At 35.1% G+C, this 143,136-nt stretch overlaps 14 protein-coding genes across 19 annotated transcripts in view; 5 read left to right on the top strand and 9 right to left on the bottom strand.

The window, feature by feature from the left end:
- LOC106132581 (pentatricopeptide repeat-containing protein 2, mitochondrial) overlaps positions 1-4,171 on the bottom strand; it is a 5,172-nt gene extending 1,001 nt beyond the window's left edge. The window contains exons 1-8 of the mRNA XM_013332031.2: positions 3,886-4,171; positions 3,092-3,311; positions 2,725-2,827; positions 2,130-2,324; positions 1,573-1,669; positions 873-961; positions 433-546; positions 1-88 (exon numbers count right to left, since the gene is read on the bottom strand). The exon at positions 1-88 is cut by the window's left edge and continues 20 nt beyond it. Of these exons, the coding sequence (XP_013187485.2) occupies positions 1-88; positions 433-546; positions 873-961; positions 1,573-1,669; positions 2,130-2,324; positions 2,725-2,827; positions 3,092-3,311; positions 3,886-3,976 (997 nt within the window). The 5' untranslated portion in view covers positions 3,977-4,171. The remainder of the gene's footprint in view (positions 89-432; positions 547-872; positions 962-1,572; positions 1,670-2,129; positions 2,325-2,724; positions 2,828-3,091; positions 3,312-3,885) is intronic.
- A 1,223-nt stretch (positions 4,172-5,394) lies between these two features.
- On the top strand, positions 5,395-8,486 carry LOC106132575 (serine/threonine-protein kinase PRP4 homolog). 5 transcript variants are annotated; one of them, XM_013332019.2, is made up of 3 exons: positions 5,408-5,530; positions 6,126-6,327; positions 6,559-8,486. In XM_013332019.2, exons 2-3 carry the CDS (start codon positions 6,287-6,289, stop codon positions 8,285-8,287), a joined length of 1,770 nt encoding a protein of 589 aa, XP_013187473.1. In that variant the 5' UTR covers positions 5,408-5,530; positions 6,126-6,286; the 3' UTR covers positions 8,288-8,486. The 5 variants fall into 5 exon arrangements, with proteins under 5 accessions (XP_013187477.1, XP_013187473.1, XP_013187478.1 ...); XM_013332020.2 differs by having other exon boundaries at positions 5,424-5,557; XM_013332023.2 differs by lacking the exon at positions 6,126-6,327 and having other exon boundaries at positions 5,395-5,530.
- A 3,191-nt stretch (positions 8,487-11,677) lies between these two features.
- Positions 11,678-24,223, bottom strand: LOC106132674 (transmembrane protein adipocyte-associated 1 homolog). Its single transcript, XM_013332154.2, has 6 exons — positions 23,834-24,223; positions 23,464-23,759; positions 18,180-18,437; positions 15,410-15,596; positions 14,367-14,496; positions 11,678-13,960 (listed from the first exon to the last, which is right to left on the bottom strand). The coding sequence occupies exons 1-6, from the start codon at positions 23,920-23,922 to the stop codon at positions 13,811-13,813; spliced, it is 1,110 nt and encodes a 369-aa protein (XP_013187608.1). The 5' UTR covers positions 23,923-24,223; the 3' UTR covers positions 11,678-13,810.
- A 1,052-nt stretch (positions 24,224-25,275) lies between these two features.
- On the top strand, positions 25,276-26,729 carry LOC106132675 (tetratricopeptide repeat protein 19 homolog, mitochondrial). The gene has a single exon (XM_013332155.2). It carries the CDS (start codon positions 25,497-25,499, stop codon positions 26,466-26,468), a length of 972 nt encoding a protein of 323 aa, XP_013187609.2. The 5' UTR covers positions 25,276-25,496; the 3' UTR covers positions 26,469-26,729.
- LOC106132676 (peptidyl-prolyl cis-trans isomerase 6) lies at positions 26,466-29,064 on the bottom strand. Its single transcript, XM_013332156.2, has 4 exons — positions 28,784-29,064; positions 27,928-28,135; positions 27,178-27,362; positions 26,466-26,770 (listed from the first exon to the last, which is right to left on the bottom strand). The coding sequence occupies exons 1-4, from the start codon at positions 28,874-28,876 to the stop codon at positions 26,639-26,641; spliced, it is 618 nt and encodes a 205-aa protein (XP_013187610.1). The 5' UTR covers positions 28,877-29,064; the 3' UTR covers positions 26,466-26,638.
- Positions 29,065-31,860: 2,796 nt separating this feature from the next.
- On the bottom strand, positions 31,861-33,595 carry LOC106132543 (coiled-coil domain-containing protein 112-like). Its single transcript, XM_060949746.1, has 6 exons — positions 33,584-33,595; positions 33,112-33,234; positions 32,642-32,834; positions 32,371-32,507; positions 32,179-32,263; positions 31,861-31,901 (listed from the first exon to the last, which is right to left on the bottom strand). Exons 1-6 carry the CDS (start codon positions 33,593-33,595, stop codon positions 31,861-31,863), a joined length of 591 nt encoding a protein of 196 aa, XP_060805729.1.
- A 3,344-nt stretch (positions 33,596-36,939) lies between these two features.
- On the top strand, positions 36,940-42,660 carry LOC106132677 (stomatin-like protein 2, mitochondrial). Its single transcript, XM_013332157.2, has 8 exons — positions 36,940-37,093; positions 37,175-37,291; positions 37,552-37,759; positions 38,247-38,435; positions 38,738-38,893; positions 39,765-39,880; positions 40,900-41,028; positions 42,359-42,660. The coding sequence occupies exons 1-8, from the start codon at positions 37,046-37,048 to the stop codon at positions 42,614-42,616; spliced, it is 1,221 nt and encodes a 406-aa protein (XP_013187611.2). The 5' UTR covers positions 36,940-37,045; the 3' UTR covers positions 42,617-42,660.
- Positions 42,661-42,711: 51 nt separating this feature from the next.
- Positions 42,712-46,369, bottom strand: LOC106132678 (maspardin). The gene is made up of 5 exons (XM_013332158.2): positions 46,156-46,369; positions 45,416-45,656; positions 44,973-45,202; positions 44,224-44,472; positions 42,712-43,719 (listed from the first exon to the last, which is right to left on the bottom strand). Exons 1-5 carry the CDS (start codon positions 46,252-46,254, stop codon positions 43,576-43,578), a joined length of 963 nt encoding a protein of 320 aa, XP_013187612.2. The 5' UTR covers positions 46,255-46,369; the 3' UTR covers positions 42,712-43,575.
- A 518-nt stretch (positions 46,370-46,887) lies between these two features.
- LOC106132734 (ubiquitin-conjugating enzyme E2 R2) lies at positions 46,888-62,286 on the bottom strand. Its single transcript, XM_013332250.2, has 5 exons — positions 61,666-62,286; positions 60,058-60,144; positions 50,864-51,096; positions 50,214-50,328; positions 46,888-49,486 (listed from the first exon to the last, which is right to left on the bottom strand). The coding sequence occupies exons 1-5, from the start codon at positions 61,843-61,845 to the stop codon at positions 49,373-49,375; spliced, it is 729 nt and encodes a 242-aa protein (XP_013187704.1). The 5' UTR covers positions 61,846-62,286; the 3' UTR covers positions 46,888-49,372.
- A 5,485-nt stretch (positions 62,287-67,771) lies between these two features.
- On the top strand, positions 67,772-94,188 carry LOC106132666 (titin). The gene is made up of 4 exons (XM_013332137.2): positions 67,772-70,798; positions 70,875-71,137; positions 84,007-85,922; positions 86,050-94,188. The coding sequence occupies exons 1-4, from the start codon at positions 67,985-67,987 to the stop codon at positions 93,993-93,995; spliced, it is 12,939 nt and encodes a 4,312-aa protein (XP_013187591.2). The 5' UTR covers positions 67,772-67,984; the 3' UTR covers positions 93,996-94,188.
- A 902-nt stretch (positions 94,189-95,090) lies between these two features.
- LOC106132544 (uncharacterized protein DDB_G0283697-like) lies at positions 95,091-98,578 on the bottom strand. The gene is made up of 4 exons (XM_013331989.2): positions 98,458-98,578; positions 97,974-98,064; positions 97,764-97,877; positions 95,091-96,965 (listed from the first exon to the last, which is right to left on the bottom strand). The coding sequence occupies exons 1-4, from the start codon at positions 98,529-98,531 to the stop codon at positions 95,091-95,093; spliced, it is 2,154 nt and encodes a 717-aa protein (XP_013187443.2). The 5' UTR covers positions 98,532-98,578.
- Positions 98,579-101,066: 2,488 nt separating this feature from the next.
- Positions 101,067-121,866, bottom strand: LOC106132770 (CREB-regulated transcription coactivator 3). Of its 2 annotated transcripts, XM_060949624.1 has the most exons (12): positions 121,664-121,866; positions 119,332-119,495; positions 117,393-117,550; positions 117,012-117,108; positions 115,334-115,508; positions 114,884-115,042; positions 113,676-113,723; positions 110,729-110,839; positions 110,184-110,279; positions 105,700-105,795; positions 104,924-105,122; positions 101,067-104,407 (listed from the first exon to the last, which is right to left on the bottom strand). In XM_060949624.1, the coding sequence occupies exons 1-12, from the start codon at positions 121,775-121,777 to the stop codon at positions 104,250-104,252; spliced, it is 1,575 nt and encodes a 524-aa protein (XP_060805607.1). In that variant the 5' UTR covers positions 121,778-121,866; the 3' UTR covers positions 101,067-104,249. The 2 variants fall into 2 exon arrangements, with proteins under 2 accessions (XP_060805607.1, XP_060805608.1); XM_060949625.1 differs by lacking the exon at positions 113,676-113,723.
- A 1,028-nt stretch (positions 121,867-122,894) lies between these two features.
- LOC106132720 (putative glycerol kinase 5) lies at positions 122,895-135,364 on the top strand. Its single transcript, XM_013332231.2, has 11 exons — positions 122,895-123,145; positions 123,567-123,660; positions 124,759-124,928; positions 125,340-125,429; positions 127,708-127,822; positions 128,079-128,281; positions 130,558-130,789; positions 131,417-131,511; positions 132,275-132,438; positions 132,925-133,058; positions 133,326-135,364. Exons 1-11 carry the CDS (start codon positions 123,044-123,046, stop codon positions 133,577-133,579), a joined length of 1,653 nt encoding a protein of 550 aa, XP_013187685.1. The 5' UTR covers positions 122,895-123,043; the 3' UTR covers positions 133,580-135,364.
- Positions 135,365-135,780: 416 nt separating this feature from the next.
- Positions 135,781-141,046, bottom strand: LOC106132721 (uncharacterized). The gene is made up of 5 exons (XM_060949745.1): positions 141,034-141,046; positions 138,457-139,541; positions 137,999-138,197; positions 137,463-137,618; positions 135,781-136,772 (listed from the first exon to the last, which is right to left on the bottom strand). Exons 1-5 carry the CDS (start codon positions 141,044-141,046, stop codon positions 136,474-136,476), a joined length of 1,752 nt encoding a protein of 583 aa, XP_060805728.1. The 3' UTR covers positions 135,781-136,473.
- Positions 141,047-143,136: the final 2,090 nt, after the last annotated feature.

Below are 143,136 nucleotides of genomic sequence, written 5' to 3'. Positions count from 1 at the left end.
TGTCTTTTAGAGCCTTCTCAATATCCTCGAATTCTCTCTGGAGGTCAGGATTTTTTGACTTCTCAACCGTTTGCCGTATTCTTGATACCTAATAAAAGTAAAATTTTTATTACAACTTAGCAAGAAACAGTGCGTCAGCCCTATTTTTCTGTGCAATATTGAATTTGATGCTGATTTTCTTTCTTATTGACAAAGAATGTTGGTGATAACTGGCAGTTTTATATCATCTTTTTTTATCTACACTTTTATTATGAAAAGACAAAGTTTGTAAGTTTGACTGTTTGTTTATAATGGCTAATCTTCAGAAGTACTAAACCGATCATCAAGATTCTTTTTGACTTTTTAATTTTCAAATTCGAGGAATATTTTGGATGAACAGAGGACAAAAATCGTGTATTAAGGATTATTATTACTTATTTGCAGATAACTTACAGTTTCTTCAAAGAATGTGTGTTTGTCACGCTGTTCCGGCAAGTCCACATCTAAAACCGTCCTTAGCACTGGCAATGCATCGTCCACTCTACCCATGTCTGAAAGGGCTATTGCCTAAAAAAAAATAAACATACATGTGTATAGTGTTGACTGAAAGGTTCACATTCAGCTTTATCATAGAATTGAGATTCAAATATTGACAGGTTGCAAGCCAATCCAGTTCCCTGAATTTTGTAACGATGTTTCTCACCGCAAGAGCATTGGTCAATCAAAATAATGTACGCCCCTCAGAAAAGACTCATTGGTACATTGCCGCGGTACACTTGCATTACCAACACTCTCGCAAATAGCCTAATAACCTTGTATTGTTTTATATTGTTAATTGAAAATTGAAAAAAAAAGTTGCGCCCGCGTCTTTGGCATAATTTTTTTATACCAACCTTTATGTTCCGAACTGTGACATAATGTTGCCTCTGCGTCGATATTGATTCTAACGCGATATGTGGTGCGCCTTGCTTCAATGCCAGTGCTGAAAGAAAATATCAGAATTTAGTACTATTAAAAAAAAAAGATCTTCTGAAAATCAATAGGCTGGAAAACTGACACTATTTGAAATTGCATCATAAAGACATCCAGCTAAGAACAAAAAGTACAACAAGTGCTTGTAGGGACAAGTCTTTTCGAGGCTATTTGCTCTGTCTACACACTAAAGGGTAAAGGACGTGCTATATAAATTTATACAGGAGAAACACAGTATGTACTGCCTATTCTAATTCTACTCAGTAAAAATCACTGTTTATCCTGCTAAGAATAAAGAATGGATAATTATTTATTTATCTACTCTGTCCTAAATATATGTATGTTATTAAAACGAGTATGTATGTATATGTACTATATATGTAAGTATATTCTGTGTGCATTATATTATGTTTTAACGTGTATTTATTTTGCTCTGCGCCAACACCTGTTTCCTGTGTGGTTTCCTTCCACCCAAAGGTTTACTGGAAGAGATTGAATTTGCGATAAATCCGCCTTTGTACCATCTCTATCTGTTTTGTGCTATTTGTTATGTTTTACTCTTATGGTGCAAAAGATTTTATGTATGTATCTGTATGCAAATACATAATTAAGTAAACAAACCTGCAAAGAATGTGGCTGCTCTTCTTACTGGTATGGTACCAACACTGGTCATGTCTGACCACAACTTAGAAGCATACTCCATACTTTGTTTCGTGTTCTGAAAAATAAATTGTACACCAAAATCATTATAATTTTACCACAGAATATATGTATGATTTATATAATATTAATTTCTATAAAGAAGGACGCGCGCGGTTCCACTTGCGGGACAAAAAAAAAAAGTCCCACTTATTTCCATTCCCGCGGGATTTCGGAAAATTCTTTCTTAGCGGATGCCGAAATGTAGTAGTTTAGGTTGTATGGTGATGATCAGTCAGTCAGTCAGTTACCTTTATGTTTTATAAATGTACATAGATAGTGGTGGAGATTAAGTTGTATGGTTCCTAGCACTTTAAACATGTTCACTCCATATCTTTCCCGCAAATTTCATAAAAGACAACAAAGGGAAAACGCATTGTTGCTTAATATGTGACACTGTCAACTAATTTATCTTTCTTTTGCACCATCTACAACATCATGTTAAAAAAAAATTAAAGATTCAAAAAGCAGTGTCTCACCTGTTTGTAGCAAGCGGCCAAGATTAAGACTATAGAATATTTCGGATACTTTGTCATGTTGACCTGTTTCTCCTTAACAATCTCGAAAACCTCGTACATTTCATCATACATCTCATGGTTATATAACAGATCAAGAAGCAACTGGTAGGTTACTAACTGATCAAAAAAACCATTGTTGGCGGAATCTTTAAAACACTGAAAAAAGTCAGTTGTGTATTTGGAGCTTAAAATAATTAAGCTGTCACAATGTTAATGTTTTTGAGAGACTGGTTAACAGTTCTGTCTACCCTATAAGGGAAAGAGATGTGACGTATTTATGAGAAATTAGGCACAAACAAACATATATACATAGGAGGGATTGTCTTTACTTGCATGCTTTTTTTAAAATTTTATTTAACTCTAATTGATTCATTATAATTAAATGTAATAGGCAAAAACTTAATCCAGACCATAATCTTTCTTAATCAGTAAAAGGACAGGAAAATCAGCACTTAATTTCTAATAGTTGTTGTTAATGTTGATATATATTGCAAAAAACAAATTGTGCTTTTTAACAATATAACAACTGAAAGAAAAAAAGGCTATGCAAATATACCTCTAGGGCTTCTTTTGGCGCATCTAAAAAATGAAACATTCTCATAATGACTGGCCCAAATATGAAAGATCCAAAACGATATTCCGATGACTGTGTATTGAACCTGAAAAAATAGCATCTTACATATGTAAAAGTTTTCTGTTAAGTGAAGGATGTATAAAAATAAAAGAGCAAAATACAGATTTTATATGGCATTTTATGCTCGGCTTGCTTTAGTAAATTCACGATTCTAGGATAACATATGAAAAATTTGTTTCAAGACTTTCCATTGAGAAACAACAATAATGATCAGCTTGTATTTAATTAATCTATGTGGGCAGGCAATCAAAACTGAAACTATAAAATATATTTGAAAAAAATACCTTACTTTTTTATCATTTTTACTATGAGATCTAAGTCTGTTGGTTCTGCAATATGCACCATGTTTTTAAGGTCTTCTGTGAATATCAATTGTTTGCCATCAGTAACAAAGTCTGTCATTTTGGCTCTGAATTTGTCTGAAAAACTAACAAACTGTTCCTTTATTTTCTTTCTTGCTTGAAGGTAGTTGTCTATACCAAGGGCTGATGGAGCATACAGTTGTGGAACTAAAAAAATAATTAAATGCATTATTTAAAAAAGAACTCTTATTTGTATTTCAAAAATAAGCATAATAGTAGAATTTACAATAAATCTGTGGTAGCTGTAAGGTAATCAACAAAATGGTACAATTTAAAGTAGTAGGTAACTGTCCAAACCTGTAGTTTGACCTTTTACAAAATATATCTTTTTACTGATATAATGAATAAATCTCACATAATATTTTTCAATAATAACTTTATTTCTCTACGTGTAATTTTTAAGTAAAAAGTTTATGGCCATTCAATGTTTCGAATTCATAAAAATGTGACATAAAAAATCTGCTACTTAAGTTTTAATAGATTTCTAGGATACAAAAATCGAGTGATTTAAATTTGTAGAGTAAAAAGGTAAAAAAAATTCTCCTTAAGTAACTTTAACCGTAATCAATATCAATATCATTGTTACAAAATCGCAATTCCGAAGCTTTGAGGTTATTATATATATAGATTATATTCAAATAACAATTTTGAGTAAAACTATATTATATATATCCCTAAACGGTTATATTTATTGCACAGTAAATATGAATTAAAAATGTACCTTGGGTTATATGTATTGTTCTAAATGGAGATAAGAACCGCAAATTATGATAAAGTGAACTTTTTACAAAATTAAGAGCAATTAATGACATTTCGACTAGTTTATTGATAAAACTTAAGAAACACTGTTTACAGCTAACAAATAGATAATTCAAAATAGATTTTTTATAATCGGTATTTTAAATCTTATCGATTTATAGGCGATCTTTAGAACCACAGATGAGGTTCTTATTTTTAGGTTATGTTATCCTTTGATTATTTTTCTGCTCAGGAAGAGCCTCAGGGGTCTTTTTTGACATTTTGACATTGATTGTCGGATATGTCGGAGGAGTCACAGGAGATGGTAAACTGTATGCATGAAGCTTTAAAAGAGAAAGGAATGAAAGTGAACGTAAGTAAAGCTAAAACACTGGTTTTTGAAATGGAGAAAGAAATGACAGCATGTAATATTTTGATTGGAGGAGAAAAAGTTGAGCAAGTGAAAGAGTTTGTATATCTAGGATCAAAGTTTACATCAGATGGCAAGTGTGATAGTGATATTGAAAGGAGAGTGAACGCGGGGAACGTGGTGAATGGAGCTTTGCATGCCTTTATGAGCAGTCAGAAACTATCCAAAAAGGCTCGACTGGCTGTGCACAGGGGCGTGTTGGTCCCGACATTAATGTATGGGAGTGAAAGTTGGGTATAGCAAAAGAAGCACGAAAGCAGAATAAATGCAGTGGAAATGAGAGCGTTAAGGAGTATGTTGGGTGTGAAATTGAGTGACCGGATAAGGAACAGCGTGATAAGGGAATATTCTGATGTGAAAGATGTAGTTACAGGAATAGAAAAGGGTATGTTGAGATGGTTCGGTCATGTGGAGAGGATGAATGAAAACAGGTTGACTAAGATATACATGGAGGGTGTGGAGGGAAAGGTCGGAGTGGGAAGACCTAGACGAACGTATCTTGATCAAATTAAGGACGTCCTGGTAAAGGGTCAGGTCAAAAGTACCCGAAACCGCCGAGCTTGCATGAAGAGAGTTATGAATGTGAATGAAGCGAAGGAAATATGCAGAGATCGTGGCAAGTGGAAAGAGGTAGTCTGCCTATCCCTCCGGGAAAGAGGCGTGATTTTATGTATGTATGTATGTATTGTTGGATATTTTTTGTTCTCTTCGCTGTGGCAAGCAAGTGACAAGTGTTAGTCAGTTTAATGATTTAGTAAATAGCTGTGAATATCTCTTCCTTGGCCTCGACTTCACCCTTTGTTGGGACTTCAAAATCCGTTATTGATTATTGTAACACTTTCCGTGCCACATGGTTCACGGCTCTTTAAAATAAGACCATTCTATCTCTTTCCCACGGATGTCGTACTAGGCAAGTAAGGGATAGGCTTATAAACTTGAGATTCTTTTATGCGATGGGCTATATTCGAATCTCAATCCATCATTTTCATTACATTTGGCGCTCTTAGACCCACCCATGTTGCTGTTTTATCGGAGACAGTTGGCAATAATGCTTTCGTGAACAATCAATGTCAATATTGATAATCACTAAAAAAAATGACGTAACATAAACGTAACCATGTTGCTTTACGACTAAATCAATTTTCTTTAAAATGTTTAAAATCTGATTTAATTTGTGTTATTGTGTAATGCTAATCAAGTGAGGCTTTGTTTACTGTTCATAAAAGTGATAAAAATTGAATCTCGTTCTAAACCAATATATTGTGTACATTCAAGATTCCTTATTTTGCTTGTACACAAGTATCGTTGAAGTTACCTTCAGCTTAAGATGCTAATCTTATAATCTGTTTCATTTTGAAATTATAAAAACAGACTATATTATTTTAGCCTTTCTTATTTTAAATCAAAAATTAAACAGTGCCCATGCCATGAATGAATTATCGTTATTTATTTGACGTAGGTACAAATATGACGTACAATAATCATTGTTAAATTTCATTCAATTGTAATTCCATTTGTACCAATCTGGAGCATGAAGCTAACTCCACAAAAAAACGCAAAAGGTTACAAGCTAAAAATATATTTTTAATAAATAAAAAAAAACAAACTTTGTGCAATAGTAGTATATAATGCTTTAATGAAGTTCATGCCATGAGTACTGTTTTTTCTGAATGTCAAATAAGTGAAGAAATTGGATGAGTACATATAGGGCTGTCTTTGTATATGAAAATTCCATTTTTTAAAACACTTCATACATGGCATTTCTTAACATAAATGTTATGTATTTTTTCTAGCCACCATTATAGCTTCATACTGATGTACTGAATACCAACAACTCTTGCCAGCTTACTGTGCCATGGATGGTACTATAAAGTGACAGTGCAGAGTTTGGCTGGAGATGAGAATGTCTGGCAAAAGAAATGGACTCTAAATTATAAGTTCCAAAACCTTAGAAATGTTGGGACTAAGTACAGATGATAACCACAGGGTGGAAATGTAATCAATGATATAGTTAACATACTTTGAATTAGATGTAACAGTCAAATTCATGAGAGTTCCATTTGCAGCATTTTTGTATTTGTAATCTCCCTATCTTTCATGAAAGTGACTAAATGCAATGCTTTGAAAACATACTTAAAACACAACATTTTAACACTTATTTCAAATATTAGCTTTGGAAATATTTTCACATTTGTACCTAAAACTAATTAATACACATTTTTACAGATCTATAACAGCAAAGAACAAAAGAAAAATTCTAGTTATTTTAGAAATGGCAGAGCTCAAACACCACAAAACCAAATCTTCTAGAAGTTTAAGAGAAGAGGAAGTTAAAAAATCAAAAAGAAAACATCATAGGGGAAGTTCGAAACACCATTACACAGATTCTAAAACTCCACCACTACCAGCAACAATAGAAGATTTATTAAAACGCCGGGACTCTTTAAAAGAAGAACTAACAAGAATATCTGAAAATTGTTTAAAAAGTGCCATGACAGACCACCAATTACATACAAAGAAATACTCAAATAAAGCACAATCTAAAAAGCATTCAAGTGATAAGAGCAAACCAGTTTCCTCTAAAAAAAGAAAAATTTCAGATACTTCCCCTGAGGTCAGCCATAATTATACAAATTTAGATTCAGAAGATGAAGAAACCATTATAGAGCAACAAAGGTTACAACGCAAACAACTAATAGAAAAACTGATAACTTCTTGTGATGATAAACATAAAGGTGACAAAGAAAGAGAGAATAAACAAATCAAGAATACAAGCAATGATGTCAAAGAAAAAACCATTATTTCTGAACCTAAACCTTCCCCCAAAGAAGTACCCGATATGTTTTCTGAAAATGATGACTTTGATGCTCATAATGTCCCAGATCAAGTAAAGCAGGATAAAGATAACAACACACAATTGATTGATAATTGGGATAATTCAGATGGATACTACAACACCACCATTGGTGATATAATTGACAATAGATACACTATTAAAACCATATTAGGACAAGGAGTGTTTGCAAATGTTGTTCGTGCTCAAGATAATAATAATAATTCTAATGTTGCCATAAAAATTATCAGAAATAATGATATGATGTACAAAGTTGGTTTGAAAGAAATTTCTTTCATTAAAGAAATAAATGAAGCTGATAAAGAAAACAAATATCATTGTGTGCAATTATTAACACACTTTAAACATAAAGGTCACCTTTGCTTGGTATTAGAATCATTACACATGGATATGAGAAGTATAATAAAAAAATATGGAAGACATGGATTGAATATGAAAGCATTGATGAGTTACAGTAGACAATTGATGTTAGCATTGAGATTACTCAAAAAACTTGGAATTATACATTCAGATATAAAACCTGATAACATTTTAGTTAATGAAAAGAAGAATGTTTTAAAATTGTGTGACTTTGGATCAGCATGTAAGCTTCATCAAAATGAACCAACACCATATTTAGTTTCAAGATTCTACAGAGCCCCTGAAATTATATTAGGCCTACCTTACAACCATGGGGTAGATATGTGGTCTGCTGGGTGCACCATTTTCGAAATGGCAACTGGGAAGATTCTCTTTACAGGCAGTTCAAATAATAAAATGTTAAAATGCTTTATGGATTTCAAAGGGAAAATTCCTAGCAGGCTTATAAAAAAAGGTAAATTCAAAGATCAACATTTTAATTATAACAATAATTTTCTTTTACATAAAAAGGATGAAACCACCCTCAGAGAAAAAGTTGTTGAGATAACAAACATTACTGCAACAAAGGACTTGTATACAGAAATGCAGAAGGCATGCAAAAATCTGACAACGGCAGAGGAAAAGAAATTGCCGCAACTTAAAGACTTTCTTGATAAAATCTTCATGTTCGATCCCAACCATAGAGCAGGTATACTTGACTGCCTAAAACACCCATTCATTCAAGGAGAGCTTGAAAAATAATAAAATTAACTATGTAATTGCGGAAATATTTTATTAAATTCAATAAGTTTAAGTTGTACATATTCATTTTATTAATAATACATTGCCGTTTATGCTTGTAGTGTGATTTCCGGCTTCTGAATAGAGAACCACATCCATAGAGGTCGGAATAATATTATAAGACCACATCCCTTTCGTGTGTGTCAGAATCGCGGTTGTACCTCACGGATTTAAATATCTGTTTTGGATTAAAAACGTACCCGATGTGTTATTTTTAGAATAGAGACACTTGAGTCTCTATTCTAAAAATAAAAAAAAAATGTATTTTCTTTGACGTCGTTTTTATTTTATTCAAATAACTACAGTATAAATAACAAAAAATAAATGAATTCTAACAGGTGGCATTAATATAATTTATTTTATTTATTTATTTCATTTATTTTAAAAACTTTTTTTCATTTTCTCTGTACCCTTCATATTTTTTATTTATTTAATATTTGTTTATGCAGGTACACAAGAGGTACCAAATCTACATATACAGTTTAGGTACTTAATTCAGATGCTAACTAGAGGTATACCCGTGGTCCTGACGTCAGGATGGCGGGTGTACCTATTTTTTTTTTAAATCCTTACAAAGAAGGAGGTACACAGATTTTTAGGATAGGTACACTGAGGTACATCAGGTACGTTTTTAATCCAAAACAGATATTTAAATCCGTGAGGTACACCCGCGATTCTGACACACATTCCCTTTCACCTTAAGTGTTGTAAAAGACAATTGGATAAGTAGACACCACCGTGTGTTGGTATGAAAATTATGATTGAATCTGTGTCCTACGGCAATATGATCTTGGAGTCGCACCATGTTTCCCTGGTTATCCGATCATGGGTGTATTAGGCCATTTTCCCTAATGCCTATACACATATTTCAGATAGATAGATAAAACTCTTTATTGCACCATAAGAGAAAACATACAAAACAACACAAAGCAGATATAGATGGTACAAAGGCGGACTTATCGCTAAAGCAATCTCTTCCAGTCAACCTTCGGGTGGAAGGAAACCAAACAGGAGATCGGCGTTGGCGCAGAACAAGATAAATAAATGTTTGAACATAATAAAATACATACTACCTACTAATAAAATATATATATACATACATACTATATATCTATGTATAAAACAAGGTGTCTCAAAAGAAAGTTCACATTTAAATCTTTTTTTAAAAGAAAAGTCTTAGCTTTATTGAATTTTTTTTTATTTTATATTGAAGTACACAGTTTGGGAATTTATTTTTTAAAAATAACATCGTCCAAATATAAACCGTTGCGCTCTCGGCATTCATTTAGTCGGGCACTAAAATTGCCTATGACAGCTCGGCAGGTAGTCTCCGTGATGGCTGCCATTTCATGACGGATATTTTCTTTTAATTGTGCCAGGGAAGTCGGTTTATTAGCGTAAACTCTTGATGGTTTCTCCAGAGTTGACCCAGTCTCTTCAAACTTCTTAACCCATTTTGCAATGAGTCGAGTGCTAGGCGCATCATTTAAGTGACGAATATGTCGAATACTGCAGAATTTTCTACGCGCTACAGTCGCCGAATTACCGTTTTTGTAAAACTCACGTACGCACAACGCACGGTCCGCACCAGAGAAACGCTCCATAGCGGTTAAATTCCCAAGAGCCAGACTACCGACTGACATACCCCCCGCGCCCCTCAGAATAGTTGCTTTCGCGTAATAAAATAAGCAAATGTGAACTTACTTTTGAGACACCTTGTACATATAAATACATACAAATACACATAAATACATATAAATACATAATAATAACATATACTTAGGATAGAGTAGAAAGGTAATGAGACCTAACGAGATTTTTGAAACTATTAATAGTCTGGGCTTTCCTGATATCGACAGGGAGAGCATTCCATAGACGGACAGCTTGTACAGTAAAAGAGTGGGAGTAAAAATTGGTGTTGGATGTCGGTAGTCTTAGTCGTAGGGTAACCGTGCTACGCAGACTGCGGGTGGCGCCTTGGGCATCGCTATAAAAGTTGAAGCGCTCCTTTAAATAAGATGGAGAAAACGGATTAAATAAGACCGAATAGAGCATTGTCACAATATGCAAATTGCGACGGAGTCGGATAGGAAGCCACTTCAGCTGCGAACGGAAAGAAGAAACGTGATCATATTTGCGAAGCCCAAATATGACACGAATAAAAAGATTTTGAAGACGCTCGAGTTTGTTTAACTGTTCCACAGTGACGTCGAGATAAGCAGTATCAGCGTAATCAAGGAGAGGGAGAAGAAGAGATTGTGTCAGCGCAATTTTAGTATCAACAGGTAGGAAATTACGTAACCTTCTAAGCGAGCTGAATGCTAAGAACATTTTCCTGCTCACGTCATTAATATGATGCGACCATGACAAAGTTTTGTCGAATATTATAAACCCAAATTTTCATCAGTCATGTTTTTTGGTACAAAAATTCTTAAGGTGCTAAAACTGGGTCTGCAGTCTGCACGTTTCCCATTTCTCGTACTTCTATGGCCTTCCGTAGGTACTACGTTTTCACCTACCAAAGGACACCGATCTAAACATCTCTTAGAGAAAGTGCAACCCCAGGTAGACAAGAAAAATGTGCAAATAGCGTGTTGGTACTCATCAGAAAACACTGGGAGTTCATAATTCCATCCATATTCATATTATTTTAGAATAGGTAGGTACCTATTGACGTACCTAGTGATGGCGGTTATCTAAGAACATTATCTTTTTCTTCTGGCTTTTAGTTAAACTTATGATAGAAAATATCGGTGCTTAATGTAAAATTGACGCTTAAATAAGCGTTAATATCCGGTTTCACTCTTACCTCTCTGGGGAAGAGCTCGGGATGCACCTTTTGATCGAGAACTTCAAAAGGTAGGTACATCTCGAGCTCCTCAGATATAACGTTTGCAACCTTTGCAGGGGAACTTAACCCGTGAGGTATTATCGTGAAAGCTACTTTTGATAAATTCCCTTAGTCGCCTTTTACGACATCCATGGGTAACAGATGGAGTGGCTCTATTCCAAAGAACCAGAAATCACAGAGATTATCATATTATAGAACATTGTAACACGAGACTTTCTATCATAGAAATCTGATAATGTAGGTACTTATTAAGTTCTCTCTCTCAAACTTAAAAGGTAAGGTAAGACAGGCACTTATTAATGATCGTGAATACTCAGTTCTTGACATTTCATAGCAATCTTTAAAATTGTAGGTCCTTTACCTCGATTCGAAATCATGTTTGCCATCCGAGATAACACATTAAAATTTGTTCTTCCGCTTTTACTGAAGCTATTTAATTTGTATGTTTGATCGACATGTAATGCAATGGAAAGTGCAAGAAATAAAACAAGCTTTTAATAGAATTATCGTTTTAAGTCTCTAAGACAAAACAACAAAAAATACGCCATCAACCAAAATATCACTTAAAATTTCACGTGGACTCACCACGCTTACTATCACAATTAAAAGGAAAATTGACAATTATGGTGTATATCAGTAAATCTATTATAAGTATGTAATTGTTAAATTGACAATGTGTAAGCGAATAAACCAAAACATAATTTCACAAAAAGAAAAGATCTCACGAGACTAGTAATTCTCTTACAAAAATGCACATATTCTTTTATATAAGTAATTCACAACTTTATTAAACTCATTCTCAGTTTAGTTCTAGAACTATTTCACGAATTATAAAATAGTTTTACACTGTTGAATTTCTACTCAGCACTTAAAGACATACAATTCAAAAGCCTAGTTTCGCTGTTACACCCATTTGCCTTTCTCCCGCGACAAATATAAAACAATATAAAAAAAACAACAATATAATATAAATGGGATATACCATCACAGTATGTACACAAATTGCAATATACAGATTAGAATTATCACTCGGTATAATATTTATGAGCGAAATAATTAGCGATTGACAAATACGACAAAGCACACTTATAAATCTTAAAAGTAAGGTTCATAAAAATAACTTTATAGTGACACATTTCATTTAAAACCGATGCGATTGTTCCATCAAATAAAATAATTCTGTAAAAAATTATGTTAATACAAACAAAATATGTTTATTTTTGTGTATTTCAATAATATATTTAAAAAAACAATTAAAATTACATACTTTATTTGATGCTCAAGTAAACAAGCTTATTCACAAAGTGATACTTAGGTATTTGAATAAATATGGGAATACTGTGTTATTAAAAAGATAAAAATGAGCAAGTATTTGTATGTATCGTGGTAATATAGTAGAAAAAATGTTAATACACTATAATTGCTAAAAAGAAGTACCTAAATGAATTGATTGAATCAGCCGAGTCTTCCAAACGAAATCACAAAATTTGCCAGGCTCAATTACTTAAATATACATTTATTATATTCATATTACACTGTCACTGTGTTCAGCATAAACATACAATACAATATACACTTAAAATAAGACAAAGACGCCAATCGTTTTAGGCACATTCATAAAACATTTCGATAAAAAATGCGAAAAATTTTAACAAATCACAGGAAAATAAAAACCAATACATAATATCATATCAATACGTAAGAAAAATGACAGGACATGACTATTTACTTTAAAACAAACAAAAAAACATTACTTAATCACGCCTCTATTAGTAACAATTCTAGGTATTTACAAAATTTAAGTAGATGTTACACCTAATATTCTAATGTACAGACTCAAAATGTCCAATACAATAAACGACAAAGCTATAAATGTTAGTTCCGCAAAAAACCAAATCGTTTGCGAATCATCTAATCGCATGCGAATTGGACAATTTGAGCCTAAACCTATGGATGGATCCATTGCATATATTATGGCTGTTTCAAATTAAATACAAACATTTAAAGAAAAGATTGACTGGCAGCTTCTTCCCAGATCCTAGGGGAAACTACGAGAGCTAGATAATGGTTACACATTCGAGTTGCTAACAAGGCCTCATGCTGTCCGTAAAATAATAATCCATTGCCGTAACCGTCCTTTAAAATATTTATAAATAATTTATACAAATCGCTGCACAAAAAGAAATATTATATTTTAACATAAATTGGGATGTAACAGTCTCAAGTAATACCGTTTGATCACTGGCTTACAATATCACAAAGTAACACAACGTTTGATGAAAATATGAGATACTTATAATGTTTTGATTCAATGAGATTCTCGTTACTATCTTATAACTAAGTAGAACTACCTATATCATGTGCATTCACTTGGCCGCTTTGAGTGATAAGGTGACCATTTAAGAAAATACTGTATTCAAGTGCTTAAAATGTGGCGGAGTTTACCATTCGCTAAAAGTTAGTTACGAACAATGAGACGGATAGTTTCAGAGGTTGCTCTTTATTTAGTTTTCTAAAACAAAATCTTTATATTGCTAATAATTACAGTCGAATCGTCCAAGCGAACGCATCAATAAATCTATCATTACATAGTCTATTTATTTTCTTTGGATGCGTGGAGTTGAATTCCGTGGTTATGTGGACGCCATCTTGACGAAAGTGGGTGCGTCTGATGACTGTCCGGACGCTATGGAGTCAGGGCTTTGGAGGGACGCACTGTAAAGTGGATTCATTGGAGTTGTTCCTTCAGCTTCGAATAGTGTGCTGTCATACACACTGTTGCTCTGTTGGGAAAAATATATAAATAAGCATTGTCGCTTTGCTGAGCGTGTGATATCATATTTTTAAAATATTTATTTAAACAATATCTTTTATAGATAGCTTTCTCAGCTAAGTAAAGAGAGGTCGCTAAAAAAAAATCTTAAGGATTTTAATAAAAGCAAAGTAGCATCTGTGAAACGTTTTTCTAACATACATAAATTACTTTAATTACTAACCGACTATCTTACAAAGAGACAATAAAGATCATGAGGAAACCTGCATGCATATTTAGGCATTCAAATGGGTAGCCATGTTCTGCAAAATTTTAGAAAGTTAGAAGGTTAGACGGGAGGATTAGTATAAATGCCTGATTTAATCAATCCAGGCCTATTAAAATAATAAATTTAACAAATTATCTGGCCGAGGTACCTGGTAGATATAATCGGAGTCCGTCTTGAGGGAGCTGAAGCTCTGCTGATGCGGCAGAGACACCTGGTCGTCGTCTATCGGCTCATCCATTTGAGCCTTGTACGAGAACATTATACTCGCCTGGGATACGCTGGAATAAAAAAATCGTGTTGAGAATCATCAAAAGTATATAAATTTTCTTTGATTGATTGAATTGAAATTTCTTAAGGATTGGATGATAAATAAAAACAGCACTCTGATACTGGCGAATTATTTCAAAGTCAAAATATTAGCCCTCAGCAATATACCCAGAGGGATAATATAATAACAGTTAATTCGTAAGAATCTTGGTGAATGTGAAATGAAGCAAATATAATAATCTATTATTTTCAACATTGACAGAGTTCAGAAAATATTTACTATAAATCTTCCTCTAAAAATGTTTGTGTATGTACATACATACATAAAATCACGCCTCTTTCCCGGAGGGGTAGGCAGAGACTACCTCTTTCCACTTGCCACGATCTCTGCACTCTTCCTTCACTTCATCCACATTCATGACTCTCTTCATGCAAGCTCGGCGGTTTCGGGTACTCTTGACCTGACCCTTTACCAGGACGTCCTTAATTTGATCAAGATACGTTCGTCTAGGTCTTCCCACTCCGACCTTTCCCTCCACACTCTCCTTGTATATCTGCTTAGTCAACCTGCTTTCATTCATCCTCTCCACATGACAAAACCATCTTAACATATCCTTTTCTATTCCTGTAACTACATCTTCTTTCACATAACAACATTCCCTTATCACGCTGTTTCTTATCCGGTCACTCAATTTCACACCCATCATACTCCTCACGCGCTCATTTCCACTGCATTTATTTTTTATGTGTATGTGTATGTTATGTATTAACACATAAAAATTTGTGTATTTGTTTTTCTCACTATTAAATTGACCCTGGATTGGATCTGTTGTCTATTTACTAAAGGTGAACTGGAAGAGAATGCTATTAGCATTAAGTCCACCTTTTGTACCTTTTAGGGTCAATAAAATTTTAAATACATACCTGAAAAATTCACTGAGGAATGTGTGATACACAAGCGGGGTGTATAAAGAGAAATACATCCAAGTGGTGACATCGACTATGCAGAGGCCGGACTGCATGGAGCCCCACGCCAGCAGGCCCGCGCCCACGGCCTGCGTCGTGTCCAGTAGAGCCAACAGCAGAACGTACAGGTAGAACGAGAGCTTGGCTGGAAATAATATCTTATTTTTGTAATATTTTACATCCCACTAATATTAATAATGCGAAAGTTTGTGAGTATGTATGTATGAATGTTTGTTACTCTTTCACGCAAATACTACTGAACCGATTACGATGAAAGGTATGTAGTTTTTCAGGCATCTTTTCATCTACCTTTACCTTACCTGACCTTAGTTACCTGAACATGAATTCCGATTAAAATTGACACGTAATTAGATAAGACCCTCAGCATTAACAAGAGCTTTTGTTTCCCTTAGGAACTACTCCTAAAGGAACGAAGCCTGCGAGAACGTTCAGTTGTATATGTATAAATGAAAGTCAGAATAAGCGCGAATTTGAAGTAAATATGGTAAATTACACTAAATAAAACCATTATGATGTAGCAATGCCTTTTTTCTACCGTCATATTATAGGTACATAATAAACTGTTCAACAGCACGTAATATGTTTTTAATAGTCACGTTCACGGCACGACTTTTAGGTATCAGTTCAAATAGATCTTAATGATATCAGTTTATATTATACATATACCTTCTGGAGGACAACATCTTCAAGATTTATAAACTCACTTTTGTCCGGAGTTCGGAGGAGTCTTTATTCCATTTTTTCTGTTAGGTATCTAAATTAAATTTAAAGAAAAATTTAAGAAATTATTAGAAGAAAGAACATATTTTACCTCGGCTCATCAATTAAACGGTTCAGTCAGCGGTTTAGTCGTTAAAGCGTAACAGATAGATAGACGAAGAATTACCGGAAGGAAAGTCATCTGTTACTTCTGAAGGTCAAATTTCGTCAAAATTGGTCCCGTAGTTTTTGAGTTTGTTCCTTATAAACAACAATACAAATAAAGATTTAAGAGATAAAAGTATCTCTAGTATTTATTAGTATGGACTTTTGTCCAACGTAAAAACTAGAATATCGACTGAACGCTTCGCGCGTGGTATATACATAGCCCTTGACACCCTCAAATAATGTACCCTTTTAAGGGTGTAAGAATTATCACGATTGGTCTTGATTGGTTCAGTATTTCTAGCCCAAACAAACAATTGAAGTAACAAATTTAAGCATTTTACAATTTATAGTAAGTCATTATACTATAGAAGTATTGATATAAGTATCTATCCATATACAATATAAAATTTACCTTTGTTAAATTACACGAAAAGGTATTTAAATACTGTTATTCTAAATGCTGATCAACAACAAGGTAAATTTTATGCCTGAGCGAGACACAGGATATTATGTAAATTGATCACAAATGAGATGAAGTTGTTTACAGAACAGACTGGACTACACATTTTGCAATTCAAATGATGAATTCGTGTGGCAATACTCATGCATTCAAATCTTATATTGTTGAATTGAGAACCACCTACTTTATTTCAAATCAGTTAAAATTGTAAAGTCACCATAATCCATCTATAGTCACTACATAGTATAAAACAAAGTCGCTATTTTAGTCTGTTTGTCTGTATGCTTAAATCTTTAAAATTACGCAACGGATTTTGATGCGGTTTTTTGTAACAGGTAGAGTGATTCAAGAGGATGGTTTTTATGTATAATTTTTTCCGAATTTTGCACCCGTGCGAAGCCGGGGCGGGTCGCTAGTAATATAATAATGTAAAAAGATTTGAAATTTCTTTTTTGTATGGGATTAACACAAAAAGACCAGACCAAGTTCAATGAAATTTGCCAAAAGGTGTAATTATGGTAATAGGATGATTTTCCTGAAAATTCCCACCCCGTCTCAAAAGAAGAGTCAATTACATATTCAAAAACATGTGTTTTGAATTTTAAAAAGCCAGATTTTTTTTAAAAACAAATTAGTGTAACAGTCTACTATGTGACTAAGTAGTAAACAATGCTATATTTCACCCTCCTACCAGTTATCTAAAGCTATGAATTACATAATTTATAACACAAAGAGCAAATAGACAATGTCTTATCAAATTAATTGTACTTAGCTTGTGAACTCAAATGGATAAGATGTTCATTACATGTTTAATAACTAGATCAAGACATTTTTAACAGCCAAAGGTGTAACCTTTTTCCTATACTAATTATACTAACATAATATGAATGCAATACTTTGCAAGTAGGTATGTTTGTTATAATTTTAAAGTTTTGTTTTACATCACAAAACAATGTACCCAAATTTCTAAGTACCTAATTTCTTCTATATGACGACAGGCTAGCAAAAGCAACCTGCCACTATCTTAATCTCAATTCCATCATTGAGCCCTAAAGCTGAACATAGCCTTTCAGTGTTTTCTTTTCGAGATTTACCCCATAAGAGATAATAAATTAACATAACATAAACATATGTATAACAACACCCTTGCGGTGTAGACAGAGCCAACAATGTTTAAGAGACTGAAAGGCAAAATTCAGTTGTTTGGCTTAATGATAGAATCGAGATTCAAATAGCGACAGGTTGCTAGCCCATCACCTAAAAGAAGAATCCCAAGTATCCCTTAGTCGCCTTTTACGACATCCATATGAAAGATATGGAGTGGATTTATAACAATCCATTAATCTACATAAAATAAACATTACAAACTCTTCAACTTACTTGGTAGAGCCAAATAATCTCTGAGTGGAATCCATGGCAGAAGTAGTATCAGGAAGTAGATCAATGCAAAAACCAGTGATGATGTGAACCAAAACAACATGCCACCATGTCCAAACAGGTCATAGTCCCTAGCCTCAATATGAAACATGTCATCTGGCATCACAATCTCTAGAGTGCCTTGTGTTATGGTGAATGCCAAGGATATAAGTGATGTGGCAAGAAGAACATATCTGATGCTTCTGCGGCTATCCAGATGACCTAAAAAAGAATTTGTAATCATCACTGATGGATGTGTGTGATCTTCTAATTTCGAAGTCTTATCTACACCAATGGGGTTTGAAAATTCCGATTCAGAGTAACATTCATTAATGTAAAAATATTGTGATTGTAAAAAGTATTAAGGTTGTATAGCACAAGCAAGAAATAAAAAGAAAGACACTGTCATGTCACTCGTGACTTCTGAAAAAAAACTGTGATGTGTGAATATTCTAATATCTTTATAACTTAATAAAATATATCTTATATATTGTGTAGTGTATTTAAAATAAAAGAATAAAATCTATTGTGTGCTACGCGGGCTTCTATACCACTGCAGGTAACGATTCTCAGCCTTTATCAGGTTCTGGGCCCCACTGGAAGATCGAAGCGAAGTATCATGGATTTTTCTACAAAAATTGAAATTGGAAAGTTAACAGGAAAGGAAAACTGGGCTACCTGGAAATATAAAATTTCTATTATGCTTGAAGGCACGGAAGGTGCTTTAGAAGCAGTAGAGGGTAAGCTCATGAAACCTATTCTTAATGACGGAGCAGGTGACGCCGAAATCAGCACCTATAATTCTGCGATGGCTAAATATAGGCGGACTGAGAGTGGTGCTCTACTCATGTTAACAACCAATATGTCAGAGGATACACTCAAAAAAGTTATGAGATTTAGAACCGCACATGAAGTTTGGGAAGAGCTGCATAGACTATTTGATGGACAAACAGACGACAGAGCGTATAATTTATGTTTAGAATTCTTTGGGTTTCGGCATAAGAAAGAGGATGACATTCCAACACATATGTCACATCTCAAGAATTTATGGACAGAATTAAAGGTAGAGATTTCAAAAATCGACCCTGACGCTAAACTCCCTGAAATGTTCCTCATATGTAAAGTCTTAGATACGCTTGATGACAAATATTTTAACTTTAAGTCAAGTTGGCTAATGCTCAAACAGTCAGACAGAACGATCGATAGTTTGACGAGTCATCTGTGTACGTTCGAAAGAGAGTTAGGTAGTCAAGAGTCAGACTCAAAACAAGAGACGCTAGTGATTACACCTAATGAACGTAAAGGAAAAAAGACTGTGGATGAACAACTGATCTGTAACTATTGTTCGGGAAAAGGACATAGAGTTCGGAAGTGTAAGAAGTGGATTAAGGACGGGAGGCCACCAAAACCAACTTCAGGCACATCAGCATCCAGTTCAAAGTCTAAGCAAGTGCAACAGATTTCGTTAATGGTAAATGCTTGCTCTAATAATCAGATGCAAGATAGAGAAAATTGGTACGTTGATAATGGCGCGACGGTACACATTGCTGTCAAGAAAAGTTTCTTCAATGATTTTCATGAATTTGATTCAGATCACACTGTCAATACGGCAGATGGAACTACAATACCAGCTTTAGGAACGGGTTCTGTAGAGGTGGAATCAAATGTCAATGGGCAGAAAGAAATAATAACTTTGAACAACGTGTGGCTAGTACCATCCTTAACGAAAAATCTGTTTTCACCATTGGCTGCACAAGATAAGGTGCAAAATAGTGTGTTTACTTCTACAACCAGAGAGTGCAAGCTGGATATTGCCGGCACGACTAAAGTTGTTGGAAGCAGGTCCCATTGTGGTGGACTTTATAAGTTGGAAATAAAGACAATTGTTCCGACTAAGCATTCAGCTATAGAAATAAACGCTGTGACAGGCTCTAATTTGCTACAGTTATATCATGAACGACTTGCGCACCAGGACAAACGACATGTTATTCGCGTGGTAAAACGTGAGTTAGGCATTCAACTTAGTCCAGATAAAATGACGTGTGAAGGTTGTATTTATGGAAAGTCTCAGCGAAAGCCGTTTGGGACAAGGGAAAGAGCTAAAGCAGTTGGAGAGCTAATTCACACAGACGTTTGTGGTCCCTTCGCAAAAAGCATCTCGAAATATCAATACTACGTTTTATTTAAGGACGATTATTCGAGTTATCGCATGGTTTACTTCATTAGACACAAATCGGAAGTTAAAGATAAACTCCTTTTAATGCTTCAAGAAGTAAAGAATGCTGGGCATACTGTCAAAACTCTTCTGAGTGACAATGGTGGCGAATTCAATAATGAAAACGTTCGTAAAATATTACAGAGATATGGTATTCAGCAGCGATTAACAATGCCATACACGCCAGAGCAGAATGGCTGTAGTGAGAGAGAAAATCGGACATTAGTAGAGGCTGCTAGATCGATTATGCATGCAAGAGGAGAGTTACCACAAGTACTATGGGCTGAATTAATTAACACAGTTGCATATGTTCTAAATAGGACCGGGCCTACAAGAGAGGCAGATAAGGTACCATATGAACTGTGGTTTGGGAAAAAGCCTAAAATATCCCATCTTAAGATTATTGGTAGTACATGTTACGCACATGTTCCAAAACAGAATCGTAAGAAAATGGAGAAAAAAGCGATTAAAGGCATTTTAGTCGGCTACGAGAATGATGATGGCTATCGTGTTTGGGATGGAGTCAAGACGTTGAAGTCGAGGGACATAACGTTTGAATCTGATGTTGAATTCAAGACGATCATCAATAATCCTATTTCGTCAGAGGGAGCGCCAAACAACGATTATTGTGAAAACATTCAAGAATTGCCTGAAAATACAGATCGTCTTGATCATGGTCTAGAGGGAGAAAATAGTCTAACTAGAGAAGACCAAGATCAAAGAACTCAAGATAGAGAGAACTCTGAAGTAACACCTATGATGATTGACAATCCACATTATAATTCAAGGGAAAGCTTACACGAGGAAGAAGTATTTGTTGATGCGGATCAAAATCAGTTGGAAATAGTAGAGCCTCTTGAAACAGAAGTGGAGCCTCGTTATAATCTGAGAGATAGATCAACAATTCTGCGTCCTAAGAAGTTTGATGATTATGTGTGTTTTGTGGGTGTAGAGAGATTTCCTGAGACCTATAAGGAAGCTCTTGAGAGAGAAGATAGAGCTGAATGGCAAAAGGCCATGGCTAGTGAACTTAAGTCTCTTGAAGATAATGAAGTTTGGACGTTGTGTGATTTGCCGCCAAACAAAAGAGCGCTTCCATGTAAATGGGTCTTTACAATTAAACGCCAACCAGATGGCACAATAGACAAATACAAGGCAAGACTTGTAGCAAAAGGGTTCAAGCAACGAAAAGGGATTGACTATGAACAGACCTATAGTCCGGTGGCCCGGATGGCTACAATAAGAGCTTTGTTAAGTGTCAGCGCCAAAGAAAAACTACATCTGATGCAATTTGACGTGTCAACTGCATTTCTAAATGGCAAGGTCGAAGAAGAGATTTACATGAGTCAGCCTGATGGATTTAGCGATGGCACATCAAAAGTCTGTCGATTAAAGAGAAGCCTATACGGACTTAAGCAAGCACCACGCTGCTGGAATTCTTGCTTTGCGGAAATCCTGCTAGAAAAAGGTTTCGTACAGAGTTCTTCTGATAATTGTCTATTCACGAAGATTATGAAAGGCAAGAAAATTTTGATAACTCTTTATGTGGACGATGGACTTGTAGCAACAACAGATGAAGCTTTGGCACACCAGTTCCTAAAAGAATTAGGAAGTACAATAAAAATCACAATAAAACCTGCTTCTTACTATCTAGGTTTGGAAATTGAGAGATCTGAAGACAGTTCTGTATATGTTAAACAAGAAGCTTATACAAGAAAGATTTTAGATCGGTTTCGAATGTCAGAATGTAATCCAGTATCGACACCAATTGAAAGAAATCCGATTTCTGAATCAGGGAAAGTGCGAAATGGAGATTCTGAGAAGCAATTTCCATACAGAGAAGCAGTAGGTGCTTTAGCATACCTTATGACAGGCACGCGGCCTGATATAGCTTATGCTGTTGGAGTAGTTTCTAGAAAACTGGAAAACCCAACCGAAAGTGATTGGCTAAGAGTAAAAAGGATATTCAGATATCTGAAGGGAACAATATCCTTTGGCTTAAGATATGAAGCAAATTCTGTTAGAAACTTGATTGAAGGTTACAGTGATGCAGATCACGGAGGTGATGATATGACTGGACGTTCAACAACAGGAGTCGCTTGTCTTTTTGCTGGAGGAGCTGTTTCGTGGCTAAGCCAACGGCAACCATCGGTAGCGATTTCAACGACTGAAGCTGAGATTGTTGCAGCAAGTGAAGGAGCACGAGAGTTGGTCTGGCTTCAAAGAATTTTCAGTCAACTAACATGCTTGGAAAATGTACCAACATTAAAAGTAGACAATGAAGCAGCCATACAGCTTGCAAACAATCCCGTATTTCATAAGCGAACCAAGCATATCCGAGTGAGACACTTTTTTGTTAGAGAGACAGTGCAAGAGGGACTGGTTCATATTATGAAGACAAGCTCAGTTGAACAATTAGCTGATTTATTGACGAAGGCTGTTCCAAAGCCCAGGCTCATCAAGTTAAGAGCCAACTTGGGGCTACAAACTTTTCTAGCTAGTGAGGGAAAGTATTAAGTTGTATAGCACAAGCAAGAAATAAAAAGAAAGACACTGTCATGTCACTCGTGACTTCTGAAAAAAAACTGTGATGTGTGAATATTCTAATATCTTTATAACTTAATAAAATATATCTTATATATTGTGTAGTGTATTTAAAATAAAAGAATAAAATCTATTGTGTGCTACGCGGGCTTCTATACCACTGCAGGTAACGATTCTCAGCCTTTATCAAAAAGGACTTCTTGTATACAGATAAAACTAAGCTTGTCTTGAAAGAGATGAATTACGATTAGGTATTGTGAGCTTAGGTACTTCCTGGCACAACAATATGTAAAAATAAGATTTTTTAAAAGTCTAAGTTCATTTATATGAATGACACCAAGGGAATACCTATTAAAAATTAAAGAGTATAATATTTAATTTAAATAGACTAGGGTGGTGATCTTTGTTTAATTATGTGAATTGTTACTAAGGTAACTAAAGAATCAGTAACTATAAAATAATCTCAAGTGAATAAATACATAAACTTACCAAATGCCAAACCAAATATCACCACACTCATTTCAGTAGCCAGAAGAAAGAATCTCACAGTTACCCATAGTATCTTATCAACCAGCCCACCCAAGGGAATAGCAGCATTCACTGTCATAGATACAGCACATCTTACCAAACTTATGGTCACGTTTCCCCATACCAATGCGTAAAACGTGAGGAAAATAGGGCTACTTGTAGCGCGCAACTTTAGCTGAGCTTTATTGAATCTGACAACCAAGAATAGCACAAACAAAAAATTTGGTATCAAAATAATCAAGTCCCAGATGCGAACCCTGAAATAAAAACAACATCATTACAATCAAATACAAAATAAAAAGAGAAACACAACAAGGACACACATGATTACCTCGAATTATTTATCTCGTAATACAAGACGTATTTACAAAATGTCTCCTCCTTAACTGGGGGGTAATCCGACCCGTTAACACCATACATTTTCTTCAGTCTGCGTTTTTCCAGCACCTTACTAATGTTACGAAAGCTAAAGCCTTCGAAGTCTAAGGTAGTCAAGCATATCTCTTTTCCTTACAGATAGGTACCTAGTTACTGCAAATTGCAATGGACCTATGTTACATCAACTTTGTTCGAACATCATAAAACTGGACACTTGTTTCTTTTACAAAGATTTTTCGCTTTCTAATTCAATTTGCAATGACGACACCAAACTGCCAATAATCTTTGAAATGAAAATGTTACTATGAAACGACACGAAAATTAAGGTGGGATGGATGACATTTCATTTGACAAACAAATATTAACATGACTTGATGGGTGGTGCATGGCATTGATAGGTGAGTGACATAACGTATGAGACTAGGTACCCACCTACCTAGATAGGAGTGCCTACTTGTTCACTGGCATAGTTTTGCTCATCCATTTAAAGAAAAATACTATACATATGTCATAAAGTTGTAAGCCAAGAAATCATGATAAGCCAAGGAAAGTTATATTTTATTATCTTTTGTTTAGTATTGAATTGATTATTGAATTATGTTCATCGCTAGACATGCAAGGAATGAGCAGTGCCTTCTGTAGGGATTCACGGAGCATACTTTGACTAGTTTAATTAATATCAAGAACGGTGTAAGATAGAAGTACAAGGCTAAACTTATACCTAATAACATAATAGGTTGTTATTATTTAGTTGAATAATTATGCCTGCAAAGTATATAGTTTCTTCGTACATACTCGTATTTGGTACATGTCACATAAATAGGTCATACGAAAAGGTCCCGCCAGGAGTCACAAATAAAATAAAAGTATTTATAATTAAATAATATTTTTATATGATTTTTTATCACCGACTTCTGATAGAGTGACGCCTACTATTATTTAATGCCAAAACGGCTTTGTAAATCTACTAAAAACGATTTAACCACGTAAAGATAGGAAGTAATAAACACTATATACACACTTTTTTAAATTTTAATATTAAGAAGAACACGAATCTTGGTACGTAAAACTAAAATCTGATAAAAACTTGAAAATTGTCAAGACAGAAAATTATTCTGAACCAGTTCTGAACAAGCCCTAGGCATAGACATCTTCAACACTGTCAATGTGACTTTAAAACGAAGTTGCAAACGTAGAGCTTTCGGCGCTACATCTAGCTAATGCTTAGCAATCAGCACCGATTTTCAATAATCTGCTGCTTTCTTTAAGTACCAGTATTCAAGATTTTTTTAGGATTCTAGGTAAAAAACGGTTATTGAAGAATATGGCTTCTGTGTAATTACCTATGGTACAAAACTAGGCTGCACAATTCTGAACAATTTACGTTATGGCGCCTTTTTAACTGAGACAGTTGACATCACTGTCTGATATCAAGAAATTAGATCATTAAAAATCTTATTTTTTTTTTTACATACTCAGTTGTAAAATTCAAAGAATTCTTACCCCCAACTAAATAATTTCATTATATTCCTGACTACATTCTTATTTTATCTATTTCGTTATCTTACTTCGTAAAAATATTTAGTGAAAGGTTATGCAACCAGAATTTATGAAAAATGTCTTCAAGATTTAGAATACTATTTACTCAGCTTCATAGATTGAAAGGAGTTGAAAAAATTGTATGTGCTAAAAGTATACCGCACATTAAACATCATAAAGACAAGGTGCCAGTCGTTTTAGGTTTCTCCTTGTTCACTTGGTTAGGATTCCAAACTAAACTTAGTGCCGAAGACGAGTTGATATTGACACTCAAACATTGTGTGCTATTCATTCAGAGAACTGAATATGAAAAAGCTGAGCAGCTTCTGCATGTAGCACTGAGACAAGCTCAGCAGATACATCACCAAATTGGTATAACTTACATCTATGATATCATGGCAAATCTTGCATTAGAAAGAGAACAACTTGATAAAGCAAAAGACCTGTTTGTTGCAGTCACACAAAGAATAATGGCAGATGGTGCCACTGAAGATGATTCTCGTGTAGTGCACCTCAGTCTCAAACTTGCAAGAGTTAGTCATTTAAAAAAAGAATATACAACAGCACAATTAGGTTATGAATGGTGCTTGGAGAAATTAAGAAAAGCTATTGATAATGATCCTGAACTGATGAGACTTCTAGCATTAGCAGAAGACTGGTATGGGCGCCTCTTTTTAGACTGTAACAAGAATGAAGAAGGTTTAAAATTATTAGTTAGTGCTTTGAATAGGATGAAAGAAATTGATGACATAGAAAAGGAACATTTTGTTGTCCAGCTTAATGACATAGGCACTGTTTGTGATCATTTGGGGAGAACAGATGAGAGCATAAGTTATTTTGATGAAGCTATTAAATTAGGTAAACAAATAGAGAATATGGAATTGGGTACAATGTATGTGAATCTGGGACGTGCATATATAAAAAAGAAAATGTTAACTGAAGCTAGAAAAAACTGCGGTTTTGGTTGGAAACTTGGAGTAATGAATAAAAACAATGATGTCAAAAAGGAAGCTGAATTATGTATCAATGAAATAAAAAGAATATCATAATGAAAGACTTCTTTTATTCAAGAAAATTAATGACATTAGTTATCCAATTAGCAATAATCTCTTGAGGCAATATTAGTGTCATTATTAAAAATAAATTTTAACTTAAAATTAAATGCTGGTATAGAGAGAGGTATATTGCTTATGCTTATTTATTTTATAACTTATATTATCTATTGAGCACTTTCTTTTGTAACACTGAAGGGTTCTGAGACAACCTCAGCACGTGAGTTAGTGATGACAACATCCTTTACTGGGCGGTCATTAGTTCCAGTGGGAGTCTTCTCAATCTTACGTATGACATCCTGAAAAACATGCAGAGAATTGGAAAAATATTCACAGTTATGCATACAGGAACTGTTTGCATAACAAACAGTGTTCAATGTAAATGAATCTTATCTGAAAACAGTGTTGTTTAATAAACATTAGTGTTGACTTACAATGCAATGCAAACCCTTTATTAGCTAATGGGTAAACCATACAAATGGAAACTTCAAATTTAATGTTTGCTTGATTGAATTGGCTTATCTTAACGTTTAGTTGTTGCCTTGAAAGAGTGAACAAGAAATATACTGTTGTACAAAACACATTCCTTCATAAGTTATTTCTTAAATATTGAGTCGTAACTAAATGATTCATAACCCTACAAATATTAGCCATATTTGTATTAAGAATTATTGTTATGTTACAAAATATGTTTTTTGGGTCTTACCATGCCTTCAAGCACTTTTCCAAATACAACATGTCTGCCATCTAGCCAAGCTGTCTTGGCAGTTGTAATGAAGAACTGAGAGCCATTTGTGTCCTTGCCAGCATTTGCCATAGACAGCCAGCCAGCACCATAGTGACGCAGCTTGAAGTTCTCATCCTCAAAACGCTCTCCATAAATGCTGCGACCTGAAATGAAGTAAACATTTTTATCAGATTTTTAGTGCAATTTATAAAGTAAGTTAACAATAGAGATTGAAAAGATCTAAGGAGGCCCTTGCACACTGGCAAATGCAATATAAAAACACAAATCTCAAATTAACAATTAGAAACTTGTGTTTTACAAGAATACCCAAGTCAGGGTGGCACACGTATGACTTCCAATTCTTTCTCTAAACCATGTTTATGCAAGGTTTGATGATAATTAAAGTGTTAATGACTAATCTGATTAAAGAATTACTTATTTATTTATTTTTTCATACATATATCCAGTCTTTGACCCATACTAAACTGTGCCAAGCAAAGAGTGGGAAGGTTGGGAAGTTATTGAAGTGAAGCAACTGAGTACATGACCAGCCAGAAACATATAACTAACAGTAGAATCTTTAATTAAAGGGCACATGTATGTAGCCTTTTTAATTAAGGACTACTTTTCACTTACACTTTTTACACAGAACTTCTCTGTAATGATAAACTTTACGAATTACAGACATCATTGTGAAATAACAAGATAAAAGAAACTTTAAATGTTTACCTCCAGTACCATCACCCTTGGTGAAGTCTCCACCCTGAATCATGAAGTTATCAATGACTCGGTGGAATTTGCTGCCCTTATAGCCTTCACCCTCTGGTTTCTGTGCTAACTGGTAAAAGTTCTCCACAGTCTTCGGCACAGTCTTACCAAACAAGCCAATAACAACAGTGCCCAAAGGATCCCCTCCTAAGCTTATATCAAACGAGACCTGTAAAACAAGTTTTATAATACAAATGAAACCTCTAGACTGGTGATATTTAAACCATGTATTGACAAAAATTTTAAAACTAAGAATAACATAGATGATTTCTTCAAAAACTATATAAAAATGTAATAAGTAGTTTTTAAGTTCATCACAAACAAACAAATAAAAATTATGAATATTTTATCTACTAAATATACTTTAAAAGTAAAAGATGTAATAAGTACCATCTATATACCCATAATATTCAAATTCATAGTATCCCATAGATAATGTAAAAAATTGAAATCTATTTGGTTTCATTGTTCAATAGCTCATGGAATAATCAATAGCTTCAGTGGCAGCAAAGGTGAATTGAAATATAAAGAACCACTCATTGATTTGACCTCTCATAAATCTGTATAATCATCATGTATATCCAATGTCCTTTGTCAATTTATTAAGAGCTTGGGAGAAGTATGTTTGAAAATTTGGACATATATAGGTAAAAATAGAACATCCGTTTTATGTGGAATTTGATAAGATCTTTGTTCAATAAAAAACTTGTAGCGTCATCTCTAAGGTCACCGACCGACCGGGACCACCGGTCGAGAACCAATAAAAAACAAAGATTAACAGCGGTAAGGTATATAATTTCATTTGTTGTTTACTAACCTTATGAGTTACTTTGGGCCCTTTCGGTGCTTCTTCAGAGCGAGCCGCTGTTATAATCAGCAAAAAGCCTAATGCCGCTGCTAACCCAACCATGATTAAAACGAGTTTTGTTCTTCTAGCTATGTTTACGATATTTTTAAAGTGATTTTATGGGCGGTTTGAAACTGTAAGCCTTTTTTCAGCTGTATGGCAACGTGTTATCTTATCGTGAGTGGTATAAGGAAATAAATGAAACCACGTCAGTGTTTCAAGAAACCTTTACACAAAAAATAAGCAAAAATGAAATGACACATGACAGTCAGTTTACATGACAAATCCATGTAATGACACATGACAGTCAACATGACAGGAAATCATAGACTAAAATATTTAGTTTATTTGTTTTTTAAATAACATTAAAAATAATTTTGAATTATTGAACCAGATGGAGCGTCTTAGCGGAGAGTCCATTGGCTACAGCTAAGTCAAACTTTTTTTTTATCAGATATTTATCATTAAACTGTTTTTTTTTCCTATGTGATGCCACCGATTCAAAAATATTATTATGTAGGTATGTTCCATAAACGTATTTAATGACATATTAGTCCACACTTATATATTATTGTAATGTAATTATTTTAATGAACAATGTAATGTCATCTTTTGCGCCCAATAAAGATTTTTCTTTCTTTCACTTATAAAAAAAAAAAGAAAAGTATTATTGTAACGAATAAACTCTAAAACAAATGAACCGATTTCTAAATTCTTAAGCACTTTCGAATTATTATTTATCTCTGTAGATAAATTTTGCCTTTACGGCATATTAATTGGATTTACAGATTCGGAAAGGAATTATTTTAAGTAGGTACTCATTGTTGACCGCTACTAGGACGTCGGAGTCTGTGTTTAAATGGATTGTGCGAACAGGTGCATGTGGAGGCACAGGTTCAAATCCTGGTCTATGTACTAATGACTCTCTTCTGAGGTATGAACATTAGTTTTAGTGTTAACAAATGCTGTAATATTACTAAAGTGATGAAATTTATTATGATTATGATTTTTTTTCGGAAAAAGGAAGTTCTTTGTACTCCGAACTATGCGCTATGTATTGAATTTTGCCAGTAGGTATTAACTTTATCCTAAAAAGTAACGCATACATACATAAAATCACGCCTCTTTCCCGGAGGGGTAGGCAGAGACTACCTCTTTCCACTTGCCACGATCTCTGCATACTTCCTTCGCTTCATCCACATTCATAACTCTCATCATACAAGCTCGGCGGTTTCGGGTACTTTTGACCTGACCCTTTACCAGGACGTCCTTAATTTGATCAAGATACGTTCGTCTAGGTCTTCCCACTCCGACCTTTCCCTCTACACTCTCCTTGTATATCTGCTTAGTCAACCTGCTTTCATTCATCCTCTCCACATGACCGAACCATCTTAACATACCCTTTTCTATTACTGTAACTACATCTTCTTTCACATCACAACATTCCCTTATCACGCTGTTCCTCATCCTGTCACTCAATTTCACACCCATCATACTCCTTAACGCTCTCATTGCCACTGCATTTATTCTGCTTTCATGATTCTTTTGCCATACCCAACTTTCACTCCCATACATTAATGTCGAGACCAACACGCCCCTGTATAAAGTAACGCGTTTAGAAATAATTTCCAACTTAGTACATGCAAAGATTAAACTTTCTTCTTTGTTGTTACCTTTTCGGGGTCGGCACGGTATGTTAGTTTTCCAATTAGGTACTTCTGTCAATTGTCATCTCACTGTTCACTTCGTTTCTACTCTCACCCCGCAGCAAAAGCAGCAGACTTTATTGCATAGAAATTTGATCTCGCGGCCTCTCTTCTTGGTTTTGAATGCTTGAAAAGCCGATCAACAGGCTTCTTATATTCTTATATATAGGTAGGAAATTCTTTAAGTAATTAATGAAATTGTAAAAAGAAATGCTTTTTTGCATTCTGGTTTTACAGCCGACGTTTCACGATTGTTGATTATGTATAAAGAACAGGAAGAGGAGACAAATGAACAAAACAGCACATGTTTCAATTCATATTATTAGGTAGTTAATATACATGCCTGTTTTGAAATTTCATGTCAATGTAATTTATTTTCCATACACAACCGCCATTTCGGGACACATCTAAAACAAATAAAAATTTTAAGATACTTAGGTGTAATGTATCAACGAACAATTTTTAACTAGTCTTTTGCGACTTCGGGCTTCACTACCCTTGGAATTTTTGCGGAGATAACGCTTAATTTCCAGACTGAGTCTGGATTTTTGACTAAAAAAATATACTTTAATGTTGATATCCCATCACATAAGTCTCGAACTCATTCTCTTTTTTGTATATTTTAACACTTCGAATTAAGTACCTCTAATGTAGAAAAAGAGGCAGGATAAGACACAGTAACAATGTCCTATTAATGTCCGTGAATTCCGTCTAAGCACTTTAGAAGAACCACTTTTATAAGTCAACGTTCTAATTCTAAAAAGGCATGTAGTTAAGTCAATGACCTATTCTTACCTCGGTTCGGTTATAAAATTTTAACTTAGTAATTTTATACGAGCAATAATTAACATAACATTTCGTAGATATCGTTCTTAGTCTTAGACACACCGTAACGCTGCTGTGTCCATTCTACTTACCTATCTTAGATTATAAAAATGAATTGTAACAAATAAGCATATAATTTTTTGTAACAAATAAGTATACCCAAAAAGTACAGGACCAATTTTGTCCAATTTATCACAGAGACAGAATAGATTTCAAAAGTAACATAGGTCTTTGTTTTATTTTTTGCTGGAAATTCCTACGATATCGAAGCTCTGTGCAAAAACTAATAGCTATACTAAGAAAGTATTTAATCATTTACTTACAATTTTTCGACTTTCTCAACATGGGGTATAATAAACGTTGAAAAATTGGAGTTTGAAATCTTTCTCTCATTACACATATTGACCCATTGTTGTGTAGACTTTGCAAAATGAAATGACCCTCTTGGTTTTTCGGGCCTTCGTTTAACTCCGTGAGTCATGTGTGGCCTTTTATGACTATTTTCATCGTCTTTCGCTAAATGACCCAAATTGTCAAAATAACTAATGTGGGATTCACTAAAAAATAAAAATAAAATAATTTACGTCAAAAACACTTATCATTATAATAACTCAACTATTTAGTGTAACAATAATATACTTACTCATGAAAAAAATCCATTCTTTTTATTTCATCTGAAACTGTTTAACAATATGACGTTTATGATTTGTCTCTATATATACCCAACTATAATATAATGATTAAGTAAACTGTAAAATAGATTTTTAATAATATGCTAGGTTTTTTTAATAACAAAAAAAAAGTTGCAGTTTGATTTTACGAAAAGTATCATACCAGCGATGTTAATGTAGCTTGTAGTTTTTTCAGCCGTTTCTCCAGTAGACCCAATAGTTATTTCCTTCTCAGTTTGCTTTTCCACCTGGAAATAATTTTACTATTTTAAAAAGTAACCTGCAGCAGCAGCCAGCGATTGCCTTTGTAGTTTCTATATTGATGTTGTTATTATACCACATTTTTTATACCTACCTTATTTGATAATTTATGTTTTTTTATTATTTTCTTGTTAGCTCTCCATTTATTCAATGCTTCTTGTTGCTGTCTTTTCAAATCCAAATACTCTAAATACCACTCACAATGTTGAACAATATCGTCTTTTGTCACGCCTGCAATAAGAATTATTTAAGTCTACTACAAATCAACATTTCTCTTAATTTTTTATTTATTTTCTTTGCAAGTTAATATATTTTATATAGCAATTTTTAGATAAGTATTTTTGAATTTTAAAGTACTTAGGTACCTGGCAATTTTTCAATTATTTCGCTAAAAAATACATGTGATTTTTCAATTTTTATGTTATCTATCATCACATCAGAATATGCTTTATTTTGAAAATGTTTCTTCCAAGATTGAATAAACGTATTATGACTGTATTCATTCCACCCTCCATGTCGATGATAACTTGTCAGAAAATTCTGAAATTGCTGAACTTCCTAAAAAAATTTTTAAAAGTCTTCAAGAAGTACTTAGGTATATTAAATAGGCTTAACTTTGGCTATTGTTCATAGAATTATTTAATGCAGCAGGTATCTTCCTCGTCAATTCTCATCTACTTAACAACCAACAGAAGTTTAATTTGTCGTCAATTAGTAACTACCTAATGGTATTAAATTAAATTAGATAAATTATAGGTTTTTGTAATAGTTTATAATTTGCATTCGTAAAACATACATAAATAATTATATACCTACGTCTTGCGTGTTTTCGTACCTGACATTTAAATGGGGAAGTTATAATATTCTTCACTGGACTAGGAACAATGTCGGTGAATGGTTTAGCTTTTATTTTGGGGCGTCTAATGATTTTACCTGTATCTGCTGGTAAAACATTAATCTGCAAAGCAAATATAAAAATTGAGTTTAAGATACTAAGCATATTTTTTTTTTGTAGATTAAGGCATGAAAACCTTTTAATAAGGTCATGACTTAAGAAGATTTAGTAAAAAAAAAATATGAAAAAAGATATTTTATAAATTACTAGCTGTGCCCGCGACTTCGTCCGCGTGGAATAGTTATTTTGGGCATCATATTTAGTTTTGCAAACATCCTCCTCGGCTTTATCAATTATAGCTGCTAATTATTATGCGACTTGGCGACGACTTGGCCCACATCATTACCCGCGACCGAACGGAGACCGTATATATGCGTTTAGGGTGAGAGGTTTTGCGTTTGTTTGTGCAAACCAATGTTAGCATATATCTCCAAAACTACTGGTCCGATTTTAATAAATAAAAGGTCAGGCGGTCACGCGTATTAGAAAGAACGCTGGTTCGCCGTATTAAATGTTTCGCTGCAAATTGCTTATAACGACTATATCTCAAAACCTATTCGTCTGATTTATATACTGTAAATGGCAATTTTAGTCTACATGAAAAGCCGAAAGTAATAAACATATTTATTTGGATAAGGATTAATACTGAATTAAAGAAAATTGGTTTCAAAATAACTCATGTTTATAATGAAAAAATAATCTTAAAAAATGAACATAAAAGTGGTTATTGTAAGTAAACCTTAAGAGATAGATATATGCTCTCGCGGACTTTTTTGTGGCAAAAAATGAGTACTTCACATCTTTAGTACATTGTTTTACTATATGTTTGTTGGTTTGCGCAGCGTTCGCGTGGAAAGCTCGCAGATGGCCGACTCATTCAACTTTCACCTGCATTGTTGACGTTTCCCGTAGGAAATCCGGGATTAAATGTAGCCTATAGCCTTCCTCGATAAATAGACTATCTAAGAGTGAAAGAATTATTCAAATCGGTTCAGTAGTTTCTGAGATTAGCGCGTTTAAACAAACAAACAAACAAATAAACAAACAAAACAAACTCTTCAGCTTTATAATATTAGTATAGATTTTATACAGGGTGACATTTAAAACAACTGCATCCTTTTAAACATAGACTATACCCATGCTTCTGAGCCGTTTGAGCCTATTTTTATTTAAATTAAACGTTATCATTTTCACATTTAAAAAACCCTCAAAAACTACGTCACACGCTTTATTAAAGATCAATACTACAAAAAGAAATTAAAACTAAACATGTAAATATATGTCTGAAAAATAAATTATTTTTCTAGTATCAAGATCAAGTAAACTACAGAGTTGTCGAGATCACTCAACTGAATGAATTGTGTCGTTAACCTCTGAATCTTACGCGTCGCTTTTCCGCCGGCCGGGGTGATATTACGTATTTAGGGTCGTGGATTTTAATACTTTTATTTATTTCGTACTTTCTGAAATATGAACCGATATCTTTCTTTTAACGTTTTTAAATATCCTTTAGATGAGTACACTGAACAGTTAAATTTATGCAGTTAAATTAAAAGTTCAATGATCATTCAATCAAGGCTTCAATGATGCCCAAAATAACTATTCCACGTGGACGAAGTCGCGGGCATAGCTAGTACATAGTAATAACCCTAAACAAAAGTTTACCCATGGTATTTGCCGTGATTGTAAAAATTGGCTTTATGGCAGGGCTAAAAAATAATTAAACTATTTTTTACAAACATACCTGCTTTACTAAGTATGTAACACGTAAGTGAGCAGGTAATTTAATTATTTTCTTTGCAAAATAGTTCCTAGATGCATGCAAATCAAACAAAGAACGAAAGACAAATCTTTATTTGGTGCAAACGGTGACATTATTCATAATAGTTCATATTAATAAAAATAAAAAATTGCATGATGCGAACAAAAAGGTTTCCACTCAGCAAATCTATACTGGGTTAATTAGAATACTCACTTGTTTAATCAATTCTTGTTCGGCAGATTTTAATGATGTTTGTTCTATTAACAAATAATTTTTAAATTGCTTTATTTTACCTTCCAGTTCCAAGACATCATTTTTTATGTCATCCATATCTGAAATACAAATTCGTGTTACTTAAATATGATAGTATGCTTAGAAAGATGTAATAGTTTCAAGTTTGATCGTAAGCTAATTAGTTACTAGTTGTTGAGTGTTGCTTAAATATACAGAATTACAGACAGACAAATAAAATTTATTTAATCACTTTTTTGGATTCGGTTCCAATCTAGGTATTATGCAACACGCACACCCCGCTATTTTTTAGTTATACCAACTGTTAGCAGTTAGCCGCGTTAAAGTAAAATACCGGCGCCAACAATTCAAATTAGCTCTCTTCTATTTCGACTACACCGTAGACTATGAGCAACGCAACGGCTCACTCCTGACTCACTAGGACTTCGAGCAACTCCGACTCACTGGAAGACAACTGGCACTCGCAAGCTACTGAAGCACAGATTGCACAGCAAGATCAAGACTTGAGACCTCCGGTCTTAGGGGGGAGTACTGTGGCGAAATCTATACGCCACAAGTCACAAAAATAAAAAATAGAATCACATCATAAACAGCGAAAAACCAAAATCGCGCAAGCAAAGATTTTATGGATTGGAGCTATATATACAACTTCATCATTCCCGAATCATCGCTCCCGCTACACAGAGGTTGTAGGAAGTGGACTGATGTAATATCTGCCTACCACTCTGGGTTAACGGCGCATTCTTAAACATGTATAATACGCAGTTAGGTCCATCTATTTTAACGATAAATCTGATAAGGTACCTATCACCATTGCAATACAACGCGGAAATGCTGCTGCAATCTTTGGTGCCTTACTACGGGGCTGTTTTTAGATTTTTCTAATGTTTATATTAGTTTATTTATAATTAAAATTTAAGCTATTTTTTTTTGTTTCAAATAAACTGTGTAGGTACACAAACTTTATAGATCAATAAATAGTTTCTTTGTTATTATTTCACAGTTAAACCACTGAACCGATCTTCGTGAAATCTTTCATATCTACATTCTGTTAAAGGTAAGCTTACTTACCATAAGATTTTAATGCTTCATCCGAGGCCGTGTTACATTTTACTGAACTAAATAAGTTTTTAACTTCCCTATATGAATTTGATAAATTATATGTGTATGATTTATAGCCTAAGTTTAAGTCAGTCGTGATAAGTTCCTCGCTGTCATTTTGTTTCAATATAATTTTAGAGATATTCTGCAGTAGAAGTCCTTCTTGTATTTTTAGTCTTTTTAATTTTGCTCGAATACAAGATTCATTGTCTGAATTATGATCTTCAAAAGAAGAATTTGTAGATCCATTAGACATCGCAACAGATAAGAAGATTTTATAATTTATAAGTAACTGAGCGAGACTATCACAAGTTTTACAGGAGGAAGGACATCATCGATCAAATTTTGACTTTTTCCGCGTCTAGCAACCAGCTTACGAGAGAACCTGTGTTACCATATTTTTATATAAATAACACTGACATTGTTCGCTTTGGACTTTATATTTTAAAGAGTTGTGTTGTGGCTCCACATACATGGGAGGTCATGGACCTAATGATGTGTTGTTGTTAGCGAAGCTAAAGACGTAAACGTTTTTAAAGACGATTTAATCAGCAAAGCGAAGTGGACCTTGGTCCCCATTACGCTTAGTCTATAGTTTATGGTTAATATTTAAAAAAAATAGTCATTATGACATGACAGTGATAGGTGACAATTGACAAGTTGAGAGTTGAATGTTATGATTTCGTGCGTGGTTCTCTTCTCGAACAGAATGTCGTGCATTTATTTTGGAAAGCATTGATTTAAAAATTCAGAATTATCATGTTCTCGCGTTCTAGATTACTCTTTTCAAAAGTAGCACCACTACGGGTTTGTGTGCTTTATAGGTTTTTTAAATAAACTTCTGCTAAATATCATGACATAACCTAATGAAGTGGTTGTTATTTTCAGAATGTTTTCAAGCCAGACTATCAAAATGATACGCGATTTCTTTATAGTATTACAGCAACAAGAAGTCGGTCAACAACTCCACTTAATACTATCATTATGTTTGTACCGCAACAAGAGGTAAGTAACTAAATACATCATGATACATACATGTTGCAATACAGTGATTCACATTACGTTTCTTTCTTTCGTTCTATTTTTTAGATCAGTTATATTATCTTAAAATGTAGAAATATGTAGTCTCTGTCAACCCGTCTGGGAAAGTGACAGGATTTTTTTATGTGTGTTGGGTATTAAATTATTTTTTTTTTTGGGATTGATTAAGATTATTTGAGAATTTACCTAAAAAAACAAAACTCCAACATTACTCTTGATTTTAGGCTTGGATAGTGGAGCGAATGGGTAAATTCCACCGGATTCTCGAACCAGGCTTGAATCTTCTATGGCCTGTTGTGGATAAGATAAAATATGTGCAAAGTTTGAAAGAAATTGCAATTGATGTTCCTAAGCAAGGGGCCATCACATCGGACAATGTTACATTGAGTATTGATGGAGTGCTGTATCTGCGTATTATTGATCCTTATTTAGGTAGTATTCAAGTAATTTTATTGTTGATTCATTAACTAGCTGCTAAATTCCTGATACACACAGCCATAAATTTATCATTGACAGAAATTAATTTTAAAGAATATCATTTGTTATCAATCTGTCATGGATTACCATGTATGTATCATAATAAATGACCCCAACAGTCTTGAATAAACTGAAAACCCATGTTCAGTACATAGTGATGAAATGATAAAACCGTCTTAATAGTAGGATTTAGGTTAGTATCCTTTGCCCAAAATAAGAATCCTAATTTAATAGCCCTTTCCCTTGATATTTACAATGGGAATAGAAGTAGCTGGCTCACACTATTCTTTTTCTTCTCTGATAGAGAAAGCCAGCATGATGTTTTGCACTAGATGAATGCCCTCCGTTGTCGTTTTTTAGAATACCCATGGGAAAGAGATGGAGTGGTCTCAGCTTTAAAAAATTCATATTTTTAACAAACAATATAAATATCTGATTTCAGCTTCGTACGGTGTAGAAGATCCAGAGTTTGCAATTACTCAGCTTGCACAAACCACAATGCGTTCCGAATTAGGGCAAATCTCATTGGACAAAGTATTCAGAGAGAGGGAATCACTCAATGTGTCAATTGTTCATGCTATCAACAAGGCAAGCGAAGCGTGGGGTATAACATGTCTCCGTTATGAGATTCGTAAGTAATTGATTTTTCCATTATCGTTTTACCCATTTATGTTGTCATTTATAACAACGTATTTCTTCCAAGCGAAAGGTTGTTTTTTTTTTCAAAATGAGCTGCCGATTTTTGGTTCATTTATGGGTGTGGCATTTTAGTGCTGGTCTTGTATCGGGCCGTGAAAGCTGGGAGAATCATGGCGAAAATCAGTTATGTAATAAATTCATTACCTTCAAATAAGTACATTCAGTAATAAATTCAAGTAAGTGATTTGAAGACTTCTACTTTATTTAAGGATATCTCTTGACTTGTTTTCTCAGGTGACATAAAACTTCCGACTCGTGTGCACGAAGCCATGCAGATGCAAGTGGAAGCTGAGCGCAGGAAGCGGGCGGCCATTTTAGAGTCAGAGGGTGTGCGCGCGGCGGACATCAATGTTGCTGAGGGAAAAAGGCAGGCTAGGATATTAGCTTCAGGTAGAATAAAATATAAATAAAGTTTTGACAGGAAGAATAAAATAAAAATGCCGTGTGGTGTCCAGCACCTTAGAATAGGATGTAGTAAAAAGGCGACTAAGTGAAAGATCCGAATCTCAAGCCATACAGCTGACTGTGGCATTTTTGTCTTTTCGAGATTGTGGGCTCTTCTGTCATGTCAGTTGTTTAATTTAATTTCCTTTTAAACTATATTGTAGTTCTTTGATTGTTCATTATAAGAATGCTGTCGTTAAATTTTCTTATCTTTCAATTTATTTCATATTGTTATTTTTGTCGTGATAAAGTGTTCTGATATTGATTGATAATTCTGATCTCACAAATGTTTCTTTTTCATCCTCTTATATTGAATGTCTCGATTTAGATATATTTGTTTCATCACCTGTTGTTTGGATACGTGTCTCACAGAACATCCATTTCTGTCAGAGACTGTGAATATAGGTAGAAATCTGTACTTATCCATTTAGAAGACTTAATCTAATGCAAGGTAACAAGATTTGTTCAACGTTTCGTTCTCATGCTGTGAACACAGACTTCTTTTAATAACGATCTAGAAATCTCAATCAATGAAGTTAACTTTATTCAAAACATTGATTGTATTTGTACCAAATGGCAGTGTTGTATGAGTAATGTTTGTATAATCAATTTTAAGATAGGTACCTTGCCACCAGATATTTCACAAATTTAATGTTCAGCCCCCATCTGCTACAGGTTGGTCCGTCTGCCACATTTGTATAACTAGTAAACCATATTATTGGTTATTCCTAACATTTACCCTTTTCTTTGATTGTATTTCCTACCCATTTTGCTTATTTTTTTTTTGACATCTTTGGTGTTTTAATGTAATTCCCAGAGGCCGAAAAACAGGAGCAAATTAACAAGGCGTCGGGAGAGGCGCAAGCCATGCTAGCGGTGGCGGAGGCGCGGTCGCGGGGGCTCAAGATGATCGCAACCGCACTCGCTCAAAAGGTTTTTTTTTTAACTTTTGTGATCGAAAATTTTTCCCGGATCACGAAGTCTTAAGTAGCAAAACGACAAATAAAGTATTAACATTTAATTAGGGTTTTTTTTTAATATATTTTTTTTGTTTTAGCTAAATGTTTATTTGTCATTAGTGTTTTAAAATTATCTTTAGCCTTCTGGTTTTTTTTCTATTTGATGCAACTTAAATCAGTTGGATAGTGTTTTTGATTTGAAGACAAAAATGATAATGGATAAAGGATCACACGGTAGACACACTGTGTTTATCTTTTTTGAATAGTTTTTCCAGGGGCAGACCACTGGTACCCCACCTGAATGGTACTGCGATAAATACCGAAAGACGATATTGGGCTTTTCAGGAACGTTGTCAAGACCTAAATGTCTTATCATCGCTTTCTGACTCTAAGATAAACCAAATAGATTGAAAGAAAAAGATAGATAAGACATAATGGTTTATCGTTCCTGAATAGCCCGACGAACTTTTCTAGTTGTTGACAGGCTTCGATTTGCTGAGACCTATATGTTACCTACTAGATTCACAGATAGAAGCAAACTCCTACAAAAAAGAGTCCCACCTTTTATACGACTTATATTATTAAATCATTCAAATATGGATGGAAATTTATTTAAACTCATTTTATATATGAGGATTGTGTGTTTTATTGTAATTCATTAAGATCTAGTACCCGGTTGACCGAGCTTTGCTCGGTCTACCAGAGATGGCGCTGATATAGTTTCTTAAAACGCTTGTATATCTTGGGAACCGAGCTTTTCTCGAACCTAGGACCTTGATAAATCGATTCCTTGAGCCGAAAAGCCCCTAATCTGTAACTTTCATGAAAATCGTTGGAGCCGTTTCCGAAATCCTGATTACATATTATATATTTATATACAAGATTTGCTCGTTTAAATATATTAGATTTAAATATATTAGATAGATTTTGGAACAGACGTACGATTTTCTTTTCGAATAATTGTGAGTGTAGCTAGTACGTCGATGTTGACAGGACAGTAAATACGCAGCGTCGCTGACCCTCGCCGAGCAGTACGTGGCGGCGTTCAACAAGCTGGCGAGGACCAACAACACGCTCATACTGCCCGCCAACGCGGGAGACGTCTCCAATTTGGTAGCACAGGTAACTATACAATTTATTTTTGCGATAGTAGGTACCATAGATTTATACTACATGTCATAAAATACAATAGCTTTATCTCTTGTATATTGTTGTTATATACTTTATCCGTCATTTGTTTCCATATTAATTACTCTATGCATATGTATTGGTCGGGTAGGCCACGATAACTAAATACGTTCTTACTTAACGTGTTTCTATATTAATAACTCTCTTTATGCAAACTAGTCGGTTTAGGATACTCTTGACCTTACCTTGGGTCAGCGCGTCCCAAGGTACGAAATTTGACCATTTGTCAAATGGTCCCAGTTATATTAAACTGTATACATAAAGTTACATTACATATACAGTTATATTAAACATAAACAGTATAAATATACCTACCTAGTAATAAATGCGGGTATTCTGTGTTTATAATTGAACTACTTACTTACCTTAGATAAATCAATTACGAAGAAATTAAATGAAGCGCGCAATTTTTTTTGCGTTATAAATACAGGCTCCTTTAAAGGCTCTGGGTGTCATGAAAGGATCTCGGAATGGTTACCAACCAATACTTTGTAGGTATTATAAACATGTTTCAATTCTAAGTAGGTGTGCGGTACACGGGTTTGTATGAAGACGCGCCTTAGTATCCTTTTTGCACGAACTATAGGTGCGAAGGATTAAAACACCAGTTACCTCTTTACGGTCTTTTATTGTCTATAAATCGCTGTAGTCTATTTCACGATGTATAGGTAATATAAAACTGTTATGGGAGCCTGTGTGGCGCAGCGGTAGTGCGCTTGTCTGTGACACCGGGGTTCCCGGGTTCGAATCCCGGCCAGGACATGATGAGAAACGAACTTAATCTGATTGGCCTGGGTATTGGATGTTTATCTATATAAGTATTTATTATAAAATATCTTTTGTTAATTATCTTTGGGTTAGTACCTCGTAAAACAAGTTTCAAACTTACATCGAGGCCAACTCAATCTGTGTAATTTGTCCCGTCTATATTTATTATTTATTTGCTAACTATTCCCTAGGCACTTAAAATGTACTATAAACTCGCACACTATGAAATAGTTCGAATAGAACCCGCACACTATAAAAATGGTTCGAATAGAACTCGTTCACTATAAAGATAATCTCGAATACTGTTACTGTACACTATAGATGAATTATTACACTGTAAGGACTATTTACTATATTTTGCCCGCACTGCACTATTATATTTCCGTACTATACTATTTGAAAGCTAAGAGTGAACTAACTCTGTATCTATTTTAACACTGTAAACTATATTTTATCCATGCGAGCGAAATTCAGTAAGTCAAATTTTATTTTTCAGGCCATGTCAATATATTCAACAGTGACAGCGCATAATGCGCAAATGCAGACCCAACCAGAGTCGGCTGAAACCTACGAAGATTCTTTAGTCAAGCTGAACTCACTCACAGAAAAGGGCTCCACCATGGCGGGGCCCGCAGTACCAAGAGAAGACGACTTGGCGGAATACTTCTCAGATGACGAGGAAAGAGAAAAAGCTTTACAGGCACAGAAGGAGAAAAAAGATCAGCATTTACATAAGTTAGAAAAGGAAACATAGAATTGTTAAGTAGTGTTGTTGATAAATAAATTACATATAATATTTTTTTGGTGTCATAATTTAACCCTAGTAAATGAAACTAATATATTTATAATATATATTTATTGCAAACTCTTTCTTATTGCCTAATTAAATAAAGCATTATAACATTGTATAGGAATGATAAACATAACAATTTTAACAGTCTTTGTTGATACGCCGCAATAACAATATCATCGTAATTTTAAAAGTACAATGTGACGAAATTTTGTACGTATACATATAATTGATTTTAACACATACTTATTAACATCCTTCATCCACATCCTCTTACCGTATCTACATATAAATACATATATATATATATATATATATATATATATATCTATCCTCTTACCTCTTACATAAAAATATTTTTAATTCAACACACGGTTTAACTATTACTTTCTTTTTTCATTTACGTTTGTGTATCTACACTGCTCACTAGCGCCGTACTAAAAGACACATTTTGTAGGTAGGCAGATTGAAAACACAAAAAATCTCAACTGAAAGTCACACCTTTATTTTGGTAATTAATGAGATAATGCGAGAAAAAAACTTGTTACCATGTTATTATCTATAAAAGAAAGAGTTGTATTTTGTTTGTAACTTTACATTTCTGCCAATGGAATTCACTAGGGCGCACTTTTTACTCAGGTAAATCCTACAATAAATAATAGTCTTAGGTTAAAGTATATAGGTAGGTAATAAAGTTATAAAATATTGATACATAATTTTTGTTGAAATAATAATAATTCATAGCCTGAAGAAGAAAACAATGATATAAAAGATATTATCATAAATTACTTTATCTATTAACCATAACTTTTTAGAAATACATTTTTTGGATAAGAACTAAATTTCAAGATTGTTTACCTTTAGTTTGGTTACGTAAAATGGACAATAAACATCAATATTACAAAGGTACATTACAATGATATTTACGATATTTTGACAAACTTCTCTCGCTGGTTGAAGTAGCTTACTGTGCCTTCGTCTTGTTGAGTGTTGGAAGGGGCTGGCATTTTGTGAAGACTTAAGTATGACGCCGCTACACCCGTGCCATCGAATTGCCTTAAATGGATCTGGAAATCAAAAGCACAGAATTAATACATTGAAAACATCATAATATTGCAGAACATCATTCACTAGATGGTTACTTTCCTCCTGTCTGTATGTCGCTTTATGTGGCTTCTGTAATAAATAATTACAGAAAACTATAATTTTCTACTTGAAAACTTTTCTTGGGAATGTATGTTTATCAAACAATTATAATGATTCATAAAGGCCAATGGATTTCAAACAACTGCTAAGGTGCTATAAAGTGAGTGAGTACCATTGGCAATGAATGGCTTTTGATAAGAAGTTTAAGGTGGGAAGAGGCGTAAGCAATATTTGTAGTTAGTTACTTTATTTTTGTCTTTACAACAATCACAGGTAGTTTTAGGCAGAGATAGATAAGTGAAACATAAATATGCTGTGCCACAAACAAGAGAAATAAAAACTAACTAAGTGCAATAAAAACTGTCACAATACCAACTTAATTATTAATTATAAAAAAATAAACACAAATTTAAAAAAAATCTTACCAGTAAGTGTAAATTCACTTCATCGCTCCTACTCAGGTATGGAAAGTTCCCACCACTCTTCAAATGTGCCCGCTTAGCATGTGGATAAGACTTATATATGTTCTCCCTAACTTCTGAGCTTAATGCGCTTTCATCCCAAACATCCATGATTGTTATTGGAATGTTTTTCAAATGTTCTGGTTGCACGAAACATGGAGTACAGTTGAGGGTCAGTCTTGAAGCCAGTTCAGATTGTGTAAGAGATTCTAACTGAAATGGAAGAAATAAACTGTCTAAAATGAGATGTACACAATATTTGGAAGGTAGATGTAGGTTAGGTAGGTATTTGTAAAAAGAAACTGCTTTATCCAACCACCATTATCAGTCAATGATAATATCTTTTGTGAAAAAGAAACACTTTTGATTGCACATAAGTATACAACATAAACGTAAAATTACTGTTTTATAAACACTTCTATTGTTTGGTGAATTGGAATAAGAAAAGCCACACAACGCCAAAGCTTATTTGACAAACAAGGTCAGCTCAGCTTAGTGTTAGCCAAAGAAAATATATTTGTAAAACTAGCACATTGCACATGATTTTAAGAGTTTATTTATACATACATCCATAAAAACACACCTCTTTATTTAATTAGCTTCATCCACACTCTAACTCATGCAAGCTTATTGCTGCACAACACAAGTTTGGTATTCTCAACCTGCCCTTTCTCCTTTTATATGTTGAAAGAGTTAAATATTTCTTTACTTACTCTTTCTACCATAAAATCAATAGATTCAGCCATCCTTTTGTCAACTTTATCACTTGTGAAATTTCCCATTAGCATCCTCTTTAAGACAAGTGAAGGCAGCATCCAGAACAGTGCTGATGAATCATTGTACTCAAACACAGATGTGTCTGTGAATGTGTTGCAGAGAACCAGTGATGCTACTCGTGGACAGTTCCTTGTCAGCTCTGCAAATTTTTGGGCTATAAATCCACCTAAAAGATTTAAAAAGAGTTAATAAAACTAAAGTTATTAACAAAGAAAGAATTAATTACAGCATAAAAGAGCCACTAAATTCTCTTGCAATGTACCCAGAAAACCATATTAAATAGTAAAGTGCGTACAATAAAACATAACAATAATTTATACCACTGTAAAAATATATATTTGCCAAGTTACTGTATTGTTATCTAATACACAATATTTACCTAAAGATGCCCCTAGTATGTGAACTTTGTCTAGTTCTAAATAATCTACAAGTCTCTTGAAGCCATCACACCATTCTTTCATATTCCAATAAGGGGGAGGTTCTGCTGCTATGACCCGCACACCGCGAGTGGCCAGGCCCATCACTTGCTTGAAGAAAATGTCTGCTGTACCAGAAATTGGTGGCAAGCATATCAGCGGACAGCTAACTGATTTTGGACCAGAGTCAAAAATTTTCCAAGCCTGAAATTATATATTAAAAAATGTTTTAACGCAAAACAGGTATAAACCCTGTCTTTTGTGGGCTTTTACTATATTTGGATTTTAATTATGTTATTGCTTCAATATTTGCTGCTTTGGATAAAATTTATACCAAATTTTATCAAAAGCAGCAAATTTGATTTGCAAGTTTATCTGTTGTTAGTATTTATGAAAGACATTAATTTATGATTTGATTTTTTTTTAAATAAAGTTTCAGAGAATAAATAATGATGATGAATGAACCTTATAATTTTTCTTGGTCTGGTAAATTTTTTATTCATTTCTATTTATGTTTTTGAGTACCTAGGTGGGAAAAGCAGCACAACAAACACAAACGAGCAAAGCATAACTTGCATTAACAGGTATAGGTACCAAATAGCTTAAAGTCAAGGCGTGTTTTGTCATTATCTAATTAAAAGACTTCAGAGAAAAAGTATAATAATAATGAAGAAATACTAAACGCAAACTTGTAGAACTTCACCTTTGATCCATCGGAATCTACGACGACTTTTCTTAAAGGAATACTACTTCTGAAACTGAGATACTCATTAGATTGGGATAAATCACTAACGCAGCTCATAATGAAATGTTAACAAGACTATATGGGAATAATGTATTGAAACTAATAAATACGGTCAAGGTGTATCTATCTATCTATTACACGTTATTTGTTTACAAGTCCAAAATTCTAACTGTCACTGTCAGTGAGTGAGCACAGGAACTTGGCTGTTAGTGCCGTGTATGGCGCACTCTTAGTCATGGTGCATTTGCACGTAAGTACGTCGTAGGACGTATGTGTAGCCTATGTAGCCAAGCAATTTCTTTAAGCCTTTAAATATCAAAGACGTGTAATAAAAAATAAAGGTACTAAACGTGTGTCTAAGTTAAGACTCCACAACCTTAACTTCGTTGGCATGGTATTGGATGAAATCGGCGACCGACACTGTCAACTTAGATAACAATTCACATATTTTGGGAACATTTCCATTCAAAAAGTTTAAACTAGGAATTTTTCCAAATAAAAAGTATAAATGCAGGGGACTGTACTGGTCCCTAGTGGGTCGAACTCGGCCTTGACTTAACTCTTTAGTACCCACGTATAAAATACTATGCCATAACCATTCTTCCTTTATTGGAAAATAGTTAATACCTGTTGTTGCTGTGAAAATAGTTAATGACTGTTTTTAATAGGTTGCAAAAACAAAATAACGTATTCTCATCCAAACACATTCTGTTTATTAAATATTATAATTATAATGTAATTAACGCTCTCGTGAAATTTCCTATATTGATTTCCAAACCACTTACACTGTAACTTAAATCTATTTTTAACTAATTGATAAGTTTTGGACGATTTTTTCGTACAGCTTCACAAAATAAACTGTGATAAACAAACATTAGGTACATTAACGTGTTAAATATACGTATATTAGTAATGAATATCTAATACGATACATCGAGTTTCTGTCGGAATTTAGAAGCCAAAACTGCGGAACAGTCAGTACTAATCTAAACTTTTCGCTAAACTTAGTGCACACTAGTTATTATAATTATTTATTTACTTAGGAAGTATTAAATGTACATTACAATTTCGTTCACGAATTACTAAAATAATTATATGCATGTACATACTCTAGTTTATTATATCTTAATATTTATACCATATTTTCTTTAGCTTTATTTCATGATTTGAGCATACCCACCAAACAAAGAAATTTTACAATCTCTGTACATTTGATTTTTAGAAAACTGAAATAATTTAGACACATATCAAATAAATGATCTTGTGAATATAAACTTCATATTTTACAAAAAAAAAAAACAAAACTGAATTCAAATAGGCTGACAAAACCAAAGGAAAATGAAGTACGCATCACGTGTTTATAAACTATAAAATTAAACTAAACATATAAAAATAATTGTAACATCAATGTTAACAATCACAGAAGTCTTGTAGGTAATTATTTCTACTGACAAGTACATTCATCGCATATAACCCGACAAAATAATGGGCTTCTAATTAAGGAAACTAAATTAACGTAGTGAATTGAATGAGAACATACTAATAATGTCTATTTAAACAAAAGAGATGTTATATTCATATATTTAATTGTTATTACATTTAGCTATCCAGTTCAAGCGGCGAGTACGGACGACGTATGAGGAATCTGCATACAGTTATAAGTTGTATGGTCATATAAACACGAACATATCAAGTTACCTACACACATTCTGTCCTACAGAACATTTTCTCGCTGTAAAATATGTTCAAGTATATAATATTGGAGCACTTTTAAATAAGTCGGTAAATATTTTTACATTACATGATGCTGACTTTGTCTGCGCACTGAAGTCGTATTATTGTCTGAAATGGCGCATGTTTCAGCCATTTTTCTTTAATACAAAACGATAAAATGCATCGTAGGCTATATGCGGGCGTAGCCCAGTTCGTAAATCGTACATAGACATTCCCAAGCTATATAAATTTAATATTAGGACAAGGAAAATGTAAAATAGTAATATATAAAATGATTATACTGCTAGCCAAGTTATTTAGATCCAATCAATGCCTAATATACTCTTAAAATAATAGGGCCTTAATTTATTTTAAAATAGCTTTGGATTCCAAGCCAATTCCTTGCTACCCAGCGACGTGTATGTTATATAGACAAATAGGCAGAGCCTGTAGTTTCAATGTAATATAAAAAAAAGCTGGCTTTCAAGAATGGCTTTTTCTTGTCTGTGAAAAATATATGTAATGCAAGTCACTGCCTCCGTTACAAAACGATATCGATTTGGCATCAAAAAATTACGGCATTCAACTTTTCGTTTACAATTACGATGATGATGTAAATTTTTGCATAAAAACTTAAAATTTGCAAATAACAACGACAACTTAGGCAGTACCATTATTGGAAAATGTTTTTTAAAGGGATGGCAAGCATTGAAATATTTAGAAGTAATACACACACTATGAAGAAATAAGAAGAAGAACATTAAAGGCTTACATGATGGAATGATCGTGAAACCTTAATTTCGACACAAATTAATTCTGAAGGTTAGATAGAATGTATCAGTAGTCAAGTGCTCTACTTTAAAGAAATATAACAAAAAAAATTGATCACAGAAAATAAATTTAGTTTGTACCTTTTTTCTGTCTATATTTATGTCGGTTCAAGCCTGTACCATTATTTAATTATTCGTTTATGCCACTCAAACATTGCTTCATCTTATTTCTTTCATTGATTTTAAAATTAAAAAGATCTCACTTTTTTTACTAAAAGGAGTAAATTTTATTCCGCTAAAATGGTTTTTATGTTTAGAAATAGATATTAATTCTTTCAAAATGTTTTTTCATAGACATAAAAAAAAGCGGACGGAGGGTGGCTTGAAAAGTTAGGCATTGTTATGGCGGCTGGAATTTTACGGTAAAATGAAGCACAAATCATTTTAACTCCGTCTGTCTTTTTTTCTCTGTCTATGGTTTTTCATGACAAAAAGCGTGCACGCAAACTAACGATAAAACATGCGACTCCGGGTCAAATTTCACACTGAATAAAAAAAATAATCGTTGTCTCTGGCAATTTTTGTTGAAGGGCCCTTTCACAATAAGTATGAGGTTACAGTTGTCGTGTGGTCCGTCCGCTGCCGCGTGAGATGGCGGGGGGAGAGGGCGCGCGCGGGGCGCGGGGGGGTCCTCACGACTCGCCGTTGCCGCTGTCATCCCCGTCCCCGTCACCGCCTTCCAGCTCCTCGTCGGAATCAGAATCTAGATCGTCATAGTCGTCGTCATAGAAGTCTGTCATGTCCAACTGAAATTATATAAAAAATTCGATTAGAAAAAAATAAAAAAATTGCTCTTACATACTTCTATCTGTAATCATGAATTAAAATAAAAAATTAATCTCAAAATGCTCAAACGCACCATTAGTTGATGGTACTTTAATACCGAAACGATGCTGCTGCAAAATATAGTTTATCTTAACATTATTAGTTATAGTTAGGCTAGGTTTGAGCATCAGTTTGTATGTAAAATTGGTCTGATTACATACATTATCTCAAACATGAAATCCGGTTAGCCAACGGGTCAATCGCTTCATTGGGCAAATAAAATTCAGCGCAACTGAAACGTTACGTACGTATTTTAAATGTAACGTACATACATATAATCACGTCTATATCCCTTGTGGGGTAGACAGGGCCAACAGTCTTGAAAAGACTGATAGGTTACGTTTAGCTATTTGGCTTTAAGGTAGAATTGAGACTCAAATAGTGATAGGTTGCTAGCCCATCGCCTAAAAGAAGAATCCCAAGTTTATAAGCCTATCCCTTAGTCACCTTTGACGACATTCATGGGAAAGAGATGGAGTGGTCCTATTCTTTTTTCTATTAGTGCCGGGAACCACACGGCAACGTAATTGCAAAAAATCAAAGTTAGCATTTTATTTGGCTAATATTTTAAGTTACATAAATAAGGAATTTTGATAAATAATATGTTAAAAATATATGTTTTGATCATTAATAAGATATGATAATCACCTGCGGCTCTTGCGTCGTCGCCTTCACCTGAGTTTTAATGCAATAATCTTCTAACGTAAGAGGTACAACTATGCCTTCTTTTTCCGCTTCCATCCGCGCCACTTGGGCTTGTTTTCTGAAAAACAATTTGAATCTTGTTACTGTTAATTGTCTTAGTTGGAAACCTATATTATTTATCAACAAATAATATTTTGAACGTAAGAGATTTTTTGGACAAATCTCTCAATATGAGATGATTTTTCCTTTCGCCTATTGCACTTTCCAACAGGGACTTCAACAGAGTGTGGAATGTACTATTCGGTAATCATTAGGTGTAAACTTGATTAAGGAAATGGAATTAAAGCTTACTCGCTGTCTAATTTTTCGTGTTCTAGTTGCTTCCTCTGCACACGCTCAATGCTTCGGGGTTTAGGTCGGCTTGATTGGGGACTGAACTTATGTTTTACTAACTCAAATTCAAATTCAAAATATTTATTCATTATTATAGGATACTTCATACCGCTTAATAATTGTCAAAACGTATGGTTTAACAACATTGGTTGACGTCAAATAAATTACTTAAAACTAAGTTTACTGCCGCTTCCAAGGCGTCAGTGCAGGAGAAGCGGTAACAAACTGCACCTTTTCAACAACGTCAACTTCACACTAACCTGATAATATTCTCGTACTCCTTATCCTTCCCTTTGGAGTCGCGCCAACGGCGGTACATGACGCTGGCGTCGACATTCGCCGGGCTGAAGGTGTTGGGTTCGTTCAGCAGCGATATGACTGAGAGCAGCACCGTGCGGACCGACTGCGTGGGGTTCCAGCGTTCGCAGGGCAGCTCTCCCGACTGCGGGTCGTCCACCGGTGGGTGCAGTATCGATATGCAGAGATCACCGTTCTGGAATGGATGTAGTTCATTAGAAACTTACATGCATATTGAAATCCTAGTAGTGGAAGACCAAAAAGATTTCTACGCTGTCGCAGCGTAGAAATGCCACGAAGAAAGAAACTGGACTAAGAAGGTATGTAAGTATATAATTCAGTAGTTAATGGATGACAGATCTGAGAAGGTTTTCCCTGGGGGCCCTACATTCTTACGAGTATATGGCCAATCGACGACTATCAAGTATCCCTACTTATAGTAAAGAAAATACCCGTAAGTAGTTTTAAAAAATACATCAATGCAATGTACATTTTTATGTTTTGAAATATTTATTGACAAATTTTCAATGTTGATCACCTGGTGTCACATTTATGTGTAAGTGGGTAGTTTTGTTTTGTGCGTGATTATTGCTTTTATATATTTTTCTTTACTTGGATTATAGGAAGATATACCGTGAAGAAAGTGATGCACTGTTGCAGATTTTGTTTCCGTTACGCATAACGTATAAGCATGCGTAACTCGAAATTACATAAATCCATTGTTGCCTCCGATATATATCGCAAGTCGTCATAACAACGCTTACGTGCAACACATGTTGGATTTTTCAATAGCAATTTCACTAGAATTGTTATTTATAGAATAAGAACATAAGTATCGAGCTAACAAACAGATAGCTGTAAATAAAATCTACCTATCTGCGCAAAAACTTTCTGCGTCGATCTTTCAATTTTCTCGTTTGAGATTTTAATATCGAGTAGCATGATATTTGAAATTGTAACGCAAATAAAATAAACGTATTCAAATATTATAAATGCGAAAGTAAGTTAAGAATTATTTTTTTTGTTATCTCTTCACGCTGTAGGTACTGCTACTACAGAATCAATCTTCTTAAAATGCGTATATAATTAAGAGTCTGGAGTTGGAGAAAGGGTACCTACATTTTATTCGCGTCTAAACTACAGTTCCCGTGGTATTTGCGAAAAACTTGTATTCTTTTAGAGGTGGCGATAAATTCGCGCGGGCGTAGCTGCGGGTAAAAGCTAGTTACAAATCAAATTGTCTGCGCGCTACTTTAGGAAAAGTACTTATGTAAAATCAGTTAAGGAAGCTACACAAATGCAAAAAACCATAATTTTTGCGCGTCATTTTGGCGTTTTTCACACAAAGGTTATCGCCATTAGCAGAGTTTATCGACACAAACAAAGTACATTGCTCAGGACAACGTGCGATTACATTTATAATTGTATATTTGTATTGTTAATACTGCACATTTTCCATCGCACTATTAGTTATGATGACAGATAACCAAAATAACTGAATATATGAAATAAATCTCAAACTGTGAAATACAAATAGCAGGAGAGGTAAATGATTAAAAATAATATATACGTTTGTTATAAGGTCTGTGTCCTTCCCCAATCGATTTTGTCACTAGTCTCAACTGGTGGACCTTTAACCATTACGGTTAAGAGTAGGCCAATTTCAAAAGTTAGTCAGTCATAAAAAAATTCTTCCCAAACGAGCTTTAAATAGAAGTTTACAATGCGAAAATATTTTAACATTTATTCACAAACAACTGGAGAAAAATGTGGAAATATAAAAATATTGTAAATGTCAGTGCTACCTGCATTGGACTGTTAACATTTACTCTTCATTTACTTCATATTTATCTGATCAATATTCAAAATAGAAAACATCAAATGCATACACAGAACTGTAACACGACGTGTGTTACAGTTCTGTGTATGCATTTGATGTTATTGTATTTTAGTCGTAATCCCAGTTTCACGCCTGTTTCTACATGAATATTACTCATACTTCCATGTCTCGCTAAGGTGATAACGGAAGCGGCATTGCGATACTCAGAGGCTTACCTTTACCTCCGCCTGCCCTTGACGACCGCACAAGCCAACCCCATTTGTATCGTAATCTGCCCACCGACTCGTGAAGGTTACTTCATTTTCTCAACTAGCTGTATCTCGCATCAAATGTTTTGTAATGCATACGGGTACTGGCCTACTCCGATTCGTTTGGCCTACATTGCATTCTGCATCATGATAATGCCTTGTTGTTTTAACTTAAAACGCAGACACAGGATGACTTAATTACTCTTCAGTAATAAAAATAATGGCTTCAGTAACGCTTTCTCACGATTTTATTAACGTAACCATTTTACAGAATGTAATGGCAGACTGTTATTGCGTTGCAGTTGCGATAACCGATGAGGAAATTTCAAACAAGCTTCGACGTTTTCTTTCAAGATGAATGAATTAAATTTGTTTGTTCGAATAAGATGGAAAATGGTTGACCTCCAACTGACTATAAAGCTACGCCTTGCTGCTTTAATGTGGCATAAATAAATGAATTGTGAAAAAACAAACCTAACGTTTCCAAAAGACGTAGTTGAATTTAAATTGTTACTGAATATTCTGATTCAATATGTATATATATATATATATATATATATATATATATTATTATCAGCTATTATTTAACCTGCACATTTGGGACATCAATTTGCTCTAATAGCTACGCCCCACATTCAAACAGAATACTTAATAATAGTTTATAAGTTCGACCTTATAGTTATACTTCAACGAATTAATAAACAAAATTTACTCTATGGCTATAATTTTTTTTCTTGTACAATACAAAAACTCTTAAATATGAAAACGGTAAACGCAACGAGTGTTGAGAGTTTAAAAAGACGAATTACAATGGCATAGTGAAAGTGCTAGTTAGTAGTAACGGTCCTGGCGCGGCTGTCTCAGCCTGCTGTGTTATTCAAACAAGTTTAACTTGCTAGGAGCTCTGTGTAAATATTTGTTATAATTGCTTTCCAACAGAATTCATTTTACACCGCAATTATTTTGTGCTGTCCGGTTAAGTTTCAGCACATCGTACTTACGGCGTTTTTTTACCTACAGGTTCGCAAGAGTTTTGTTTTATAAGTGTTTCATCATATAAACACTACCGATCTGCCAAATTACGCATCTCGCTACGTAACAGTCTGTCACCTGTAGTCAGAATTAGATTCTATTAGACAATCATGCTTTGTGGTTTAATACTATCTCCCATCAGCCAAAACTAAATAAATCTGACTTTTTGAAACTGTTATGGAAGTTCTAATAATCAAGGTAATTGCATTGTAAACCAAGAATTATTACAAAATGTGTAAATCGTAATCAACAGTCACGGTGATAGAGCATAAAGGCAAAAGCACCTCGTCCATATAGCCAAAGAGCGTCGCCCTTGGCTAAAAATATGCCACCGGTTCAGTGCGCGCTTCCTCACAAAGAAAATGCGTGTGCGACCCCTATATCGGGAAATACTTCGAAAATACTGTTTACGATTGTTTTTGGCATTGAGGTTTCCTTTAAAAATTTTCTGTTCAAATCAGAGGCAAGGCCAAGAAAGTATTATCTATGTAAAAACTTTTATATAATTCCTTCTCAAAGAATGTTCTGAAATGTCATATCACGTAATCACGTCTATATCCCTTGCGGGGAAGACAGAGCCAGCAGTCTTGAAAGACTGATAGGCCACGTACAGCTGTTAGGCTTAATATTAGAATTGAGATATATATGTAAAAAAGCGACAATTTAATAAGTCTATCCTTTATTCGCCTTTTACATCCATGGGTATAGAAATGGAGTGGTCCTATTATTTTTTTATATTGGTGCCAGGAACCACACGACACTGAAATATCTTTGACCAAAACCAGAACATGTATAAGTATCAAATATTTGCAATAACTTTAACTATATCCAAAATTTAACTAGGCTTATTTCTTAATTATTTTTGATTAGAAACATCAGTATGTTCAAAATGTTTTAGATTACAATAGCGTATCAAGCATCGATTGTTCTGATTGAAAGGTCTTCTGTTTGACCTAGATTCTGTATGTCTATTATAGTTAATGTTGATTTCTAATGCTTCAGAGTAAGGCAGTTTTATGTTTTGGCTTGTGGCGATCTGAAAAGTGCATTTCGGATAAGGGATAGTTTTTGTCGACAATTGGTGTGATTCGCCCGCTCGGGACCTTGGATTGGCGAGTCGGCGGCGGGTTGAAGGCCCGCTGACGCACAACAGCTACGGAAGCGCGCCCCCGCCTTAACAACTGCTATGGTAATCTTCGGTCTTTGTGGCATATCAACTCAAGAAACTATTAATTTTAACGAATATTGACATCTCATTTAACAATTTCTTTAGAAATATGCTGCTGGTAGACATTTGAAAAGCGATCACATGGCTAGAAAAAAGTGTGAGAAATTGGCACGGTCGCAGTTTGGGTACCAGATTGGTGTAACGCGTTATTTAAAGAGACGCGTGTGAATGTAGCACAAGTTCAGTGCGGTCACTGCGACGCAGGTCCACAAGATCAGGAATAAGGTTAATTACCCCAAGGCCGAGGGTGTGCCAACAGCGAACGCTTTTCAAAGACGTTTTCCACGAGGAAATCAAATCCATTTTGATGTTGTGCCAAATAAACTTGTTTGTATCTTATTATTTTTTTACACGTACCTTCATATACCTACGATAACATAGTAATACCTGCTGGTTGACAAAAATATTGTGATACATTATAATTATTTAAATATAGAAGCTTAACAAATCCTAAGTGTATTATAATTGAATCATAGAAATCTTAATAATAAATTAAAGGTGATAATGTGTACAAATTAAAATTTTTGGTTGTAGGTTGAGCCTTCGATGGCATCATGGCATGACGTATAGGTCATTCAACCAGAAGGAGACTATAATCTTGTCCTGCGAAGTTTTTGCAATGAAGCTATGAGTGAAGATCGGTTGCTATAAATTATATATATCATAAAGTATATTGTATTCGCACATATTTGATAGCCCACAAACAATGCAACTATCGTAGATACTAAAAAGATTAATAGGAATTTACTTCATTAATGCGCAATGCTATCTTTCAATATGATTTATCTTTTATTTTTCAAGTAAAGTTAAGAATTGATTACGAAAGAGGACTTGTAAACAGTTGTGTTACTTATGGTTCCTATGATAGTAAATGTGAGACAGGCAGCAGATCTTAAAAAGTTTGGCACATTTTCAAAGTCAAAGTTCCTAAATTCGAAATAAGGAGAAAACGTGACTACGCAGTACATTTAGTAATTCGTCCACGGGTACAAATCTCACGTTGTTGTTAAGTATAACAGATAGGTACATGGCATTTACCTTATACATAAATGAATCAGAATTTTGGCAAGACGACCCCGTGGTTTCAATTTGTTCCATTATTTTCGCATGGGCGTTGGTTGCGACTTGCGACCCGTCATCAATACAGTCATCTAACTAAATCTAACGGTGCTGTTCGGTTACCGCGGAAAACCGCTACTTTGCATTTATTTTGTGATGACAAATTGAAAAGCAAAATATCCTTTACTTTACTACGTATTTATGCTAGAATATTGGTCAGGTCGGTTTCGGTAAAGAAAGACAAACATTGGAAATTAGAAGACATTAAAATTATACTTACAGATAAACGTTTCATAATTTGCTTTACTCTTGATATGAAAACGGAAGAGTCCTCTTTATAGGACTAGGAAGTTCTAAATTTAATTTAAGGACTACCTACATCAAATAACAATAAAGTAGTACAATAGGCTATTTGACTGTATTAAAAATATAAATTTCTTTTATGTCATCAGTCTTAATATTATTTTTTTGGAGCGATTTGTAATAACGCGAGATAAAAATATTGCACTATTTAAACAAAATCCGTCTCAGAAAATTAGGTTTTTATATGCCGCTGTCACGTGACTAAAAACGAACGTGATTGGCTATTTCTATTATGACGTCAATTATCCATAAACAGACTGTAGATCGTACCGTTCCTTAGTGTACGCTATTATTTTTCAAGATTTTATAAGTGTTTGATCGCTCAGGATTACTCAGGTAACATAGGTATTTAATAATAGAAACCAATTCCGCGAAAGCTGACAGTCGAAACCTACCAAAAGTGGACGCAATAATGGTTGGAAGAAGAAATCTGGATTGTCTTCTTCAAAGACAATCCAGATTTCTATGCTGCCGAACTGAGGAATGTGAAAACATCAATGTAAGTATATCTTGGTAACCACTGATCTTAGATCATGATCTGAAACCACTTCTTGCGAATATTCAAATCCATCGGCTTAGAAAAAAACAGTGTCGTAGGAGATTTTATTGTTGTATTAGTGCATTGAGGCACTGCACAACATTTATAGGAACTCATTTTAATAATTTTCACACATATGACGTGGCACAAGTTAAATAAAACAAGAGAAAATCAAAACTTTTCGAAACACCAACAAGCTTTGTATGATATTTACACGAAATTCACGTCACTGCATGCCATGGCCGCCATATTGCTAAAAGTCGCGTTTTGGCGGCATATTTGAATATTTCATTTTCTTTTTCGATTTTTTAATAAAATAGCTGTAATAAAGGCAGAAAAGTATTTTTGTAGGGCTCCTTATAAACAAATAAATACCCTAAGATAGTTTTTAGAACTTTGTCAAATAGCCTATTGAGTAAGATAAATTTAATAGATAAATAAGCTTTGGGATAAGGAATAGTACGCCTAAAAAGAAAATTCCATCATCTATGTCGTATATGAAATACATTCGCTAATAATTTTGCGAAATTCCAGCGGCAATGGGTAAAACCGGGATTTTTCGGTTTACGCGGGTGGAGCCGTGGGCGTACCCCAGTGTATTAAAGACTAAATTAAAACTTTTATTAAAATAAGATTTTCAGGCTGAGTAAATATTTAGAGAATTAAAAATCTCCACAAGATAAAACTTCTGATAGAATATCAGCTTCAGCATTCCTGTCCTGGGTATTCTATACTTTTTTTGGAATTTTAATTAGGATTCTGTATGTACTTACCAAGATTTGACTTCCCAAAAAAAGATTTCTTGAAAAAATGATTCTTGGAGAATCTACATAAGATTTGCGAGAGATATCAGATTCAGCCAAACAGTAATTAAGAAAGTACAACTTAGTGTAGATGTGCTAGCTAAGTACAATGCTAATACAATGTGGGTTAGTAAGTCAATGTTTTTAAACAATTAATTATAGAGTTGCATATGTTATAGGTACATACATCAACAGAAATCCAAATCACTGTTCACGCAAGGTCGGTAATTATGCATATATATTAGGTTGATATTTATAGCATTTTTATATTTCGGGTCTCTTGTGCTAATGGAGCCATCAATAGATGCATTTAAAATAAAAATATATATTTGACATGATATTGACATCTTTGGTTCGCATCTGGAAATCGTCTTATTAGGCAGGTGTGTTTCTCTCAATTCTTGATTTCTCAGATACCATCCCTACTATTCAATGTTTTACTATAAGGTTTTCTATTCTATGTCTCAAGAACGATAAGTTTTAAGCATAAATAAAGCAGCATAAAGCAGAAACGTAATAAATAATCTATCCTACAACTTCAAACACAGCCCAGTGAATGGAGTGAAGCGCTACAATGGTTGAGGGTACTTTTGCACCGCAGTTGAGTAACCAACTAACCAAAAAATGGCGTAAACCACAATCGTCATCCAAAGTTAAATGTTCACTTCAAGAATAGTAACAGTAACCTGTTAGCTTATAGGAACAATTGCTATTGTCCGCCAATTCTCATGCTTATTTCAATCTGTGAGTATTGTGTCCTTACTAAGAATTCGAAAAGAGCCCGTTCAGAATAAATTGAAATTATTTTTTTTGGAAACAAACTTTTTTAGGATTAAATAATGCAGGTAAAGCCTTTTTAATATGAGATTATGGCATTGCCAGAAAATTTATATCACCATGTGGTTTCCAATTAGATTAGAATAGGACTACTCCACCCGTCCTTTCGGGTTTTGTAAAGCTATATAAATACTTGCATGTATGTAAGTAGAGTTACGATTATCAATAAAAAAATAAGCTGAAATTAAATTTATAAATTGTGTAATCCCTTTAAATGGAAGACAGAAGACTGGTAGCATTGCCACGTTGAATGACAATGCTTACTCTTTGACCTAAGAAATTTCCAGCCCTCTGATCACGAGATACCTCAATCAGCTTCTTAGAGATAACTTTATTTATTTATTTACTAATTTATGAACACAGAAGAATTATAGAAATACATAAATAAAATACATACAATATATATATCAAATTAACAAGGCTTGGAGAGGTAATAATTATTAATTACGTATTTTTTTTAAATTAGGACAGTGATTTAGAGTCACGTATCTCGGGAGGCAATGAGTTCCACAATCTAACAGCATGGACAGAGGAGTAAGAGAAAGTGGCCGTACGATGTAGCTATTGGGAGTTTAAGCATGGTTCTACGATGGGACCTGCATGGAGTATCGACAGGACAAGCAAAGGTGAAGCGGTTGCGCAGGTATGAAGGGTAAGTGGGATTACAGAGAATAGTAAAAAGAAGGCGGCAACGTATTCTCATATTTCTACGCTGAGAAATGGGCAGCCATTTTAGTTGCTTGCGAAACTCTAATACGTGATCATATTTCTTGAAGCCAAAATGAATCGTATACACAAATTCTGTAGACGTTCAAGTTTATCAAGGAGTACCTCGGTAGCATCCAAGAAGCATGCGTCAGCATAGTCGAGGAGAGGAAGCATGAGGGATTGGCATAAGGAAACTTTTCTTTGAAGGGGCAAAAATTTTGGAGACTTCAAAGTGTGGAAGGAATAGTGTACCTTGCGACTAACCTCGTGAACTATCTGTATTAGGTATATGGACAAAAACACTATGGCAAATACTGCATCAACAATTTTCAATACCTATAAAGATTTAGGGTCAAACAAGTTGTCCGCTTAAACATCAACATCGGTATATCTTTAATGGAATGTAATGTGCAATTGGAAATGTGACATCAAGAGAGAAAGTGAAACTGAAGTTATTGATAGTAAATATCTTATTTACATAAAAAATTATTGATAACTTACCTCATATACATTTGGATGCCAAACTTTTGTTAAAAACCTAATGGATGGCGGTGAGTATGGGTAGTCTGGGGGAAATTTCATATGTGCCTGAAACAAAGGAAATTAATAATATATAACATTTATTTTTACTGAACTCTTTATAAATATTTTATTTATACATACATGTATATGGGAAACCTATCACTACTCTACAAAGTCTTTGTATCTTAATGATGTAGTAATATACATATATATGTAGTCAGAAAATATTTTTGATAGTGTTTATATTTTTGACTTTGAGCAAGGAAGCTGCCAGTTCTGCAGTTTCCCATTGTCTCCATCAAATAGACTCAAAAGTATATGGAAATAGTATCTTAGCAAAAACAAGTTCAGTCCAACAAGCATTTCCTTCTGATAATACTTTGTCAGAAGGTAATGCTTATTGCATCTGCTAGGTTTTACATACGTAATACATAAAATCACGCCTCTTTCCCGGAGGGGTAGGCAGAGACTACCTCTTTCCACTTGCCACAATCTCTGCATATTTCCTTCGCTTCATCCACATTCATAACTCTCTTCATGCAAGCTCGGCGGTTTTGGGTACTTTTGACCTTTTGACCCTTTACCAGGACGTCCATACACGACGACGTGACGTTTTACATACTTTTGTAAAAATAGCACAAATAAATATGCTAAGTTTTTAGATGTTACAGCTTTACTCAAAGGGTGGCAATATAAAGGTATTTATTGGGTTTTAAATGAACAGTTGGTGAAATCTATCATGGACACCTGAACAGAAGGACCTAGGTTGTGCTGGATTTACTGGCAGACTAAGGTGTAGTCCTTCTCAGTTGGTTTGAACCTAAGTGTAACCAGCTTCTCTCCGGCTAGACCATGGTTAACCCGCCATTACAGCGGCAAGAACTCGGTGCAGACACACAGTAGTACTGCTTGTATTATACTTTTTAAAAATACCTCATTGAAAAGTCTAGGTTTTAAACACATACTTCATAGAAATACTACATTGCACAGATACTGCAATATAATACTATTGGTATGTTTGTCAGGCTAATCTCAAGAACGGCCTGTATATTTACTTTTGAAAAATATTTAATTTTATAGGTCTATGATCAGGAACTGCTCTGATACTGCATTCATGCATACATACATACAAACATTATGACTACATATATCCCTCGCAGGGTCGACACCAACAGTCTTGAAAAGACTAAAGGGCTACATTCAGCTGTATGGCTTTATGATGGAATTGACATTCAAATAATGACAAGTTGCTAGCCCATCACCTACAAGAGGAATCACAAGTTTATAAGCCTATGCTTATAAACTTGTGATACCTCTTGTAGGTTGTAGGAATAGTCCTTAGACGCCTTTTACGACATCCATGGGAAAGATATGGAGTGGGTCTATTTTAAAGTGCCATAATCCACACTGCATACATTCATGCCTTTTCATGAACTCATCTAAAGTTGCATTGCAAATAACCATTAGCTTGACATTATAAAACCCAATTAGAAAAAAAAGTGTCTTGGTAGAAAACAATAGAAGCTAGTTAGACAAATGTCTCTAATGAATTCCAAGTTAATTTTGAAAAGGGGTTTTGTTCCTTACCTTGAAATAACCACCTTGATAAAGTGTATCTGGGGGACCAAAAATAGCGACTTCCCATTCAAACAAATTGTCTTCTCCAAGTAACTTTACCCGGAATCCTTCCACGGGTTCTTCTTGTAGACTTTTATATTCTAAGGCCAAAGCCCTCAGGGCAGAACTCGTTGGTACGGTATTAGACATTGTCAATAACAATTTTCTATACTACTACAATCTAAAACACTGTTTTTGAGAGATTCTATTGACATAACACTGGGGAACTCTTCTCGCGGTCCACGTATTCACAAGGCATTACAACTCAAGTCACAATAACAACGAACGACGAATTTAGGTAAACATATCGCTAAAGTAGCTCACGGATTATTTTATGATTCACACACTTCAAACGCCAATACCGAAGAAGTAATAAACGTTGAAAAATGGAAGAATAGTCCAAACCACACGATGGTTACCAGTATAATGAGAAAGCAAAAGCAATTCTGTCCAAACAATCACGACTCCAAGGAAAACGGCTGGCTGGCGTGACCGTACAGATACTGCTTTGCTGAGTTGCCCGACCGAATATTGTAGAACAGCTGTTTAGTTATTTCCGTGCTTGATTGCGCAGCGTGTGACGCACGCGGCCATACTATCGACTTTAAATATAAGTTGCGCCATCTACTAGAAAATTATAGAAAACATTTGGCAGCATTCATTCTAGTTTTAAGGTTTTATGTTAAAACTTTTATCTTCAATGAAATTATGTACCATTTTTTTGAAGTAAGTTCTGTGAGTTTAACCTAGATGGCGTAATTTAAATTGTAATGATGTGTATTCGTGATAACTAGATGGCATTATTTCTTTTCTCTTAGTTCTCGCAATTATAAATAGATGGCGTTAGTAAAACAAAACCCTTTTAAGGTTTTACATTTAGGCTTGTTTTACCTTTGACCAAACCTTACATTCCATTTTCAGACATAATTATGTTTATTTTTAAAATAAGAATGATAAAATAATTATACCTAAACATATTAAAGTGCGATACTTAATTAATTACACATATTAGTTTAATATGTGTAATTAATTAAGTAATTAAGCACTTACGCATACGCACTTAATGACACTTATTAGTAACACTAATTAGGTATTTATTTAATTTATGATTGGAGAACTTTCTAAATCACTGAAAAAATATGGGACATGTATTAAACGAGTATAATCTTTGAGAAAAATAATAAAGTTAAATGTAAAAAAAAAGTTCAAAGAAAACTCAAAAGTCGCCAGTGTCCGCGGCTTAAAAGTAGGTAGGTACAAGCAGTCAACCGCGAACTTATCAAGTTAGCTTGCATCGAACCTTATTACGACCTGATTTGGGTAGGTTGATATTGAAGTATTTATCGTTTACCCCTATTAAAAAGATAACATACATACATACATACATACAATCACGTCTATATCCCTTGCGGGGTAGACAGAGCCTACAGTCTTGTAAAGACTGATAGGCCACGTTCAAGCCATTTGGCTTTAAGATAGGATTGAGATTCAAATAGTGACAGGTTGCTAGCCCATCGCCTAAAAGCAGAATCCCAAATTTATAAGCCTACTCCTTAGTCGGCTTTTACGACATCCATGGGAAAGAGATGGAGTGGTCCTATTCTTTTTTGTATTGGTGCCGGAAACCACACGGCACTTACTTTAAAAAGATAACTTGACGATAACTTACATTGCAAAACTTACACATGGCGATTTTCTTCATCGCTCGTTCGATCGCATGACTTAACTTCAAATGAAAAAGTAGGTATGGATGAATATGGATATACTAAGTACACATTTGTCTACCTAGTCCATCGTGGTACTGTTATTATTTATGTTGATTAATTTATAAATGCATGACGTAAATATCTGAATTAGGTACCAAAATTTTGGTTTGCTATTCTTAATATCTCAGTTCAACATTGTCTAAGGGATCGATATAGCAACGACAGCGAATACTGTTGGTTTATGATGTCATAACTTATTTACCTTGCGGGGTCAAGCCAAGCTGTGTTAGGAGTTAATCGCTTAGTCGATTTTAAAGCAATTGCCATCAGCTATGCTAGAATCTGTCAATAAGCGAAACACATTCACATGTATCACACGTCATATCCAGAAGAGCTACAACAGACAGGTAAAATTCATAAAAAAAACTTTTTTTGGGTCGATACAGCCTTGGCTAGAGTGGTCGTGCTCTTCTAGGCAAGTCCGGTGGAGAGATTAACTTCTTGTGTGCCCAACGGACGACTCCGTCAAGTTGTTTTCCTCACACAAGTGTACAGATCCATCCACTACTTACCCTAGATTTGTTTGGTCCATTTGGTGAGTACTCTATCGTGTGGGACACATTTCCTATCGATCTGTACCGCTTAACGTTCGGGAGAAATTTCTGGCCACGTAACGGGGTCAAAGAAAGGAGGTAGGATGGGTCTGGAAGAAAGACGTTGCTTGATGTATGTTTTCAATTAACTAGGCTTTATAATTTTGAGAGAAAAAAGAACAGTTTCACTTATCGACATGTTGTAAAAGTTAATGGAGTGAGATTCTTCTTGATGCGCCTTTTCAAATGAGGAGTGGGTAAGTCACGTAACGTACGTACAAAACGCCTCCTGCATAACCTCCATCACTCTAGTGTTTACAAAGGAACTTTACAGCTTTTGCACTATGTGATCTTTAAATATATATAATTTTTTGCATCATATTTTAGTGGCCTTTTATGTACGACAAAACGAGTCTAAAATGCTGGGAATCCTTCGATCTGTTTATTATATTGTTTATTTTTATTTGTATTGTTATCACCAGTCACCAACATTTATCTAGCAATTATAGACAAGACAGACATTTTAACTTCCTAACAGTAGGTACCAGAAGCCTCTAAGAAGGATAAGTTATGAGAAACCCACACGAGGAGTAGGTGGATGTCAGACACTACCACAATTATTTACTGTGCATTATACATTTGAGTAAAATAAAATCCTCAATTTATCTCATCGGTTAACCGGTACCTACGTTTAAGAGTTATCTAGTAAAGTTATTTCTTGATTAGCCTGTACTGTCCAACTGCTGAACAAAGTTCTGTTCGCCATCAATTTTTATCTAAGCCCTCCTTAAATTTTAGTCTTCTCCCCAGAACTTCAGATCACCTCGTTTACAAAAATTCAGACGGAAGTTCATTTATACGCTAAACTGCAATTATGTATAGAACCCATTAATTTAAAACGAGGTCACAGAAAAGTGCCTATATGCCCGTCGTCGTATCGTCTCATTATTTGTGGATTGGCCTGTATCTAAGTAATTCCAAGAAAGTAAATAGGTACAGCACAGCAGTCTTATGTTACCTTTTTTGTGTGGCTTAAGCACAGACTAGTTGAAAGCATTACCAGATTTCAACCTTCAGAGATTAAAAAATATGCCGTTACACCTATATCTTCTTGATTAATGGACTTATTTGTGAGAGGTGCACCAGAACCAGCTGTACTGAGCCAGACAATGAAGGTGGGCGCGTGATTCAAGTGTCGCCCACTCTAGCCTGGTATAGGCCGTCAACGGGTTTACAACCCACGCACCATCTCCACTAGTTTTTGCACCGGGCATCGTTCCAGTGAGAATTTTCAAAATTTTTCCTTAGCTTTAAACTAATTAAATAACATTGCCGAACTTGTAACTTGTAATTGCGCTCAGTCAAGAAAGTCAGAGTCCTAATTCAAATTTTAGGAAAAGAAAAAAGCGAGTAGGTAGGTTGATAACTACCTAAATCTTTGTGGAAATATTTTAAAGGCACTATTTAAAAGATATTTTATAAACTATTAGGTACATAAGAAAATGGTAGGAACTACCTGCTTACATATTTTTATGAAAACTATGATTCTGATTAAGTAGGTACCTATTTATTTTTACCATTATCCTTTTAAAACCTTGACTGCAATGTTGATTCACTTATTTATTTGCATATGAATAATACTTGCTACTTGCATTACCTACAGTTTTTGCAAGAAAACGATGATGTAATTTTTAATTTTCTGTTGCAACGGAGGCAGTATAAATAAAACAGTAAATTTTATGTAAAAAATTCGAACAAAAAATCGGGTCAGAATGCGAATAATACCTACCTAGAGAGTAAAATGCAATAAGGCTAATTTCTTACAACGAAGGCTCCAATACACCAACCACAAGTCTTGCCATAGTTCTATGCAAATGTGAGGTGATCTGTGCCACACATTTTATGTCTTCTCGGTACTTACCTGACGTCATCTTTTTATTTCTTGCATCCATACATATATAATCACATCCCTTTCGGGGTAGACAGAGCCAACAGCCTCGAAAAAACTTATAGGCCAGGCCCAGCTATTTGGCTCAATGATAGATCCGGACCGATGATTCAAACAGTGACAGGTTGCCAAGTCCAGCCCATAGCCTGAAAGAAGAATCCCTGTATTTTAAGCCTATCCCTTAGTCGCCTTTTACAACATCCATGGGAACAAGATGGTGTGGTCCTTTTTCTCACTCTTCACTTTTGATGCTAGGTGCTGTTAACCTCACGCATGATTAAAATTATATCTAATATATTAAATATTTCTGCCGATTTAAATGAATCCCTTTAGTTATATAAATCTTCATCATCATCATCACACACACACACTTACACAGTACACCCGCTACTCCGCCAAAGTGATATGTAAAGTCCGCTTATTTCCTTTCCCACTGAAATCTCGCTCTTGGTGCACTTCTACACCACAAAAGGTTCATGCCACATTTCAAGTCTTAAGGCCCAGCGGTTTGGGCTGTGCGATGATATATCAATCAAGCAGTTGTAGCGACATGCAACTTGCTGAATTGCATTTTTATGTAGAGCGACTGGCGATCGAATCCCCTCCGTTCCCAGTCGTCTCGTGGTCTTGATCGATAACGCGCATATTGTACAAAATTTAATTATTCTATTTGCCAATAAAGCTCAATCAGTGAAGTTATTCGTTCTCTCTAAGCCCCACCAAGCTCTTCCGACACAGTCAATCCAGTATTCTTATATATGTCTTTGACCCAGGGGTACACAGGGACAGTAGTCAAGAGGCTTACTGGTAGGCCACGTATACATTTGAATCGCATAATGAGCCTATCGCGTCTATAGCTGTTGTAGTCCTCTTAAGGTATTTTGCGCGCGGAGGATCAAATATGTACAGCCGGCATACGCTAGGTAACTGTGTTTTATCACTAGCAAATCTGTGTGGAAATAAAATACGTACTCAAATATTTATTTCTCGAATGTTATCAAAGCATATTTTTGTATGTATATTATATGTAGTGTATGTTTATTATATGTAGTGTATGTATAGTAAATGTAAGTATATTAAGTAACCTATTATTATTATTTCTATTACAGTTATCGCACCACCCGTACATCCTTCTCAGTTTGGTTGAAAGGTTCGACTGGTAGATAATGCCTTGTGGCATTAAGCCCACCTGTTGTACATTTTACGTGGTAAAATAAATAAATAAAAAAGCATAAATATGATTTCCTGTTTCTCTGTGGTATGAATTATGTGGTTTAACAAAAGTATAGATGTCTTGTTAATGTTTGTGAAGACCTAAGAGATATTTTAGTTACACAGTAATATTTTAGTTTTATTTTTACACACACTTGATCATCAAGGATACCTAGACCATTCGATTCCTACTATCAACCATTCAAATAAAGAAAATCCACTGCATCTTATGTTACGTGTCGTTACGGATAGGCAAATAATTTAAAAAGCTATGTTAGTATTTTCACAGCTTTGTAACTAGGTAAGTATATAAACAAAACAAAGAGCAAAGAGCACAACACAATGCTAGTAACTCAATTTTAACCTACTAGGTATTTTGTTATTAATCCACCGATTTTATTCTTTCATGAGTTAATTTTTCATTTTTATTTAGTTGGCTCATTGATTATTCATTCAGCCTCCTTGAGCATACAGTTTCGACGGTGGCAGCTTTTACACCATTTTTGGTATGAATGAGTCTGATACCGAGATGTAAGCGCTTACGTGTCGTGAAGGTCTGATGGTGGCAGTGGGCGACGCTTCGCGGCGTCAAGGTGTGACGGGGGGCGCCGGCGCGAGCGCAGCTCAGAATCCGCGAGACCGTGCCCAGCTACGCGCGCGCACGCTCACGACTCGACACGAACGACTCTCGCGATCATTCCAATACATGGCAATTGTTTGACTATTATGTGATAATTTCGCTGTAGAACACGTATTTAAAACATATTTAATCGTTATTTAAGAATCTCATATTTATTAAGAACTTAGTTCGGTAATTTAAGTGCTTCAAAATGACAATTAAAAATAAAAAGACTAAGCAATCGAAATCAACTGAAGTGACGTCGAGTAGTGCTTCGACTAGTGTACAGAAGAGCAGCACTTCCACTTCCGTCCAACAGAGCAGCAACACCTTGCAGAAGGTCAGCTCCGGTAAGAAGGTGCGCTATATCGAGGTAAAGGTCGAGGAAGATGACCCGCTTATGATAACTGATGTAACCGATCATGCTTCGATAAGCGGCTCTACTATATCCGAGCACTACAATAGCCACCCACATTATATTATTACTGAAGCTCCATCTATGACTGATTTGTCTCAAACACGATCGCAAGAACATCACGTAAGTGACATGTCTCAATCAAACACTGGTGAGTTCGTATCGTCATCTGTTTTACAAGAATCGTCATCGTCCTCGCACCACCAGAGTTCTAAGAGCGAGGAGTTTCAATCAACCTCACAGTCGATTCACCACTCAGGTTCCAACCATAGTCAATCATTTGACAGAACTATGGATTCAAATGCTGCCAACAAGACTCTTGATACAGCATTTATTGAAAAATCTACCACAAATGTTGCTCATGTGAATCCCGGATTTGTATCAAGGTCCGATAAAGCTAATGTGACGAATGCCTTCTTACAATCGGAACGCCAGGACACAACAAGTACACAGTCATCTGTGAATGCTAATACGACGAAGAAGTTGATCAACGGTAAAATAGTCAATGTTAAAGATACCAAGAAACGCGAGAAAGTAGCTTATCAAAACTCCCCAGAACCTTCAAATCGGATCCAAACTGTAAAATCAGATACAGCCAACTTTTATGGAGGCGAAGGAAATCTTGACAAAAACATCAAAACTAAAGAATACTCTAGCACTTCCAAATCGAGTGAAATGAAGAGCAGCAGTGTTACAAAATCATCGTCATCATCATATGTTGTTGAAATAGTAGACGGAAAGGAAAGAGTAATTGACAATTCTAAGAGAGAATGGGGAAATGCTCAAGAACAAGCTTCAAAGGAATCCTACGCTAGCGTTAGTGGATCAAATATTAAACCCCAAACTGTTCATAGTCAAGAAAATTACGACATGAAATCTAAATATGATACTGGAAAAGACGGCATAAAACCCACAAGTGAAATTACAATCAAAGAAGATTCTAAACTTATCAAAGATGGAAGTAATATAACCAGTCATCAGAGTATCACTTCGGAGAAAAATAATGTTAATATGCAACAAATTAATTCTTCTCAAGATCAACTCCCATCTGAGCACCCACATTCAATTGTTACTTCAAAAGATTCAAATATCTTCAAAAGTAATATTGTAAGCGATAAAGAATTGATTGAAAGTGAAATGAAGTCTAAAAAGACATTTTCAGAGAAAAATATTAATAAAAAACAAGAATTAAAGTCAAATCAAGATCAACGTACACCTCAAGATCAATATTCAAACATTACTTCGAAAGACTTTAGTACTGAAAAAAATACTCATGATAGCGTCAAAAATGTGACATCAAGTAAACGAATTGTCGATGACAGAAGACAAAATATAAACACAACCGATTCATCAAACTTCTATGGATATGATTCTACTATAAAGAATGAATTAAAAAAGGTGGGCGATATGTTACAACTTCCTAATACAGATAATGTAAATTTTTCTACAAAAATATTAAAAAGTAACACTAGCAGTGCACAGCAGGCTTCAACTTCATCTTATGTTTTTGAAATTGTAGATGGAGAACAAAAAATTGTTGATAGTTCTCACAGAGAGTGGGGTGATAGTAAAGATCTTTCAACTTACGAAAAAAGTCACAATGTTAGTGGTACTGGTATTAAACCCCAGCATGAATATTCCCGTCACATTCTAGATAAAGAATCTCATTATGATACTGGAAAAAATGGCGTGCCAACAAGCTCTACACAGTTAACAGAAGAATCTGTTTTATATAAAGATGGCAAAGAAATTGCGTCAACAAGAAATGTTTATGAAGGAGACTTTACAAAGAAAAAGGCAATTACAGAGCAGGATACATCTGTAAATAGAACTCTTGATTATACTACAACAGTTAATTCAGCGACTGATATACAATCAAGTTCAAAAAATATTAGCGACGTGACAACAAACACCGATTTTTTGGTGACTGAAAAGAAAAATTTAGAAAAGCAAACCCAGAGCTCTACTTCAACTTCTCAGACAAAAGATACCTTAACAACGTACGAAAGAAGCACTGGCGCTTGGAACGGAAAGTTTATTTATGAAACCGATGAGGGTCGACCTAAAAAACCTACAAAAGTTTCACCGTTTGGAAAACCAGAACAACCGAGACACCATTTGAAACGTCAGGATACTGAAGAAAATATAATATTATCATCTCGTGATATAAAGGATTTTACGTCCATCAGTGATCTTCGTAAAATTATAGAAACATCACAGTACAAGAAAGACGTCAAAGTAAGTGATAAAAATATAGTCATCAGTAGAAACATTGATGATCGTGTACTGAAAGAAATTATCGACACCGTGAAAAAATATCCCTTTAAAAGAATAGAAAAAGTAACATTTGGAACAAAAATTAATGAAGATGTTAAGGATCTCTATGAAGGTATAGATACTGAAGAAACTACTGTTTTAACGACTACTAGTGGAGATATAACGAAGAAATCATTTGAAGTAGAAAAGAATAGAAGCCAAATCGAAGTTACTCGTTATATAACTGAAAATGGTATAACCAGGAAAGAAACAACGTTTGAAGATGCAAAAGAAGATGAGAAAGTCAGAACTAATGTTTTCGTCGATAAGAGTGCGTTAGACTTCAAAAACTCGGTAAGTTCAAACTTGTTATGATTTCAAAAGCAATTCTTTGTTGTCGTACCATTATTGACTTATTGTAAATTTTTAGACCGATGTCCACTCGACGAAATATGACGAAATTCGAGAATACGACGTGGTAGACCATGCTATTACCGATACTCGAGAAGATAAATCCGTCCGCACCGTCTACGATGAGACTATCATCGATGATAGAAGATCTGTGCGGGACGACAAGACAACAACTGAAAAGACCGTCATCATAGATGAGAGAAGACCTAAACATGGCGGCCCCAAGAAACCAGAAAAGACGGTTATCACAGAACAATGCATTTGCGAAATCTGCACTTGTGGGTGAGTGATCTTTATTAATACTAAAAAAATGCCCACGTGTTTGAAACCTATTAATGAAAGTATAATTTATCACACCTGCGCTTTTGATCACACCTTAATGAAAGGCAACTGAACGAATTGATGTTATCGTACATATGTCATTTGTTATTTTGAGTCCCTGTTGGAAAACCGTTGTTACTTAGGTCATATAACAAAGCATGTTGTAATTTTACCGGCGGCGGTGGACGTTAATGGACCTTCATTGTGTGATGACCACGGCAAGGCCCATTCACCTAGTTATAAATTGATGATGATAGGTAGTTCCTATAACGATTAGGAAATCAGTATGTTTCGTACCTATACACTTGTCTTTTTCTATGTGGAGGATTTTAATAGTCGTAATGTGTCCAAAAAAAAAATATACCTACCTAAGTATTCATTTTGCAAGGAAATGTGTCCAAGACCCACTTAATTTATTGATATAGGTACAAGATAGTAGATAGATTAGTTAGCAATTTACCCTTATATTTTTACTAATAAAAATAACGTTTCTAGTTATTTTTCACTTTGTTCACAAACATTAGGTAGATCGAACTAAAACTGCTGTGATTATTTCAATTATTTTTTTGGACTTATTGAATTTGGATGGCAATATTTTTAATAATAGGAAGAGCATTCAAGGTTAAGAAGGAAAGTTATAGATTATGGCGTACAGTCGATATATTTTTGTTTATATTTAATTTTAAACTCGCTATATACGTAACATCGGTTCCATAAATCGCAGATTTTTATCATGATTAGATGTTTGTTTTCTGATAAAAATTTAGACCATGTATGTACTTGATAATTATTTGTATACAATGTTTTCGTTAGTTAAACAACGCTATAATATGGTATCACTTTAGGGAGGTATATATACCTCTACAAACTCCGTGAGGAAATTTTAAAATTAAACATTGATCTAATTTTAAATAACGAAGATTTGATGATATTTGTTTTAAAGTGAATTGAAGACTCGGTTGTTCATAATCTTGTACGAAATATTGTTTTTAAGTGCGCTTACGCAATGCCTGCTAACGACTGCTTCTTGTGTCAGTAACCATTCGTCATGTCACGTCATAATGTTAAATTTTCAATTCTAATTCCGACCAACTTTATTTGTAGCGATGACTTTACAAACTTAATTGGTGTTTATATAAATTATTCACTTCAATATGAAACTTAGTTAACATGTAATTACCTATTTAATGAAAATAAAAAGAAATTTTCATGACGTTGCGGTTTATTTACACTTATTAGTTATGTTGGCGATTTGCCCAGTTGGACAAAACATTGGAATTGGTATCATTATATTCTTGCCATCTGGTCATACCTAATGTCATGGCCACATGATTCCTATCACATTGTTTTGGTTTTATTCGTGCTTATTACGTTACTGTCTTTAACTTATAGATTTAGAGAGTTACTTAAATCGTTTATCGTAGCCTAGTCGCAAATGTTTAGAGTTCTGAGATAACCTTAAGTAGTTTGAGATAGGTAGGTACCTACCTACTTACTATTAGTCATTCATCTTCCGCTGTTTCGCAAGGGCCTTATTTATAAGCTCCAGTTGAGCTCCAAGTCGAGTAGGTGTCTCGAAATAAGTGTCATTTCATTAGCGACGGCCTCAATCCATAACTAGTTTTAAAATGTATCAATTCCTTTATAATTATCACAAAATGTTTTGTAATCGTGTCTTTAAAAGTATCAAATGAACCTAGTTTTGGGATGATAACAATATCTAGCAGACCTTCACAGAATTGATCAAAAATGTCATATCGACGATTAAATCAGGTGCACAAATTCAGACTTAGATGTACTTATACTTGAGCATTTTAACTTCCACGCATATAGATAGGTAGAATACCTATATGGTCTTACATAGACAGCAAGAGCTCTTACATATTTCTATTGTTTGATATACTTATATCCGTTTGTTGAAAACCAACTGTTCAAACTGTACTGAATTTTATAAAAGAGTCGTGATGAGCGCTTCCAATGATAAAAATTCATGAGCATAAGATGAGATCATCGACCTTAGTCAAACGAATTTACAAACAGGTTGGTGCAAATTTTTGAATGTTTCTGCTTACATTATTATTACATACATATGGTCACGTCTATATCCCTTGTGGGGTAGACAGAGCCAACAGTCTTGAAAAGATATCTGATAGGCCACGCTCAGCTATTTGTATTATTATTAAAAGTTGTTATAATGTAGGTATATTGGTTAAACGTAGAAAATCACGGCATATCGTGTCGCGTTGTTTGCTGTACGATAGAGCACGAACGATACTTTTATGGCTGTTAGAATTGATAGCTTTAATACGGATGCGATGGCTTTAGACATTCATATATTTTACTGATTTCCCATTTTTACATTCAAATTGTCTTTCTAAAAATAACACAGTTTTTATTATTTTTTACTTACCTATCTTCGAAAAAATACAGACTTTGTTTATACGGTCAAGGTCATACATTTTAAGTGCTATGTTTAAACAGCCATAAACATAGACCATTCCCTCATAAATACTTTTACTGTTATTGAACAGTTTTTACAAGAATTTTTGAAATATTTTATTAAGAATGTTAAAAATAAAACATACATAATAAAACAACTCAGTTCTTTAACATTGTTAAAAAAAATTTTGCTTGAAATGGAACAAGGTATTTATGGTAGGCGTTGGTGCCATACTGCACCTGGTACTATTAGCTTCTGTATCAAATAGCTATCTATCCGTAGTAACTTGTAGGGGGATACTTAGTAAAGAAAAGAAGAAGATTATTATTCAATTTAATATAAAGTTTACTTATAAAAGTTAGAAAATATTGTTTATTGAATGGTAAGTAGGTATGACCTTCGCTAAACTCATTGATTTGATTTTGTTCCATCATAATCAGAAGTAATTCTACTAGCTATAAAATTCTCAGAATAATATAGACAATTAAAAAAGTTTTTTTAGCGTACGCCATACGAAGGAAAACTCAGTAGGTAAAGCACACTGCTGGACATGTATCAGTACCTATGGGTTACGATGATGATGATTACAATGTAATTTTAAATTATTGATTCCAATTTTCTTTGCTTCCAAGACTGAACAACGCAACTCCTTATTTAGACATTCTAGTCTTTACTGAAACCCTTCTATAGGAAAATGGAAAGAAATCAGAACTAGTTTCATTTAGCGATAAGTTGAGAAAGTAGTGCAGTTTCTCTATTTAAGTCTACAATTTATTAGTACAATTGCGTACAGATAAAAGCTTTATAACGTAAAGCTTTTATCTGTACGCTTCCTATTCCAAATCCTTATTCAAAAAGCGAGGAAAAAGAATCGTGCCCTAATCTAAAGAATATTTACCTAGTTTCGTGCGAAATAGTATAATAAAGTGCAGTAATTAAATCCTCGCTTCCTATAATGCATTTTTCCATGACCTTTCCCCTTCTTGTGAACAAACAGTTTGTTGACGCACACATATAAATAGAGAAGTGATACAGACACATGTATCGATAAAAGACATTTTGTTATCCGTCGGTGGACTAATGAATGTCAAGAGTTGGTCACGATCTATCTTTAATTAAACAAAACATAAAGAACACAGACTACGTCATTCTTATTTCAGGTGCCCTAGTTAATCAAAGGTTAGTGAATAACCAATGAGTGAATACTCACTACAAAAATAGTCTAAAATGTCAGTCCTCATTTCCGTTTGCTGATTACAGATGAATCTTCTTGTAGAGTGACTTTGTTATTATTTTTGGTAGGTTCTTCTATTATTAATCGATTATTTTGAGTTTTCATTTTCATCTCTCAATTGGTAAATAATTTATTACACCTGCCTGTAAAAGATGAGTCTAGATCGATTATGTATTTTTATTCAAGGGATTAACTAATTGTAGATAATGCTTCCTAATTAAGCTGATTGTTCGTTGAGTTCGTAGTTGATATTGAATAATTTGTATGGGAAACTGAGAGTTTTCAACTCTATTTTAAGTCATATTGATAGAATATAGTTACCTGAGTAGCCTTAATTATTTAATGTATCTAACCACAGTATAAAATTACTTTTTATTATTTTTTCAAAAGGTAACAAATTTTTTTACAAGTTAATCTTGGTAACTTATTAGACCTACCTGTCTACTTATTTATTTTAGACAATTCTAAACTACCTAGGTAGCATAAATCTGTACATAGTTCTGATCCGTGGGTGTTCCGTAACTTATAATTTAAGTAAGTAGTTACCAGACGATAAAATCAATTTTCAAAGCCGTGAAAGCAGCTATTTTGAATACACATAATGCTATGGTCTAATAACATTAGTATTACACCATTCTACTGCGTAAAAAGACTAATTAGGTACCTACGAGTTATAGTGCACTTCTTCTTCTTATTTGTCCTCGCTGTTTCCCGTTACTCGGGGTCGGCTTCTTTATCATGCGGCTCCATGTAGTATCCGTGAATTAAAAATGTAAAAACATTAGTATCACGTGTTTATCTCTTATTCAGCTGGGTTAATGGTGACATGTTCCTAGCCCATCACCTAGAAGAAAAATCGCTTTATGAGCCTTTTACTTTATTGACTTTTAAAATCTGCAGAGAAGTAGCTGACACACGCTATATAATCATTGTGTTAATTTTTAAGTGAATTATTATAATAACTAGTTGTGAAAGTATGATCGTACGTATGATCTGTGCTACCACAGTAGCATTGTGGCTGTGGATCGTGTGCAGACCCATGACCATGACGGCGTTGTTATGGTTTGCGACATGTTGCTTGTAAAGGGCTTTGTACTAAATTGACAGTTGTTCATGTACTCGCAGATTGAGCAACTGCGTGCCTACTCCCCAAAAATTGATCAAAAACAAAAATACCTACCTATTCGGTGTTTTTCAATAAGTTCCCCTTAAGAAGCAATTTCACTTGCATCATCATCGCTTTCACTGCCTCTTCGGGGAATGGGTGCGATTCTACGTTCATAACTATGTATGAATGATTAGCTTTGCGAGGAACATCCAAAAAGGGTTGTTACAAATTACATCTTTAGAATAGGTTTAGTACTTTTTGAGTTTATGCGTTATGGTTTAGAATAACATTTGTCACGCAGTGATTTCTGCAGCTCAAGCTACAGACACAACATCAAACGTGACTTATAATTTGTAGCGCATGAGCTCATCGTAAACTTTGAATCCGTATTTGCTTAGAATTCAGATCTTATCTACATTAAATTCAATTGCAGTATAATATCTATACAATTCAGTCAAAAGTATATTAATATATAACAATATATTAATATACCTACTTTCGTATTTGTATAATATAATATTGTAAATAATTCTAAAAAGATTGCATATTTCTCTTAAAAATGTCAAACCCAACATAGCGTCTATCAAAACCGTAACTATAATAATCTTAGGAGTTTATGTGGCCTCTACCTACACACGGCATTACTAACACTTTGCAAAGCGAAATTTCCAAACAAGCGCGTTTAAATTTCGCAATCGTAGAAAGCATAAAATATTTGCAATCAATAGATTGTATGCACTATTAGTAATCGCTGTACAACCTTAAGGCTTTGTACAAGTCTTGGTCTGCACGTGACTGGATTAGAATTGTAAACGTTGGTGTTCCAGTCATTCGAGGCACGTCTGATACATGGTATCTAACAAGTGGCAGCGCCATATTGGGTGATCGATGTGTTGCTATATGAATTTTATGCATTTGGGAGAGTACCCCGCGGAATTTGATCTGGTAAAAAAGGATGCTTTTAAAATGTCTTTAAATTTTAAAACTGTTGTAGGTATGCGCTATGTCTGATAGTTTGTTTATGAAACTTCAATCAAGACTTAATTCAGTATTACTAATCGATGTTGTTCTCCCAATAAGGTAGGTTTAAGAAGGCTAAATTTTATACATTACTAGGTATAAACTCTGGCCTTCATCCAAAGTAGGAAAAACGCAGATCCATTATCGTTTCTACATAGCAGCAATAAAAGAGAATATAATATATGGATTGTAATTAAAAATTCATTATAAAATAAGAAGCTAATCAAGCTTAATTAAACATTTAAATTTACTATTATGGACTTTCTATGAAATGAAATTAAATACCGAAACTTTTATGTAGAGGAACTCCAAAAACTTGCTTGAAAGTCATGAGTTAATATATGTAAGTACTAACACATTCCAGATTGGGAAGTAAATAAAAGTACAGAGAACTTTACTGGTTTGGGAATTACTATCAATTGTATGCAAATTCTTGTAAGTGTTTGATGGGAATGGGACACTAACTTTAAATAGACTTTTGTTTGATTCTACAATAAATGTTTATAAAATAACTACAACTTTGGTCTTGAACCACAATTTTATCTGTAAATGGCAGGTTAGACAGCTCAGATAATGTTAATTATTGTTTAAATAACCTTGTCTCGCTCGAAACGAAAATGGAGCGATATTATATTCGCAATAGTACTCGTAGCATCAATTAAACAATATATTCAAAGTTTTTTTCTTTTAAATTCAATGATCATACCAACGTTTTTTTTTTAATTTCTAACTAGGTAAATCTATTTGTTTAGTTTATGTACCGTAATTTTAATTAAAATTTTATTACAATTTATAATATTCTTAAAATAATGTTACTGATAAGAGGCACGAGGCTGGTACTCATGAAGCAAGTCCTAGTGCAGTTATACCGACACTAAAATTACTGCATATCCTGATTACAAAAATCATTTGATTGTAGTTGAAGATCAGACGTTGCCAGCTGAGTGACTGATAACATCATTTCATCAGACCATAACAACTATCCGTGCATTAGACGCCTACGGGTGACCAGTTCCTCAATTGAAAAATATTCTCCATCTCAATTGACCTTATACCGACCTACGTAGTTTTATTTATGACGAACATTTTCTTTGTCGTTTTATTGCTTACTTGATTTAATTGAAGCAATTGGATTCAAATTTTTTGTCGTTGATTGTTCTAAAGATTTGATTTACTTGTTGTAGGTTTGCAATATTAAAGCAAGAATGTGCTTCACTTATTATGGAAGAGGTACAGAAATTATGTAGTCTTTAAGTTTTATAATAATAGCTCAAATTATACGAAAGCGACATAGGATTCTTACTTTAAATAGTTGTGAAAAGATCTGGTTTTGTCTCGAAATTATCGTTCCTATTACCTTCTTATTTGTGAAATAAAATGCAGGGTTGTTCGATTAAAACTTCGAGTGTTATATTTTTGTAATTCTATCATTATTGAGTTACGAATAATATTGTCGATACAACTATGGACGTTTAAAGCTGCATCGATTCCCACATGCTATCGCGTGAGAGGTGAACTAAATCGCTGGTTATTGTAAACAAAATCGTCGGGCCAATTAGAAAGATACGTGACGTGTAAGTGGTGCATACGACCTCAGATCTCAGCTCTCAGGCTGCGCTATTCTCGGCGATGATATCACCAAGCCCACGTCCTCGCTCAAACTCGTTTCTTGTTTACTTGCGATGTAACTTAACGTTTTCGAACACAGGACGTTTGCAGGCTTACGTCACCCCCAGCCTTTGTGTAGGTCTCTTGGTTTGGTATTGGCGCTTTCATAATTTGAATTCGATTTACTTTTTCAGGTTGGTTGTCTGCTACTTAATTAAATTGGATAAGACTGCCGTAATAAACAAATAACATTATAAGTAATTTTAAAAATAAATTTTTAGAAAATCTGAAATTTTCTGCGTACTACATTAGGCCTTAAATTGAAAGTAAATAGGTATTTACAGAAAACGGCGATTACCTAGTAGTGCAATTTACTTAGTTTAGATAAGTAAACTGGATGCTGCACTTATTTTGGCGAAGGTACATCAAATAAATTAATGGATGAGCTCAGATTTTTTTGTGATCTCTCGGAAGCTGCCAAGGCAACGGCCCCATCGGAACAAAATTTTCAAGTGCAAAATAATTTGCCGCCAGCCCGGTCTATTCATTTTTCATCGGCAAAGTTTGAAGGTCGGATTAGATTATTTAGAATGTTAGAGCAATTGCTTAATTTTGAGCTCGCGTGTGCAGCTAGACATTAGACAAGCCATATGGTCGCCGACCTTGCCCGCCCCACTGTTGGAGACTGGCAAACAGTGCTTACCACCTACACTCATTATTTCCGATTTTTCATGGCAATTTGGCCGAAACAATATTCGTTTGAAACCGTCCTCTTTTGTAAACGAAAGAAATAAGATTAGAATACCAACATATCTTATCATAGTTGTGATAAGAAGTTGCATTCTGTTGTCAACTCTTGATAGATCATATTAAAATACCTATGTTGTATAAAAAAAGTCACCAACATGTACAGTACAGTCAGCGGAGAAATCACTGCATTTACATCTTGCAGCATGATGCAGGTAGATTTGCAGTTTGCAGCAACCTACTCCCAAAGAGTTAAATGTGATAATTCAAAATTTGTGAGACAGGATAAAGGTAGAAATTAGCCAAAAATACATTTACAGCAATCTAGATAAAAAATAGGTTTCGAAATATGGCAGTGGTTTCTCGAAGTCGCAATCCAATACGACATGGTGGGCACTTGTCCGTTTTAGGTAGACCGCTCGAAACAACTTTCCAAGTCCTGCGCTTCGGGGTCGCAGACGTTTTCAAGCTCCTTATATGAAGATCCCCTGAGTATTAACGATTTTATGAATCTTTTTCTTGATGAGAAAATATCTTGTGTTGTTCAGCTCGTTAGTCATGCAAATTGAACTCATCATAACAACATAACTAATTCCAACTTTCTTCTGCGCGGTATTGGCGTTATGTGTTATCCAAGTATATGATAGTATTATAATTTGATCTCTAACATCTTTACAGCAAAGAGTCAAAATGCAGTGGTGAAGGACGCTAAGCGAGAAATGCAGTTGAGTAATTTTCCCAATATAGAAGGCTCGTTCATAGCGTCATTCGATGCTTGCCATGACTCAGTAAGTGAACAGATGTTCATTGTGGAGTCACGTCTCCGAATATGCAAACTTTTATTTACATGACACGTAACTATGAGATTTCTACGAAAAACAATTAATCCATTGTGACTTCTTGTTATTTCCAATAATCTGACATTGTACCTACATGAATGACCAGAGAAATGGAACTCGATCAAAGATATAAAACAATAGTGTCACTTGTCCCAAACTCAAACTCAAAATATTCATTGCAAAACTGTGTGGACATGTAGATGCTTGGGACAACTGGGACAAACTCGTTCAACTTGTCGCACTATGGGACAACTTAATGGGACTAGTGGGATACACGGAAAATCTATTAGAAAAAATCCCTCATTAAATTATATTCTGCATAACTAGTGGGTCGTAGTTGAAAGACAGCTTTAAGACCAGAAGAGATCGTTCTGTGTAGTCTGAGACTGATTGTGAGTAATATCACATTGATGGTCCTTAAATAGCAATGTTCACAATCCGACAGTAGCTATGCAATGCAAACGTTTCGTGCTAAATCGTAATTTAGATAGTTGGATCACGTCATGGTAGAGCTATTTACACTGATCAACAGAGTTACTCAGATTTATGTTTTATATCTACTTTACGGTTTTTAGGTTGTATGTAACATACCTACCTACGTTACCGAAGCACATTTTTGGATCTCGTTTAAATCCAACTGAAGGTATACACCATTCTTGGCTTGCCATTTTTAATTCCCAAACAATATTGTCATTATGATTGTTTTGCCTGATTTATATTGTGTGAAATGATACTCAGCGGATAACTGTCCCGTATAACTATTAGTTATCAACCACGAAGATCTGAAAGTTTTATGAAATGTCTTGATTGATGTGCACCTCCCTTAATTAGAAAGGATGAAATTTAGTAATGTAGGTATGTATGTAGTTCGGTGTCATCGTTTAACCATGGTCCTCAGGTAAATGTCTAATTTATATTATTTTAGTCGAAAATTTGGGGGAGATTTAGCCATTCCAATGATTTCGCAGATGTAACATATCGAAGTGAGTGGGTAGGTATTTCAGCAAATGAATCAAAGAGCCCTGTTATGGCCGCAGAGCTGAAGTCATAATTATTTTTATTCGTCGTGTCAGGGCCTTCATGGAATCCTCATTGCCACTGAATCATATAAAGAACCTACTATTTTTAACATTTTGTTGTTTTTCTGTGGTGTAGGTAGGCATAAGATATTTTATAAAATTAAAAATCGATGCTTATTTAAAATCAAATTTAACCAAGAACAAAGTGGCAATAATAATTCCTATGCCGAATAGAACTAAAAGGAAATTTAGGATATGTTATTTGAATAAAGCTTTTCACATTACTTAGTTGTTATTTAATAGTGTACTGTATTTATAGAAACAATAGAAAGTAAGGCAGCGATTGGTTTGTAAATGTGTATAAATGTAAGAACCGAATTTATAAATAGATAACAACATTAATTCTGTGATACATTACAATGTGATGCTTCTGAATTTCCAATATATGTATTAGATTAATGTTATTAATAAGGCTTATAATATGTGATAAGAACCCTCTGTTTGACATGGTTGGCGAGCCACTAATCAGGCTCTGTGTAGGTAATCCTCTGTAGAGACTATTCAGCCAGTAGCCATAGATAACTTGTGTACGTGGTTGCATTTACAAAAAAACTGTGTTAAGTATGTTATTGTTTTAAAATGGTTAAGGCGATAAGGTAATGAAATGACTTACACTGTTCATTGTGTGCTTTAAATTTACATGCGAGCTTAACTGGCGTCATATGAGCGATTTTTATAAACTATCTAGCGTTTTTAACAGTAGAGTGTATATGGCTGTTTCAATTTTATGCTTGAAGGCAGCATTGAATAGGCAGGCTACTGTAGGTAATCTTGGATACTATCTTCGGAGTTTCTGCTCAATAGAAACCAATTTACTACATACTACATAAACTTCTTACGTCGTTGTCTAGTCGTTTGACAAACCATAAAACGACTATACAGTTATTTTTATTAGAACACGATGTTTTTAACCACGACTGTAATATGAATGTTTGTTCACATGTAGATACAATCAGCATTAACAAGACAGATATCGATCGCGATTAGGAGAATCCACGACACGACAGATTTAGGACATGTTTGGTCTCCATCGCTAGGCGACAGATGGTAGAGCATCGACTATTAATTACACATTGCTCAATATCAAGGGACATAAGGGGCTATTGAAAGTAGAACATTTAAGATGATCTTTTCGTGCTCGGTGGTCGACCGTAAAATTCCGACCGTAGATTGCGAGCTCATCTGGATTAGTTTTCAGGGAGGAAAAACAGCTCCATTTAAATTAGGTACTTGCATAACTTTTTTACTTGATCGTCATCTGACTCTTTACAAAGAAGGTAGTAAGTAGATTTCAGTAGTAAGTTTTATATTGAACACTTGAATTAATGTACTAAAGTTTATAATAAGGATAATAAAGACCTTATACTTCAGACTGTGGGTGGATCTCCTTGCAAGATGAAAGGGGGTCGACTCGACGCATTCGGGCCGGTTCGCCGACGCATTGACTCACAGCTATATTGGGATTGCATTGCAAATTGCAGCTTGCATTTATTCGAAAGCGTGTGTCATGAACTCATGAATAGCCCCTTCTGATTTTCTTATGCTTCTTTTCAAAGTAATCGGACTAAATAGTGCTATGTAAATTATATAAGGAAGCGATGAAAATTAGCCTACGTTAAGACAATGTGATTTGAGCAAACGTGGTTCGATGAAATTATGAGTATTCTTTACCACAAAAACTAAATTTTTTCACTAAAGTAGATTATGATTAAAATGTCAAATGTAGGTTATGTAACTAGATGCGCGAAGAAAGTACATATTCACTAAAGGTGCCTTTTGAAAAAATCGATGTCTGATGGCATTTAGAATGGTTTGGGTTTCCTAGTTTGTAGATTATGCATGCACCCAAGTTCGTTGACATTTTTCAGGAAAGTACCATGAGTTACCATGGCTACCTCAGTAGGTCAGCGTAACAGCTACATATGTATAAGCGACGTTACTGCATTATTATTATTTTTAGTATTGAAAAACTACCGATTTAATAAGTTAAGTTTAATGTCTAACATAATTAAGGTTTTAAAGATATGGGAAACAAAATACTTATGATATTGTAGAAAAAAGTGGATTAAACAAAATTTTTATAGGTCAATGGCAGGCTTTGTATTGATTGTAAAGAAGCATTTGAACAAACAGCAATTATAAATTCATAAAGGTTATGCTGAAAATTGGTGTGAGAAAATTTGTACATACGAAAATCGTCAATATGGACTCGGTTTCCGTACGGCTGAAGTTTCAGGCAACGCAGAGTTTCATACGGCAGTGCGCGCCGCGGGCTCCTCTCTGCTGGCCGGAACCTAGTTATAGTAATACTATCTATTAAAATTCGTTTAAAAGTACACAAAGGTTTAAAATATGAATAAAAAACTAAAAGAAAGGAAATCTGAATTGTAACATGTCATCTCATTATTTTTGTATACTTACATGCTAAAATGACAAAAATCATAAATCGGAACGTTCTCGCGTAATATTTAAAACGTGTTGTTTACGACCTGTAAGTGAATGTAAAAATGTCTTGATTAGTAGATCCCGTACGTAACTAAATAAAGTGTAATAGAACGCCATGGGTGGAAACGATGGAGTCTCTGATATTACCGCCTTTGCCGCCACCAAGATATTTTCCGCTGTATTTACATCCCTATCGTCTGAAAAGGTGTGATTTTAACAAGGATAGTAGAATATACATATTTCGAAAACCAGGTAAAATTTTAATGAGGAACATGTTCTTTTTTTAAAATGATTTTCATAACGTTTCCAGGCGTCACCGCTGCCCACACAACGATGTCCCGGAGCCATTGTTCGATGTGGAGCACACTACGAGCGTGGTCTCCGCATACAAACAAGATTACGACGAAAAACATGTGAGCCGTACCACCGCCGTTCACCACGAAGATCATTTACGCCTCGAGGGAGACTTCCAAGAGCCACAGCGTCCTCATTGGCAACCTGCGGAACGACCGAAGCCCCAAAAACCCGAAGACAACCTTAAACCTGAAGGTGACTTCGAAAGACGGCGACCCGAGGAGTGGCGGCCTGGTGAGAGGGCACCCGTTAAAAAACCCGAAGACAATTTAAAGCCCGAAGGTAACTTTGAAAAACGACGTCCGGAAGAATGGCGACCAGGTGATAGAGCTCCTGTCAAGAGACCAGAAGATAACTTGAAACCGGAAGGTGACTTTGAAAAAAGAAAACCTGACGAATGGCGTCCAGGCGATCGCGCACCTGTTCGAAGACCTGATGATAATTTGAGACCAGAAGGTGAATTCACAACCCCCGAAAAAGAGCCATGGAGACCCGCGGAAAGACAGAAACCGAAGAAACCTGATGATAATCTTAGACCTGAAGGCGATTTTGAGAAACGTCGGCCTGAAGAATGGCGACCAGGTGACAGAGCTCCGGTTAAACGACCAGAAGATAATTTGAAACCGGAAGGTGAGTTTGAAAAACGTCAACCAGAAGACTGGCGTCCAGGCGATCGAGCTCCCGTTCGCCGACCAGAAGATAACCTGCGACCAGAAGGTGAATTTGAAAAAAGGCGCCCCGAAGAATGGCGCCCTGGAGATAGAGCACCAGTACGCCGACCTGATGATAATCTGAAACCTGAAGGAGAATTCACTGCGCCAGATAAAGAACCCTGGCGTCCAGCTGAGAGGTCAAAACCTGTTAAACCTGAGGATAATTTAAGACCTGAAGGCGACTTTGAAAAACGTCGTCCGGAAGAGTGGCGTCCTGGCGATAGAGCTCCTGTTCATAAGCCAGAGGACAATCTTAAACCAGAGGGAGATTTTGAAAAGCGTCACCCTGAGAAATGGCGTCCAAGCGATAGACCAAAAGCTATTAAACCTGAGGATAATTTAAGGCCTGAAGGTGACTTTGAGAAAAGAAAACCTGAAGATTGGCGTCCAGGGGAAAGAGCTCCAGTTCGCCGTCCGGAAGATAACCTAAGGCCCGAAGGTGACTTTGAAAAGAGAAAACCTGATGAATGGCAACCCGGAGACAGAGCACCAGTTAAACGTCCTGAAGATAATTTGAAGCCAGAAGGAGAGTTCACAACGCCTGAAAAAGAAAAATGGAGACCCGCAGAACGACCTAAACAGAAGAAACCAGAAGATAATCTTAAACCAGAAGGGGACTTTGAAGTAAGAAAACCAGAGAAATGGCAACCGGGAGAACGTGAGCCAGTAAAACGTCCTGAAGATAATTTGAAGCCAGAAGGAGATTTCACAACGCCTGAAAAAGAAAAATGGAGACCCGCTGAACGGCCTAAACAGAAGAAACCAGAAGATAATCTTAAACCAGAAGGGGACTTTGAAGTAAGAAAACCAGAGAAATGGCAACCAGGAGAACGTGAGCCAGTAAAACGACCTGAGGATAATTTGAAACCCGAAGGTGACTTTACAACTCCAGAAAAGGAAAAATGGACACCTGCTGAACGCCCAAAACAGAAAAAACCAGAAGATAATTTAAAACCAGAGGGAGAATTTGCTAAAAGGAAACCTGACGAATTTGTTCCAGCCGAGAAAGCCGTAGTGAAAAAACCAGAAGATAATTTACGTCCTGAAGGCGAGTTTACTACTACAAGAAGTATAACGCAAGACTATAAAGTTGTGACAGGTGAACGAGCAGAAATTGTTCGACATGTGGATAACATCGTCACAGAAGGCGAATTCATAGGTAAGCAAAACATATTCTTTTTTATAATTATACATAGAATTAGTTTTCTTTTCGTTTAGAAAAGACATGTCGTCATTTAATATATCTGTACAAACATCGAAATAAAGAAACATGATTTTATTTACAGATACAACAACGTCACGGTCAGAGTACACGATCAAACCCGTAGAACGACCTAAAGCAGTCCGCAGAAATACGTGGACGAAAATAGAAGGTGATATGATAACAGATACGACAAACAAATCGGAATTTATCGATTACACCGATATCGTCGAAAGAACAACATTGGTTACTAAAAGAACAGACAATATTATTCATGAGGGTGAAATAGAGTTTGTTACATCGAATCAGCAAGAATATACTGAAAAGGTATCACCAGTTGAACGCCCTCAAAGACGTCGTACATGGACAAAGGAAGATTTCGAAAAGTTTTATTCTACTGAAGATTTACAGAAGGTGACGACCTCCCAAGAAGAATACAGGACCTATGAAGAAACTGATATAAGGCAACAACAAATTGTCAGAAAGGACAATTTACACATGGAAGGTACATTCGAGAGTCACACAGTTTCGCACGATGCATTTCAACCCAAACTCACTGAAAGACCGAAGCAAAAGAAGCCTATTGATAATCTAAAACCAGAAGGTGATTTCGAGAAACCTAAGCACGAAGAATGGCGGCCAGCTGAAAGAGAGACTCCGAAAAAACCGATAGACAATTTGAAACCGGAGGGAGAATTTGAAAAGCCAAAACACGAGGAATGGCGTCCGGCAGAGAGACAAACACCTAAAAAACCACAAGATAATTTAAAACCAGAGGGCGACTTTGAATCTCCTATACCAGAAAAATGGCGTCCTGCAGAGCGTCCTGTACAAAAGAAACCTCAGGATAACCTTCGACCTGAAGGTAAATTTGAACAGCCCAAACACGAAGAATGGCGTCCCGCTGATCGACCAGAGGCTAAAAAGCCCAAAGATAATCTTAAACCAGAAGGCGAATTCGAAAAACCAAAACATGACGAATGGCGTCCAGCTGAAAGACAAACTCCAAAGAAGCCACAGGATAATTTAAGACCGGAAGGTGAATTTGAACAACCGAAACATGAAGAATGGCGTCCTGCTGAACGACCAGTGCAAATAAGACCACAAGATAACCTTAAGCCTGAAGGCGAGTTTGAACAACCTAAATTTGATGAGTGGCGTGCAGCTGAGAGGCAAATGCCTCGAAAGCCAAAAGACAATTTAAAACCGGAGGGTGAATTTGAACAACCTAAATACGAGGAATGGCGACCAGCAGAGAGACAAATACCCAAAAAACCGCAGGATAATCTCAAACCAGAAGGCGATTTCCAACAACCTAAACTTGATGAGTGGCGTCCGGCTGAACGCCCGGTTCAAAAACGACCAAAAGATAACCTGAAACCTGAGGGTGAATTTGAACAACCAAAACATGACGAATGGCGTCCAGCGGAACGTCAAACGCCTAAAAAGCCACAAGACAACTTAAGACCAGAAGGTGATTTCGAATCTCCCAAACCTGAACAATGGCGACCAGCCGAGCGACCTGTCCAAAAGAAACCACAAGATAATCTTAAACCAGAAGGGGAATTTGAACATCCTAAACATGAGGAATGGCGACCTGCTGAACGACCCGAAGCCAAAAAACCAAAAGATAATTTGAAACCTGAAGGAGAGTTTGAAAAACCAAAACATGATGAATGGCGTCCAGCAGAAAGACAAACGCCAAAGAAACCGCAAGATAATCTCAAACCTGAGGGTGATTTTGAACAGCCAAAACAAGATGAATGGAGACCTGCTGAGCGACCAGTTCAGAAAAAACCTAAAGACAACCTTAAACCTGAAGGTGAATTTGAGCAACCAAAACAGGATGAATGGCGTCCTGCTGAACGTCAAACACCACGAAAACCTAAAGATAATCTTAAACCTGAAGGAGAATTTGAACAACCTAAACATGACGAATGGCGTCCTGCTGAACGTCAAACACCTATCAAGCCTCAAGATAACCTAAGGCCTGAGGGTGACTTTGAACAGCCTAAACAAGATGAATGGCGACCTGCTGAACGTCAATCGCCTAAAAAGCCACTTGATAATTTGAGACCTGAGGGTGAATTTGAACAGCCAAAACATGACGAATGGCGTCCTGCTGAGCGTCAAACACCTAAGAAGCCACAGGATAACTTAAGACCAGAGGGGGACTTTGAAACTCCTAAACCTGAAAAATGGCGACCTGCTGAACGCCCGGTTCAAATAAGACCCCAAGATAATCTTAAACCTGAGGGTGAATTTGAACAGCCAAAACATGACGAATGGCGTCCTGCTGAGCGTCAAACACCTAAGAAGCCACAGGATAACTTAAGACCAGAAGGCGACTTTGAACAGCCAAAACATGACGAATGGCGTCCTGCTGAGCGTCAAACACCTAAGAAGCCACAGGATAACTTAAGACCAGAAGGCGACTTTGAACAGCCAAAACATGACGAATGGCGTCCTGCTGAGCGTCAAACACCTAAGAAGCCACAGGATAACTTAAGACCAGAGGGGGACTTTGAAACTCCTAAACCTGAAAAATGGCGACCTGCTGAACGCCCGGTTCAAATAAGACCCCAAGATAATCTTAAACCTGAGGGTGAATTTGAACAGCCAAAACATGACGAATGGCGTCCTGCTGAGCGTCAAATACCTAAGAAGCCACAGGATAACTTAAGACCAGAAGGCGACTTTGAACAGCCAAAACATGACGAATGGCGCCCTGCTGAGCGTCAAACACCTAAGAAGCCACAGGATAACTTAAGACCAGAGGGGAACTTTGAAACTCCTAAACCTGAAAAATGGCGACCTGCTGAACGCCCGGTTCAAATAAGACCCCAAGATAATCTTAAACCTGAGGGTGAATTTGAACAGCCAAAACATGACGAATGGCGTCCTGCTGAGCGTCAAACACCTAAGAAGCCACAGGATAACTTAAGACCAGAAGGCGACTTTGAACAGCCTAAACACGAAGACTGGCGTCCTGCTGAGCGACCAGTTCAGAAGAGACCAAAAGACAATCTTAGGCCTGAAGGTGAATTTGAACAACCGAAACATGACGAATGGCGTCCTGCTGAACGCCAAACGCCCAAGAAACCCCAAGATAATCTTAAACCTGAGGGTGAATTCGAACAGCCAAAACAAGATGAATGGAGACCTGCCGAGCGACCAGTTCAGAAGAGACCAAAAGACAATCTAAAGCCGGAAGGTAAATTTGAGCAACCAAAACATGATGAATGGCGCCCTGCTGAACGCCAAACGCCCAAGAAGCCTCAAGATAATCTTAAACCCGAGGGTGACTTTGAACAACCCAAACACGAAGAATGGCGTCCAGCCGAAAGACAGACACCACGAAAACCCAAAGATAATCTAAAACCTGAAGGAGAATTCGAGCAGCCTAAACATGACGAATGGCGTCCCGCTGAACGTCAATCACCCAAAAAGCCACATGATAATTTGAAACCTGAAGGCGATTTTGAAAGTCCTCAACCTGAAAAATGGCGACCTGCGGAACGTCCCGTTCAAATTAAGCCCCAAGACAATCTTAAGCCTGAGGGAGAATTCGAGCAACCAAAACATGATGAATGGAGACCTGCTGAGCGACCCATTCAGAAAAGACCCAAAGACAACCTCAAACCTGAAGGTGAATTTGAGCAACCAAAACACGACGAATGGCGTCCTGCTGAACGTCAAACTCCTAAAAAACCTCAAGATAATCTCAAACCTGAGGGTGAATTTGAACAGCCAAAACAAGATGAATGGAAACCCGCTGAGCGACCAATTCAAAAGAGACCTAAAGACAATCTCAAGCCTGAAGGCGAATTTGAACAACCAAAACATGACGAGTGGCGTCCCGCTGAACGTCAAACACCCAAAAAGCCACATGACAATTTGAGACCTGAAGGTAATTTTGAAACTCCTAAAACTGAAAAGTGGCAACCTGCAGAACGTCCCGTTCAAAAACGACCGCAAGACAATCTTAAACCTGAAGGTAAATTCGAACAACCAAAATATGACGAATGGCGTCCTGCGGAACGACCAGTTCAAAAGAAGCCTAAAGACAACCTTAGACCTGAAGGTGATTTTGAACAACCTATGAATGTTGAATGGCGCCCAGCTGAGAGACCTGAGGTTAAAAAACCAAAAGATAATTTATATCCAGAAGGAGAATTTGAAAAACCAAAACATGATGAATGGCACCCAGCAGAACGTCAAACTCCTAAGAAACCAAAAGATAACTTACAACCAGAAGGTGAATTTGAAACGCCTAAACAAGATAAGTGGAGACCTGCAGAAAGGCCAGAAATAATAAAACCACAGGATAATCTCAAACCAGAAGGACATTTCGAAAAACCCGAACCCAAAGAGTGGCATCCTGTAGAAAGGCAAACGCCTAAGAAACCTCAAGATAATCTTAAACCTGAGGGAGAGTTTGAAAAACCAAAACATGATGAATGGCGCCCGGCAGAAAGACAAACACCTAAAAAGCCTCAAGATAATTTGAAACCTGAAGGTCAATTTGATAGACCGCAAAAACCAAAGCATGTTTCAGGTGAAAGGCCTCTGCAAAAAAAACCAAATGACAATTTAAAGCCTGAGGGTGATATGGAAATAATAAGACGTACTGACTACACTGCTACAAAAGGTGATCGTGTTGATATAGTAAAACATGAAGACCATCTAAAAATGGAAGGAAAAATAGATGTTCATCGATCGCGAGATGATTACAGACGTATTGATAAAGTTGAAAGAGTTGTTATACAAAAACATGAGGATAACTTAAGAACTGAGGGTGAGTTTGTTGATCTTAAAATTCGTAATGATTATAGTGCTATAAAAGGAGAAAGAGCACCTGTTGTAAAACCAAAAGATAATTTAAAACCAGATGGTAAATTCTACACACCCGAAATAGTTCCTTCGCAGCCAGCAGAAAAACGCAAACCGTTCAAACAGGTTGATAATATAACATTAGAAAGAGAAACAGACATACACCGAAAACAAAAGGTAGAACGAGTGGATATTATAAGAAGAGAAGATAATTTGAAAATAGAAGGGGAGTTCATTGATATGAAACAAAGAAATGATTACAGCATAATTAGTGGTGAAAGAGCAGCTGTGGTTAAGCATGAAGATAATTTAAAGATGGAGGGAAGAATGGAAAATGTGAGAACATCCGACACATACCGTGTAGTTAAAGGACAAAGAGTGAAATTGACAAGAAGAGAAGACAATCTCAAAATCGAAGGAGTGTTTGAAGATCACAAAAGACGAGATGATTATAAGATTACGAAAGGTGAACGTTCAGCCATGGTTTATCATACAGATAATTTGAAACCAGGACATTTTGATCAGCCCGACTTTGAAAAGAGACCAGCCATTGACAAAATAGATGATAATGATCGCTCACCCTTGAAACTGAAGGGTCAATCAGATGTTGAAAAATCATCCAGGCCCAAATGGGAAAAACTAGACTTGCAAAGTCGGCCACAAGCGCAATGGCAACCAGGTGAAACACCCAAACAAGTACGTCCGAAAGATAACCTACAGCCTGAAGGTGATTTTGAGAAAAGGTACAAATCGCAGTGGAAACCGGGTGAAACACCGGATCAAGTGCGACCAAAGGACAACCTAAACCCAGAAGGTGATTTCGAAAAGAGGCCTACAACACAGTGGCAGCCGGGAGAAACACCATCACAAGTACGACCTAAAGATAATTTGAAACCTGAAGGTGATTTTGATAGGCCTGCAAGGCCCAAATGGGTTAACGCAGATCGACCTGAGCAGATAAAACCAAAAGATAATTTGCACCCAGAAGGAGAATTTACGGACAAGCCAAAATTGCAGTGGCTGCCTGGAGAAACACCAGCACAAGTTCGTCCAAGAGATAATTTAAAACCAGAAGGGGACTTTGATCGGCCAACAAGACCCAAATGGCAAACAGGTGAAAGACAAACTCCTATAAAACCCAAGGACAATTTACACCCTGAAGGCGAGGTAACTAAACAAAGCCCTACCAAATGGACCCCAGGTGATACACCATCTCAAGTTCGTCCAAAAGACAACTTAAAGCCCGAAGGTGAATTTGACCGTCCACAATCTCAAAATTGGAGCCCAGCCAACAAAATACAACCAATTAAACCAAAAGAAAATTTCAGCAACAATGGTGAAATAACACATGATGATACAAATATTCGTACCAGTGAGAAAAAACGAATAATTGTAGATGAAACAAACATAACAGATAACGATGACCGAAAAGTTGAGTCTCGCACTACACAAAGATCCTCTGCCATTCAACGTGATGATGAATCTCGTAGTGTACATTCCGAGAACTATTCGAAGCGTAGTTCACATACTTCTGAACAAACAACATCAAAGCATATGCAATCAAGCAATCAAATTAAAAGTTCAGTAGTATCTTCGAGTGATATTAATGCTCGAAGTGACCAGTCTCAAAAAACTACACAATACGGTGTTATTAAGAGTCAATCACCGCAATCTAAAGATCGTTCTATCTCCAGAGATATTACAGATAAGACTAGTGCACAAACAATTGATTCAAGAAACTTAAAATCTTCTTCATCTACTACGAAAGTTATGAAACAAATCACGGAAAAGAAACTAATAGCTGGCAAATGGGTAACAGTAACACGAAATGTAGAAACGAATGTTAGTGATAGTATAAGTCCAAGTCGTACAAATCAAAAGCAACATCCGGATGATGTTAATCTAAAACTTATCTCATCAGAACAGAATCGCTCAGGACAAAAACAACGCTTAGATGACGGCAGTCAAAGATTTATATCATCCGAACAGATGGTAACATCTAGCAGTAATCAAGATGTGAACAATCGTCAACATAACACGACTTCAACCGAAAGTCACTATGGGCATGTTGCTCATTCTTATCAATCAAAACATAATACAACACATCAATCTGAAAATAATACAAAGAGGCAAGTTGGTGTTCATAATATGACATCAGTGTTATCAGATCATTCTATAGCCTCATCAGATAGTACTAATACTCAAAGGCGAACTGGAACTACATCAACATTAGGAAGCCAACACTCAACTGGAAATCAAATCACAAGGAAAGTGGATGGTGATTCATCTCAAAATATTATTTCTTCTAGTAGCCAGGACTTACATCGTGAAAGTCACTCACAAAGAAATGTTTCAACCAATATTTCTAAAGTAACTCAAGTGGAACAAAACAGCTCAAGGAATTCTCAACAGTCCCATACTATAAACAGAAATCAACTCAGCGATAGTGTTACTAAAACTAGCCTAGAATTTCAGAGAGCTATGCATGGCGGTGATGATTCTAATACTATTATAGACAATTCATATCGTGTGGGCCATCATAAACGGTCGTCAAATTTAGTATCAGACGCATCTTCCACTAATGCAGTCTTGCATCGAAAAGGTGTATCATCCAATACCGAGGCCCAACATTCTATTAGTTCTACAGCTGCTGCTCAGCGTAAAAGCATTGGAAATCTCGGGGAACGTGGGGAATATATCAGTAACTCTACTCACAGTTCTGACAGGAAAAGCATAAGTTCGATGCATCGCTCAGCCAGAGACAATATGGGAGTTATTTCACAGCATTCTGATAGTTCAGATCGGCGCAGTCAGAGTAGGAGAGATGGTCAGTCAACTTTGGTAGTGGAACGCCAGCCAAGAGTGAATGCCAGAGATAATCTTCGTGTGGGTGGTGACTTCTACGGTCAATCTGAAGCGCGATCATATGGCAGTTTCTCTCGGTCAGAACAAACACAGAGAGCAGAACGATCTGAACATGTGGAGCGAGTGCAAAAAGTTGAGCGAGTAACACGCCATCACGGAAATACATCAACTTTCATTTTAGGAGATGGCGCCACCAGTTACAAACGTGAATTTACATCTCACGTACACGGCACCTGCCCAGCCACTCTGATCGAGACCCCTAAAACGCCATTCAAACATACGCGAGATACCAGGGAACACAAGTTCTATGCCGCTAAAGTGTCTCAAAAGTAATATAGCATAGTTACTTTAAAATGTTATCCGCGGAGCTAACAATTGCTAGTCTTAATAAGAATAACGTGCCTTCATTCTGTTATTTACGCCTATTTTATACAATTTATTACTACCAACATTATTTACTTATTTTAACATCCTTTTAAAGTTTATTGTCAAACATTGCCATGTAATAAAAAATTATATTATATAATTTGTGTATTTATTTCTCACTAGCGACCCGACCCGGCTTCGCACGGGTAGCATTTATAGATTTTATTAAATCGGTCCTTTCCCAGAAAACTGTCTTTCCAACATTTCAAACAGTAACAAAATCCATTCACAGCTTTCAGAAATTAGCGCATACATGCAGACAGAAAATAGTAGGAAGTACTTTTTAATATGTAGGAAGTGAGTAGTCGCTCAGCTTTCGCCCACGGCTTAAGAAAAAAGGCTAAGAAAAGTGCCCTATTTCTAGATTTGTCCAGAGGTTTTGTCATCATCAGCAGTGTTGTACCATAAGGAAAACACATGTGAGATGGCACCACGAACAAGGGTACTTGTAGTTGCTAAGGAAAACACTGTGAAGTGAACAAATAAACTATGATTATGAAACTATCAAATATTATGTTGGACGCCGATTCTTATAACATCGGAATAATATATGTAGTCTATATTATTCCTCACCTAATTGTAGGCATTTTATTCCAACTTTTTATATTCTGAGAAATCAAAATACTTTTTCGGCGAAACTTTTTTTTTGTGACACGTTTATGTAAACTGACAATGATACAAATATTGAACTATGTAATGCAGCGGTATCTGTGAAATAGATATGCGGTGCGTGCTATAAAGATGCACACCTCCTTTAAGACAAAGCAATAAGTGGTGTACTTTATGGATCCACCTCATATTGCATGTAATTACCCAAATAAAATTCGAATAAAACCTCATTTATCAACGTTTAGTTAAGTTTATTAAAAAAGGAAAGGTAAGTTGTATTACAACAAGACATATTTTATTGAAACTTAAAATAATATTATTATCTAAAACTGAGTAAATTGACCAACAAAACTACACAAGTTACCTATTTTAGATCAATCTGAAAGATATTCGCTATTTAGTTTTATCTGAAGAGGATACATCGTTACATGGTGGCTTTACTCGTCTTATTCTTTTTAATCGGTTTAATTCTCCCTCATAATTTCTAGGAAGAGGGCCAAAGGAGTCGTTTTCTTGATAATTTGCAGCATTTAAATTGTCCGATGGGGTTTTTGGTTCTACATTTACTATCGAAGAAAGCTCTGTATCTTGACCTAAAGTATTCATTTCAAATGTACGCTTGTTTCGAGTTCCGCTGTTGTACATTAAATTGTCGTCGACACCCTCGACGCCTGATAGTACACTATCTGAGTCAGATCCAATATTCATAGTATCACTTTCTATATTCTCTTCTCGAGATATATCGGCCTGTTCTTTTTTCTCATTGTGAATTTTTTTGCCAGAAACATCGACAAAATTATTTTTGGCATAATTAGAACTGCGATCATACAATCCATCGTCCTCAAATTCATTTCCTTCTTCGCTGTCATCGTCATCATTTTCTGCCCTCGGAATATATGCTGCTCTGTCATTGGGGATTATTTGTGCAGAACGTTTTTTAATGAACGTTCCGTCATTTCTCCTTTTTACTCGAACCAAAGGAACCATATCAATCTCAGAATATTCACCCGATTCTTTGTAAGTATTCGAGTTAGGAAATGAGTCCTCGAGTGACTTAAATGAATCGGTATTTTCAAGCAATGCTTCTCGTTTATTTGCGTGTTCTATAACGTTATTATCTAAAAGAACATCACTACCCATGAATTGTGTTAAGTCTTCATTTTGATAGTTGAATCCAGTTTCTTCATTTAAATTTTCACTCGCATCGATCGGATTTAAATCTGTATTAACTGACTTGATATCCTTGAACTTCGAGCATTCGTTATCTACATAGTTTAGACTAGTTTCTCTTTTACTATTTAGTTTAGATGGTTGGATATTAGATTCAACTTGACTTTTGCTTTCTTTATTATTAGAATCATTTAAATTTACCGTTGATTTCTCCGCTTCATTTACAAAAGCAGAGTCCTTATCATGTACAAGTTCCTCACTGCTTGTTTTTTTTGGACTGGACATTTCGGACATTTCCGTATGGTATTCTGTTGTTTTTACGTTTTCTGTTGTTTCAGTATTGCACCCAACATCATTTTTAATATCTTCAGATGATCCATGAACCTTATTTGAATCAAAAACACTATTCTCATTGTCAATATTTTCTTCTACAGCACCAGCTTTTTTAGTTATATCACGTTTGCTTACACCATCGTAATGATTTTTGTCATTATCTATTATTTTATTCAAAAGTGTTCTTTTTTCCTCAGGCAGAGAATTAAGTAGACTTTGTAATTCTTGTTCAGATAACTTTTTGATATGTCTTTTAATGGCATTCTCTTCGTTTTCGTAAATTGTATTTTTGCTATTATCTTTGATAATTGAATTAACAGAGCTGACGGCTGAACCAGCATCTTGAGCTTGACGTCTGTCACGATATACATTTGGTGGAATATTTTCATAGTTTCTTTCAGCGGCTTGTAATGACTTGTAATAATTTTTGAAAAACGCCTCGTGGTCTGGTTCATTGGATGCATCAACATCAGGGCGTTGATTATTATTGTTTTTATATATTCGTTCTTTAGATATTGCGTTTTCGAACAGTTCATCTCCACTATCATTTACAGTAGTTTTAGCGCCCCGCCTATTGGAAACAGCTCGGCGTGCTAATTTTTCCTCCTTAGCAATATTCGGCATGTTTTCTGACAGTGCAGTTTGTTCATTTTCATCTTTAACTTCAATATATCTATTATGTTGTTGTAGTGATTGCGGCTGGTAAGACTCTTGTGGCTTCATATCTTCGGATTCTCGACCATTATTCATCTTGTAATCTGGTGACTGAAAGAAACAAATTAATAGTACATATTGATTGTTACTTGGGATCTGTACTCTATGTGTCCAGGGACATCGATTGCGACGTCAAGAGTCGCATAACAGCGGCCTGGGTAAAGTGGCGTGAGGTGGCGGGTGTCGTCTGTGACCTCAAATTGCCAGTAAGGCTGAAAGGGCAGGTCTGTAAATGCATCATTAGGCCTGTCCTGTTATATGGCAGCGAGACGTGGCCTGTGCTGGAGCGGCACAAGAAAAACCTGCGTGTCACGGAAATGAACATGCTGCGCGGGATAGATATGATATATATGGAGTATCATGGAAGGACTGCGAAAGGAACTCTCATATCCGCGGAAGTCTTCATATCCATGACATAGCAGGCAAAATGTGCCTACGCTGGTACGGCCATATCATGCGGAAAACGGCAGACTACTTGGGGAGCAGATGTCTGGCCATGCTGCTACCAGGCCCAGGTAGAACGGGCAGGCCGAAAAGATCACGGATTGACGTCACAAAAGATGATTTTGTGAGCCAATGAATTGAAAATCGAGGACGGCAAAAACCGGACCAAGTGGATAGAGAAAACTCGCAAGGCGGACCTCGGGCCCCGAAACACTTCTGTGGAGGGTGCAACCGAGAACATGCAGAGATAGATTGATTGTTAGGTGTTTGGATTAGGAAAAAGGGCTTTGTCTAGTATTTGAATAGTGCAATAATCTGGCGCTATGCTGGTGTCAGAAAATATATTTATATATATATGGTGCTAAACAGTATTAACATTATGTTGATAGGCACTATAAATCTTACATTATCACATTTGTCGTTACGTGACTGGTGCTCAGATGGCGACGGCACATTCCTCTTTTCTTCGTTCATTGATTTTTGGATGTCCTCTTCTTCTTGCTCAGCATAAGTTGGTTCCTAATGATAGACACCGTAATATAATAGATAGAATCATTATTAAAATACCTGTTCCTTAAAAAAATACACCTTGAACTAGTTAACAAAACATCTGACCTGATTATTGACCCTGGGGCCATCGTCTTCGTGCAGTGAGTCGTCGACAGGAGCTTCTTCTTCATTGTCGTATTCGTTATCTTCTTGATCACTGTTTGATTAACAATTATAGTTATTTTTCAATTTAAAGTAGGTATTGTTATAAATCAATATGCTAGTCAAGTTTCCATGAAAGGCAATGGGCTAGCAACTTGTCACTATCTGAATGTCAATTATATGGCCTTACCTACTCTTTTGAGACTATTGGCCCTTTCTATTCAGCAAAAAACTAAGAGGAGATATGTTTACCAGACTCAAAAGCTCCGTTTGATGGATTAGTTACAGATTCTTAGCCCTTTGTCTTAAAAAAGTCCTCTTGATTGACATATCAATCAATATTCTAATAGTTGCTTTTGGCCCCAATAACTAGACCGCTACTGTGCATAAGCAAAATTAGTATTTTACCAAGGAACTTTGAATCGAATTCAAAATAATAATTGCTTACTCGTTCAAATCAGATGGTCTGCTGAAAGCGGCCACCACGCACGCAAGCACGACAAATGTTATTAAATAGCGCATATTTGTTCGTTACTATAAAATATTCAGAAAGATCTGACGAGTTGACGGGAAAGCGGAATGTAAGTTATTTCTTTTTCTAATTTTACTCGTCTGACATTTATACAGCGAGGTTTTAATATAGGTTTATAACTTAAACTCATACAGAACGAATAAATCCTAGTAACTAGTAACACGAGGTAGGTAGGTATTTATTAAAAATAAACATTGCTTTTTTATACTAATGATGGGTACATCAATGGGCTTATCTGCAGAGTGGTGAGGATGTATATTAGCCAGGAGGAAAAAAACCTATCCGTAGTCACACCATATTGCCACACCAGTATGACAATGGTTAGTTTCATTTATCCGTAGTCACGTCAACAAAATCCTACCTTATACATTCTTGACCAGTGTGTTATTTTTTCCAATATATTCCAGGTCAACATATCAGAATCAGAATTTTAGACACTGTGGGCTCTGTCTACCGACAGATCGACCAGTCTCTACTTGTAACGTATATCCTATCTAAAAACGTGATGTAGGTACCTACCTACGATTGAACAATATTTTGTTTACAATATACCTATATTGTAAACAAAATATTGTTCAATCAATAGTTCTGCTGGTGAACGCGAATTTTTAATATTAGTTTTGGTTCTGGCTTTTATATTTGAGATTTATTAAATAAAAGTTTAAATAAATATTAAGCAATTTCTTTTTAAATAAAGGAGGAGACTTAAAGGACTTATAATTGTCAATAAAAATACATAATACTTACAACAATTTTATTTTAAATGAGACCGTTTCATCTCTATCACACTTATTATGTACATTTGGTTTAAATAAAACAAACCTCTGAAACATTTTACTGAAAAATCTTCAAGTTTGTGCATATTTGAGAGAAAACATTTACTTCTTATATTTAATGTCATACAAATTGATCAAATAGAATAAGAATTTGTAAAAATACTCAATCACACGTTTTGGTGTCTCGACGCTTTCACGGGCAAGGAAAACGCTTTCTCGTAACTGCACAAATCATGTACTCTATTTATCATTATTCGTAACCTAACTCCGAAATGCAAAAAGGTAAAAAAAAAACAACAGTTTCATAACTTTGAGTACTCTCAAATGCAATGTGGCAATAGTCCGGTTAGTCTACCGCCTGCATATATAATTTAGAATTTTTTTGAACATCTTTTATACAATACAAATGTAACAAATATAGATCTAAATAAATGTCGATAAACTCCAAAGTATTAAACACCATATTGCACCTGACTTGAACTCTGTGCTAAAGCGGCTTGCACATACTTTGTTCTACATTTTGTATTTTAGTATTCTTTCCTTCTGTATATTTAATGCACATTAATACTTATCCGTAATTCGGGACTGTGTGAATGTGACTAAATATTTATGACACTGCCTTTGCTCAGAAAATGATGAGGCTGGCAAATCATAGAGAAAATAACATGAATTCAATAATTGTCAAACGAATTCAATCATTTTGATGGAGAAGTTATTCAGATATAGTTTACCCGAGTCACAACATATTTTACTTTATATTATATACGCCAAGAAAAAGAATATTCTTACAATTTGTCACCCGACAACTATGAGAATCAACACCTCCGAGAAATAAGAATTAAAAAAGACCTAACTCCTACTTCATCCGTCGATTAATTTTCAATATGCGAAATTATACTTAAATTTGTCATATCCGTATCATTATACATAAAAACAAAGACCGTTTATTTCTACGATAAACTTTATTACTAAAAATCTATTTACATACAAATAAATATATTGGTCTTCAATACTAAGTATCTGCCACACTTATCACAGTTTCGAAGTAAAAGTATGGTATATACGGAGATTTGAAGGCCAACGTATTTTAAACTGATGTACAAACCGCTTCAAACACTTTAGGTCAAACATAATAAACTGCGTTTGGCAGAATCTAGCTTACAACATGTAGTAATGAATTTAATTTAGAAAACACTATTTAAACTTTTAAGAAAAGAAACTTACTTTAAAATCTGATTAGGCTCCGCTATGATTAATGTTGTGCTTTTTCCTTTATCACATTTATCATACAACTATTAATATAGTTTACATTATCTGTCATACAGTACATACCTCTTATCGGAATAGAAATTAAACTTTAAAAGACATTAACAATATGCTTTGTTATTGTGAATGGCATTCTAATCATAGTATAATGTACAACTTACATGATGTCATTCATTGCTTTATTTTGGCAATTGTTCCAAACCTGGTTGTGACAAGAATGCATGGAAACTGGTCGAACCTAAAATTAACCAAAATATTTCATTTAAAATTAAGAAAAACCCTTAGAAATGCTAACTGAGCTAACTTGTGTTCGCTCCAGTACGTCAAATATAGTAAGAATAAAGGTAATCTCCATTCAAGTGCATTTACTTCTTAATTTCAAAAGTAAAGCGCTTCTTCAAAATATTTCCTATTTTTCTTTTTCTATGATCTCGTATAATTGATATTTATCAACAGAAGTTAAAGGAAAACAATGTTTGATCACCGGACCATTCCCTAGTCCATACACAGATGTGTGCGAATTGTATTCATTTGGAATGGATTGAAACCGCACGAACCTCGGCTCAGTCTCTCATTGGTGCAAAAAACAGGTTCTATTTCGTTTGAAACTCATAATTTGATGACTAGACTCTTAAAACGTAATTAAATGAGCATTTACAAAACAAAACACGTGTCTATATATGTATGGTTTGAGATACTCGCAATATTAACTAACACACATTGTTAACGAGAATAAAATAATTTGTACATTGTCAGTTTTTCACAATATTTGGAAAATACACACCAAATTCATAGGCCGTATACAGGTTTATTTTTAATTAACAAAAATATAACTTTAACTATGGAATCGCGAAATTGCGAAAATAAAATCAGCTTTTTCATACGTTCCGGTTGCCTATGCATGCACATTTTGTATGAAGCCGATATTTTTTTCGCGATATTGAGGTGGGTCGAATAGTAAAAGTTGTTTAGTTTGATGTTATGATTCAATTGTTAAATGGTTTCTTGTTTATAAAAAATAACCCTGTATAAGTCGTGCGCGGTGCGTCATGTATAAGAGGTGGATAATGGGAATATAGGTCTTTGGGCTGACATTTGATGCAGAAGAACCAGAGAAAAGTACGCGAATACGAGCTTAAATTGTATGTGGTATTTTGCAATTAATTTAAAAAAGTTTCCACACCGCCCACCATAATGCAAGTGTACCACGCACGAACCTAACGACTTAAACAACAAATTGATATGACTAAATTTAATATTGCGAGCACCCCGCGTTATAACTAAATTTATTAAACTTAAAACTATTTAAGTCAGATTATAAAAATTTTAACCGTGTGAAATGCAATTATTCGCTCGGACCTATTGTAGAGTATTTGTCAAACACTCGAATAAACTGTGATATTAATTATAACAAAGTTTTAAAGTCCCTGACGGTATCGAGATCGCAACCACACGTACACAAGATATGTTTGCGACAAAAGCTTATTAAAAACTTTAATAACAACTCTCTTATTTACATGCTCGTAAATGGATATTCTAATTAATTATAATATGTAGAAAGGAATTGGGGCATAATGTATTCATGCTAAGTAACACCGAGAAGCTAGTATGAAAGTTGTAAGTTCAAGGGCGGTCACAAATTTGATGTAGGAAACCTTTCGGCTGTTTTGTTTTTGTTAGTTTTATGTAAATTCAAGACACACTAGTAAATGAACCGAGAAAAATATAGGCTGATCCTTATTTATAGAGATTTTTAAAACTTTACCGTTTGAGAAACTTTAAATACAAATTAAAACTGTGACTCAGTGGTGCGTGTCTTCTGATTTAACACCCTGTAAAAATGATAAAAAAGAAAGATATGTGTGACCGCTTGTATTAGGTACATTGGGGTAGTTAAGACTAGTCTACTCGTTGCTGCCGGCTAGTAAATTGCATCTCATGCTCAGTGTTTTTATGATGAAAAGAGTGCCAAAGAGTATCTTCAACGTACAATTATTTCATTAAATAATAAACATAAACGTTTAACGTTCAAGTTCATAACATAAAATAAAAGACAAAAAAATATCTTTCTTTGGTGTTTCCTGTATACATTTTCTAATAGTATTAATTCGGAATGAAATACAACTACAGTCATAACCTAATTTCAATGGATAAAAACAAACAATAATTAAGGCCTATGCACATATACTCATTTACATCCACTTATCTTAGAATTATTTCTGGGGACTTATTCATGAACGTTAACAATATATATATGTCTTATATTCCCTTTATCTTAGACGTAATACCAAGTGTTAAAAAGAGACGGGGAGACAAGATAAAACATGCTTCGTCTATGCTCTTGAATAAGCGGGCTGGTCTACCGTTTGCGAAGGTAAAAATACCTATGGATAAACCTCTAACCTTATCAAACCACAAAGGTTCCATATAAATCAACCCCGGCCTATGAACCGTTACCGCTAAAGATGCAATCGTGTAATAAAGATAGTAACGTAGAGTGCGGCGCATAGTGCCTTAATTACCAAAACAATTGTACGTTTCCGATACACAAATTGCGCAAGTGCATATAAAAACTAACGTTTGACAATTCGTTGAACGCAATCGAAAGCCAGCCGTACCAGCATGCAACATTAGCGATAAATGCAATTTCAATTAAGTGAACACTTCAAGTTGTATTTACAAAGAACCGGCTTTACAGCCTCACATTAAAAGATCAGTAATAAAATTGTCTCAATATAATCCGAATCAAATTCCCTAATGATATTCGAGTAAATATTCACAATACTAAAAAATAATCACTTCATGCTGTACACGAATCGTCGATAAATTGATCGATTACCATTTAAAAAATCTAAGACTAACATACCTAACCCTCCGAATTAGAAACATGAGTAAAACGTTAAAACCACATTGAACACTTGCACTCATTAAGTCTGCGGATGTCGGCGCGCGACCGGAATGTTACTAGCTCTCGCGCCCTGCCCGCCTCGCTACCTCTACCTTCTAGCTCAGACTTGAAACGAATTGTCATGAAGTATAGGGAGTCATCGTCAAACAGTAGGAATGCGATCGTGGCGGTCAGAAGGGATGTCGGTCGAATTTCACATTTATTAGTAAATATATTGAAAAATATCAACACTGGATATTTTTCCTTTGTGATTGTCAAATGTTTATTAGTAAATATCTATGTTGGTGTGTAAATATATCATCTAGATTTCCAATTAATTTATCATAACAAAATGTTAAAATTGACTGAACAATTAAAAATTATAAGCAAAAAAAAAAAAATGTAAAAATAAGGAATCAAGTCTGCGATAAGTTAATTAAATCGTATCTTACTGGCCGTAAACAGTCCATTCCATTGCATATTTTGCGAGTGACAAGTGACTGAAAGTTATTCCTTCCTAGTGTCGAAACTTGCATGTCACATTTTGGCCGTCAGATACTGATAATAATAAAAAAGTAACAATCTTCTCTAATAAAAATATGAATTCCAACTTTAAAAATAGATAATAAAATAAACTCAAACTTTTCAACTCATTAAAAGGACAACAATGACAAATTACAATTTAAATCTGGCAACAAACAAAAAAGAAAAGATAATTCCAATTTCAAAAAACATCACCGACATCCCTACGCGTGGCGGGCGGCAGGCACTGCGCGGTACTACAACCGGTCGAGCCGGAACTCGTGTTCGACGGCCGAGTCCGGCAGTAGAGCGCTGGGCTCCTCCGTCAACAGCGTCAAGTCGTCGAGGTCGAGGCCTTCACGTAATTGTGCCTCCTCGCCGCCGAATATGCCCGCGTCTATCTCGCCCGAGTAATCTGCAAGTTTTTAAGTTACAGATGTAGTAAACTTGCGGCAACTGCATGTGCTACCATCACCCAAGCGAGGCTAGCGTGACCTGAAAGATTGCAGAGTATAGATGGGAGTCCCTTCGTGACTTACCTTCTTATCCTAGAGTGGATCATGAGTAAAGGCTTAATCTGAACTCCACTTTAAAAAGCTGAGGATGCCAACTGGACTTAAGCCGGTAAGATGATAATATTGCATGAAATATCCTTTTAGAAAGTGTGAAAAATGCTAGGTGGCCTTATCAAAATTTCTATGGATACATTGTCAACGTCGCGGTTCCCAATCAACACTTCCGTCACACGATGCGTACAAAAGATATTCACTTCGGTTGAATCAGAAACGTAGCATCATGGTATTTCAGTACTTATATTCTTATGATGCTACTAACCTTAACAACGGCAATTTCGAATTTCGAAAACATTTATCTCTCGCCTCGCTGCGGAGTGTGAGCCTGCTGTTGATGTTGGTAACACCGCCTCACTCACCCGTCAGTATGATGTCGGGGATGCTGGCGGGGGTGGCGGGGGTGCGCGGCGCGGAGGGCGAGGCGAGCGGCTGTAGCGCCGGGAACCCTCCGCCGCCCGGCACCGGGTCTCTCGCCCGCGCCGGCGGAGAGTGGGACTGCTGTTGGTGCTGGTGCTGGTGTTGGTGCTGGTGTTGGTGCTGCTGGTGGGAGTGACCGCCCTGGTGACAAATAGTACGCAATATTATCTTCACTAACGCCAGAACAAATTATAATATCCCGAAACTTTAAAAATCACAATATCCGCCCCGGCTTATTTATAGATTTAACCTTCCACAAAAAACTTTCCTCTTTCCCACATTTTAAACAGGAACAAAACCGTCTATCAAAACTTTTCGAGATAAAGGAATAATACAGACTGAGAAAACAGGGGGACATTGTAAACCCAAAGTCTAAACTACTAGATAGGTCGAGCTGAAATTTGGCATGCAGATAGCTGCCATAATGTAGGCACCCACTAAGAAAGGACTTTTGGAAATTGCCGCGGGAACAGAAGGTAACGGGATTTTTCCGGTTTACACGGGCGGAGAAGCGGGTGGAGTACCCACTTCTCCGCCCGTGCTCTATGGTGCTCTCGGTTTTGTTCAGGATCTGCGGCACGATCAAACCTGCTGAAGGTGAACCCTTTAACCATTAAAGCTAGTTGTATCGTCGTCGTCTTTTTTAAACTACGTACAATAAACAAATACGTCAAAAAAAAATCTCATTACTTTGGACTTAACAAAAAACAAGCCTTACCTGGGAATATGTATGCGTCGTATTCGTTGTCTGTTGCGAATGCGGTGAACTGTGATTCATATACGTCGTATTGTAATTAGACACGGGTGAGTCCATCTGCCAAACGAAAAACCCAATTGTGTAAAATTGAAATCAAATGAAAGCGGTCATAGCAAGCAAGAAAAAACACCGAGAAATGCAGCAAATCCTGAAAAATAATGCCACGACTCCACTATATTCTACATAACGTTAAAATTACAAAGGATACAAAGAAAGTAAGCATTGTTCAATCACATGTTGAGAAACAAAGCGAGCGATTAAACAAATAGAATAAACTGGAAATTATTCGTATTTAACAATGGAGTGCATCAATTCGGGGAACGTCTATTAAGTAATCCTTTAACATGCTTCTAACTAGTGCTGTGACATGACTTGAAATTCGTCATGCATCAAATATAAATCTAGTTTACCTACATTCAGTCAGAAAAGTATCGGGAATGGATTATTTATTTATGGTTCCAAATTCAAATTTTTGTTTTTTTTGTTGTTGTTAGATTGGCACAACTGTTTTCCATTTTGGCGCGGAGTTTGAGTTGCATCTGTTGTTCACATTAAATACAGTGCTATTTTTAGTTATATCATATCTAGTGTGTATTGCTAATTTCATAATGGATAAAAACATCGAACAAAGAGTTTGTCTTAAATTTTGCATTGCCAATGGAATATCGTGTTCGGAGTCACTGAAAATGTTACAGAAGGCTTACGGTGAATCGACTTTATCAAAAACTCGTGCTTATGAGTGGTACAAAGCGTTCAAAAGCGGTCGAGATGTGATGGAAGATTTGCCTCGCTCTGGTAGGCCATCAACGTCTGCAACTGAAGTTAACATCGCAAAAGTGAAGGAAATAGTGACTGAAAATCCTCATTCAACTTTGAGAGAGATAGCCACCGAACTTTCTGTATCTCACGAGTCGATCCGTACCATTTTAACTAATAATTTGGGTATGAAACATGTTGCCGCTCGGCTAGTCCCAAAAGACCTGAATTTTTTTCAAAAACTCAATCGCATGAGAGTCGCTGAGGACATGCTAGAACGAGTCAATTCCGACCCAACATTCATGAAACGCATTGTTACTGGTGACGAGACGTGGGTTTACGAGTTTGACATGCAAACTAGTCAACAAGCTTCGGAGTGGCGCCTTCCAACTGAACCGAAACCGAAAAAACCACGCCAAAGTCGTTCAAAAGTCAAAGTCATGTTGACTGTTTTCTTTGACTATCGCGGTGTTGTGCACTCGGAATTCTTGCCGGAAGGTCAAACGGTAAATAAGGAATATTATTTGAGTGTTATGCGGCGTTTAAGAGAGCAAATCCGACGAAAAAGGCCAGATTTGTGGAAAGAAAATTCTTGGATTTTGCACCATGATAATGCACCTTCGCACAAGGCCATCATTGTGAACGAATTTTTAACCAAACACTCAACAAATACCATCGAGCAACCACCATATTCACCAGATATGGCTCCAGCCGACTTTTTTCTTTTTCCTAAACTCAAATTACCACTTCGTGGCACCCGTTTTCAATCGGTAGAAGACATAAAAGAGAATTCGCGGCGAGAACTGACCTCAATTCCGGAAACAGCGTTTGAAAAATGTTTTGATGATTGGATTATTCGTTGGCGTAAGTGTATCGTTTCTAAAGGAGCATATTTTGAAGGTGATAAAATAAATTTGGATGAATAACAAACAGTTTGTGTATTATTGATCTTTTCCTGCTACTTTCTTGACAGAGTAGTATATTTATCTTGTCTAAAAGTATACTACGAGTACTAGGTAATACTAACACTATATACTGATAAATCAAAATAAAAACGACTTAGTTTAGCTCGAGACAGTAACAATATTTCATGAAAATAATTTGTGTTAAACATACAACATTTCAAAGGAAATAAATGAATACGACGCGAAGGCATGCGTTTTTAACAGCGACGGCTTATTACGATTTTTTCTACACAGATTGACTGTCGCATATGACGTTTATTGCCTATGAATATATGATATGACATGGTATATGAAATATAGGACTTAAATTCCTTTGCGCCATTTGGTGGACGTATTATATTTAGACGATTGGAACGTAAAAGTTTCTAAAGCAAAATCTTTGTACGAACATGCCAAAAAATTCTGCTTATAATATGAAGCTAATTTTGATATGGGTTTTTCTATTGATGTTTTAGGCACATAATCTTGCAAAGGCGTGATCATTTTATAAAATCAATATAGCAAATAATATTGAATAGTGTGAATTACAATAAATAAAAATGTGTGTGTAATTGTATTATAAAAGAAAAAGTATCCATATTTTCTATGTGTTATTGAAATAAAATATCACTGAAAATTTTTGTTTACCCTTTAGTAGGAATAGTATGAAATAGCGCTGTGGGTCAAATTAATACCGATACTTGCTCACGTTATAAAAACATAGGAAGAAGACATTTATAAATACTTCATGAATTTATCATAAATAAATTATTAAAAAAAAATATCCTTTATCAGTAATACTGGTGTCAAGATCCATTTCAAATATTATCAAGCATGTCATTTCATCCCATGTTTTTCGTTTCTTATGTCAATTTTTACGATAGATTATGCTACTTGCTGAAAAGGAACAAATACCATAACTTTCTTTTTTATAGCACGTATTGTTTAAACACTTATTTTATGAGAAGGCTGAAAGAATAAAAAGTTAATATTTGTTCGCATTTTTGTTTTCTTTTTCGATTTAATACTTTTTCAGCAAATGACAAACTTATGTATAAAAAGTGATTGTGTATGTGTGAGGGTGTCGTACATTTTCCGCGACTTGGACGTGCGCGGTCCAGCCGGACTCGACGAGACTCTGCACCAGCTGCGCCCAGTCCTTGGCCAACATCCACCAACGTTACACTCATTTACGTACAGACGTTACTAGTTCTACCAGCTGTCAATATTATATCGCTCTAATAACAAAACAATCTGAGAATATGATAACAAATGTAAGAGTTCCTTCCGAAACGGAAAATGCCAGGCAAGTTAATAAGGTTTTCAATGTATTTCACGGCAGGAAATGTGTCAGGAAATGTAAACTTTGAAGATAAGGAACGTGGTTACGCTATGATGAGAAATATGATTAAACGTTTTATATTCCAGGCTTCAGACAGGTATCTAGGTAGTATAGGTAGGCTGGACAGGCAGAATTATTTTCATTGCAATACACATACGTCCAACAAAAGTTGTTTATTAGTACAAGTGAGAAACAAGATAAATTTTATGTTTCTCACTTTCATATATCTAAATTATGGTTTTATAGACAAATATTATTGACAGCTAGTATACTAGTAAAAATTATTTGTGTGTTAACAGCACCACATTAAGACGGTTACAAACATGAGCAAATTGGCAATGAAATAGAAGCACGAATTATTTTGGGACTAACTAATTTTTCATCAGCTTTTACATATTGTAACCTGTCGTAGTGGTAGTTAAATTCATATTAGTAAATTGTAGTGGAGGTTTATTTAGCCAATCGACCCACTTGATGCTGAAACTATAAAAATATTTAATCGTGTTCCTTAGGGTGGAATAAAAAAGTATACAAATGTGCGAGAAATTCTATGAAATTTGCAGATGTATATTTGAACACTTCACTTTGAATTTCAGCATCAAATGAGTGCTATGTGCGAAGGCCTTTGTATTAGAATATCCAGATCCAATTACATTTACAACATTATTTGATTCATTTCATTCTAAAGTGCTTGTTTGTTATGCTGTGCTATCTTCTTTAACAGTGCAGTTAAAGTGATTTTTTCAGTGCCACTATTATCATTTCTTAAAAGATTTGGCACAGCTTTTATTTCTGCTTTTGATATTTTGTCGAATATTTGCCTTATCAGAAGCATTCGTTAGCATCATCTAATATTTTATGCAACTACATTGTTACTTACAACTCCTTGCTATTTCCATTGAAGCATAGAAATTTTATAAACATTTATAAAAAGATAAAATATGTTTGATGACAAATTATGGTTGAATTAAAATAATTTATAAACGCTGTAATGTAATAAATACGTACATATCTGTATATAATATCATATAATAAGTGTTACAAAATAAATTGTACAAATAAACGAAGATTTAAGTGTTACAACTTGATGAGTTTAATGGATGAATGAGGAAAAAATGGTTTAGAATAATATGTTCAGTTACATTTTATCATTACGTATATTGTCGTCATTTTATTTATTACTTTTTTTATTTCATTTCATTTTCATAGCCTAGGTGTTATTGTATTTAATTTTACAGTTGATTTGAATTATTCAAAATTCAATCTCATAATCTATTGCATGATATAAAACCCTATCCCATTCCTCAGGCTTGATCATTTTGTTTTTCCAGTCAATATTATTTTAAAATTAAGATTATTTTTAAATAATACCAATACTATAATAAAAGCTTCGAAGAACTCACCATGGTGATCTGCTCGAAGGGCTGCAACAATACTTGGTGCAGATTGTTGTAGTCCGTTTGAGGAGACTCCACTGGACTACCCGGACTGTGCACCATCTGGAATTGGAGAATAAGAATATACCTGTGGAGGTTGAGATTACAATTAATCTTACTTCGCTTTGAAAGTAAATTATACTAAGGGAATGGCATATACACTTTTAATTAAAACACCGACGCTAGTAAGAAAGTGATGCTAAATATTAGCTGTAAAAAATAACTTTAGGGGGTATTATAAGTCTAATTGTCCAAAATGGAAATATACTATAGAACAAAATCTGTCAGGGAGTATGGGGAACAGGCATATGTGCGTATGAAGAACAAATTCACAATCAAAATTCACTTAATTAACATTTACCGTACACTTACTACTACGTGTTACTTACATAACACTTACTTACCGTGAATATATTATAGAACAAAGTCAGTCAGGGTGTATGGAAGACATGTGTATGTATGTGCGTATGTAGAACAAACTCACAATCAAAATTCACTTTATTAACACTTACCGTAGGTGAAGGTATGTTTATATTCGATGTGGATGAATATTGCGAGGGCGGACTACAGTGCGACTGGTAACTTGACGTGATCCACGCGTTGTGTTCCAGTGACGACATATTCTGGAACCAGATATATGGAATTGTAAACTTTGTGTTTACTACATGCACCCTACACCAGTTAGATTAAGAGCGATAATAGCGTGACATTTTGATTTTAACATCTATTGTTGTAACAAAATAGCATAAGGACTCTCCCTTCAAAAAGCCTTTCCAAAATACTTTTATATTTTTTATACATTTATGTGATTTTACCTTTTTTTTGTTACGGGGCAAATTTTACAGATTAAGCTAGCCTCGAAATAAGTGCGGAACTTGTGTAACGAGATACTAACTTAACGATACTATATTTTATAATAAATACTTATAAAGATAAATAAACACCCAATACCCAGGTCAAAAAGAAAAAAATTGTTTCTCATGACCGGAATTCGAACCCGGGACCTCAGGTGTCACAGACAAGCGCACCACCGCTGCGCCACAGAGACCGTCAACTTAGACAAAAGTCATTATTCCTCCCTGTCCAAATAAATCGATGACATACCACATAAGAACCAAAAGGGGCTAGATTTATCTGCTCTAGACTGTACCATTAGATAACGTAAACAAAAGTACATTGTACATTCATACAGGAGAGTCCGACATTGGAGCCATGGTTGTTAAATTATATTTTTACTGTGATTACGCCACTTGTAAGCCACTATTAGTATTCAAGAAAAATAAACTTTTAGTGAAATTTTTTAAATGATTAAACCAATTCTATTGTATTCAAATGACGGTGAAATAGATAGTCAAATAAAAAGGTCACACTATTTTTAGCTTCAAGCGAGTCAGTCATGCAGCTAGTATTAAATTCCTGAAAAATTATATATTTTATAAGTAACATAGCAATGTTAGAAAAATATAAATTATAATATCTATCCACCCAAATTAAACTTAAAAGTACAGCATAATTCGCATACAATTTGATATAGATTAAATATAGTGTGGTTTCTCAGACATCAATTGAAGTTAGCACAATGTAATCCTTTACGGAATATCTGGAGGCTAGTGGAGAAAGACTACAACCCGAAAAATTACGAAAATGTTATCATTCATTCATATTTTATTACCTTAAAGGTCGCTTTTGACCCCGTTAAGCCACTTTTTAGGTGGTTAAAACAAAATGAAGTATAAGAAGACGCAGCACAACGATTTTCGTGTTTACAAACAATGATATTCTGTTTACAACCACGATAGGAGGGTATTGATTGTCAACTCTGCTTCAACAGTTAAAAACTTGTTTAATTATCCGCTAAAATCGTTATATTATATAACACGTTTAAAATCCAGTTTGAAAGAGATTGATTTTCCTCGATTCCCCTCCGTCTCTTCTTTTACTTCCAATGCGTGAAGTGAGATAGCGACAAATGTAACCAAAAATTTCAAGGTCATTTTCTATTCTGTATTATTTGTCCTGAGATGTCAATATTTTAGTCACGTAAAACTACTATATTTATAGATATATTTCTTTTCGACAGTTTGGACATAAAAAATAGACTATCTGCGGCAGGTAGTCTATTTTTCCCTTTCCCTCAGTTTTGATGGAAATGATCCTTAATTTTTAAATACAAAACGACATTAGAAACAAAGCACAGCAAATATTTGAAGGTAGGCGGAGTTATAAGAACTGGAGAAACATGATTTTATTTTGATGACATTTGACAGTAAGATCAAACATTTTCCTTGTTCTGTATGTCACAATGGGACAAGCTCTTTGAATGGACCTAGCCTTGAAATATTTTCACTTTATATGTGCTGATCTTATATAACACAGATCTTCAAAATAAACTGTAAGTACGAGGTAAATAATTATTAAATTTGTTGATAGGTTAATGAAACATATTATTGAATTTTGTTTCATTGAAGCAGTCAGCAGATAGTTAGTGATAGGGATTTTGTAGATCTATTTTTGTTCATAGTCATTTTCTTAAAAAGGCTTTAAAAAATCGGTTTTTTATACGATCTTAAGATAAACGTTGATTTAATATATAAAAATAGGAAAAACTAAACAACACATTGGATAAAAATATATTAAAAAGTGTTAGTAAAAAAATAGTTAGTTGAAACCAAACACTTGTAATTATTACAAGAAGGTGGATATTGAAACAAAAAGCAATGTTATTTGCTTTAGAAAATTTTCTGTGGTAGTAAAAAGCGTATTTAAAAAAAGAACAATTTCATGCAAAATCTTGTTAAATGACAGCCCATTCAAAACGATCTCTAAATGTATATATAAAAAAAACTCTTCCGTTACTGAGCGATTGAATGACTGACTGACAACGAATAGCCCAAACCGAAATACAAAAAAGTCTAGAAATTGGAAATTTTGCATGTACTTTATCTATGTGGTTTAGGGTGCACTAAGAGAGGACTTCCCGAAATGCCTTCGAGAACGGAAATTACCGGGATATTTCGATTTACGCGGGCTAAGTCGTGGGCGTAAGATAGTTTAAGATTATTGCTTTTGATTTTAATACACCGCTAATTGCTGCATTTTATATATATATAAAATATAAAATCTTCATTTATTGACCCTCCGATCTTGGATACTTTTACTCGTAAAAGTATCCAAGATCGGAGGGTATCTCGATAAGACGGTCATTGATACACAAATGTGGATGTTTATTGTAATTTAGAGATTGAATTTTTCTGGGCTAGTAGGTATAGCGTCAAAGATCAAAAGAGGAAAATTTATATCCGAATAAAGTAAAAATTACATAAATATTGTTGTGTTAATAAAGCAGCCAATTGGCTTTTTTAGTTAGTGGGTTGTTATGGCACCGTCAATGACCAGCTCAAGCTCAAGCCAGCAATTCGTATGAAATTGATTAAAAAAGGAAGATGTTAAAAAACGAACCTTATTATGATGGAGATAATTATTTGTGTTTGGTACAGATAAGTGATTCTGAAATAAACAAAAAATGATTGTGTAGAAAGCAAAATAAACACAACAAAGTAAAACGAGACAACAGAAAACAATGTTAAATATTTGTCAATAGTGCGGGTTGTACACGAATTTATGTTAATAAGGAATGATTCCGAACAGCACAACAATATAAATTAGTCACAAATTTAAAACAAAATACTTCAGAACTTTCTTATTACAATTACCAGTTGTTCTGTTGGGCTTTCATTGATGTTCGGAATTACCCCTAAAAGCCAGTGTTAGGCCATCTATACATCATGCGCTTTTGCACATTCTTTATTTTTACACATCTTATGCATACTAATTCTTCATATCCTAACCATCATAAAGATTTATATAAAATCTTTTATTTATTCAGTATTTAGTCTGAATCAGAGGTATAAATATGGCCCGCATTTCAATACAGGATCTGGTAACCCTTATTTGATAAACAATAGTGTCGGGTCCTTATTGACTGTGCATATTTGGCCGATTATTCATCGAATATTTTGAATTCGGTCCTACTTATATGTTAAGAACACTTTCTTGGCACAAGTAAAGACGTGATTACTAGTCAGATTAATTAGTTTAATATGTATTTTTTACCTCACCTTACTTATCAGATGTAAAATTTATATTGAGTTCTATATTTATTTCATTTTTGGCCTGGCCTTTATCATTTGAACCTTTACATTATATTACGTAAGTATGTTACTAGAAACAATTAAATATTTTGTTTATGTATACACAAAATGTAAATAAAAGCATTCGACAAAAACCGCACGAGTTTTTTTCTTGAAACACCCAACGACTATGGTGTAATAGTATAGGTTTCAGAAAAAATATTAATAGCTGAAAGGACCAAGTCGACGAGTTTTCACGGTATAATAAACAGTCAAGTATAAATGCTTTTCTTTTTAAACTAGCTAAGACGCAAGTATAAGCTGTTAAACAAACATAATTGAAACCTGTAACAGCTGATTAGCCTCATTAGAGCGTTGAGTTCTAATTTAAACACTATACACTAATATATACTGTAAAAGAAACAAAATAAAGTCTGTAACAGCCGATCAGTCTTTTTAAGTGCGCCTCTCTTTTAGAGGGCCAGCTTACCACGTTAAAGTAGGAGGAAATACAAGCTTTTATCAGGAATAACAGACCTGTGTATCATAAAGTGAGGGGTGTTCGTGGGGGTGGTGCATAGAGGAGGCGAGCGGCACCGTGGCGCCCACCGGGGAGCCCGACGCCGGGGACAGCCCGCCCGTGGCCGGGGACACGCTGCCCGCGCCCGGCGACACCGCGCCCGGGGACGTGGGGCTCTGGGCACGGAGATAAATACGTATTAGTTGACACAATTGTACGAGCAATCGCAAGGGAAATATTGGTCCTTCGAGCCGGATTTGTTGCTGTGTTAACTTACTGTTAACTATTGGCTTTAAAACTCGGATTGAATTCAACAGCAAAAGTTAATCGTTACATCTGTAAAAAGATAAAAGTCAAAGGTTTCTGCCTGACTGACAACAATGTAAATTGAAAACGTTTGTTCCACTGGTCGCCATGACTTTTCCCCCCACCACCGCCTCCGCCCACTCTGCAGTGACTGCACTCACGTATCGCGGCTGGTGGTTGTCCGGCGAGGCGCGGTGCATGTAGTGCGGCTGCGGGAAGTGCACGGACGTGAGGTCGGGCAGCGAGCCGCCCGGCACCTGCAGCTCGCCGCACGCCAGCCCGCCCGCTGCGCCTCCCCCACCGCCGCCGCCGCCGTCCCCCCCACTTTCATACACGCTGCAAACATTTATTTTCAAAATGAAGATGGCTCCGAGGAAGGTTAAAAATAATCACCATTAACGATATAATCTTTCTGTAACTTCATAATGAACAATTGGTACTGTCTAGACCGTTTAATAGGCAGCTGCCCGGGCACCCATAAGTTCCCTGCCGTGCGCGCTCGGTCTTTTCTGTTATATGCCTAACTAATCTACATTATCAGTAATTTCAAGTTATTATAGTAGTAGTATTTGCTTGGCACCAAACAGGTGTACTTGTATGTCCTGTTTCAAATCACAATATTTACATGTACATACTTTATTATTCTACACTTACACGTACATACTCACACAATGTAGTAAATATTAAAAAAAATATATTGTAATTTAATTTTTTCGGTGCTAAGATTAAGGAAACACATGACATAAATATTATTCTGTAAGTTTGCGGTGTCATCTGCAACATAGTTAAATAACTTCTGCAGGTGTCATCGTTATACTAAATGATTTAACTGTGTTTGTTACAGTTTCCAAAGAAATATTCTTCCATGTTTTTGTTTCGCTTTTCAACCAAATGTTGTTTCCGGCACAACTTTTAATGCAACAGAACACAAAAAAAAATCCTACAAATACATATTATGTCGTATTGACAACCAAAGTAATTTAAATTTTGTCTCGGTTTGTTTCCTAGTCACGCCATTCGCATTTTGAATTACATCGCTAAAATGCGCATACGCATAGTCAAGGATGGATTAGTACATGGTTTGTTTCAAAATTTTCTTGCAGTTTTGCTGTTTCCACATTGCATGTTTATAGTATGCGAGAAAACATATTTTAATTACAGAATATTGTATTTGTATACAATTAAGTGTCGTTAGAATTATAACGCTAAAAGCTTATAATAATTTATAATTAGGGTGTCCGACTTTTAATATAGAAGTTTGTAATTACTATGAATTTATCGTATTAACAGACATTGCGATTTTCGACGTTAATGTCTAGCCTGATATAATAAAGACTAACTTATCACGATTAGATCTAATCCGTACAGTGAACTCCATTATCGGTATTCTACATTATATGTTAGGCATTAATTTTTATCAAAAAATGCATAGTAACCATAATAGTAGGTGAAGAAAAGATTGTGACAATTGATTCAGTTTTAGATTTAGGGGAAGGGACGAGTAAAACATCTGTCTTAGCTCCTCTAAACTAACTGCTTGAAACTGATTCGTGTTATGGAGAATCTTTGATGTTTTCAGTGTTAATTTTTTATCGCCATCTAATTGGATCTTCTTAAGAGGCATAGAATACATGTTTCTCTCTTGCACACGTTCCTACGAACTGACTTTCTGGCGTCAAATCCGGTAATAACCGCCTGACTAACCCCGTCTAACCTTTGCAGTGGACCATAACCAATATACCACGGTAAAAGCTGAATAGATTAATGTGCCACCATCATACGGACTTATCTACCTTTATTTCAGCAGATATAAGAATAAACAGAAAGGAAAATACTTACTTATTATTATTTGGTATCCTGGGTATTTCACACGAAGATCGCGGGCGATTTGTTGGATTCATTCCGAATGAGGACAATACGTCAAGGTGGATGTCAGCTGTTGGGGAAAAAAATCGATTAGTATTTAATCCATAAGAGTCCAAATATAATCATTCCTACTCTTTCTTAAGTATCTTTGGACCAATTTAGTCAGAATATTTTTTTTCACAAATTACGCGTTGTTGTAAATGTATACAAATAAATTTAAATTAATGAACATTTAATGGGCGAACACAATACAAGTTCTATTCACAATTGAATATTAAATTGCAGTAGGTTTATTTAAGATTTTGGTCTTCCTAGATTGCACATTTGCCACCAATGAAAAAAAATCAAACGGACCTCTGCGGTGATTCGGATGCGGATGCATGTGTGGATGAGCGTGAGAGTGCAGCGGGTGGTGGGGCGACAAAGGCTGCGTCGTCGTCTGCTGCTCGCCGCATGATTGGTGCAGGGCCGAGTCGGAGTTCGTCCGTCGCCAGTTGCTGTCAGGCGGTGGACTGGAATGTTTGTTGGTGAAAGTAAAATCAATGCTGAAATTTTTATAGGGAAATCCTATTTTATTATTATGCTGAAACCTCCTTGTTAACTGTTGTGTTAACTTTTTACTTTTCATTGAAAGCTAGATTTAAGTGATTTATCTAATTTGGCGAAATTCCATCAGAATACCATCATATCATTAAGTTTATGTATGAAAGCTAAAATTCGTTATATACAAACTTCAGAGTACCCCTACTTCTAAATACATTTTTATAAAAGTTAGGTAAGTAATTTTCAGGGCTCTAGAGTTGTTTTTTATGCATCTTGAGAACCTAGTAAGTAATTTTCCAATTTAAAAATAAGGGTGTGAAGCAAATTTTATTCGCATCATCCATGTTATAATCATTAATAACTTTATTAAGGTCATAAAACTACTGGAAACTGCTTCGCAGTTAGTTACCTCATAAGTTTACTTTCGTGCATATGTTGATATGTCGAATCTCTTAAGATTATAAATAAATAGTTATATGTCCTTTTATATCATAAAACACAAATGAACTGTGGAATTGCTCCAGTTTTCCCACGCCTTTATTTTATCAGTCAGCATGATAACCTTCTTTCTCTCTTGACTGAAATAGTATATTTTCCGCTTGACTCTCTGACACATTTATAAAAGCCTACTTCATAGTACAAAAATATCTTCATAGTATAAACATATCTATAAATGTATAAGTAAGAAAAAAATTTTAGACCATGCATTCAACCTTTACAATAAACCTATTTCCGTTTATTAAATAAAAATCAATTAAATCTTTTTCCTGTTTTGCTCTGAAATCATTGCCTCCGTTGTATTTGGGGAATAATTAAAGTCAATTTACCCACAATAATTACAGTTATTATTCACGGAATATGAATTGTACAGCCATTTCATAGGCCAAGAACTGTGTGACGCACGATCACGAAGGCGACTCGAGTCATTTAATATAATTCCTCGCGGTAATTTGCTTTTCACAGTCAAGTGTTATTAAAAGGCGAATAAAACCGATTAATTAAACCTCGTATACAATAGTGGCTCTTGCGCCCTTTCGTTTTTTGTGACACGCGCTCAATGCCATGTGACATATTTCCTCTCAATCCAAACAGAATATAATTATTCATTATGAATGGGTTTCTCAGAATAACTGACTTGGAGCTCCATATTATATTGATTGAATGAATCATAAATTAGTTTACCTTGTAGGGCCATGGCAGCGTTATAATAAATATCAATACTTTTAGGTTTAGTACAAGTATATTAAAGGAAATTTATTCGCAAGGTTATTTTATTTTATTAATGAACATTACATAAAGCATGTAGGAAAAGGTTTAATAACTTTGCTGTACCCTATAAGATTTATTTTCTGTCTTTTAATTAATAATTTTATTTATATTATTCAATTTACTTCATTCTTTTTATTTAATTAAATTTTTACAATAATTTTTTATCCACTAATCAACTCAAATAGCCTAGTGTTGTTAACACTAATTAAGACATCAATATGGAACATGAAAATCAATAGCCTAACCCCATGTGAAACAGGTGTTACACTTATAATATGAATTACTAGGTTACGCCCGCATCTCCGCCTAGCCCGCGTAAATCACATTTCCATTTCCCCTGACAATTCTGGGACATCTTAACTATACTTCTCAAGTAACTTACATGCCCCACTTCTGCTCAAGTTTTATCTCGTCTGCCAGTTAGTAACACAAGAGACTTGTAAATATATATAATTGATTGATTACATGTAAGACATATTACCTTAAGTATACAGTGCTGCCATATGGACTGGTGTCGTGTTTGCGGTCAGCGGGGCGTCGCATGGGGCCCACGGAGGACGACGCTCGACCGCGCTGCACAGGGCTCCGCGACGGGCTCGTGCCCCCACTACGGCCATATTGCGTCGCCAACGTCGTCTCTTCAGGCTGCAAAAAAAGATATTGTTTTTGTAAAAATGTAAATAAAAATAATCTATTTTTAACTTATTGTAAGATAATTTATTAATTAGAATTTGTATGAATTTTTTTATTTAATACAAATCTTATGTGATTTTTTTTTTTTATATACCTTGTCATCATAATGTAGCATGCTCTACTTTGACCATACAATTATACATCATAAGTGTACCTACTTTTACTAGACTGAGTACATTAACAAAAATTACTAAAATTCTTTAGTAAAATCTACTTCAAATTAAATTTTTTAGGACTTGAGAAACCTAATTCAACAAAATAATGTTTGCATGCGAGAATCAGAGGGCAATCTGCAAAAAATTATAAACCTTAAAATAGCATTTAATCTACCACTTTTATAATTACAAACTTTTTTTACATTCAAAATTGAATTGAATTTAGTCATATCACTGACTTGAGACACATTTAGTTAAAATTATAATAAAAAAGAATCAGAGCAAAACTAGATGTACAAAAAAAAAACTTTGTTTTGTATTTTTCGCCAAAATTGGTGATGGAATTCTGAAATAGTGATAGCAGTGAATTTTAATATTTGTTAGAACTGTCTGTTTCACTATCTAAGTAATGTTTTGTTTAAACTTTTTATACATTCTGTTGAGCAGAGAACTATAAGATGATATACATTGGTCCCATATATTAGAGACTCAGTGCACAATATTGGAATCCTGGCAGAGTAAGTACATTCCATTATAATATTTCAGTATAGCATAGACATGAGGCCAGTAATTGCTATTAAAACATCAAACAAGACATTTCATACAATTTTAATACTGGACTTTTTGCCCCAATGTCTATTTTATTAAGGTTTATAGAATCAATGCCACATTACCAATCTGCACCAGGCCTAACAATATTTGAATAAAGGATTTGTTTTGAGAACATATGGCATCACAGCACATCTGTTTAAGCAAATATAACCATACTTTCTGTGTGCATATAATTTGCTGAATATTCGGTGAATTTGGTTATGACATGTTATCATGTTAACTATTGGTGGTTATTTAACTGTTTTTTTAGCAAAACAAATTTGTGTTACTTCCTTCAATAAACAAGAAATAAAGACATTTTTGATATATAATTCTGAATGTTGTACCACAAATTTTAAAAATAAGACTCTAAATAATCTCCTTAAATTCTTAATAAGTGTTGCATGCAAGAGTATCCATTACAACATAATAAAAACTATTTGTGCATTAATCTCCTATGATTTTAATTTAATAAAATCAATTTGAAATAAAAAAAAATCATCTAAGTACAACTATTTCGAGCGTCTTGGTAAACTAAAAATTAATAACATGATCATTCCAAAACTACAGCCATCTACAACTGCACCACTACCATAAAGTAAAAGTAACAAAATCTACGACCAAATGAAAGGTATAGCGAGCAGATCCCAAAAACTAGGAACCTTCTGTTCAGGCTCTGCATTTGTGGCTTGTGGTGCAGCCACATTTGGCAATGAGCCACTGCGGAAGGTGCCCAGGCCTTGTGAGGCTGGCCTCAGTGACGACTCAACATCTGGCTTAGGATCAGGTTCCAGGGCCTCTGGAGGAGGAGCTTTGGGCCTAGCTCGCCTGCTACCTGAACTAACCTGCAACCATTACGCTATCACAACTCAGTAGTGATTCATGAAATTATCATGTTATTTGTATGAAAAATTCTGTGCTATTTAATTTTAAATACATAATTAAGTAATTTTTTTATTACACTAGAGGCTCACAAGATCACAAACAAAACCTTTATGTTTTCCTCACATCTTATGAATATAGTTAATACAGGGGTTATTGTTGATAAACAGTCTATAGTAATTATATTGATAAATCTTCCGCAAAACAACAATATGTTATTACGTTACTATTATATTGTCCCATATACTAAAGTACTAATAATTGGCTATTGTAAAGAGTACTGAAAAGTTATAATGCATTTCGACAATGACAATTAAAACAGATAATATTACATTGGCAACAGGGCTGGTATGTTTGTTGTTGCTTTTTTAAATAGAAGATCGTGGTAAATAGTTACAAAAGCGCAAAAGGCATATTGTAATGGTTATTGTTTACGTCGGCGGGCACATTTGACGGCCAGGAAGCGATTGCCTGAGTAAATAGGCGACATACCTTATTGGTTGCGTCGTAAACTTCACGCAATATTTTTTCAAAAGCAGCAGTTTCTTCTGCTTGCTTTTGATTGTGGAGGGCAATTTTTTCACTAAATTTTCTTGGATTCGCCATGATGGCCAGCAAATATTTGTTTTTATCTTTTTACATCACAATTTTCAGTGCTACAAGAACCAAAACGCGCTTGCTTGCTGCCTGTCAAATCAGGCAGTCAGATCACAGATTAAACAAAATCCCAGGTGTTACAAGTCAAAAAAAGTATACTTTTGAAAGGTGTATGATGTAAATTTTTTGAGCTAAGTTATATATATATGCAAATGTATTACTATATTTACAAAATAATTATAATAAAATCACAAATAAAAATCTCTTGTAGAACTATAAAATAGTTTTCTGTGGTTTTCTCTACCTCTATGACTGATGATAATAACTGTATACACTTGTAGCGGGAGCGATGATTCGGCTCGACCGCCACCAAAGGGAAGATCTTCCGCCAGGCTAGGTGTTATGCCTGGGGAACCGCGGCTCCGACGATGTTATGTCGGAGGTTGTATATATAGCTCCAATCCATAAATCTCTGAAATCGCGATTTGGGTTCTTCGCTGCTATTGGCTGAGCGCGTCGATTTCTTCGAGATGATTGACAGTTGTTGTGTGATTTGATGTTTGTGACGAGTGGCGTAGAGATGTCGCCACACACTGTATATAACGTTACCCGTAAAATTAGCAGTAAGGGATCGTTAAGACTGTTCAGCGGTATTTTTTATTGAATTTACAATTTCTCAAAATCAAACCAAGATCAATTTTAACACCTATATTATAAAACGCTAATTGGTAATGTTATTTATAAAGTTAATTGATATCGATATCCTTAACATTAATTAGTTTACCAAAATATATAACGTAATTTAATATCGTTATATAACGTAATAAGGTTACATTACCGGTATCACGCCTTTAACTTTTCAAAATAACATTATTTATCGTTACTTTTAGTGTTGATTTGGTAGCGTTATCAAGCCCTGCTTAAAAGCCCATGCCAGATGTATAACGACATATAAGTATCCAAAGTCTTAACTTTGGCACGCTGACAACACCCCCTATAATATCTAATTGTATTATTTTGGATTTTAAGCTTTGCAATTTTCATTTGACATGCACCTGACACGTGCCACCATGACAGTGACAGTGATCATCACTAAGTTTAAAGAACAAACAAAATAAAAATAAAAAAAAACAGTGTCCGCTCACCTCACGTTTAAAGAAGTCTGTTTCGTTGATATTAAAATAAAAATTTGCATAAATTTATAGTTTAGATAATAAAACGACAGACGTATATATTTATTTAGTGACTAGTTACATTGCAAGAAATAATTTAATCATGGAAGAAAAATTCATTCTTACTTTAGATATTGGTACCACAACTATCAGAGCTTATATTTACAATACAAAAGCAGATGCAATAGGAAAAGCATCAGATCAGGTAAACCGATAGATATTCATTTGCCAACCTACCTAGAGGACAAAGATATGCATTAAATGAAATTTAATATAACTTCAAGCTCCTTAATCTCTGTTGTAGTTTCACTTTCGTGAACTTTGTGAACTGTTTGTAATTCTTTCTGGTAATCTGATTAATTTGTTATGTTCGACATTCAAATTAATATAAATATATATAATAAAATGCTAGATAATCCCACAGATTTTTTCTAAAAACGAAATATAGTTCAAAACTTGTGTCATGGAATACCTACTAATTCAACAACACCACATTTTAGTTTATAACTTATGTTGATAAACAGCCTTGACCTTGGGTAATCACAAAAAGTAATTTTTTATTATGGTCTCACTGGGAATCAAACCTCAGACCCGATTTGGTTTTTATGACATAATATATGTTTTAGGTAGTGCTTCATTACCCTAGTCCTGGATTTGTTGAAATTGACCCTGATGAATTATGGAATTCAATTGTGAATGTTGTCCGCAAGTCTCTAGAAGGTAAGTATGTTGACTCCAAATATTCAGAAACATTATTATCTATGAGGTCCATAGGCAAATAATCTTGTATGAAAATGTTGAAGATGTCTAAAACAAATAAAAAGGCAAGAAAAATATTATTGTTATAAAATTGTCAATTAGTGTTTTTATTAGTTATCATTTGAACCACTAAACATAATCCTAAGATTAAAATATTCTTATAAGATTTATTATCAGCCATATGTATATTGCTTGACCTATTTTTTAATCTCTTGATAAAACAATAATGATTTTAAACATTTCTATTCTAAGTTAATTATTGCTGTAACACAATTAATATTATGTGCAGTAAGTAAATAAGTTCAGTGTGTTAGAGGACATGTTATGAGGAGGTAAAGTTTTTCAACTCCTACTCACATTTATGTAACTGAATTTGTTACTATGAGAACAAGCATTACAACCCTAGTTCATGTCACAATGATCAGACACCAATTACTTCCTGTAAAAAACCTACCCTATTTATCTAACCTGTAATTTTAATACACTTCTCTGCATAATATACAACAAATACGAAAGATCTGTCTTTCTTTTTGTCAGATTAACATTGATAAAAATAATATTCTTTTTGTCAGATTAATATTGATAAAGATAATTTGAATGGATATCCATACAAAAGTTAATGACCTATGGCTATATTTTTTCTGGAATTTACTATAGGACCTAGGATAAAGTCTTAATTAAACTTTATTTTGGTACTCTTTGTACATAAATTTATTTAAATTTGATTTTCTATATTTAGAATTATATTATTTCTATTTCAATTAAATCAGTTCATCATAACAATGTATTCTTATCCACATTTCAATTCTAAGTTTGAATAATTGTGAAGTTGACGCTATTAAATAAAATTCTGCAGTGCAGTTTGTTAGCACTTGTTCTGCACACAACTTAGTTTTAAGTAATTTATTACACCAACCAATTGACATGAAATGTGATGTTGTGAAACCAAAAGATATGACAATTAATAAGTGATGTTTGTACCTAATGTCCCATAAAAGTAAAAAAGTAATTAAATTTTAAATTCTAATTAAATATAAATAACAAATTCATTTTCAATAGACGCTCGCATCACAGCAGCACAAGTGACAGCCATGGGTATATCAACACAAAGAAGCACATTCATAACATGGTCGAGAGAAACAGGGAAACCATTCCACAGGTTTATAACATGGAAAGATATAAGAGCTAATCAGTTAGTCAAGCAGTGGAATGATTCTTATATTTGGAAGGTAAATAAGATCCTGTTATTTATATAATTAATCTCAATATAAATTTGAACTAAATAAAAGGAATCCTATGCAAACTAAATAATACTTGTATATCCTGGGATTCTCTCCATAGTGGTGAGGATGCAACCAGGACTAAAGCCAGGAGGGTAATGGTATAACATACTTCAAGGCTAGCTTCCAAATCGCAGACTATCGAGACTACATCTTCTCACTTGTTACAATACAAAATATATATCTAGGTAAGGTAATATATCAGGCCAATCAACCAAATTTCGTTCCTTATCATTTCTTGTTCAGGATTGGAACCCGGGACCTACTGTTTCAGACAATCGCACTACTGAGGCCTGAGCTGCGTCACCAAGGCCGTTCCCTATATTTATATACTTTAACTAACCCTTTTTGTTGTTCTAGTTAATAAGGGCTGGTTCGTATGCACTCTACTTGGTATCGAGGAGTAAACGATTTCGCGCCGGCAGTGTATTAAAATTCATGAACACGCAGGTAAAAATAACATTCGTTTTTTAACACTTATTTACATAAATTCGAGGAATTCTCAATTACATTTCACATGTGGCCGCACGTGTTTTAGAAAGATTAAGTAATATTTATTTTTTATACAGACAATTGGTTTTCAGTTAAGATTATATTATTCTGATATTGACATTAAAAACAATGCTTTTTAATTTATACAAGCGAAATAACTACAAGATACCTAATTAAACCTTATTAGGTATCTTCTAGTCATTGGCTATCCTAGAGATAGCTCTCAAAGTTAAATTTTAGATAGATAGAAAGATAGATTTTAATTTTAAGGTAACCCTTTAAAAGTTAAAGTTATCAAAAAAAAGTTATCTAAGCATCCAGCTTTGCAGTTTTTCTTTCATATTTTCTCATGAATGTCACAAGCCATGATGAAGGAATAGAAGCACCCGCTAACTAGAGCGCCAAATCTTTCAATTTACAATCAAACATCGTATAAGTATTGCATATCATGTATCGATACTAAAACGTTACAGCTAATTGCATAATCTGTAACACGTTGGAAATGTTAAGAGAAAATGTTAGATCCTTTATCGTTGAGCGTGCTTAGTGATGAGAGGTGCGAGAGAAATCACACAATCTCTGCCCACCATGGCATGACAATATGTATGGGTGATATTGCTAAGTGACCGGCAGACAGTGTATTCTATGACGAATCCAATCGATAAAAAAATAGAACATATAATTTTCTGTCCGTCTCTCTCTGTTTATGAGCACGCATCTGATCTTGGGAAGTCGTTTCACATAATTTAGTTAGTATGATCCCTTGAACTTAGGCCCTTCCTAGTAATTTAAATGATTGAAGAAATGATAGCGTAAACGCTGTATCTATGCAAGAAATGCACACCAATGTGCATGTACGTAAGTACTTTATACCCGCCTTATTAAATGCTCATTATACTATGCGACGCGACGGCGGGTTATTTCGATAGATAGGGATAAAACGGAAATCCTTTCAACTACAAGAATCATGTTGTGCCATTGTTCATGACACTAATCAACTCTCGTCATCATTAGTGTCAGTATAGACTCCGTTAGCGGTCATTATGAGCGGTTAACCCCTCATTTGTCTATCCGTATGCCTTTGAAACTAATCATACTAGTAATAAACATGTCTAGTATACTAGCAGTTAATTTGATATTAGAAAATGTTAGTGGCGGATATTCCGACAATATTTTGGAACAGAAATAGTACTAATTAAGCTATTTTTGTGCAGTTGTTCAAACAGAAAATGTACCGATATTCACAAAATCGAGTACACGTTGAGCTGAATGGCTTAATGCTGGATTTGAGATTCAAAGAGTGACAGGTTGTTAGATCATCGCTTTTAAGAAAAATCTTAAAGTCTGTTCTTTGACTGGCTTTCACAACTTCTCAGGACGATAAGCTGCTGGCACACACTTTTGGTGGACTCTTCTACCCCTTTTATGATAATACCTACTTAGGATTAGGATAATACCTAATTAGGACGCATATTGGAATTTTGTTCAATTCAATTCCAGTTACTGCTTTTAAGTAGGTACAATATGAACCCTGTTGGGCATCGCAATTTTAAAATAATATTGTTCAATTACACATGTATTGGTATTACTTTATGATTACGTCGGTCTATTTCTGTCCGAATTTTCAGTTCGTTTTGTCCAAATATATTCTGCTTTTTTATATCGATGCGAACACTCATTTGTATTTATTGCTTATACTTACTTCCTCATATTTTAGTTCTGTCAACCGCATACTTTATAACCAAGTCTCATCGTTGACCTTTGGTTTGGTTCTGTTTCAGATTTTAAAAAAAATATTTAATACTAAAATTGTATATATGTATTTTTAAGTTTCGTTTATAAAAATACTTAATTTATTTTTAATATTTATACGTAGTTTAACTCGCGTTCACTTTTTTAGTTGCTTCTAAACATGGTTGTAATTTTTATTCAACATTTTTTAAGTTGACTTTTGGAACTAACAAAACAATGTAATGTAGTGAAATAAATATTTCGCAGGAATTCACGGAAGTAAATGTATCTCAAATTACATTTCTTCCTTTCACCTTCAGCCCAAAAACGTTAAATCTTACTTTTTCCTTTTCTTTATACTTCTTTTAAAATTTTGTTATTGCGTAAATCTATCATTTAACAAAAAAATAAAATAAAAAAGTTGGGTAATAAAGGTTGGGTGGACAAATTTGGTTACGGTTTAGTTTATTATATATGTTGAATTTAAGTTGTATGATTGTTACAGACCACGCTAAGACTTTGTTGGGCACTTCAGAACATACCAGACTTGAAGGCTGCGGCAGACAATGGAGACGCTATGTTTGGCACCTTGGATTGTTGGCTATTATATAAATTGACAGGTAATGTAATCTTGTCATTTATGCAATCATTATTGTTTTAAATTAGTCATTGAGTTCAACTTTAAAACAAAATAACTGGTCATTCACAAAGTTAATGGCTAAAATGTTCAAAATTTCAATAATTTAGTTGGAATGGCTGCCTACCCCTGGATGAGTCTACATATATTCTTTGGTTTATATGTTTTCATGTTGGTATAATAATGTTTTGGAGCGCTTAAAGTGAAGACTAATGGAAAAGGGTCATAATTGCCCACAGACAGCAAAATCCACATGACAGACGTGTCTTCAGCGTCCGCAACAGGCTTTTACGATCCGTTCACGATGGAGTGGGCTAACTGGGCGTTAACGCTGTTCCGGATCCCAGCATCGGCTCTACCGACCGTCGTAGATACGGCCGGTGATCATTTCACAAGCACATCACCCTCTATATGGGGCGCGGCGATACCTATAAGGAGCTGTGTGAGTAAAATTTTTGTGTTGTGTAGATATGTATATAAAAATAAAGGAAGACTATTTCTCCACTTTTTCAACGAAGCGTACAGCGATTTAGATGTATTTATCATCCTTTTGGTGATAGGTTGGGTTAACAGTGCCCGAAACCGACTTGATTACATAAGTTATAAATGTGCATGAAGCGAAAGGAGTATGCAGGAATTGGATCGCAAGTGGAAAAATGTAGTCTAGATCCACCAGGAAAGAAGCGTGATTCTATGTATGTAGTATCCTTTTGGCGTCAGTCATCGGCTTATTTTAAAGCTACAGTTTTGATTTAAAAGTACCCGCGATCACCTATTTTCTGAATGTAATAGTAATTTTGAATATGAAATAAAATAAGACTGATAAGTAATATCAAATGCATAATTCAATGAACTTAAAATAATTCCTTAAACCTGTTATAATGAGTACACATTAATGCATATAACTGTACTTATTTCAACACATCGCAATGTCGTGATAAGTTACGTTTATGGTTTACTTAGACCCTCATCGCTATAAATAAGTCTTCAAAATATTTTGGCGTATTTGTGTGAATTGTGCAAATGAACTTGTATATTTATTTGCCGATTAACGCATTGAAGTTTTAAAAAATACACGAAGCAGCTTTTCAAAATAAAAATTATTATTACTTAGAATAGACTTGAACTTTGATTAGTTTTTTTTATTAGTTTATTCATGTCATATTTGTGCATTAATAGTTCACAATTGATATAAATGCGTACTTATGTCGTGCGATATCGTTAATTTTTTGTCATTGGCTATAATAAAATCAACACGGCAGTTAACTCTTAAATATAGATATTGTTTTATTTATAGGTAACTTCGAATATATATATATATAGTTATATAGTTCTTTATTAAATAATTAAAACTAATAGAAATCCTAATTGTTAATCAAGTATCATATCTTACCTTTTTAACGATATAACGCAACTGTAAATTGTGCAAAATCATTCTATTTTTATGATTATAGTGCAATTAATAGTGGCAGCGGTGCGATGAGCTGAAACTTAAAACCGATCGCCCATAACAGAGGGCATTAGAAGAAATGGTTATGATTATGAGTAAATGGAGCATATTGCTCCTCTTACCATACATATGTATTATAAAATCAATGGACAGGCTTAAACTCGGGAATTTTAATGGCGATACGCTAGCAACCTGTCACTACTTATGGTAAATGTCTATTCCGTCATTAAGCCATAGAGCTGAATGTGACTTTTCAGTCTATTCAAGACTGTTGGCTCGGCAAGGGTCACAGATGTGATGGTAATATTTGTGCAGATGTATGGGTAATATTTGCAGTTAATTAATTAAAACTTAGTATGATTCCTTGAAAATGTCTATTTGATTTCACTGGAATACCTTATTTTTCTATTAATTCTACAAATTGAATGTGCTTGCCTGAAAAGAAATTACTTTAAACTTGGCTAGATTAGTCTGCGCTTATCCAATAATATCGTTCCAAAAATAGTCTGTGATCTGCGACAAATGTGCAACTTTGTTATCGAGCCACATGTACTTGCGTTTTATTAATCCTGTAATACATTTTATTTGATAGGACATCATCGGCTATTGGCTCGAGATATACTATCCATTTATGTCCATACATATAAAAAAATTGAAATTGACCGATGTCTGTACTTGGAAGATTGATATGATATAGAGAGACCAATAGAAGCTTAAAAATTAGATTTTTAGAATTTATGACTGTCTGTACTCACATCACGCGAAAACTATGACTCCGATTTGAACACGGTTTTCGCAGATGTGTAAAATAACTTCTTATTAACAGGGTCGCGAGGTCAGACGCGATTTGCTCCACATAAAAACCTAACTTACCCACTAAAGTAGAAATTGAACATAGTCTCTGCCTACCCCTTCTGAAAAGATACATAAAATCACGTCGATTTTAATGTACCTACTCGTATGTATGTACCATACCACTCATACCACCACTTCTTCATGACGACTCCTTAGCATGACGCAAGCGGAACAAACACCCTAGGAATATTATGATGTTGGTGATACTCATATAGCAAAGTCATGGCCGAGAAGGCTTCGTCAGTAAATAGTAGCCATGACTCCTCTTTTTAAGCTGTGACGTATCGCGCGTCTTGCGTTTTTTCTGCACGGTTTCCGTCGACGCAAACGTACACATACGTAACGATGACTTTTTAAATCTTAATTAGACACAACACGTGTTTTGAGTAAAAAACATAAAAATTCTATTACAGATGGCAGATCAAACAGCGTCAATGTGGGGCTCTTGTTGTTTCGACGTCGGTGACGTCAAGCTTACTATGGGCACGGGCACTTTTTTCAATATCAACACGGGAACGAATCCTCATGCTAGCGTTTCTGGATTGTACCCGATAGTGGCCTGGAGGCTGGGGAAAGAACTGGTGTATTCTGCGGAAGGAGCTAATAATGACACAGCTTCTATTATAAAATGGGCGCAGACGTTAGGTAAGCTGTGTTTTGTAGATTAAACATAGGGTCGGTATGTAGTTTTTATTTTAATTAGCACGCGAATTTCTTTGACCTCTGAATTTACTTATCCATACTTATATTATAAAGAGAAAAGATTTGTATTTTTGTTGGCACAGACATAAGTAGAATAGACATTCAAAAGCCACAAAGGTTTTTTATCCCACGGCATATAAAGTATCATTGAAAAGTTGTCTTTAGTAAGTCTCGTGTTTTGATGTTAACAGAAATAGCTGTCTTCTTAACGCCAAAATTACACTAATATTATGATAGATTCTGCATCTTAGTACAGTTCTGCCACGTTTATAAGTCGCCTTAGCAGTAGTCGACGGCGCAGGAATCAAACCAAATGAAAATTAATTAAGTACCATATTAAAGATACATTTAATTTAAAATCCAAAAAAGATATCCTGCTATTGCGCTCATCAATAGATGTACAATAGCGTACAGTTCAGTTCGCAAGTTCAAATAGGGCGCTTTGATAATCCCAACCGCTTAAATACTTTCCTACCTACATCCGTGTAACATATAAAAGTGGTAATCCTGTAAAGATGCTCTAAACAATCAGAGGTTAGTGTATTCTCCATTTTTATTCTTATTTTTCAGGTTTATTCGAAAACCCTCAAGAAACCGCAGACATTGCTATGTCTGTTCCGGATTCAGATGGCGTATATTTTATACCCGCGTTCAGTGGGCTTGGGGTGAGTAATTCATTATTGAATTGTGGTATTTACCTGATAATAGGTGTGACCAAATTATCAGATATGCAGACCGTAAATAAATTTTTCCATAACTTGTTTACATGGTGTCCTTAGCAAACCCTCCCTATATTTGAAGTCTATACCTGAAAATACAACACGTTGTGATAAGAAAGAGCGTCTGGATTTTGGGAATCCGCATATCTTATGCGCTGGTACTTCATACCACAATGTAGTCGTTGCGTTGATGGGTAATTTAAACATAATTTCTGACATCTTTCTCAGTTTTTCAGACTATATATAATTAGTGCCGTGTGGTTCCCGGCACCATTAGAAAAAAGAATAGGACCACTCCATCCCTTTCTCATGGATGTCGTAAAAGGCGACTAAGGGATAGGCTTATAAACTTGGGATTCTTCTTTTAGGCGACAGGCTAGCAACCTGTCACTATATGAACCTCAATTCTATCATTAAGCCAAACAGCTGAACGTGGCCTATCAGTCTTTTTAAGACGGTTGGCTCTGTCTACCTCGCAAGGGATATAGGCGTGATTTTATGTATGTATGTATATATAATTATGAAGGAGTCGCCATAACTTAACTGATTTACTGTATAGGTAATTATGGCTTCACGTGTTCTTATTGTGATATTTTGTAATTATGATAGACTGGTTCGCCTAACAACATTAAAAGCATAAGAAAAGATACATGTTGTAACAATTTTTACTCATAGAATTCTATAACAAGCTTTTTTTCCTATGTTCCAGCCACCTTACAACGACGGCACGGCGGCGTCGGGTTTCGTCGGCATGAAGCCGTCCACGCACAGAGCACACCTGGTGCGCTCTGTGCTGGAGTCGCTCGCGTTCCGCACGCAGCAGCTGTACGCGTGCGTGCGCGCCGAGACCGACTGCCGGTACAGCTGTATCAGGTTAGTAATTACATATATACAAATATACATACATACATATATATAATCAAAGAGACAGAGCCAACAGTCTTAAAAAGACTGATAGGCCACGTTCAGCTATTTGGCTTAATGATAGAATAAAAATAATTATACCGAGTTAATTTACTATCTATCTTTGCCCTCCTGGTTCTTTAGTCTTGTAACAGGAGGAAGTTACATCCTTATCTCTCTGGAGAGGAGTCTAGGGTGGGGCTTTTGAACCATGATTCTGGATGGAGTAAGTCTGGTTTTTACACAAGACGATTTTCATCTGACATCCGCAGAGTTTTGGTTGATTTCAGTAAATAGGTAGAAATGTATAACGTGTAAAAAATAAATATTTAAGTAACAAACGTGATGATGGTCCGGAACCCTTCGTGTGCGAGTCCAACTCGCACTTGGCCGCTTTTAACTTATTTTAAATTAATGTTAAGATAGTTAAACAAATGTATTTGTTTAATATTTCAGGTTAGACGGCGGAGTTTCCAACAACGACTTCATAGCTCAACTGGTCGCGGACCTCACGGGCTTGCGAGTGGAGCGCCCTCTACACGTGGAGATGTCTTCTCAGGGCTGTGCGCATATAGTCGGCTTGCATTTAGGTGAGTAGTTTGGTATTTGGATGATATGTCGATAAGTGAAGTGAAGAATAAAGTGTGGGAATTCTGGGTTTCTTACAGATTGTTTAAATAGGTATGTATAAGTTATTGCTATGCATTACCTGTCGTTTATAATCTCGAAAATATATTGACGGAGTGCAACTTTCAATATAAATAAAAAATTTTGAGATGATTGACATTATACGAATTCCTTGTCTGCATAAATCTTCCGTGCTTACTAATTATTTATTGAACCACATAACTTTTCAGGTATATGGAAATCAAAGGAAGAGTTGAAATCGTTACGGCAAATTGGTTGCGTTTTCAAGCCGCGCGCGCACGTGAGGAAGTATTACGAAGTTTCCATCGAGCGGTGGGAGGACGCCGTTCGCAGACTTTGCGGTTGGTACGGACACAGTAAAAACAAATCAACGCAATCCTTAGCCATTTCAGATTCCAGTAGCAACTCGATCACCCCACAGAATAGTTTTAAGATCTCGCATAAAAACGGACCGGCTAAATAGCGGTGGCTTTTCCTACTGCTCGCATTTTTGATCGCGTGGCTGCCATTGTACAGATGATATTTGACTTGCCATTATCATAAGGTGTTTTGTTGGTATGTTTGTAAGCTGTTGCGGTTAAGGATTTGAGGTAGATTGTAGGTGCATTATGCGGTATCGCTGCCAATAAGTTAGCGGCAAAAAAATTATCGCAAGGAAGTTACTTAAGTACTGTGAGTGAAAATTTTGCAATAATATTTATCAACAATAGTATAATATTTAATTTATCAATTTTAATATTTTTTTCCTTGAATAGCTACTTTTGTTTTAAATAACGCGAGTATTCTTATACCCGCACAATTCATTAACAGAACATTAATGAGAACATACTACATGGTACTCTTGCGATTAAAGTGGAATTTGTCAAATATTTCATGCAAAAATTATTAAAAAATATTTCAAACTTTTTCATGACGCATTTCACATTAGAGATTTTACTAAATCACCTCCGATTAATTAAATTATCTCTAATGTGATGACTCCATCAATGGCTTTTGTTACTAGTTGGAAATTTTATAACGAGTTTTTATGGTGAAGGATTCTATGTTATATTATTATATTAGTTAGAGGTGTTAAGTGTAAAGGAAAAGGATATATTTTAACTATTTTTAAGTGTGTTCATTTCTTGTTTTATATACTCGTATTAATTGATTATATAATGTCAATGTAGTAAGTATTATTTTTAAGAAAATCGATTTTACTTTATTTCATAATCTTTTATTATTTTGATTATTATATTGTTAGTATTTTCAAGTATTGAATATAAGGTGAAAATGGGTGATATAATTAGAAATATTAGGTAAGCAATAAAACTATACATTTTTTCTCTCTTTATTTATGAATCAAAATAGGATGGATGCCTACAGTGTTGTTTAAATTAAATAATACTCTCGCTATGTATAGCTTTCAGATACGGCCTAGCCGAATTAACTATAACTTTACCAAAATGTTTGACTTCACTGACTTACAGCACATCCAGCAAGATTATTCTTTTTTGGGAACATAAAAAAAAATCAAAAAAACTCATTGACCCAGTGCACGCACAAGGGTCACTCGCCGTTGCCTTGTTATTTGTAAACTCTATTGCAAATAACCAAAACAGAATACAATACAGTAACTGCATGTAAAAAAACATATGTTCAAATTTTTACGGCTTTACAAAATATTTTATTTAATTATATGGCTCAGAATGCAACAAACAAGAGGAGACTGAGTTAAAAGATTTTCGTGTAGTCTTGCTGATTAAAAGCATATATTATTTTGAATTGGACGTCCTACGGCTGAAATGATGATTCGTTGATGTTGTTGGCAACAATTAATGCGGTACGTTCATTCATTAGAATTTATAGATATTAACATTTATCGTTACTGTACACTGTAATGGAAACGGTGTATAGTTTGTTTTTCTATAGTCTTTTTTAAAACGCACAAATTATATCCATAGAATAGAGAATGTATAAATCTGTAAATTGTAGATTAGGAATAAAATTAATCTTTACCTATTAAGCTATATCTCTCGTTATAAATAATAATCATAATTATTGATTTATTTATATCGTACATTTGAAGGTGGTTCAATGTATAATTTGGGGGGAAAATAAAAAACATTTCGTTATATAATTATAAAATTAATTTGTATTGTAACTGAATGCAAAAAACTACACAGCTCATTCCAATTAATTTTAATCTCTAGTCGTTATAATAAGCTATGAATGATGAAGCTTATGACAGGCATTTTTATTTAATTGTGACCACACCCGTATTTTTTCGAAGGTAGTATTTTCGCCTTGGTAAGAAATAAGTTAATAGTTTGGTATTCATAAATTTTAGTTTAGGCATTTACCTTTTTAATTTATGAAGTAATAAAAAATACCGGTACTAAATAAAATGTAGATTACCTAGTCGAGTGAGGGACCAATATGGTGTGTCCCTCTAATATAAATTTACCGGTTCCACAATGTTTTATTTTTGTTTCAAGTATAAATAAAACTGGCAGCTATTTTATCTAGTCTAGACTAATATATACTGTTATTATATTGGGTGCATATGGGACTGTAAAAAATAAAAAGGGCGTTGGTGGTGGACTGGTTTATTAGAATCAAGTCATATAACAATAATTTATAAGGAATTTAATTCGTCCTCTTTAAGATAAGATAAATGGCGTGATTATGATGATCAAATCATATATTTATATCAAAGCCAGACTGTATAATTAATTAAGGTGTATAGAAGACAATATAATTGTTTATATGATTGTAGAAATGTAAGATTTTTTTACCTTTGGCTCAATTTTATGATACATAGAATGTTATAATATATGTTGTTTCGGTTTTTTTTTATTTATTTATTCAATTTGTGATCATCCTATTTTGTTTTGCCTTATAGAATCTTAACAACATCGAAACTTGCCATTCTTTAGAAATGTAAATGAGATTTTATCTGAAAGTATCCACTGTTATTGGAAAGAAATATTTTGGGAATAAATTCAGTATGGTTAAATCGTGATATTGCGTTTTATTTATAATTATATTATTTGTAATCAGTTTTCCTATTAACCATTTTAAATTGACTAGCTGCTACATTCATGTGATCCGGAATTCTTACGAGAATGGCTTTAAGCGTAATCCCAATACCAACTATTTGTAATATAATAAATGCGGGTAAGAACTAGTACAATATAAACGGGATATAAAAGTCTTCGGAAAAGCTCCTTAATAATGATTGTCCGTCATTTTAAATACATTGTTCTATTACAAATATTTTAACACTTTACCACTTTACTGTGGCAAACTAACTACAAATATGTATAAAGTAAAAAATATGCGTAAATTATGAATAGTATGTAAGGCAACGTTTAGTTATTCAATATACGAGTATCTATCCACCCTTAAATCTTTATTTGCGCGTTTTGCTCTCTTATTCGACCATAGCTCTATGACAAATAAAGTTGTGGATATAAGATATCCTGACAGAAGTATTATAAATGCAACCCTTTGTTCACGAAGATTGATCTTAATTGTAGGGCGGGGTTCAGAACTTGGTGTTACGGGGTCGACCACCTTGATGGTATATCGGGTCCATTTGTAGTAAACAGTGGGGAGGCCGGCTTCGACGATCTTCATCATCAGTAGTTGCAACTGGCCAGTGAACAGGAAACCTAGGGTGTTAACAATCATAGTAAAATATTATCTTTAATCTTCTTGAATTGAAAATTTATGAGCACGTAGTTGTAGTCCAGTTTAGGACTGACAAGCTCCGGTCCTGTAAGGAACTGGAGGGTTAAAGACATAACTACTTCGGAAGAGTAAAATTTCTATAACCTGAAGGAATTAATTATTAAAAAAATAGTATTTTAATATGGTTTAAAGCATGGAAATTCAGCTATGATAGAAATTCAAGTGTAATGAAAATCTTTTTAACGAATCGGTTTGTACAAAGACGCGCATAGTGCCTTTCTCATTAGTATAACCTTGTTACAGTCAACAGCAAAGATAACTCCCTAATTCGCTAATGAAGTTTCTATGGTTCATTGCTTGCCAAACTTACCAAATCACAGACGTACTTATCACTATTTAGACTGCGACATCAGACTTGACGAAATCCAGTAGGACATTGATTATATTTTATTAGTTCTACCAATCAACCAAAACACTTTTTTAATGTATGTTTATAACGCCATAATTTTCGAATCACTTTTCTATGATTTTTTTGCAATTTTCCAGTTTGCGAAGTAAAAAAATAGTTAAGTGGTTTTTGAGATAGGTATTCACAATTTTGTAAAAATAAGTGGTTTTCGCACGGTCTAAGTTCGGGGCGAACGACTAAGTAGTTTAATTGAGTTTCTTACCTGTCCTTACGATGTAAGACAAGTAATAGTGTTCAAAGCATTCATTGACTGCGTACAGCAGTGGTCTTCCATTCTCGTCTGTAAGGTTGAACAACGTCTGCAGTAGTAAATCCGAGCGTTCTATCGTTGCTGAGTTCGGATGATTTAAGGTATACGCTGTTAAAGAAACGTACGTGAGATTAGTTAAAAATATAAACACAGGCACTCTACACTAGACAAGGTTGCCTAAGACATTTTAACGGACTCATTATTCTCGTTATTCTCGTTAATTCCGGTCATCACCTGTCCGGAGTAGCCAGAGTTGCGCCTACGACCACGAACCTATATTGGGTAAGTTAGGTTATGACACGAAGCGACTCCCGTCTAACCTCCGCAACATTTTCAAGAGAACTGTACCTCACATTGACGATACCCATATCCGGGCTGATAACAGCCTTGTAACCATGAGGATATATCCAGTTGGATGTGCAGGTTTCATCACGATGACGTCCTCTCTCGTTCATTTTTTATTGCATTATACACATAATTTTACTTACATGCGGCGCTATCGTTTTCTGGATAAAATCTTAAAATCTCCACAAGGGTACTTTTGGCGTTGTTTGGGAACATTCCTTGGCCCAACAGAATTGCAATGGATGGGGACGTGTACATTTGTATGTTGTTGTCGCGCAAATCGGACAGTGTGTTTAGTCGATCATATCTCACCAACGTGGCGAACATGTAGTTCACATGTCCCTGAAACAATATGAAGAGAATTAAGGGAGACACATCTTATATGTAAATGTTCACATATTTTCGTCGCGGATGTCTTAAATCAGGTTAGGTCAAGAGAATCTGAAACCGACGAGCTTGCATGAGCAGAGTTATGAATGCGGATGAAGCAAAAGAAATATGCAGGGATCGTGGCAAGTGGAAACATGTTGTCTCTGCCTACACTTCCGGGATTTATTTATGTATGTACCTAAGATTTAAGAATCTTTTGAACGGTACTTACTTGATATTTAGCTGTGAGATTCACTGACCACATTAGACATGCGGCTGCCATTAACGACTTTTTTATTTTCTTGTTGAAGAAGAATCCGAATAAGCCACCCCACACAGCATTTATGACATAAACATGTAACTTCAATTGATTTTGTTTGGCCATTCTACTTTTAACGTACATCACTGACCCCGCGAATGTTAGGCATGAGACCGTGAACGCCCATGTGGGAATGTCGTAAATATTAAAAGGGTAATGCCAAATTGGTACTACGGGTGGTTCTTTCATTAAAGCACACAAGGAATCCGACCAGACATAGAACAAGAAATTAAATCTATTTTCTACTAAATATGAAACCATGAATCTTGAATTAAAAGATACATCAATTTGTCCTCGTACGACAAGACCCAAAGCTCCTGTCACGTGTCCTGATTGAACATATCCGTAGTTTCTTATCGTTTCCATTTCAAAAGATGTATTAAATTTCAACACTTCTAGTACGTCATGCATTACTAGAGCGTCTAGTCCACAGTAGCCATTTGTAATATTACTATTAAAAGTCATAAAAGTTCTTAAATCTTCACATTCAGTAATAGATGTAGGAAATCTATAAAAAATATTTGCCCTCAAAGGGTAACCGTGAGTTAAATTTCTATCACTTTTCCTTAAAGTTTCCTCTACTTCATTTGCGTGTACTGTTTTAACGGTTCTATCGTAAACAAATCCCCTATTATTTGGCTGTTTTTTCCCATCGAACAATGAAAATTTATTAGGGCAGTCTTTAGGATATTCGATTACTACATAAACTATGTTATATATGTGCCATAGTCTGTTGAGAAATCTATGTATACTAGCGTTAACTTCTTTTTCGAAATACCCGTTTTCGCATGAGTAAGTTACATTGTCAACTACTACTATATTCACAAGTGACCAATGAGATTGAAATAAAATCTCAGATAGAGACTTACCAAAAATTGAATAAAGATTTTTGGTATAAATAACAATGTTAGGCGAATAATAAGTGAAATAAATTAATTTATTTTTAGTTTTTGTATCCGGCACATAATCGGGACTGAGTATAATTCTATCATAATTCACTGTCAATGATGATAGGCAATTGTTTAAAGTTGAATTATCCCATAGGCTGTCTAATATAATAGTATGTGCTTTGGGTCTTTTCCCAAAAATCATTGAACCACACAGCGAAGAATAATTTCTAGGTTCATGCGCCAATAACTTATATGAACTTATAGATATGACTTTACATAACAGGTTTATGAAGAGGACATAATGTTTCATCTTATTAGTATTATCGAATGCAACGTGATGTCTCTTTTTATAGTACAGAGAGCCAAGTGACGTCGAGAGCCGACAATCTCTCAGTGATTTCGAGTGACAACTATGTAAAAATCAGTCAATAGTATACTTGGTAAGGTAAATCACATTCCATAAAAAGCAAATAAATCATTTTAGGGTACCCATGATTAATGAATGATAACTATCGATAAGGAAGGGAGTAGTAGGAAAATATTTTTTTTGTCGAACGCTGTCTGTCAAATGTCATGAAATGTAAGCAGATTGAGTTAGATTGTTATCGAAGGCGTGGCAAGCAGTATTCATCCACAAATACTTACAAAGTATTTAATCCACTTACGTGTTTGTTGACTAAGCTGTCGGTACGCATAAGAAATTATATTTTCTCACTATTAAAACATCTTATTTAACTTTTTCGACTGAAGACATAATCAGTTAAATGATGATCCAACATGATCAAGATGTAGGTACAAGTTATAATTATAGAAGAAACAACGATGTTTTCTTATTTGTGACGTGAGAAGTACTATTCAGATGGCTGATTTTGAAATTGACAAATTTGTATAAGGAATCATGAAGAAAAGTGATCAATACCTACAATTGTAAATATAGGTTACTACTGAACTTTTTGTTTAATATATCACTGAACGCGCCGCTTTATTTTACTGTTCCTATCCCTTTTCATTCCGCACAATACGATAGTGACAGCATATGTGGTTTCTTCGGAGCTCGACAACACTCGACGGCTTACGAATGAAGCCATAGAACATTTCAATTCAAATTTGAAAACTAGTGATTGAAGAAAAAATATGGCCGCAAATTGACCGCTCCGCTCATATAATAAAAATAGAAAAAGTGCGCATCTTTGAAACAAGAAGAACCCTGGCCAGGGCCCAAGAAACCAAAATACAAGAAATTAAGGTACGTGTTGTGCGTTTACATTCCCGCTTCCCGCTTCTTCCTTTCACAATATTCACTCTACCAAAAATCCAGCGACCTACATAATTGTTTTTCCGCTATTCCATTTTGTGGTCCATTACGAGCCGCATAAAACCCGCTTCAAACCCGCTTCATGCGTATTGTTATTGACGAGATTTGTTTAAAACCGCGATTTTCTGTAAGTAATCATAACCGCATTGCGCCGACATTCGGCCGGCTTCTGTGTAGAATCTACCTACACAATTAAATAAAAACGTCCGCTCACAGTACTCTCACACCGCTCACCGCTTATTTTGAATAAGATTTTGGTATTAAGTGTTTTATTTCGTAAAATACCTCTATCCGCCATCTTTTACCATGGAATCTAAGCTCAAGTTGTTACAAGAGAAAAATAAGGTTCGCTTTGAACGTCTTACTAAATTATACGAGGTAGGCAAAAATTTGTCGCCATCTACTACCGAATTGCGCTCGATTGAGACTTTTATGTCCGATAGTCAAACTGTAGACATATTGCGTAATGATTTCATGCAAACTTTGGATGAAATTAACCTATTACACATGGAATTAGATCCCAAATTCCAACCAAATTATAAGTCACTTTCATCATTTGAAGATATTTATGCTCGTGTTGTAAGGTTCCGTGTAAATCTAAAAGGTAAATCCGTGTCTTCGAGTGCAGTTCCGCAAACAACGAATAAGGCTCCCTTCAAACTAGCTCCGCTTAATATTCCTAGCTTTGACGGAAAAATTGAAAATTGGCCCGTTTTCTATGAATCTTTTAAAGCTAATATACATTGTAATCCAGATTTAACAGATTCACATAGAATTCAATATTTAGTTGGAAGGCTCACCGGAAATGCATTAAAAATTATAGCAGGCGTGATTCCTTCTGGCGAAAACTATAAGTCCATTTGGGACAGTTTGACAAAGAAATATCAGGATAAGAGAGCCCTAGGTTCGTATTATGTTTCCACGTTGCTTAATATTAAAGCCGCTTCAAATAACTCTGTTGCATTAAATATTTTCATAGATACATTTGACGCTGCCGCCGCTGCACTAAATCAATTAAAAATTGAAGATACTTATGATTTTATTTTATTTAATTTAGCATTCCGCAAATTAGATTCAAGTACCGCTCAGGCGTTTGAAATGACTGCTAGAGATAAAATGATTCCGAGTTATTCAGATTTAGTTGAATTCATTAAAAGTCAAGTAAAAATATTAGATCGTACTACTAATAATAATTCATTCAACCGCACTACTCAAAATAACAATGCTACTATTAATAATTCAAACCGCTCCCGCCATACAGTCCATTCGTTCGTAACCCGCAATAATAATAATATCGACAACCGCTCTGTATGTTCAATGTGTAATACGTCTGAACACTTTCAGCTTTATACTTGCCCCGCATTTAAATCTTTGTCACCGAAAAATCGCCTTGAATTTATTAAATCGAAAGTAGGGTGTGTAAACTGCCTTAGCTTGACACATTCCGTGTCAAAATGTAATTCGAAGTATAAATGTAGACAATGTGGTAAAAGTCATCATTCTTTGTTACATTTAGATTCATCCTCAAATAAAAACTCACCTTCTGCGTCATTTCGAGATTCGTTCACTAGGACAATCATACAAGACAGCGCAGCTTCGGCTACAACTGGTACAGAGAATTGCGCCTCCACCTCCGCGGCATCAATGCCCGTTATTAGCAAAGATCGCGAGCACGTATCGCTTTGCGCTCGCTCACCTGACCTAACGAATGTTCTTCCCTGTACCACGTTAGCTTGTCATAACCATACTGAAGTGCTTCTTTCTACCGCCAGTATTTACGCGTATAATAATGATAAGAATATAAAAGAGACTGTTCGATGTCTTATTGATAATGCTTCACAGAATAATTTAATTACTCTAAACTGTTGCAAAAAACTTAATTTGAAAATTATTCCGCTGTCGAATTCGACTTTAAAGGGTGTTGGTTTAACTTCCCGGCCTGTTATAGGGTATGCTAATTTTACGATTTCTGCAAAAAATAATAAACAAACTTTTAACTTAACCGCATTAGTCATAGATTGTATTACCGATCGTCTTCCTATAGATTATATTGACACATCTATTGTTAGGCATCTGGTAAACATACCGCTTGCAGATCCATTCTGGCATATTCCTGGTGAAATCGAAATTGTCCTAGGAGCAAAGTTATTCCCATTCTTACTTCTTAGTGGAAAAGTCATTGCACCGCCAGCTCCGCCCGCTATTGAAACTGTTTTCGGATTTGTTTTCATGGGTGACGCCGCTGCTAATACCGCTTCGTCAGTCATTGGCGATATAACCGCAATTCCATCTTCATCTTCCGCTTCATTTCTTACTTCTTTTGAAAAAAGTATAGATGCCTCTCTTTCTAAATTCTGGGAATTAGAGGAAGTTCCTGTGAATAAATTT

Source organism: Amyelois transitella, chromosome 19, assembly GCF_032362555.1.
Source record: "Amyelois transitella isolate CPQ chromosome 19, ilAmyTran1.1, whole genome shotgun sequence".
Taxonomy (NCBI): domain Eukaryota; kingdom Metazoa; phylum Arthropoda; class Insecta; order Lepidoptera; family Pyralidae; genus Amyelois; species Amyelois transitella.
Note: the sequence above shows the minus strand (reverse complement) of the source record. Positions and strands in the feature narration are given on the sequence as shown.

What these genes read in the sequence shown, in the direction of transcription:
- LOC106132575 (XM_013332019.2), top strand. Translation starts at nt 6,287, where the DNA reads ATGTTGGGACTAAGTACAGATGATAACCACAGGGTGGAAAT. An exon ending in GATAACCACAGGGTGGAAAT is followed by an intron (nt 6,328 to 6,558) that starts GTAATCAATGAT and finishes ACATTTTTACAG; the next exon opens with ATCTATAACAGCAAAGAACA.
- LOC106132674 (XM_013332154.2), bottom strand. Translation starts at nt 23,922, where the DNA reads ATGTATGGTGTTAACGGGTCGGATTACCCCCCAGTTAAGGAGGAGACA. An exon ending in TACGAGATAAATAATTCGAG is followed by an intron (nt 23,760 to 23,833) that starts GTAATCATGTGT and finishes TTTTTATTTCAG; the next exon opens with GGTTCGCATCTGGGACTTGA. An exon ending in AGATTATTTGGCTCTACCAA is followed by an intron (nt 15,597 to 18,179) that starts GTAAGTTGAAGA and finishes TATTATTTCCAG; the next exon opens with CCAAGCTCTCGTTCTACCTG.
- LOC106132675 (XM_013332155.2), top strand. Translation starts at nt 25,497, where the DNA reads ATGTCTTCAAGATTTAGAATACTATTTACTCAGCTTCATAGATTGAAA.
- LOC106132676 (XM_013332156.2), bottom strand. Translation starts at nt 28,876, where the DNA reads ATGGTTGGGTTAGCAGCGGCATTAGGCTTTTTGCTGATTATAACAGCG. An exon ending in GGCCCAAAGTAACTCATAAG is followed by an intron (nt 28,136 to 28,783) that starts GTTAGTAAACAA and finishes CTTGTTTTACAG; the next exon opens with GTCTCGTTTGATATAAGCTT. An exon ending in CAAGGGTGATGGTACTGGAG is followed by an intron (nt 27,363 to 27,927) that starts GTAAACATTTAA and finishes ACTTCATTTCAG; the next exon opens with GTCGCAGCATTTATGGAGAG.
- LOC106132543 (XM_060949746.1), bottom strand. An exon ending in AACATAAATTATCAAATAAG is followed by an intron (nt 32,264 to 32,370) that starts GTAGGTATAAAA and finishes AATTATTTCCAG; the next exon opens with GTGGAAAAGCAAACTGAGAA. An exon ending in AAGCTACATTAACATCGCTG is followed by an intron (nt 31,902 to 32,178) that starts GTATGATACTTT and finishes TTTATTTTTTAG; the next exon opens with TGAATCCCACATTAGTTATT.
- LOC106132677 (XM_013332157.2), top strand. Translation starts at nt 37,046, where the DNA reads ATGTTCTCGCGTTCTAGATTACTCTTTTCAAAAGTAGCACCACTACGG. An exon ending in TATTATTGATCCTTATTTAG is followed by an intron (nt 37,760 to 38,246) that starts GTAGTATTCAAG and finishes ATCTGATTTCAG; the next exon opens with CTTCGTACGGTGTAGAAGAT. An exon ending in ATGTCTCCGTTATGAGATTC is followed by an intron (nt 38,436 to 38,737) that starts GTAAGTAATTGA and finishes TTGTTTTCTCAG; the next exon opens with GTGACATAAAACTTCCGACT.
- LOC106132678 (XM_013332158.2), bottom strand. Translation starts at nt 46,254, where the DNA reads ATGAGCTGCGTTAGTGATTTATCCCAATCTAATGAGTATCTCAGTTTC. An exon ending in TAGATTCCGATGGATCAAAG is followed by an intron (nt 45,657 to 46,155) that starts GTGAAGTTCTAC and finishes ATATAATTTCAG; the next exon opens with GCTTGGAAAATTTTTGACTC. An exon ending in CATACTAGGGGCATCTTTAG is followed by an intron (nt 45,203 to 45,415) that starts GTAAATATTGTG and finishes TAAATCTTTTAG; the next exon opens with GTGGATTTATAGCCCAAAAA.
- LOC106132734 (XM_013332250.2), bottom strand. Translation starts at nt 61,845, where the DNA reads ATGTCTAATACCGTACCAACGAGTTCTGCCCTGAGGGCTTTGGCCTTA. An exon ending in ATCAAGGTGGTTATTTCAAG is followed by an intron (nt 60,145 to 61,665) that starts GTAAGGAACAAA and finishes CCTTTGTTTCAG; the next exon opens with GCACATATGAAATTTCCCCC. An exon ending in CGACGACGCAAGAGCCGCAG is followed by an intron (nt 49,487 to 50,213) that starts GTGATTATCATA and finishes ATATAATTTCAG; the next exon opens with TTGGACATGACAGACTTCTA.
- LOC106132666 (XM_013332137.2), top strand. Translation starts at nt 67,985, where the DNA reads ATGACAATTAAAAATAAAAAGACTAAGCAATCGAAATCAACTGAAGTG. An exon ending in CGTTAGACTTCAAAAACTCG is followed by an intron (nt 70,799 to 70,874) that starts GTAAGTTCAAAC and finishes GTAAATTTTTAG; the next exon opens with ACCGATGTCCACTCGACGAA. An exon ending in TGCGAAATCTGCACTTGTGG is followed by an intron (nt 71,138 to 84,006) that starts GTGAGTGATCTT and finishes TAACGTTTCCAG; the next exon opens with GCGTCACCGCTGCCCACACA.
- LOC106132544 (XM_013331989.2), bottom strand. Translation starts at nt 98,531, where the DNA reads ATGCGCTATTTAATAACATTTGTCGTGCTTGCGTGCGTGGTGGCCGCT. An exon ending in AGACCATCTGATTTGAACGA is followed by an intron (nt 98,065 to 98,457) that starts GTAAGCAATTAT and finishes TTAATCAAACAG; the next exon opens with TGATCAAGAAGATAACGAAT. An exon ending in GTAACGACAAATGTGATAAT is followed by an intron (nt 96,966 to 97,763) that starts GTAAGATTTATA and finishes TGTTTCTTTCAG; the next exon opens with TCACCAGATTACAAGATGAA.
- LOC106132770 (XM_060949624.1), bottom strand. Translation starts at nt 121,777, where the DNA reads ATGGCGAATCCAAGAAAATTTAGTGAAAAAATTGCCCTCCACAATCAA. An exon ending in AGGATACCAAATAATAATAA is followed by an intron (nt 115,509 to 117,011) that starts GTAAGTATTTTC and finishes AAATGTTTGCAG; the next exon opens with CGTGTATGAAAGTGGGGGGG. An exon ending in ACAACCACCAGCCGCGATAC is followed by an intron (nt 115,043 to 115,333) that starts GTGAGTGCAGTC and finishes CTCCGTGCCCAG; the next exon opens with AGCCCCACGTCCCCGGGCGC.
- LOC106132720 (XM_013332231.2), top strand. Translation starts at nt 123,044, where the DNA reads ATGGAAGAAAAATTCATTCTTACTTTAGATATTGGTACCACAACTATC. An exon ending in ATGATTCTTATATTTGGAAG is followed by an intron (nt 124,929 to 125,339) that starts GTAAATAAGATC and finishes TTGTTGTTCTAG; the next exon opens with TTAATAAGGGCTGGTTCGTA. An exon ending in TGCCGGTACAGCTGTATCAG is followed by an intron (nt 132,439 to 132,924) that starts GTTAGTAATTAC and finishes TTAATATTTCAG; the next exon opens with GTTAGACGGCGGAGTTTCCA.
- LOC106132721 (XM_060949745.1), bottom strand. An exon ending in ATCTCACAGCTAAATATCAA is followed by an intron (nt 138,198 to 138,456) that starts GTAAGTACCGTT and finishes ATATTGTTTCAG; the next exon opens with GGACATGTGAACTACATGTT. An exon ending in GTCTTACATCGTAAGGACAG is followed by an intron (nt 136,773 to 137,462) that starts GTAAGAAACTCA and finishes TTAACACCCTAG; the next exon opens with GTTTCCTGTTCACTGGCCAG.